The following is a 144179-nucleotide window of genomic DNA, read 5'->3' as shown; positions in this document are numbered from 1 at the left end:
GTGGGTGGACTTCATCCCTGAAAAGTACAAGCATCAGGCAGCAATTAACACTTTTCATAGCTTGTTGAGACCCCCACACACACCTTGTGAAAAACAGCTCAGAATCGTAAGCAAGATTGTCTGCAGTCCTTGGGAGACCCAGGAGAGAGGAGACATAAGGAATAGGGAAATGGGCTGTTGCTCTTTCTAGGTGGTTGGGGATTGGGTGGGGTTTTCTGTTGTTTTGTTGTTGTTGTTTTGTTTGTTTATTTTGCAGGGTTTTTTTTCTTTTTTCTGCTTTTTTTGTGACAAGACAAATCTATATGTTAGGCACAGAAAGACTTTACTTGCAGGTTACTAGGACTTCAAAAAACTAGTAACAAATCTCATTTAACATCTACAAATGGACTAAACTGGTGACAAAAAAAAAAAAAAACAACCCGGAAAAAAAAAAACCAACATAAAATTCAGGCAAAGCCATCCACTACTATATTGAACTGTTCCTTAAAAAGAGCTAGAAATCAAAGGAAAAAGGTACTGCAACTCAGAAAAGTATGTCTCTTCCTTTTAAGCAGAAACAGCTAGACTAAAGGTTAAATTAAAATATTTTATTTTTCTATTAAAGAAAAATGGACTATTCAAATATGTATTTTCATTCTGAAGATATTTAGCAGCACAAACACTTTAATCAGTTCACATCAGACCACTTTCACAAGCAGTAAAGTAAGTCACATCCTAACATTGAAAATTCTCCAAGATGTTTATTTAATGCAGAACTCAACTGTAGCTTTTCCTAAAAGCTTTCTGCTTTTTCATTTCCCAAGACGTTCATAAGCCTATGATGCACACACCAGCACTGCAAACAAGAATGAATCCCTAGATTCACAATAATCATTCAGGACTGAAGGGGCATTACTCTGAAAGCTCAGACAATTCCATATAAAAAGATAAGTCCTACACGGATTACAGAAAGAATTCCAGAATTGCTGTTACGACAAAAAGTTACAAAGTGCATGTTCTTCCTGCCATCTATCTCTTTTATGACAAAATTCCTTTAACCCTTTTTCATTTGCTTTCTATTAGACATGTGCATATACCATGTGAACATGTTCAGGTTAAAATGCATCCATTTTACTTTCATTCCTTCCTCTACTGCAGATATGAGAAAAATTAACTCATTCATATGACCAGAGTTGGAGTCAGGTTCCAAGAAGGAAAGACAAATTATAATTAAATTATTGATGAAATGCAAAGTAAAAAAAAAAAATAATGAAGGTGAAAATGCAGCTTTTATAGTAATAAAACGTGCAATAATATATTGGCATCACTGGCCCCATTGACAACAGCTCCAGCACCATTTCCACAACAGGGACACCCAGGTATCAGGTGTATCAGTGATACCTGCTCAAGTGCTGAATGGAATTCAGACAGCAAGCTTTTGAAATTACATGTAAAGTCAAGAAATTGGCTTGAGTTTTTCTGTATAATAAATATACTACTGGACTTGAGTATTGCTCCAGCAGTTAAGAAACACTTCTGGTAATAATCGTTTCCCAGAAAGGGCTGAAACTGACCTCCAGAAATCATCTAGGTCCACCTCCAGCTAGAACAAAACAAACTAACTAACAAAAAACCAACCTTCTATTCAATCACTGACCAAAACACAAATTTATTCCACTGTATCTAGAAGTTAATGTCATTTGAGTACATGCTCAAACAAAATAGTTAAGTTTAGAAATAAAATCTTAAAAAGCAAGACTGAGACACGGTCTCCTAGTTACACTGCAGAGAATGTATGAATAGCTGTTCCACTAGCTGAGATAGCCTAGAGATTGACATGCTGATGGGTTGATTAAGGATGGGTTTGCATGAATCTCAAAATTTCAGTGAGGGGAAGCACAAAGTCCTGCAACTGGCAACAATTCCAGACTGGAGGGACACACAGCTGGGAAGCAGCTCTTAAGAAAAGGACCTTGGAGTCCCAGCAGATGCCAAATTGAACATAAGCTGGAAACGTGTCATTGCAGCAAGGAAGGTTAAAGATATCCTGGGCTGCAATAGGAAGAGAGTAGGTCAAGGGAGAGATTCTTCCCTTTTATTCAGCACTGGTGAGGCCATGTCTGGAGTTCTGTGTCCAGTCCACTTCTGTGCTATGGCAGGTCCCCAAAGGAGCACTGCCCAAAGAGGCTGTGGAGTTTCCTCCTTGAAGATCCTCAGAAGTTGCCTGGACATGGTACTGGACAGCCTGCTCTGGATGTCCCTGCTGGAGCAGGGGTTGGACCAGATGGACCCAGTAGTCCCTGCCAGCCTCAACCATTCTGCAAGGTCACTTTTGCTTGCCAGAAATTGATAGATGAGCCAAGACCTCAGGGAAGCACAAACATTTTGGTCAGATTTCCTCCTTGTCAAGCAGCAATACATGCCTTAGCTTCCTTATTGAAGAGTGTATTTAACAAGTACTTTTCAGAAAGGGTAGTCAGGCACAGGAATGCACTGCCCAGGGAGGTGGTGGAGTCATTGGTGATGGTTGGACTGGATGGTCTTCTAGGTCTTTTCCAACCTTGATAATTCTGTGATTCTGTGATCATTTCCTTCCAATAAGTTTTCTAATTTTTGGCACAAGCAACCAGCAGACATTTGAGCATACTCATCTTTTTTTCCGGCACAAGACCTTAGAGCTTGTTGGAAGCGTCTTCCTCATCCTTAAGACTCATTCTCCTCCTGTCCACCCTCAATCAAATCCCAGTAGCTTTCACAAAATCTGGCTGCAATAACAGTAACTCTTCTTGATGCACAGTGAATTCATTTCATTTTTCCTTGCTTCTCTGGCACTGCTTACAACCAGATGTTAAGTTACACAGGGAGAGCTCCATAACCAACAATTTAAATCAGGTGCCATGGGAGCAAAGTTGACTTTTGAAGGGTTTGCCAGTTACAAATTTTTACCTAGTATCATCTGGAGCAATGAACAAGTTGCCGTATTACAGGCAATTTTTTGCCTGGACAGCTTTATGTGTGGAAGAAGAAAGCATAGAGATCATCAGTGAACACTACTGTTAATGGAAGATTCCCATTCTTGAGTTCTAGAACACATACATAGACACACACTTCCCTTTCTCCTCTATGGAGTAAATAATAAACCATTATTAATTCATTTATGAAACCTGTCTTCAGTGAAACCTCCCTTCATTAAACAACTAGAATACTCAAAGGCAACATGCAGTGAAGATACTTCAGGGCTTCCAAGTACTCACTAAGTCCAATTTAAAAGTGATTATACTAGAAAATCACATGACAACTTCTGCTGTCTCACCTCTGACAATACAACCTGTTGTTCTTATCTCTACTCATGAGTAGCAATGGTTTTTCCAGTTAAATAATCAGCTAAACTCTGCCTTAGGACAGTCAACTGTTGTTGTCATCTATATGACAAGCTATATTAGGTCTAAAGGACTGAGTACTCACCAAATTATTATTTCATTGTTTCGTTGCAAGAAAGAGATGATACCCTAATATTTTTAGATAGGTGCTGTTGAGATCTAGTTCTACTTTGTCTTATACCTCAGGTCAAGATTTAATTGGGAAAAATAAAGGTCAAAAGCTATAAAAGGCATTATGTTTAGATGGTATGCTAAAATAATGTGTTGAAGGACATGGTTTAGTGAGAATTATTGGTGGTTGGTGGATGATTGGACTGGATGACCGTGTAGGTCTTTTCCAACCTTGGTGATTCTGTGATTCTGATTCTGTGAATTCTCAACATATGTAAGTGCTGATACAAAACCAGACAATAATTAATCTCAGCGCTAGCTGAATAAAGCCTTGTAACTTTTATGACACCTTTTCAACAATAGCCAGAGCTCAAGATTGGAAGTCATTTATCAGAGCTATGATTTTTTTGGCAACCTGCTTTTGAGATGGTGTTTCATATACAGGTTGTTTTTAGATGGTTATTAGCTAATACTAATAACCAACTTCTCTCAAATTTTTCTTCTCCAACCCTTAGGCTACAGTACACCAGTGACAAAAAGCTTAGCTGAAAGTATGTTGAAAGAGAATGCGGAGTTCAAATAAAATTACCAGCAAAAATGCATCACTCTGTTGGCATTGCTATGGACTGGATGATACCAAACTCCCACCAAGATAGGGCGGGGCTGCAGTGTCAGTAAAATCCACAGTCTACAGACTGCCTGCAAGCACATGGTTCAATCAAGACTGATTCACATATTCTGCTATAGCCACATGTAAATGATATGCTATATATACCACCTCTGAATTTCACTGATACTGATGTTTTTTTCCCTTTAACACAAACTGGCTTCTACATATGACAATTAAAACTAACCTAGCCAATGGGAAAACACCTGTATAAACCTCTCATTATCATGACAGCTTACACTATTCATATCGCATTTTAAGAATTCAGCAAGTAGATGCTTTTTGTGATGTTCTGCAGCCAATGGACTTCCACCAAATCAGCTGCCTCTTTCCTTAATCCCAATAACAACCAAGATGTACCTTACCTAAAGCTCTAATCACAACTGACTGGGAAATACCATATATAGCCACTATACCCACTGGCAGGTCTACATCAGAGAGCTCCTTGGAAGCAATTATTGATTATGCTTGATGAATGGTGTGTATAGTATGTTCCTAAACCATAAATTGTACAGAATTTACTAATTCCATAAGTTTGTTATTCAAACTAATGACTCTGATCACATTCAGTAAGAGGACCACAAGACTGGTATTTTCAGAATTTTAATCCTGAAATCAACATTTGCAGGAACTAACAGACACTTACTTGAGATTTGAGGAGGAACTCAGCTTCTCAAATTCTATCAAAGCAAATCCCTTAAAACAAACAAAGCTATGAGGAATGAGAAAGTGTTCCTATACAACCTCTATTCTATTCTGTTAGAGGTCAGTAATATTTTGAGCGGGCAGAAGAATGCATATATACAGAAAAAAAGCACAGATTAAGCCCAAGGTTGAAGCCACGAGATCTAGTTTTTATTCTCAGGGTTGTCAATAATTCATTAGTGACCTTTGAAAGGTACTGAAGTATTCTCCAAATAGAACTACTATAATACTCATTTGTTAACAAACTTGCTGAACTATCATTAAAATTAGTAAACTGCTTCAAAGTTCAGAAATTTTTAAGTTTGCTTCCAGCAAAAACCTTAACGGCTAAACTTAATTAATCCAAAAAATCTGCTCCTTATTAGTAATGGAGATAACCACAGCTGAATAAACACATGACTTAGGAGCAGAATAAATGTACCTATTTTGTTAAAAAGGTCCGGGGGAGGAGGGGAGGAGAAGAAAGACGCAGAAATAAAGGGGAATAAAGGGAAAAAAGAACAAGATGCCTCAAAGAGCGTGTTTCAAATCTTCCACGCTTGATCTGTAAATGAGAGACACTTTAATAATCATACATACTTATATTACATTTTTAAAAGCATCAGAATTCTGAAGTTTGTACTATTTCCTCTATGATATTAAGATACCTAGAGTTTCTTAAAATACATTAAGAAATTAGCACATTTAAAATACTCCTTCTTTGAGAACAAAAGAGCAAAAGGAAAGCAGAATTGCAGTGCATGATGTTGCACTTCTTTGTAGCCAAAAATGATGCATGAGCCATAAGCAAGTATATTATTAATCTCAACACAGCGAGAAGAAAAATAATCATAAATAGCAAATTTATTCATTATTTCTGCTTTGACAGCTTCTTCATTCTGCTGAGATTAAACATCACATAAAACAGCACTAGAAATTCAATCACTGGTATATCTACTCTGGGTCAGGCTACACAACAGAAAAAAGCACAGGTCCCCCAGAATAAATCTCCCAGTATTTATGTTCCTATTAACCTTGAAACATTCAGTCTGCAACTGTGCAGAGGCCAGCCATTTCAGTGTGTACAAGCCTATGAAGACATTAGGATCTTCCTATCAACTTCAGCCTTTAAAATTCTTTACTGAAACATTACAAAATACCACGCCTAATTTTAAATACTTACTTTCCTTTATCAATTTCTATCCTATTTTATTTTTTAAAACTGCAATCCATGTGGAAAAACATATCTCAAATTTCATATTTCTAAACGTAGATTTCTAGTACTGGTAGTAAGGAAGAAAACTTCATAGAAATCGCCTTACAAGTTTGGAAACAAGAAGACAAATAAAAAACTGCAATTTGTCATTTTTTTGTCTTGTTATTGGTTTGCTGATTTTAAATTTCTGAAGTTGCTAGTAACAGCTTTGTGTTTGACTCAGTCCAAAAACAAAGTAAATTCTATCAAGTTTAACATGACAATGGAAACTATAAGCAAATCTTTGCAACTTACTTTAACTTCAACGTGCATGTTTTAATCCCAGTTCAGCTATGTGAAAGTGGAAAAGGCTTCAGCTGTGACATTTGGATTTAGAACCTCTTCCTCCCCTCAAACAGATGGGTTTTTTTAATGCTCAAACCCAGGTTTTCCAGCCTGCTACAGAAACAAGAACTACCTAATAAACAATTCTCAATCTTAACATTTTTTAAGCCATATGGTTTACAAAATCCACTTGTTTATGAATATATTCCCAGGAGGCATTCCATTAGCAAGGGTCATCATACTTCCTCCAAACTGTTGAATCTTCTCCTTTGTACCAACTTGTCCACAAGCTACACATACAAGCAAAGCAAGGAAGCAAGACCTCAGCATACATAATAGTTTTGTTTGGTTTGTTTTTTTTTTTAAAAAAAAAAAGGCATTACCCTTCATCCTCCTTTTCCTGAGCTTTTACTACTGAGTACAGCTTCATATGATATGGAACATTCTTTTGGTCATTTGGGGTCAGCTGTTATATTTTTGCCCCCTCCTAACCTCTTCCCCAGTCCCAGCCTACTCATGTGGCAAGACTGGAAGAGGGAAGCCTTGGTACTGTGAAAGCACTGCTCAACAGCAGTCAATGCACTATTGTCAACAGTCTTAAATCCAAATGTGAAGGAGGGCACTACATTATATTTCTTCTGCAAAGAAAATTAACTTTCTAACTTCATCCCAAGTAAATGAAGTACAAATATGCATAAGGGAAATTTTAAAACCAGTCTAGAGTACTCCCCCCTTTAAGGAGTTAATTTTCTTTGTTTTTATAATGGAACCGCAGGGATCCATCTGTACTCTTCCAGGGTCTGTACTCTTCTAAGGAGAAATGCTCAGAGACATACCTTTATTTTCCAAAACTTATTTAGAGAGGAAGTACAGCAGAGCATTGATAGGATGGTTTCATAAAATAGAAGTAAATGTGGGAAAACCTTTCATTCTTGCAGGTTTGTCTTAGACCAATGTTTCCATTCCTTGGAAATCCTCAAACCAACGTTACTTCTCACTCAACCTAGCTCCTTACCATGACAAGAGCCCAATAAAGTTTAACTTGTCTCCTCTGTACTTCTTTTTCTCTTACATTTTCAGCCTCAGCTGCAAATGCCCTCTATCAGGGGTTCAATGCCAGTTTTAAGCCCAATTGCTTTAAAAGAGCAAAAGGAATGATTTAAGAGTTTCATCATCAGGCTTAACATAATTAGACTCCTTTACTCATTGTCAAGGACAGAAACTACCTTTCATTCTTCTCAGGCAGCTGTAGGACATACTAATGAACTTGCTCTACAGGCAGAATCATTTTGGAAAAAAGCTTCAGAAGAAAAGTATCATCTTCTTTCTTAAAACATGAAACATCTCCTAGCACTTTTCATAGAGCCCGGATTTGTGTTTATAATTTCAGTCAATGTAGTCCTACTACCCATGCCAAAATAACTTTATTTTTATTAACACCACATGTAAGAATTTGAAAATTACCTAGTGATCCACTGAAACAGAGAGCACTATGTAAATGGCTTTGTTATTTACACTATACATAGACCTAGTTTTTAACTCAGACAATTAAATAGGAAGAAAAAGTCAAGGCCCTCACAAGTATGCACTCCAGCATTTGTCAGGATCAATTAAGCACACTAGATCAAAACAGCTGAAGAAACAGAACAAGACTGTTTTTGAAGTGCACCAGATATCCCTACACTGAGTTGACAACTGTGTATGTGCCACTGAGCTTCGCCAAACAAAACCAAAATTGATCCACTGTGGTCACTGATGTGGCTTTAGTCTGCATTTTCTCTAACTTAGATCTTGAGATGAGTTTTCTACCTTTTTCTGAAATTTAAGTGCTGTTTTAAATGCATTGCTTCCACAAATTAGTTGACACTGGAACATCTTATTTATTAAAGAGTCTAGCTTGCTGTACAGCAGTAGTATTTCTACAAACATAAACAAGCAGCTAAAACGATCTTCCAGGAACTAAGTTAATTAGCACAAGTACATTACTGAGTTCTCACAGCAGGGGCCTCGTAGGTAGAACTTACATGGATATAGCCAGCTCAAACAATCTACATAGTTTAAGTAAGCAGTTGCCATAAAGTACTTTTTTCACTACTGCTGAGGTGTAAACCTTAAATCCAAGCTTTTTCAGTACTATTTCCATATGTGTTGTTGCACTGCCCCCAAGTGGTGAACACGCAAAAGAAGAAGGATAAAGATTGTAATGAAGATGTTCAAACAGAGACTAAAAGAAGGAAAAGTAAGAGGCTAAAATAAGCAAGAGTTCTGAATTTCCAATTACAAGTCACATTTCAGGAGCCAATTCCAAAGTAATATGCAGAAATCTGTGTAATTGGAATATCATTTCTACCCATAAACAAACACCAGACTGAGTACCAGTGAGCAATATGTGACAGGCACAAAAGGTTTGTGACCAGATTGCAAATTAAGCCATGCAAATAGATACAGACATATTAATCTGAGTTATTTGAAGGCCTATATTCATAGATTTATTTTTTTCTTTTTCCCAGAGGAAGAATGTGGTTAACTTCAACGAGTAAATTACCAGATTCTGAAAAAGTGCTCCACAGTACACAGTGCTCAAAAGGCACAAATAGCTGCAAATGTGTCCTTCTTGCCTTCTTTTGAGTTAGTTTAGTTCTAGCCATACGCAGTTAGCTGAAAGGCAAGAATTTGGCCATCGAATAAATTAAAATTAGTGACTCATTTATGTCAGTAGTTTTAATTAACCTGAGGATGCAGTGCCCAGTCCAACTTAGAATGTGTAAAAAAGGTTTTTTTTACTCCATCTTCCCAGTGTAAATCCCAAAGATTTTCTAAGAGAACTGCAGGTACCATAAGAGGAATGCTGCTGAATTCTTGGCCAACTGCAGCCCTAGGCAACGTTCTACCTTAAGACAATGCAAATACTGCACAGCTGGCACTAAACAGACAACCAGAAGGGAAATTCCTGGGTAGACAAAGTCCTCAGTATTCACACTGTCAAGCCTTTGGGGATGGTAGGAAAGTTATGACATATTGAGAGATTAATAACATAATATTTATTCCCCCAACAGCCTTTAGTCAATGAATTTCAGGCATGAGCTTTAGATAAATGGCACAGAAATTAGACTGATCTATCCTTTTAAAAAGCACATCACCACCAAATGGTGTTATCCATGTTTTATGAGTCCAAATGTGCATCGTATGTTACTGAGCATGCTTCCTGTCAACTCAGGTTCAAAGGAAGACTGTCATATTTTGGCAGCTGGTTGCAGATTGTGTGAAGCCACACAACAGGAGAAATGCTGTTGTGTGCTGCATTCTCCGCAATGACTGCTAACTAGCTGACTAGCAAACTCCATCTCTTATGGTCTGTTTTAGAAGACCAAAGTTTACCGCTTGTAAACACATTCTAGAAAGACAATAGCATTCCAGAGGTCAATGCTTTCAAAACATCTGTGATGATCTATTGATCTATGTCTAATGATTTACAATGATACAGAGAAAACTTTTCAGAAAACCAAAGATATCCATCCCACAGATTTCGAATGACATCTTTCCTTTGATGGACTAACTAGAAACACAGATGGTAGGGCTCACTCAGCTTAACTAATACAATATTGAACTGGCCAGAGGGATGCATAGTTGATACTTCTCCCAATCATTATCTGTCCCATATATAAGTTTATAATCCACTTGTGAGTTTGGTTCTAGGTACTTCAGAGATTTTATTTCATTATAAGTGGTTTTGCAATAGCCAAAAACTTGCCCAAAGTAGTACCTTTTCACTTAATAGGAGAGGTGGCTGATCAGCAGAAATTAATGCTACAATGAATCTGCACCTAACAGAAAACACCTGGGAAATTTGAGAAGGGGAGATGTCAACAGTCAGTAGGAGGATTAGCGACAATGCTACAACCACCATCAGTCCTTTAAAAGCAGCAGTAGCTGACTATTGTCTGGGACCTTGACAGCCTAGGAAACAAACTGGCCAGTAGATCAGCTCGCTTCTGAATTTGTTTAAATCCAAAGTAACCTTAAACCTTGTAGTTATGAAGTAGACAATGAAAAAAAAAAAAAAAAAAAAAAAAAAAAAAAAAAAAAAAAAAAACAGATCCGTGTTTAATGCATGGGCAAATGCTCCTGGAAACTTCAGCTTTTCTTCTAAGAATTTCCAGCTGAGCAGAATCCACTTACCATTGGATTTCTGCAGTGAAAGCTCCTCCTGTCTGTGCAGCCCAGTCAACAGAAGGATGGATTAACCTTCAGTTTCTCTGGTATTAAGTGCCCTCCACCTCTAAACTACCTGAAGTCTTTGACATCTGTCAATCTGAGCAGGGCATCCCTCCTCCAGCCCTTTAGACAGACCTCACTCCAATCCTTCAGCTAGAGATCAAAGGTAACTCAAGATACAAGTTCCCCGATGCTCACTTTTAATATAAGAATGTACACTAGTAATAAAAAGCACTGACAAACCATCCATAATTTCACTGTGAAATTAATTAAGGTGCTTTCAATCAGACTGAAGTGATTTCCAGTTATTTTATGCTACTCATTTAACTCAAAATATTTCAACAGGAAGATTAGTTATGAAGTACTAAAGGCACAGAGTCAATAAGTAGTTTCTTCCAGTTTTCCACCCACTAGATGGTTATTATTCTTAGTAGCGCATTCACAGACAGAAAGCACTTTTCTTCCTATTACTTGATACAGCATGCGGCCTTTTCGACTTCTATTATAACCTATCCCCAGCCATGAAACTAGCATATTTCTATACATCAAGTTCCTCCTCCATTCACCGAAGCAGCAACAATGCTTTTAAAAGGGAACAAAATTAATTTCCAGGGAGGCTGCTGTAGCTGGATTTTTATTCTTGTGCTGTCTCACAAATCCAGAGTTATTTTAAGAGCATTAAATATTTCTCTACAGAAATTACAGGTCTTCAAATGAAAAGATGACATAAATGGTGGGTACAGTTTTCCGTTCTTACTTCTTGTTGCATATAAACTTTATTTGCAATCATGGCACAGTTGCAAAAGCACACAAGATGATTCAATACAGCTTCCACAATATGGTGGAACAGGATGAGCTACCTCATATTTCCTCATTACTAATTGCTGAACAGCTCAGTTCTTAAGAGATTAAAGGGAGCATCTGATAGCAATGCTCATCATGTCACCACAAGATCCCAACTAGCAACTGTGTCAGATGACCTCAACCAATGATGACATGATACATGATATACCACTGTGACATCCTGCAGAGACACTGCTCAATTATCGTGACTTGGTAGTAGCACACTTGTGCCATAACAGCATACCATCACCAGGCACATGGGAGCACAAATATCCACAACATGTTCAGATACTGAAGGGTACAAAGAGAGATGCCAAAACCAGGTTTCCTGCACAGTGTCCCACTTCAGATGTTAGCCACAGAAACTACAGATATGAGTTATGATACAGGTTTCATATCATCTAATATTAAATACCTAAATTAAAAGGTTAGTCCCTTCACTGTGCAGAGATATGAACACAAGCATTGATGAGACAATTTTCAGCTGTAAATCAAATGGCATTGCACTTGCTCCCCTTTGAAAGAGCCCAGGTTCTAAGAAATCTGGGGAAACTAGTCTAAGATAAACATTCAGACTTAGAGTCCAGTATTTGACATGTCACAATGATTTAAATAAACACCTGCAAGACAGTAATGCATGGGGCACACAAGGACACACTGAAAGCACACAAGTATTTGGCAGGTGTAAGTTAACTCAAATCCACTGACATCAGGGGAGCTTTGCTGGTTTCAACCTGTCAAAGAACTACAGCAAAGCCAATTTGATCCTTCTTCACCTCCTGCAACAGGCAGTCTCCCAGGAAGGGTATATTCAAACAGTAATTAAAGATTAACATTCAAATGTAACAAAACAACTAAAGATAAGTTGGTGCTACAGTTGCTGGTATAGCACTTCCTTCATTTTGACACCCTCTCTTCACAACCAAATGTTAACAGTGTGGAAATCTTTATAAAATGCATTTTTAACTGTGTGTAGATGCATCTCACCAACCTTACTGAAAGACTGACTTAATTATCTTTCTATTTTCCTCCTAAAAAGGAACTTCATCATGTTTACAAGTTTTAAAAGTACATCTACCAAATTAGTTGGTGTTCTTTTATTTTTATTTTTTTTAATCAAAATAAAGTTTTGTGGGCAGTATTTTTAAAATACAGTGTTCCTCTTTCCTTTAAGCTGCAGTTGAGAATTATCAAAAACTCCCATAAGACTACATGAAAATGATGAACAGAAATAAAACCAAGCCAAGTCTTCCAGCTCTGCCAAGAATTAAACACACAGATCCATCAGCAGGAGAGCTTGCTTTAGTAACAAAATCTGTCTCAGTGCGTACCTAAAAGGTTTTCTAAGGCCCCAGATTAAAGTTTAAAGGCCACTGGATAAACCTCAAGACAGGGACAGCTCCCACAGGAAAAAAAAAAAGGAAAAAAAAAAAAAAAAAAAAAAAAGCCATAGGAATTCACAGAAAGAGGGAGGAAATCATTTCTTTTAGTAACAACTATAATAGTAATAGTACCTATTTTTAATGGTTCTCCCTCACTAGGGATCTCGACATGCTCTGCAAATTATATACGCACTAATTTAAGGTTCATTTAATGATGAAATTCAGCCATCTCTGAGACACTGTCTTTTGCAGTTGTGCTATACTAAACTACGTTGTAATATGACAAAAAATATTAATTTAAAATCACAAGGGAAGTTTGGCAAAACAGTTGGAGAGAACATGTGGGCTTAAAAAACTCTCCATTGAGAAATACCATGGAATATTTAACAACATGGAATGATCAGGATTTCCTTCTTGTAAAACAGAAGAAGGCGGCACATACAGCCACCTCCATTTATCATTTATCAGCCACATTAAAACAAACTAGGTAGGCAGTTAATGAGTGGCTAAAAGGAATATGCTTACATACTGTATGTGAATAGCAGCCACCTAGAAGGTATGCAAAAGGTACAGGCACAACTTTCACTGGAAGCAGATTTATCAGGAGGTAGATGGCTCAGCCCTTTAATGTTGTTCAGCAACATCTTTATGCAAAACATTGACCGATTTAAAAAAAACACATATGCTCAGGAAATACCAAGTAAAATTGAAACTAGAAGTAAACAGAATAAAGAATTTTAAAAATCCCGTGTTGCATTTGAAACAGCCTTATGTTCTTCCCAGATCAGAAATTTGAGCCTAACATCTAAGTTAAAAATACTGCTTGTTGTCTTTTTGCAGCTCCCATCACCAGCTCCCATTCCACCACAGCCCCATCCCCCACAAAAAAAAACACCCACACACCTACACCCACCCTTTGGGAAGAATATTTATTTGGATTCAATTTACACTGTGGCCAGAAGCAAATGACACTTATGCCAGAACTGACAAGCTAGTACCCCCCCAAACATGATTTTAAAAATGCTTCATTTATTTTAATAAAAAATAGCTAAAGCAAGCAAGACAGAACTGCATTTTCCTTTTAACCTTCTCTCATAGCTCAGACAGCCTCTGATCACATGAGGTTTGCAAGTCATCTGAACACATTAGCATGCAACTATTTAATAACACTACAGTGATCAAGTGTCTGAAGTTATCTTACAGCCAGTTTAGTGAATGTCTAACACAAAATGAGCTAAATTAACAGTGGAGACACAATGGCTCTATTATGGAAATAATATTACAGCCATTTCTCTTAATAGTAATCTCCTGTCAAAGAGATGCCTATAGATATTATATAATTGCTTAGCACTGAAAATTGGCCACATTGTTGTCATCCCCAGAAGACTTGACTGCAAAATGAATGGACCAAGGAGAACTAACAACCCGTTAAAGCTCATAAATAGTCATCTGGAGAAGGCACTGTCTGGAGAAGCAGGGAAAGGAGATTTTCAATCCCCCTGCTGCAGATAAGATAGAAAGTAACACAAGTTCATAAACTTAAGAAGAAAACAGATATAACTTTTAGCTTGAGAAGTTCAGTGAATATTAGGAATAGTTTCTTCACCAGAAGAGTGTAGAATAAGAGAGGCAATCCATAAAAATGGTGGACTCCGAGCTGCATTTAGGCCAGACCACAGATGACCTTGTCTAACTCTGAAAGTAATCCTAATCCCAGGGGTAGTCTGGATATGATTACCTTAAAACATCAACTTCCAGTCAACTTTCCTAGGATTTTTGACTTGCTATGTGGACACAACTCAAGCCAAGATCTAAGCGCAACTGGAAATCGTTACAGCTATTCTTATAAACAAAGCCTCAGGCATCTCATACAAAGATCCAACAATACCCTGGGCAGATACTTTCATCAACAGCTGCTCTTTTTCCAGAAGATGATTATAATTTTATCCTTCACCGATCAGAACATGTTCTAAGTGAAGAATTGAGATTATACCTATCACACACCTTTACTAATATATGAAGGTATTTTAAACATTCAGATTAGAGGGAAAGCCTAGCACATCTCAGTTTCTTCCAGCTAGCACCAGCTTGTAGTTGGTTACCAATACACAGTGAATCTTAGTAGACAAGGCAAGGTCAGTAAAATAAAACTGTTTTCTTCTTTCTCTATTAGAACTGTCGTAGTTTAACTTTGTGGAGAAAAAAATCTGCTTCAAAAGCCTTTCATGCTTATGAATGCACTTTTTTGTTCCTGTCTTTTAACTATAATTTTCTAACAAGCTTTTGTAGGTGGAAGAAATACCTATTCAAGGATAAATGACACATACAAACTGACAAAGCTTTCTTGAAGAACTATGCAACTGCAACCTTTCCACCCAGCCCATCACTGATAAAGAACATTCTATATCTTTTAAAAATGTTTGTGCATATGCCAGGTATGCTATGTAAACACACATTTATCAAATCTCTTGTAGTCACTGTGTAATTTGCTCTGCTGACTAAGCATAATTTAAATTAGCTAGTGAGAATCCTAAGAAATGGAGTAGGTGGCTCTCTTTCAGATTGCTTGTTTGATTTTTGTTTTTAAACCATGGCCAACCATAGCCAAGGATAAAAACAATCTTTAAAAAAGGAGTTATGTGTATTTATCCAGGGATTGCTCTGGACACCAAAACTTCTATTCAACTTTCTACATATATTACATTATTTTTATTTCGATAGTAGAAAATAAATACTAAGACAGTATGCTTCCCCAGTTCTTCATGGGTTTTCCAGCTTGCAGGGTTCATTCAGCTTAATTTCTTTCAGATATCGTAGAATGGCCTGGGTTGAAAAGGGCCACAATGACTATCTAGTTTCAACTCCCCAGCTATGTGCAAGATCACCAATCACTAGACCAGGCTGCCCAGTCCCTGAATGCCTCCAGGGATGGGGCATCCACAGACACCCTGGACAACACAGCTTTATAACACAGCTTTCTAGGAATTATACTTAGGCATGTTTTTTTATCAAGATAAAGTTAAAATATTAAACAATTTTAAGTGACGACAGCACCATCACATTTGCTAATCAACTATCTGAAGGTATTCTCTCACTCAATTATTACATTGCTTTTATTATTTTTTCATTAATTTCTTAGAGGAGAGACTGAAAAAAGTCCCATACTTGGATTTATTTTTTTCTTCTCAAACTCAGTTACTTGTCAACTCAGTCAAATTCCAGACTTCCATTCACACCACTTTAATAAAGATTGACATTGAGATGGTTATAGACTTTAAATTCTTTGTTACTTTATTCCTTTTCACAAGTTTCTTATAAAGCTTGCTTAGGTATACCCACCATGTTCCACTCCTACACGTACTGTGTCTTGATAAAGTTTTCTACTGTAATATTCAGTTGATTCAAATTATCCTGTAATAATGCAGTAGAATTCTAGCTGCTTTGTTATTAAGTAGACTAATCATATTGCTTGCTATTAAATAATTTTTATTTCAGAATGCTGTTAAAATGCTGAATATAGAAGTAAAAAGATTCCTGAAATCTTTTCAGAAAGACTCTCTGCTTTCTTCCCAAGAATCTTTTCAGAGCTGCCAAGACAACAGATTTTAAACCATCTAGTACATAACCTCTTAGTTCCAAGTTTTCTGTTGTTTTTTTTTCCTCAGTCAAGATGTTAGTGTGATAAGACAAATGCCTTTGAAAAATTCAAGTACACTATAATTATTCTGCTGTCTTTATTAGCCAGAGATGTTATCTTGTCAAGAGATGACAGTTTTGTTTGACAGGCCACATTTCCATAAAACCATCTTGACTGACAATAATATGCTCTTTGTCTCTAACCTTTCCTTGATGACATCCAAACTGTTCTGTTCTGCTGCCAAGACTCATGTGACAGTAGCTGTTCTCTTGTGTTTGGGATAGTCTTACCATACTTCTAAACAGCGGGATTATAATAGCTATCCTGTACTGTTACGGAGCTTTCCCATTCTGCAAATCTCTTTAAAATTGAGTTAGAGGCTCAATGAACTTGCATGTTATTTAATAAATTTCTTCCATCAGTAATACCATAGGAGGGTTAAAAACGAGAGCAGAAACTGCTGCTAAACACACCGATCTATTCTGTATCACTATTTATAATTTCAGTATGAGTTCAGCAATAGATAAAATCATCTCAGGGTGAGGAGGTATTGTTTCTAACCTCAGAATGCCACCTTGCTATTAATCCTACTAGCCTTTCCCATTCACCTTCTTTCTTGCAGGGACAAAGTCTAAATTAAATTAGACACAGAAATTTACTCATGTAAGCTTTATCTTGAAAACACAAAAAAGAGACAGTAAATTGTCTGAACAACTACGTGCATGGAAGAAATTGAGCTTCCTTGAAAATGAATCAAATGAGAAAGCAAACAAATTTAGGGAACAGTTTCTTCAGTGTTTTTCACTTGACTCACCCTTCAAATGTTGCAGTTTCTTTTTATACATATGAGATACGGGCAAATACATAGACCTAGAAGCCGACCGTTTCTTTTAAAATGTAAAAATAGAACTGATGCCTATGAGAAACAGCCAAAGACACATTTAAGAGAAGCAAAAAAAAAAAAAGTTCATCTTAGATAATAACCTCCCTGATGCACTCCCCATTTCCTAGTTTTAAAACACACAAGGCATACAGGGAGTTAAAATACCCTTTCCAACACTAAATAAAATGAAAGGCATACTCTGAGCTGTAGCTCATCCAAAAGGACACTAATGTCAGGCAGAGATGGACAGACATAGAGCTGTCTTCATTCTCACTTGATTAGATTCTTGCCTTAGGGTTGGTGACTTTCTACTGCCTAAAGCTTTCTCCATGTTGTTCCCTTGAGGAGTGGGAGGAGATGGTGGAGAGGCATCCACACCTCTCCCAGTATGCTCAGTGCTGTATGCGCTTAGCTGTGCATATGCCAGGGACATGAAGCATATGGCCTGGGGGTTGGCGGTGTCCCGCTTAACAGATGTCTGCAATACATTCTGTCATAAAAAGCCTTTTCTGGAGGCTAGTTAGTTGTGTTTTACTAGACAATTCTCGGTATCTGGTTGAAAAAGACTGCCTGATAAAGTTATTCACCTTAACTGAAATACCAGAAATACTTGTGCAGCTTTTCACATCCAGGAAGATGAAAATAAGAGGCTTTGCTACTCTTTGGAATTAAGTCTGCACCTCGCAGATAGACTGCAAGGAGGCAGACTACTAGCTGTCACACGACGTGACAACTCTTCCAAAAGCAGCTATGCAGCTTTGTTTTTTCAAACTAAGGAATCAGAAAGGAAACACAGTCAGACTTTAAAGACAAAAACTCCATCCTGTACATCATTACTCCAAGCACCTTAAAGTGAATACATCAGGATGAATGCATCCATGCAAGCATGGTTTGTCAGCATACACATCCCAGTGGTGTATCTTGTGAGCTATCCAAAAATCCACTGCAAAATAATCTTGTATCTTTGTCCAGACGGGGCTTCTTGGATTACTCCAGCAAAAACACTATCTTTTCAACCACAGTAAACCAGGATTTCCCTCCTGTTCCTCTGAAACAATTGGTGCCAGGTTCAGAATCACTTCCTTGTGTCTGCACTATAGAAGAATCTACATTTTAAAAACCTTGATTTTTCAGCAGTTCCACAATACAGTTTTAAGTATCCCAGTGGACAAATCTTCCTATCTCCTCGGGAAGCTATTCAATAGTCTAACACATTCCACCATCTATTTAGGATTCAGCACTCTGCAGATCAAATTTTAATCATATTAAAAACAAGTGTATAATTCTCCAGACACTTCACAGTAACCTTAATAAATTTTTTTATCCCCTTCTGTGAAATGAATCACTTGATTTCTCAGACTTTCTCTACTGTGTTACCATTTAAATATAACTTCTGTGAGTGTAATAAGCACATACAAAAAGATCCATATTAACAAAACTATTTTTTCTTCACTTGCTGCTTAGTCTTTAGCAACAATTTTATTGGGCCTGATTCAGCAAAAGAACACAAGAGCATATTCTTCCTAAAGTTCATACCAATGAACCACTAAAATAATCACGCCACATGTTCTCCTCTAAAGTCAATGCATAGATGACTACAAATAACAGACACACTGACCTGTGTCAACCAAATATCACAAATGTTTGCTAGCCACGCAGATTACCCACACAATGAAGATTTTAGATATTTGTAATCCTCTGTTCAAATTCTGAAGGATAGATGGCAATGCCCAGAGATACATAAATCCTTAATCCCCTCCAGCCCATGAGAACTTTCTGGTCTACAAGAGCAATCTTTGAACAGCCTTTGTCTTCTGATTGTTCAACTGTTCCTCTTCACACAATCATGTAACCATGGCACGACAGCAAAGGTTGATTGTTTCAGGAGAATACAGCAACGTGACACCTATTTTCAGAACTTTAATATGATTTTAAACATTTCTGTCATAGTCTTATGAGCAGACTGTTAAATTTTCCTATCAGAAAAAAATGACAAACCACAAACAAACTGAGCTCCCACAGTAACTGGGATTACTAAAGAAGGGAATAAAGTGGTTGGTTTTTTGTTCTGGATAAAACTTAGAAAGTGGTCTGCAATTGATACATTTTTACTAAAAACAAAAATGCTAAAAAAGAGAAAAAAGGGATGATTGCTGGTGTGTGGGTAGCTTTACCCACACTCAGAAAAGGAAAAAGAATGTAATAATAAAGTAATGCCCATACTTACACTTTCCAAGAAGGGAAAGATGCATGATAGTGTTCACATTGATATCACAGAAATGTAAGTGAGCCAACAGTATAGGATCAGACAATTTTATTTGACAAGGCAGTGAACACTTACGTATGAGATCACTAATTAGAGGAGATAGGTGAACAATTCACAATAAATAATTCAATCCCCAGATGTAGCTCTTTCAATAACCAAATTGCCCACAAAGATCATACCAGTTTTACAGATGTTCATTATTTGCAATTATCCAGGCAAGTATTTCTAGCCCACACCAGTTCAAGTGCTGCCTTAAACACTCAAAATACACTGTGATAACCCTAACTAACTAAACCCCAACAAGTCAGCTGTTGGTGCTGCTACTGCTTAGCTGCAGAAGCTAACCATTCTGCAGGACTACAAATTTCTGCCAGTACTGTCTTAGGACGTATGGGTCTGATGTTATTTCCATCCAAACCTTTGCACAAAAGGAACTGTTCTTTCTGTATACTTTGCAAGTATACTATGAACTTGTCACAAGATTTTAATGTAAGGTTTTAGTCACTTTTTTTTTGCAGGGGGAGGAGAGCATGGAGAGAGGGGAGTTGTATGGGGTTTCTTATCTGTTTGCATGTTCGTTACTTATTTGTTTCCTTTAAAACACAGGAGATAAATATGGAATGGTGGAAGAATTTAGGGGACAGAGATGAAATGTATAGAAACAGTCCTTCTCATCCTACCTGCTTCGCCTCTTTCCTCTACTCTTCAAACTTCAATTATTCTTTTGCTGAAATAGCATCTAAAAAGCTAAACCCAGGCACGATGCAAGTAATTTGATGTATATTCACTATAGCTCACATAAATACCTCATTCTACTCACATAAAGCTGCAGCTTAGAAGGATTTATGTTATACTTCAAAAAAAAAGTGTTACAAAAGTGTTACTGAGGTCATGTTTCAGAATTTTTACAAAAACGTTAATATATATATATATATTGAGAAATATTGAAACTGTTGTGTGTATATTCCCTCCCTTCCTCCCCCCCTTCTTTCTCTATGGTCAGGTTCACGGATCCTTACTGGAAACAATGAGTAATTTAAGAGCTTGGCACTTTTTCCTAGAACCTCAAAAGGTTATGCCAAATCAACACAATTGCCTTTTCCAGAAGCAGATCACAAAATTCATGAAAGCAAATTGTTTGTTGCTAAAGACAACTTGTTTGTTGTTAGTGACACACTTAATAAGTAGGGAAGAAGAATCATGTGAAGCTGCTGAAAACAGAGAAACTGAAAATAAGTTTCCTAAGACACACGTTTCAAATGTGGCGCTTTTTTGCTATGGCAGTTACTTGTTTTCAAAGTTCTGAAAAAAATAACTCCACTTGGCCTCAATAATGATGATGCGGTAAACTACCAGATGCACTTGGAGGTGAGTAAAGACTAGCTTAGTCTGTCAGGAAATAGCAAACATAGCTACTTTATGCTTCATGCTACTGCACTAGCATAATGACACTACCAGAGTCAGCTAGTTGAGAGCTCTGCTAGACATACCTTGGTCTTTACGTATTCAAAACAATACCATCACAGCTAAAATTCAAGGTGCTTCTCTGTCAGACTAACAGGTAAACAAAGAAGCAGTGCATAGGCAATACAAAGCGCTTTGGACATTCTTCTTAAGATGATAAATGTTGAAATTCTGCAGATTAAAAAAGACAATTCACTCTGACATTTCTGAGCTTGTAATTTCCTCAGCTAACAAGAGAAAAAAGATACCTTTTAGCAACTAATTCCATCAAAAAGTGGGAACAATTGCCTATTTTAGCAGGGAGGAGGGGACCGTTGTCTCAGATTTATTCTTTCTACAATTTTCCCACACCTACAGCATATTTGTGCAAGTTAATTTTCTAATCCTGTCACAAAGCACTCATTCTTGTCAACACATTGACAGTTAATGTGCGCTCCCCAACTTTCAGTCCACATTATCTAAAAGGATCTAGTATAAGTAATATGCAATACATATAATATCTATTTGGTATGATCGAATGGAAAATAATTGCCAGTAGAAAATGAACAAAACAAATGCACAAAAGTAACCTGAAAATAATGATGGAAATTCTCTATAAATTAAGTAACACCAGTAAGCAATCTTAAATTCAGACTCAGAACAGGGAGCAGTTGGAATACAGTAATGCTGATGTGAGATTTGTTTCACGTAGGCCTCTTAAACCAAATGATGTTAAATGGTTAAATTGTCCTGAGCTAGATTCATATCAGTGATCTCTAATTAAGAAGAGCTATATCCCATGACTAAAATTCCAAGGCAACTGCTTTCATTCTCACTGCTCTCATTATCACTGTGCTTGGTGCTTTCCATTCTGGAAAATCTCTCTCACTATTTTCACCATAAACTTCTAAAATTTTTAGCAGCTCTAACAGGAATGAACAAGGTTATTCATCATTCACAAACATTCTATTTGTCAAGCATTCTTGTTGATTTTTTTCTTGGCCAAAATGCATCAACAGGAGTGCTTCCATTTGTGCAATTCTCCGCATGCACCTGAATTACACTTATTATATATAAGAAAAATTCTATAAAATTGTTTTATATTATTCACTCCATTTCTGCTTGTTCAAGTAAGAAGCTCACATTTTAGTAGGTAGTAATAGTAAATAATCCTGTAATTTCACATACTAATCAATTTTGTTTTTCATTATTTGTCCACATGCTTAATGTTGCAAGAAACTGGGAAAGATGTTTTTCTTTCTCCGTGAAAGGGGAAAAACAACACCCTCCCCTCCTTCCCCCATATTTCCCTCAGATGCATCTATTACAGCAAAGTCTCAGTAATTCAAAATTCCACCACAAGTGTGGCATGAGTCAAAAGCAGACTGCTGCAAGAAGTGGCATTAACTGCAGAATCGGTTCGTCACAGCATCTGTGCACACACTATAGCTGGAAAAAAATAACCAAAAATGCTTACACAATTAACTTAGCATGGAGCTCCACACTGTTTTTCAAAAAAAAAAGCAAAACATACAAACCTTTTAGTATGCACATTTTCTTTTAAGGAAAAAATACATAAGCTTTTTCCCCAGCAAGTACTGTGTACCTTAGGTGCTGATCCATTTGTGCCCTCACAATATGCTCACTTGAGCTGTCAGTAAGCTACTAAGAACATAAGGAAACTTCACATAAAGAACTCTAATCATTACAAAACTGGTAGCCTTAACCACTAACATCAAGCCTGAGTTGCATCTCCAGCAATCCTGAAAGACCAGTTTTAAAACCCAGTTTTAAAGTAAGCCTTAGCAACAGTTAGTCTGGAATACATTGCATTTTTCAGTAAGTTCCTATTGAAGGTCAGTCTGACTGGATTTTTTAAAAGTCAAGGCAAAGAAAAACCAAAGAACCACAAAAGAACAAACTCTATTGTCTCTCTGCCACAAATACTAACATGTTTCAGAAGTAAAACAAAGGCAGCTAAATCATGCTTAGGAATTGGGCTAAGACTGCATCGTGCTTGCCTTCATTACAAGAAAACAGTTATTACTTCACAACTTTTTGTGGCAGACTATACACAATGCTATGTTTTCTACTGTACTGAAGCAATTAATTTTGCACTGTTATCTACTTCCATTGTGGTGTTTACCTAAGGATCCTTATTATTAAAGTATCTGAATATTGCTCCTCTACTAAATTTTTGTCAGTTGGACAGCTGAAGTTTTGACAGATTAAGACAGATTTCTCAAAAAGCAGACACTGAATCAGAAAAGCTTTGTCTTTTTCTTAAATTAAATACTTTGCATAAGTGGAAGTGCTCCTTGCTGAAATTTAAACAATAGTCTTTAGATCGTCCTGAACACTACTGAAAACAGACTGGCACTAAAAGATTCACAAGATCATAAATACAGACAATGAAAACTCACACTGCTCACTCAACACCTCCAAAACCACCAGATGTTCAGAAAACACGGTGAACTACAGAACACTTTCTCTCCCTCTCCCCAGCAGATTTCTGATTCCACTGACTATTTGAATGCTTGTAAAAACATTACCAAAACAATCTCACCTCAGACATTATCTGCTCTCCAGACTCAGCTAGGCGACTCAAAGCTGATGCCACAGCACCATCTAGTGAGTGACAACTGCTTTTAACTACTTGAAGGGGAAAAAGGACAACTCATCGTTAGCAAGCAGGCATGCCATGTCACAGCTCCAGTGGATGGCAAAGAATATATGCTAAAGATAATGGAAAATGCATTCAAGTTGTATTTGTGGTGGCCCATTTCCATAGCTTTTAGAAGTTCCTTGTTATCTGAAATTGGGTATTTTAGGTTAAGAAAAAGAAAAGAACTTAGAGCTAACACTCTGTAATTCAGTACAAATCTAATTTACAGCTCAGCAAAGTTTATTTAAATCGTCAAGATTCTACTTCACTGTTTAGAATATGCACTGCTGAGAATAGATCAATTACTAATCTTCTGGTGACATATGGCAGAAGAAACAGCAAAGGCAGCTTTCTGCTCCAATGAAAATTCCTCTTAAACCTTGAACCTCCTCCTGTAGAACAAACATATGCAGTTTACAGCTGAGCATATTCATGTTGGTAACTTGAACACTGAGTTTCATCAGAATGGTTTTCTGCATTCTGGATTATTGAGCTTCACAGACAAAAAACAAAATCGTGACCAATGAAAACTGATCTCCAGTGCAACTATCCTGAGAGAATACTAGCTAGCAAAAGAAACAAACAAAAACAAAACAAAACAAAAACCTAATATAAAACTCACAGTCACACAGAGGGGGAAAAAACACAGTGCAAAATTAAATCAAACTTATTTCCCCCCTATCTCTTTACAAGCACAGCAGCAAACCTTTTCCAAGAAAATGAAATATCAGCCACTTTTGACCCAAACCTGTGTAACCACTTTAGTATAAGGACACTACAGGTCATGTTTACACGGTAGAACACAGTGTTACTACAGTACAGTTAGGTACCTTCCAGACCTCTGCTGGCTGTAATTTGTTTTAGGAGAGACTACACATTATTAGATGATAACTGAACTCCTTAGAACGCACGAGACAGAATATACGGGGTGAAAATGATTCTCTGGCATAATTCTGTCCTAGTCTGATGTAACATGACCATTACAGAAAGTATGTCCTATTAAAAAGGACAGGCAACATGTACAAACTAATATTTCTCAGTCATTTTCTTGGTAGGGTAGGGGAACAATTGTGAATATCCAGTAAGCAACAGAATCTGTGTATTGTTTATTTTATTCCAACACAAATAGAAGTCTATTCAACGAACAAAATCTTTCTGTACTTCATCCTAGAGATACTGTATTTCTTTTGCTGCAATATGAAAGCAATTTGTGGGGTGGCAGACAGGATACTTAGCTTTAGTTAACACTTTATAGAATGATCTCTTTGTCTATCAAGACTGCATTGATATCAAGATGTAGGAGGAATAATCTCAGAATAAGATAAAAAAAAAAAGCTCTGCAGAGTGCTGTGGAAAATCATGAGGAAAGATCCTTCAAGGCTTAATCAGGCAATTAACGGTTGCAAGAATGGTTACTGATGAAGAGGAAGATTAATATCCCTTCTTCCAATTATTCTTTCCAGTTAGGACCACAATACACCTTCTTACACACAGGAAGGACATCATTATTAACCTGTAATAACCTGGCACCTTTTATTGAGAAAAAAAATACATGATCCAGAGAATTTGGCTCAAAATTTTCTGTCCCTTTTTCACCAAAAGTTCAGATTCCAGTTCATTCTTAAATATGAGAATCTGAAAACATTAATTGCATATCATAAATCTGCAGCTGCTGGAGGCCTTTGAGGGAAATAGCACGCGCATTTTCTTTTTTTCTGAAGTTCCTAACCACAACAGCTGTAATGCCAGTTTTGAAAACATTATGAATCATCCCAGAGAACCAAAAAACAAGTAATAAGGATACCACAATTATGTTTTTAGAGCATTGTTATTTTAAGCTGTGGTTGTGCATTTATCGCAGCTTCTCTCACCAAAAGCCAATCTGAGCACTTCATACAGGATCTGCAAAAAATCATGTATATCTATATTCCAATGAATGGAAAAACAAAAACATACATACTGTGTTGGGTTTGTTTAAAATAAATAAATAAATAAAAGTTATCTACTGCAATCTGTAGAATCTGAAGTTGAGGCTTTGCACTTGTTTCACTGCCCACAGCTTGGATTATCACTCTGATTTTTTCCAAAAATGAAAAGTGAAGCTGAGTTATTCCCTCAGTTTTTCTGTCCTGGAGGCAGTTACAACACTGATCGCAGCTTTCACCTGCACAAAGACCAAAGCACTGCCAATGCAACCGTCTACCACAAGAAAGTTATCATAAAAGTCATCACTGTGAAGGCAAATACTTACTGAGAAACACAGCTGCTATAGCACACAATACAAACAAAAACAGCTGAAGCCCTTCATCTTCATACTCACAGTAATCAAATTCTTTTGGATAGTTTATACCTAACATGTGAGCGCTTTCAGCCCCTTGCCTCTAACCTCACCTGATGTTTTAAGATATTTTACTGGTTTTATTTGTTGCTTCTAAGAACAGCATAGAATTAGTGGGATAGAAAATAGTAATCTCAAAATGTTGATGCATTTCAGTGTTGAAGTCATTCATGTAGCCAATGGCAAACTTTCTTTTTAGTTAAATCACACTAAACACACAGGCTTCAAGGAAAACAGATGAGAGGAATAAATTCAACACACCTATTTTTCTGTTTCTACTGCTTGTGAGTTGAAGATGTTCTACTCAGCTACAGATAGTTCAACTCATAACTGGCTGAAATAACCATGGAAATCCTCCATTTTCTTGTCTATTTAAAGTGGACATTAAAAGAAAAAAAAAAGATTGCACATCCTTACTACATGCCTTCAGCTGAACTAGCTAACCTGTTTTCAGACTGATTTACCACTAACCCTTAGATCCTGTGAGAAACTAAGGGCAAGTACAGAACTTAAAGGATAGAACTGAGCAGGCTTATCTCCCTGAGAATATAAGAACATGCCAAGAACTGTGCAAGTTCAAGGAGGTGAACATCCTGTCCTCAGCAATGGCTTGAAGAAAAATAGTTTAAGGAATAGAATACTAGAAGGAAAGTTTCTTTTGGCCCTTCTCAGCTTTCTAGAAACAGTTAAATGGGGACAATTGATGGCAGAGACCAGATGAATATTATCAAGTTAAACAGTTCTACAGACATGTTCTTCATAAGCATTTTCATACTTTGTCATAAGAACATACAGAAGAATTTTCTACTAAACTACATTCCACTCTGAGTGAAAAAGATATCCCCTTCTCTCCTTTTAAATCATCATTTCTTCATATGCCTCCTGAGTTGCTATGTTAGAAATGGTGAGTAATCATTCTCTACACAACTTCTTACCACTTGTAATTTTATAAATCATTACAAGATTTTTTTAATAGCCCCTTTCCTGAGATAAAAAGTTCCAGACCTCACACTGAAGTTGTTTCATCTTTCTGAACACCCTCAAAACCTGTGTAGCTTATACAAATGCTATTACACCCTTTCCAAGATATGGTGAATAGAGCTCTGCAAAGAGTCACTTAGCCTTCTCTTTCTCTCCCATTAGATTTTTTTGTTAAAAAAAAGAAGTATGCAAAACTGTCTCTGTAGCCTGAGCAGTATACAGTGAGAATGAAGTCACTTAAGTTTGTATCAGATTATACCAGTTCATGAATGTGAAATCAGTATAAATTTAACCACAGTACACACAAACTGTAGGGTAAAACGCTTTTAACTGTTTGCATAAACCTCTCACTTTATAGGTTACACTTGCAATTACAGATAAACTATAATCAAGGGCAGCTACACCATTAGAGAAAACACTCAACAAAATCAAATACTTAAAATAAAACGGGTTTTATACTCTTCCATTATCATTATGTTAGATATCTGATCACTAAATCATTCCTCCCAGACAGCAGCCCTACTTTTCTTCAAGTCTCAGATGTTTGATCACAGAAATGCCTGTTAAATGGCTTTTAGCAAATGGAACATTGATTTTCACAGCCCCAGGTGGAGATTAAAAAAAGCATAATGTTCTGTCAGTGCTGTTTTTATTCTTGTGCTTTCTACCATGCACTTTTTTCATAAGAATCACATTGGAATACTGTAAGCAGGCCCTCTTGGAAGGCCCGTTGGAATCTGACAGAAAATAGATACAATGAATCTCATAACAGGTTAATCTCAGTGTGAATCAGCATACCACATGTAAGGGAAACTGTTGATCACAGCCTGAACCTCTGATTAACCATCAGAGGCAAGCAAGGATTCAGCTGTGGGAGCACAGGTGAAGGCAATTCAGCGGTGCTCCCAGAAGGGGTAGAGCTTGACTCCACCTCTCCTAGATCCCTTTTAAGGGCTGACCACCACTAAGGCAGCATCTCTTTCTAGAGACTGCTCCTTTATGGAGTTTTTGTGGTGTGCCTCAACATTGGTAAGTACCCATCTCAACTGAAAACCTCAGCATTGGTGAGTCTTCTTCTTAGGTATCTTCTGGCTACTTACTCTGTAACCATGACTATATGCTTGTATTATTCCAGCTATATGTAATATTGTTTGGTGACTGAAGGAGCAGTATGTATTGCTGGAAGCAAAAAACAAACAAAACCACTTAACTTTAATTTTACCTTCTTCAAAGGTCAGTGGCCTATTCCTCCCAAGAAGTGTAAATCTAGTTACAATGCTTCACTTCTGATAGCTACAAAAGTGGGATTTTGCAATGGGGATGTCTCTCTTTGAAACTCTTCTCAACAACCCTCAGCAAAATACATGTTGCCACTCCATTACAAGAAATATAGTCCAACTCATGTACCTCAGTCCTAAGGTCCAACAAGCTTCACTTTTACAGCTTAACTTAGTTCTCTGCTGATACACTTTATATAATCTTGGATGGGCTGGTACTTTTTCTGGATATTGACTTCTTACTCTCTCGAGTCTTAGACTGTTTTAGATACAGGCAAGTTACTTCTATACATGTTTCTAGATATCTACAGTTGATCATTTCTCATCCCCAAACTAGCTCAGAAAAAAAAACAATGTATCCTCCAACTATGTTCCTTACTTGCAGCATTTTTCTGAATAAATTACACCCTGCATAAGTGCTAGGATTGTTTCTTTATAACTGGTAGTCTAAACCTTGTGATTCTTTTATGTTCTTCCAGCTGAATGACTCAGTTTTTCTAAGTAAAAAATTATGAACAATAAATAACCAAGCTTACAAGCTAACAATGAAAATGCCCTAGAAATGAGAGCATTGCTAGAATAATTCTGCAAACACAAACTAGACACTCAAGAATTCACAGAATCCTAAGGGATAGCCAATATAACCAAACAGCATTCTCAAATATCCACTTTTCTTCATCTTGTTTTATGTCCCCTTATATCTGGGGATATTTCCACAAATAATAGCCAACACAATTCCCATAATGAATATCTGGAGCACATCTTTGCTTGCTCACCAGAGTTCTTCCTTTGGTCCTGAGCCTGCAGTCAGCACAGTAAGTTTCAAGAATGGGACTCTCAAGCTGGAAAGGAAAACATAAAGTTCAGGTTCCTCCTGCCCTAGAACCCATCCCCGTGCTGCACTTGTGATCTCCTATTTCATCTTGAAGGATTTCAGTTCCTTTGAGCACTTGTTAAAGTAATTCAGGTTACTCTAGAGACTGCCATTAATACAACAGTTTCTGTTGTATTAATGTGCAGGAAAGTGGAATTATACAATTTTTTAGGTTGCAAGCATTTTTAATAGGATGCTGTATATGTCACTGCAATAAATTCATTAATTTGAAATTGTTCTTTCCCCAGGTATCTGAACCATAACTTATGAGTCACATCACAAAGTGATTTCAAAGGTACTTTAATATATTAAAATCTACACATTTATGCAGAAGTATAGAAACAACTCCTGTTATTTTCAGTTACAGACTCTAAACCATTAGACTACTTTTCTTCTAAATTAAGTTGTTCTACTTACTTTGTTTAGTAGAAATCTATTGCCACAATTCTTCAATAATTAAGACATTTTTAAAAGTACAAACACTATGCTTTCACCAAACCTGGACAAAGACTGGCCTGATGTCACAGCACTTTTAATCTCTCTAGAGTAAGCAGGTGTTCATTATACTGTGTTTATTATGCACTGTCATCAAAAGACAAGACTATGAGCACAAAGCCAATTGGATAACACTGTTTTTAGTGGAAGCACACCATCTGTACTTCCTGGAAGGCTGCCATAGTAGGTGTAGAGCTGAAGCTCCTGGCACAATTCAGAGACATAAGAAATCTATACTAATAATTCATGCCCCTGGGCCAGTAACATTACAGCTCTGGTAAGAATATAATGCTCAGATTTCATTAAAGCCTATAGGAAATTCCACTGAAGATAACCAGAGCTCTTCCCTTAAGAAATATGCGGTGGGGGGGGGAAAGCAACTGATAGCAGTAATTCAATAGCAGAGTCAAAACTAGAACCAACACAAAAAGGAGTATAACTCCAGAATCTTAAACATACAGCAGTATATTTCTCATTGTAAGAGCATAAGGAGTGTAAGAGCATCTGGTTAATAAAAGTACCTGATAAAGTACTATTTAGTGTAATAGAAATGACAAGCAACTAGGAAAACAAGAAAGAAAATAAATGCACAAATATTAGTAAGTAGGTAAGAAACAACACAATAACAAAGATTAGAAGCAAGCAGTCATTGGCTGATAGCTTGTAAAAAGCCTACACCACAAAATTAGAATTGTTGTAATATGGAAACAGGACTGTAATAGTGTATAAAAATATGAAATAACAGTAAGAACTTGAGAAGTTATACAAACATTATAGAATGCTTTGGGGAGGAGACATAGGCAGGGTAAGGATGGGGTGGACGGCTGGGAAATAAACACAGGACACTTGTGCAACTAATCCCTGTATCTGACCAGAAGGAACAAAGTACCTTCCCTCTCTAACGGCTTGGCGCGGCCCGGCCACGTGCGCTCTGAGAGAGGGGAAGGGAAGGGAGATTGTGAATGGGTCTAGGAGGGGAAAAAACGGGGAAAAAAAGAACGATCTGAGAACGAGCGGCAGTTTAATGAACCCAATGACACTAAACAACGACGAGAGAGTTTCAACAAAGAGAAAAAAACTAAGTCCCAATCTCACCGGCGGGCTGTGGGAGGCTGAAAGGGTCCGACCACGCTGCCTCCTCGCAGGGAACAGGGCAAACCTCGCGCCCTTCCCGACCTCCCCTCCGGTGCCGCTTCCCTCCCCCTATGCCCAATTAAGGCAGACCACAGAAAAGAAAAGGAAGAAAGAAAGAAAAAAGTTGTCTCCTTAACTCCCATTATCCCATGTGATGTTCTGATGTGAAATAGTAACACGAACCAAATTACAAAACCACAGCAGACCTGCAGATGCTACTTAATAGCTGAATGTGATGCAGTAGCTTGCCCAGGTCAGCAAGGCCAACAATATCTCAGCTTGCTTCAGAAATAGCATGGCCAGCAGGACCATGTACACGATCTCCCTGTATTCCTGTCCTGGTTGACTGAACCTTGTATCTGGCATTTTATGTCCTCACAATCTTGGTAATGGGACTTGATGGGTCAGGCTGATGGCTGCACTTAGGGAACAATAGGGAAGGGTTTCCCCAACCTAAATGATTCTTAATCTTATGTGCATGCCGCAGAGGCCAATTGCCAGCAACAAGAGACCACAGATTGCTATGTCTTTATACATCCAGGTGACTGCACCATAGCACCCAGAGCACAACACATCTGAGTGCCTGCAAAACAGAAGGAATCACAAGTCACAGGGCTCATAGGACTGGTAGCCAGAACCAAAAGTGACAGAGTGCAGACTGCAAGGAGCTAATTAGAAACATGTGAAGAGTAGTTGAGGCAGGAAATTCTGTATACATGTATGTGCCCACATGCACGACTAGCTAGGAACTAAAAGACCTATATCTGAGAAAGGCTACTGGATCCAAGTGGGTTACTGGGTAAGGTATACAGGGTCTGTATGCAGGCATTGAGTCACCAGCTTGTACCAGTATTTGAGGGGTGCTTTATTTACAACATGATTAAGGCTGCTGAGGGGCAGCCCGTCACTCCCCCAGCACAAACGTCTTGGCAGCCCCCTCCCTTCCTCAGGCCGGGCTCCCCGACAGCCCATTGCGCAGTTCGGGGCGGGGGACTGTGGGTAATGTAGTCCTGGCCCGCAGTGACGCCTCGCTCCCCGTAGTGACGGCAGCGGAGTGACCTCTGCGAGGCATTGTGGGCCTTGTAGGAACGGGCGCCATTATTTCCTACTGCGATCCCATTGGCCAGCGGGAGGGTGTGACAGCCTGTCAGCGCCTGCCCTGACCAATCGGCGCCGGCCATGTAGAGAGGAAAGTCGTTTCCTGGCGGCTTGCGTGCGTTGCGCCCAGCGGTCGGCTTTAGCTCGTTAATACTGAAAGCTGATTGGTGGGGGCCGGAGCGGTGGGCGGGGCGAAAGAGCCGGGCTCGGGGTCCGGCGGCGGCGACGCAGCGGAGGCCGGTGGGATGGGGCGGCGGGCGCGTCTGGCGCTGCTGCTGTGCGTCGCGGTTCTTCGGGCCGCTGGGCTGGCAGTGGCCGGTGAGTGTGGGGCTGCTGTTCCTCTGCGACAGGCTGGGTTGGGTTCGGCTCCGTACGGTCCTCGTTCTCAGGGCCCTGCTGCTGGGAAACGCGTTGGGGTTGCCGGGTGGGCTCCCGGAATGGAGCTGGGAGCCCTTGGGGGTTATTATGGTGGCTGCTTCGGCCTCAGCAGGTGGGGTGGGAACTGGGCTCATGGCAGCTGTTTGGTCACGGGGTGTAGCTGGGCCGGGCTGGGGTAGGCCTTTACCGGCGGTACTGGTCCTCTGGGGTCCCTCAGGGGCTGCAGAGTTAGTGCCGCCCTTGGTCTGGTTCGTTCCAGTAGCGTGTTTGGTGCAACTGGGTGTATTTTGTTTTAACGCAAAATGCTTTTTTCTTCCTAATATGGAGCTGTTAGCCGATATTCTGATAGCGATGATGTTGGTGTTACCAGGTGAACTTTCTCCCACGAATAAAACACAGTGTTCTAGGAGCCTACGCTACCTCACTGTAATACCTTTTGCTGTTCCTGTTGTGTAGCTGCTTGTGTTCGTGTGTTTTGTGTTTGTTGTTGATTTACTTCCCTTCATAAGTTCCTGTCTCCCACTCACTTCTTGGCACCGAAGGAGTGAAGGAGAAGAAATGTGCAATGCCTGTATTTATATAGTCTTTAAAGTCCATGAGAGCACCTTGAATGTACAGCTTTATCTAGTGCTACTGAGGGTGTGCTTTCCAACTGATATCTCAAGAAAGGTAACTTAACCTCTTCTCTAGAGGTAAGTTCATTAGTCTGAGTTTTATTTTCATATGTGTTGTAGGAGTTTAAACTTAAGTTCCACTGTCAAACTCAGACCAAATGTCAATTGTAGTTATAGTTCTTAATGCATAATGTTATAAGCCAGCTCAGCACTTCCCATGGCATGGAAAAGGCATACGCAAGGACTATGAAGCTAGAGAGGAGATGTACCAAGACAATATGAATGCTGTACTCTCACTGGTGTGAAAGATAAAGCTGAGTTAAGATAATTCATATTAAGTGAACTGTCTGTTGTGTATGTGAAAGTTCTGTCAAAATTAAGGGCTATTTAATGGATGCAGAATGCAGGTCTTCTGACTGGACCACTTTTCTGCCATCCTATAGCTTAGTTTGTGAATATGAGGTTCTCATAGCTTAAATCAACCTCAAAAAAGATTGTATATTTAGAGTCAATTGGACTAATATAACTAATAGGCCCAGGATGAAACATGGGACAGTACTTGATAGTTTGCGTGCTATTGCCAAACTTAAATTACTCTTGTGACATAAAATTATTCGATCATATCTTGATTTATTTAGGAAAGGATACTAGGTTACAACAGGGGGGAGGAAAAAAACAACAACCTGTCTTGTTCCTACTTACTCTTTTTTCTGGAGGAAAAAGAAGTCATAATCACTTCATGGGTGTTTTACTTTCCTGCTGTAACAGTGAGGTTACATGCCTACCTACTCTGTTAAATGCTTCTGTAAATACTTGATCATTCCCTGATGTCAGGAAACTGTTTCCTGGAACCAGAGTATATTAAAGGGAGGGATTTTAAGTTTAAATAAAGTGGTTCAGCTGTTAATTCTGAACTCTGGAAGGTACTTTTAATAGTGATTTTTTCTTAGTCAGCCAATTAGCTGTGTATTTATATCCTAACTGAACTCATAGTGTGGTCAAAGCAATTTCCTGAAGATTTCTTGAGAGAAAACTCATCTAGAGAAAGGGGTGCCACATAATTAAATACATAATGTTAGTACAACTTATAAAGAAATTTGAGATTGGGTCTGGGGGAAGAATACTAAAGCATCTATGGGGCATGGGCAAAGGCAGGTGAAAATGGTAGCCACTTCTGTTCAGGTGATAGATGGTAATCAGCTGCTGCTTGTAGCTGCCATGGCCTTTTGCTGCTTCTGTTTTATTAAGAGGGTTAGGGGGAAAATAATCTTACTTGTTTCTAATTGCAGATATTAATTGATTCTAGATATTTTCCCTTGCTCATGGGATTAAAGTTCCTTTGCTCTGCCTGAAGAGAGGAAGTGATTCTTGCAGAGCTTTTTCTGTACTGCTATTGTTTTATTAACTGGTAGGATAGATGAGTACAAGTGTGTTTGTATTTGTTCTCATAAAAGTCAGAGTTTAATGGCTTTTCTTGACCCTCTTGAGGTTGTTTTATTTGTGTGTTTTGTTTTTGTTTTTTTCCTAACTAGAATACATTCCTAAGATTGTTGCCTTATGAGAGTTTCTACAGAGTGGCTGTGAACAGCTAGCAGCAATTATAGGGAGGCTGGAAATAAGATTTGTATTCAGTATGAGAGTTGGCCTTTATTTTTATCTTGCAGTCACCCTATAATGAGGGCAATATGAAGATTGTAACTGGGAACAATTTACTTAGGTAATTTGAAGGGATAATTTGAAACTAGTCTTGCAGAATAGAGATGCTGCTTAAGGATTTTGCTTACTTCATTGCAAGTTGAGGTTTGTGAAATAGGAATAGCAAGTGTTAAACTGGCTCTGGTAACCATTTCTTTTCTGAATTCAACAGTTGAAAGTTTCTTATAGAATTACATTTTATGTTTTTTTTTGTTGTTTTTTTTTTTTTTTTAGTCTGAAGGGATCTTTAGAGGTCATCTAGTCCAGCTCCCCCAGGGATATCTCCTTGGGACACAGTGGCTCAGAGTCCCCCATCCAGTCTGAACTTGAATATCTCCAAGGATTGAGCATCTACCACCTCTCAGGGCATCCTGTTCTTGTGCTTTACTACCCTTTTTGTTTAATTTCCCGTTTTCTCACTTGAAACCATTTCCCCTTGCCGCTATCATAATATCATAACAGACCTTGCTGAAGAGACCTTCTCTTCTCCAGGCTGAACAGCCCCAGCTCGTTCAGCCCATCCTCCTAGAAGTGACATTCCATCCCTTGGATCATTTTTGTGGCCTTTCTCTGGATATGTTCCAGCAGGTCCAAATTTGATAGGGAGCAGTCACGGGTAATTTTATTGTAAGGTTTCCTTTGTTCCTGCAAAGTTGAGATAAACAAGGCTTGCATGCTGTTTCATCATCTGACTAGTTACTGACACAAAAAGAATGCTGGATGAAGTAAAATGCCACAGGTGATCTCCAGAACAACAGTCATTAAACTTCTGTTGATTGTATTTATTAAGAAGGATATCTGTGCTGAGTGTTTAACTTAGATAAATATACCTGTACATCCTTCTGTTAATACATTATGTACACAAAATAGAAAAAAAAAAAAAAAAGATGACAAAGATTAAGTAAATGCTATCTTATTTTTTGCTATATTAAGGGTCTAAGAAATATTTTCTTCCTGCACCACAAAGACGTGCCTTGCACCCCCACTGTGTACAAAGTATAGAGCATACTAAATCTCACCTGCCACTTTGTTGTGATAGTGTTTGAAACTTGAAAATAGTAGCAAAAACTGTAAGGGAACCAACTGTCAGTGATCAGTTAGAATCACAGAACCACAGAATTGTAGGGGTTGGAAGGGACCTCTAGAGATCATTGAGGCCAACCCCCCTGCCAAAACAGGTTCCCTACTATCTTCACCACCTCCCTGGGCTCCGTCACCCTGTTTGTCAGAACTCTGATTGTCTACAGCTTCCAGATCCTGAATTTTGCTTTATTTCCCAAAGATGTACAAGCGTTCTAATGTCAAAACAAATAACATTAGTTGTCTGGTAGCAGCAGCTCTTTAGCTTTATAGTTAATTTGTTTTTTAGTACAGCAAAACATTGGAACTGCTGGGCTTTTTCAACTTAATGTTCTTATCTGAACTGCACCACCTGATTCCAACTATTCCTACCCCTCACTCCCTACTACTGTCCTGGAAATGGTAATTATCACAAAACTCATCTAGCGTTACAGCTGGGATACTCCTGCTGTATTTAAATAAGCTAACTGAACACAGGTTTTTCTACTTGAAGAATAATAAATACATTTATTTAAAGCTGATCTTAACTATATATGAAGTAGTAGATAATTGAAGCAGATGCTTAGCTGTCCTGAATCCTGGCTGGGTATGAGAACATCCAGCTGTGTCCATAGTACTGCAGGGTTTGTAAGAAGCTTGTGAATTTCACCAGCTGCCTCTTTTAGGCACGAATCTTTTTGCCTACTCTTTCAGTACGTAATAGTTTTCTAATTATTTAAAAAAATAGTAGGATTCATTTTCAAGTTTTTGGGTTTGTTTTTTTTCAGAAGCTGTTTATAGAGGTAGGAGCCCTCAATAGCAGACTCTGTGTTAAAAAAAAGTCTGTTACCTTTTCTTTAGGATTTGCATGTGGAAAAACAAATGAAACTATCAGCTTTAATCTCTGAAGCAGGTGCACAAACTTATTGACTGTGACTTTATTCAGGAATTGAACCTTGACTAATAAGCTGTTCTTAGGTCAAGTTGTGATCTGCCACTAATGCTGTCAGAAGTTTTTTCACCTGCTTCTTGGAAGTAGACACCTCTGTCTACATATTAGTCATCAGTCCTCTACAATTAACATTAATGTAAGTTATCTCTAGTCACGTAATCAGTAATCTCTGCAACCTCATCTGCTTTACCAAGAGCCACAAACAGTTAAACTAGACTCGCTGCTTTAAACTGATCTGGGAACCAATTATTCAGGCAGAGGTTTTCAGTAACAAAGCTGGCTCCATTGGAGAGAATGACAGTGATGCAATAGAAATGAAACAGGGTGATTTACTCTCCAGGATGAAGAGCAAATGCTTAATGAGCTCTAGCTTGTGTTGGTTGTGCTCAGATAGCATTGCAAACCCTGGAATCTTGGGTGTGGGGTGGAATTCTTATATATAGTAGGAGTTAGTGGCATGTTTGCTTAGGTTTTAAGCTTTTTATTTGAATTCTATACTGGAGGGAGGGAAACCTATAGAGTTTTCTTTCATTTCCCCTAAATGACTTGGTGTCAGGTGCTGCTAACATTGTCAGATCTGGTAAGAGTTGCATTTAAGCTGCAATAATTTGAGGCTTTTGATTGAGATGAATGGTAGTGCAAGTAAAGTTGTCTGAGGTACAATAAGTAGCCCTTTGAAACAGTTACACAGCTCTGAAAAACAGTAATAAAACTGTCATAACAAACAAGCTTTTGGGATGATCTGCTCCCTTGTTTTCATCTCCATTCCTTTTGCTTTTTGGTGGATCTCTGCCTAATGACCTTTCTGTCTTCTGCTTCTCTTTCCCATCTTTCTAACCAGTTAGCCTATAATAGCCCATTCAAGTGAGAAAGATGACAGTTAAACAAAGGTTACAGCTCTTAAATGATATCTTAAAGCTCTAGTCATTTCTCACAGTTCTGAAGATAAATTTGTGCCTGACGTTTGAATTTGCTGGTCAGGCACAAGGATTTATCATTCTTCTACGCAAATTAATGTTTAAATATTGGTGCTAATATCACTTTCTGGTTAATCTTGAAGCTGTTTATACTAAAGCTGATATGGTGACTAAAACCCTTTGATTACTTGACTTATTTTCACTTTCTGTGTACTTTTTAAAGCAGTTTAGCTGAACTGGAAGAATTTGGACTACATGTTAATGTAGAGGATTACTTTGAGTTACAGTAGTAATCAATCCTGTAGCTTTTCTAATATTGAATACAGTTGTATATGCGTAATTTTAAAGATGTGAGATGTTTTTATTCCTCCTGACAACGCTTGTTGACAAGATCTATCTTGAAGTGTATTGTTTGCATTACTCAACTTTATACATAAGAGTATTTCAGAACAATGGTAAGATATGACTAAATCAAAACAAACCTTTAGCTGTTCTTAAAAAAACAAAACATTATGGAGAACATTTGAACTGACTTGCAACCTCTTTTACAGATGAAGAAGGAAATCAAGATGAAACATTGGAGTCAGAGGTGAGAAAAGTTTTAGTCATTTCTGTTGTTTGTTTTTTTCTTGTGGAGTAAGAACAAAGGTTTGAAATTCAGAACTATGATTCAGTTATTGTTTTCAAGAGTTCTGTAGTTCTCACTGTTTCATTGACTATTCCTGTGTGATGAAAGAATTAATGTTCTGTATCTTGAAGAGTATTCTTTTCATGGAACTAGGAGGGAGTCAGTGAGAGTTAATAGTTAGCTCATTTTGTTTATTTGTTTCTGCTACTTCTCCATAAATGTACTATAGTAATTTGAACCCAGATAAAAACTATGACACCATATCTTCTAATATTGATTATTTATTTTTTTTCCCAGCTTCTTTTCTTTGGTTTCTAATCTGAATTATGTGCCTGCTTTCTTTCAGGCTTTACCTGCAGAGGACCAGGTAAAGGACCATTCTACAGGAACTCGAGTGGTAGCAGGTCAGATTTTCCTTGAATCAGGGAAGTCAGACTCGCAGCCTGAGGATGAAGAGAACCTTCACAGTCAAGAGGAAGAAAAAGAGAATTCTCTGGAAGAGTTGAACTCTCTAGACATGTCTGATCTATTAAATAAGGATTTGGAAGATGCAGAAATACAGAGTCCAGGTAACTGCTTGCAAGGTTATAAACAAGTGATCTACTTCTGGGGATTTTTTTCCTATAAATAAAAATAAAGTAGTGTGATCTCTTGACCTTGCTAGTGTAGCCTCTAGAGAGGAGGAAAAAAACACAGAAACATTCTCTCTAGCCACAAGAGCTAGAAACTTTACCTTTAAAATATAGAGTATAGTTGGCATTATCAATTGCAGGTCTTTGCAGATGTCTTCAAATGAAGCTGAAGCCAGCTGCTGAATTCAGTGTGCTGAAACAGAACTTCATAAAAGGCAGACTGAAATAATTTCTTGTTCAAAAAAAGATGGTTCATAGTCTTCAAAGAGGATTGACATTACTTAAAAATGGTGCAGTAGTGGAATTGCTAACCTTTGATAGGCTAGTGAGTGCATGAAAAATAGCACTCCCAAAAGTAATTTTGAGTACACCTTAAACTGGTGAAGTGAAAATGGTTTTCAGTGTAAGTATTTACTGAAAACTGTGCACTCAGTGTTTTCATAAAAGTCTTTCCTTAAAGTTGTATATTCTAAATGCATTTGCTGTGAAATTAAAAAATAGGATACCTGCTGTTCCTTTCCATAGTAGAAAATAAGATTAATATTTTTGAGTTATTTGGGGAAAGTAACTGTTTTATAGGCTTTGTAAGATTGTATCTTTGATTGAAAGTTTTATTAAATGTAATTTTAACTTCACAGAAGTTAATACATAGGAATGCTCTTCTGTGTTGTGATAGACAGCTGCTTCTCTTTATTCTATAAATTGAAGTTATTTCTGGGTGTGTATTTTCAGTTTTGACAGCTATTGGAGGCACTGCAGATGGTGAACCTTGCCACTTCCCCTTTTTGTTTATGGAGAAGGAGTATGCAGAGTGTACTGCAGATGGGAGGGAAGATGGCAGGCTTTGGTGTGCAACAACCTACGATTACAAGAAAGATCAAAAGTGGGGCTTCTGTGAAAGTAAGCAAGCTGGTGTCTTTATTTTTGTTCAAATAATGATTTCTTAATTCATTGTTTTCAAATCTCCTTATGCTCCTTACTACAAGGTCTAGAGATCCTGATTATGTATTAATGGTCATCTCATGTAAGAAATGAGAAAGGCAAAGCTTTTTTTGATGGGAAATACTGGGAGGGGTGAGGAGGAATTATAGTGTGAATGCAGTTTTTGAAGCATTTGAGAAATCTTGTAGTGGGAGAACCTATGAAACTCACTTTCTGAGGCTGTAGAAGCATAGAGATTTGAAAGTGTTCCCCATTGTACTTGCTGATTGTATGCAGGCAAGCTTTTTCTAGAAAATATCGTTCTAAAGGTAAAATCTTTCTTCGATGCACAGCTTGCTTTGGAGCAATTAAAGGAATTCTTTAACAGTAAACTCATGAGAGGGATTGCATGAGAAGTTATCTTCAAAGATGCTCAACACCTCCTTTACCCAGTAATTACTCGGGGTTGTTTATTGGTCTTCAGAAACATTCTTTCAGCTGTCTTTACCCTTAAAACAAATAGAAATTTTGAGAGAACAATTTTAAGGTGTGTAATTGGAGATCTTAATGTTTTCGGTTATTTGTTTTGCTTTTAAAAGCTGAAGAGCAATCTGCTAAGAGAAGGCAGATGCAAGAAGCTGAGGATATTTATCAGACTGGAATGAAAATCCTTAATGAAAGCACTAAAAAGGCTCAGAAGAAAGAGTAAGTCTGCACTCTTCATCCCCACAAGATGACTGTGTAGCTGATCAGTTTGGCTTAACAATGAAATAACATAAATTAGACATTCTGGTGCTTTCCTGCTTAATGGGACTTTGCAATGCGTTAGGCAGTGGTGGTACTGAAAATAAATCATTTCTGAGGAGTCTGTCTACAAAGTGTTGACTTAATTCAGTATAGTGCTGCAGTTTTCTAGCTGCAGTCTGAATGTGAGTCCTGCCCAAAAGGAGTTCAGAGTGTGATACAAGTAGTTGATATGTCACTCTTATTAGATAATTTTTCAAATGTTTCTTATGGCATGATTTTCATTCAATTTCAAATACTAGATTGGTAAAGAAGAGTATTTCTTGTCCTGCTCTCTTCAGTCTGCAGGGAAATATTAATCTTATTCACAAATTATTAAAGCTTTTTGTGAGATAAAATAATGTTTGTAGAAGAAACAAAAGAAGGAATAGGAAGAAATGTGTTCTGTTCTTTCTGCCCTTCAATATAATTGTTGGTGAAGTAGTTTTCAGTTTACTGTAATAATAGCTAAGATAATTTGGAACTGCCTGATACTTGTTTTGACAACTTCATCAAGAAGTGATGGCTTCAGGGTACCTACATTATGTGAGCATGATTACCACATTAAATTTCTTGATGGAGGTAAGAGAGCATATTACTAACTTAGAAAGATGAACCGCAGCTAGAGGTTGTCCATCACACCTTAGCAAAGATAAGGAGAGAGAGTATCTTAGCATTTGATTAAATAGTATCAGATTTAAAAACACTCTCAGCTCTCTTGAACATCTTATGCTTTACTAGACGATAAAGTGTTAGATGTGCTTCAATCTTGGTATTTTGTCAGAAGCCCATGACAAATTGAGCTGAGTTATATTACGTATTGGGTTATGCTGTTTGAAGTTACTGTTCTTGAAATTGCTGTGAAATTTCTTGGGAGAATTTCATTAAGTTCAGAGCCTGGAATAGAAACAGAAGTTTCCAGAGAACTTTGTCACGGTTAGTGTAACCGCTTTGTTACTTAACTAGTCATGTGTGCAGTTGTCTTGGACTGTATTCGGTGTTTTCATCTGAATAATTTTGTACTCATAAAATCAAAGAATCCAAAGTAAGTTTTCAGGCTTCTTTTACTCTGTTATATTCTCTGAGGTTGTTAGAGAAGTGGTCCTTGTAGATATCCAGTACATTACCTAAAATTGCTCATACAAATATGTGAATTTTATAGGTTTAAGAATGGAATCTGTTTTGCTTTGTGGTGACTAAAATTGTTTTCTTTTAAGAGCATATCAATATTTTCTGAAGGCAGCTGACATGAATCATACTAAGGCAATGGAGAAAGTGTCTTATGCATTGTTGTTTGGGGATTACTTGAAGCAGAACATACAGTCCTCTAAAGAGCTATTTGAAAAACTAACAGAAGAAGGTTCTCCTAAAGGACAAATGGTATGTATTTTATTGAATTCCACAAAAGTTTCTATAGGTTTATTAATCATTTAGATTTATAGATTGTACTTGTTTTAAAATGGGTTTTATAGATTATTCTTTCATCTAGAATAAGATGAAAACGATGAATCTCATCTGTTACCTAGATGAAAGAAAGATAGTAGACACAGTGCTGCTTTTATGTTGGCAGCCTTTTCAACTGAAATGATTGTGGTAATTGTTCATTACCTTGTGAAATGTGGCTATTGTCAATTTGAGTGCATCAGCATTTGCATATACTTATTTCGTTCTCTGTTTCAGAAGTATCAGCTTCTTTGGAGTAGACCAGTTTCTCTTGATTCTTGGATTTTAAAATCCATGTTCCCTATTTAGTGTTAAAGCTCTGATATACCTTAGAAAGTAAGAGTATTTTTTTCTAGAGGTGTCTCAGTAATGATCAGAACTTTCATCAGTTTAGAATTCAATACCATCTGCATTGTTTTTCCGTGCTTTGAGAATTGCCTAGAATAGTTTATGTACTGTATCTTCTATGCTACTAGTTTCTCCACTGAGTCATAGATCTGTAACAGGTGTTAGAGTAGATACAGTAGTACTTTACCTAAACATAAAGGATAAAAGTAACCTGGAAAAATGTAGATAAACAGTTCTTTTTACTCTAACTGATATTGTATCTGTGTGCCATATGTGGATGCAGCAATTTTGACCTTTTGTTATGTTAGGCTGAATTCTGGTGAGATGTGTTTATGGTGGCTTCTTAAACAACTGAACAACTTAGGAACTAGATATTGTAAAATAAGAAAGGAGGGGCCTGGATAGAGGAAATACCAATTGAAGGTAGAGAATAGCATATTCTTTTCAGCTTTGAGTTGTTGTATGATTCCTTTATAATTATGTATTCCAGAAATATGTAATCCTGCAATTTCCAAAGAATTTGCTGACTAACTTCATTTTATTTCTAGGCTCTTGGATTTCTATATGCATCTGGTCTAGGAGTCAATTCTAGTCAAGCTAAGGTAATGTTTATATATATATATATATATATATATATATATATATATATATATATATATATATATATATATATTCTCTGTGTTCTCTCTTTATCTTGGAGGGAGATAAAATATAACCAGTGATATTTCTATCTTTTTTATTAAGGCCCTGGTCTACTACACTTTTGGAGCTTTAGGAGGAAATCTGATAGCCCATATGATCTTGGTAAGTAAAATTTCCCAGTCAAGTTTCTGTATTCAAGCAAGTGGAAAGACGTTTAGATTTTCACCTGTAAGCTTGTCCTTGAGTAATACCTTCTGTTTATTGAATACGTTTGGCCTTTTGAATGGTATGAGTCAGTTGCTTATCATGTTTTTGGAGTGGTCTTATGACCTTTTAGCTTGTTGCATTGTCAACACTTGCTGAAGTATTGGGAAAAATGTTTGTAACCTGGCAGGTAGTAAGTTGTCAAATAAGTGCCATCTTTTTGTTTTCCTTTTAGGGTTACCGTTACTGGGCTGGGATAGGAGTCCTACAAAGCTGTGAATCTGCTCTCACTCACTATCGACTTGTAGCGAATCATGGTAAAAGTGTTTGTTACTAGACTAATATTTCTGAACAATTCAGAAATACCTAAAATGTCTCCTCTTGTCAGCACTAGAAGTGTAAAAATATAATTCCTTGTTCTAAGTTATCAGTTTGGTTCTGAATCATAAGGGTTTTTTTTAACCTCAATTTTATAGAAATGAATTTAATTCTTAAGCAGTGTGTCAGTAATTTATTCTCTCTGTATAAAACTGGATCTCTAATTGTTATTTAAAGTTGTGGTATAGTTTTTGTACTGAGAAAAGCTGCATTTTCAAATCTGTTTTCTAGTTGCTAGTGATATTTCATTGACTGGTGGAACAGTGGTTCAGCGGATTCGCTTAGCAGATGAAGTAGAAAATCCAGGAATGGCAAGTGGAATGCTGGAAGAAGACTTGATTCAGTATTACCAGTTTGTAGCGGAGAAAGGAGATGTGCAAGCACAGGTAAAAACTTCCGATCATTTGATGATTTGCAGGGGTTTTGAGAAATTATATGAAGAGTTTTAGAAAGCTAAAGGTCTAATATCTCTATTTCTCAGCAATCAGGTTGATTGACATTTACTGGCTATCTTTTATGAGAAGGGGGCTTATATTTTAGCATGCTTAAGATAGGACTTAGAGAAAAGCAAATTCCTGTGGGGGAAAAATAAATCCAAAATATTATTGCTTCCATATCTTAGAAAAGATGACATTGGAGTTCACTGGTAACTAATCGGAGTAGTGTAAGAGTAGCGTAGTTTTAGATGTTGTGGGGGAAGAAGTCTTGATTAAAAGAACTGGCCTTGTGAGAGAACCTCAGTTTCTTACTGCTTTTCTTTTGCATGCTGCCAGCTGGACCTCTTCTATGTGTAATACAGATTGAGGAGAGGACACTGCAGGCCAACTGTCACAATTTAACTGTTAGCCCTGAGTTAGGAATTGGATAGAACTGAAATGTACAGAATGTATTTTTTTATATAGGACAATCGCTTAGTTATTATTCTAGGATAATTTTCCATTTCATCTTAGCATAATGTGGAGGAAATAGGACTGTACTGTAGTTATTGAAGCAGTTTAGACATAAGCGTCTTTGTATTCTGTCCTTGTCTGTGTAATCTGTGTTTTGAAGAAAGTAAATTTTGTAAGGAAAAGTGATTTATTTGTTTTGTACACTTTATCTTTAGGTTGGTCTTGGACAATTGCACTTACATGGAGGAAGAGGAGTAGAGCAAAATCATCAGGTAGCCTTTCTGTGCAACTCTAATGTGTATTACAGTTATAGAGGTGGGGTGGAAATGGTTAGCAAAGACCACAATAAAGCAGAACTCTTAAGTACCGTAAGGTATTTAGTTCAGTAAAACTTAATTTTGTGATTAATACAGTTAGCTTTGTACTAGTCTTAAAATGTAAAAATACAAAGATGAGTTTTTCCACTAAGCATTATCTGAAACTGGCTGAGTTTCTGCATATGCAGTAGGATCTTCATGATGGATTATGTACACGTTAGTAGTGATATTCTGACTCACATGAATTTCAGGGGTAGTGCACTTAAATAGCCAAAACAATGGGACTAAAGTACTGCAGTTAATAAATCCATTTAGAAAGTGAAACTTCTGCTGATGTAAACTAGCCTGGCTATTGCTCATAGAAATTAAAACAGCTAAACTCTGAGAATATATACTGAAAAACTAGAGATCTGAATGTGCTGTCCTCAGGATTATTTCAGACTCTGCTACTGGCCAGAAATGATATAACAGCAACCACCTTAAAGGTACCTTTAAAAAAGTACCTTAAAAAGGACTCATCTATTCAGGGTTTAAAGAATATATTCAGTGGTCAGAATGAATATATTCAAGCTTTGTATAAAACTGAAGTAGAAAATTCCAGAACTTCCTGTCTTCCGAACACAATTTGGAGATACAGTAAAGAAGCAAGATTGACCTGTATAGCTCATGTTTAGGAGCTAGTTTTGTTTCTCTACCTTTTGGAATACACTGAGCAGGATTGCTGCTCAGTATTGAGATTTTATATAGAGAACTCCCGTAAGTAAGGTGGGATTGATAAGCCTTGTGCCCAGAAGAGCCTGTAAGCTTGACAATTGCACTTGTGCTATAGTTTGCAAGAAAAGGTACTCAGATCATATGTCAAGGTAACTAAAACACTTGTTTTCCTCTCTACAGCGCGCATTTGAGTACTTCAATCAAGCAGCTAATGCTGGCAACTCACATGCCATGGCCTTTCTAGGAAAGGTAAATATGAACACTCAAAAATATGTCAATTGACTATTTCAGTAGAATAATATTTCCTACCTCCTGATTTCAAGTAGTCTCAAACTGGAACACTGCAAGCTTTAGCTTTGCTAGTGTTTTAAATTGAGAGTAGCAGTCTACTATGTCTAGTCTGTCTTCTGTTTCCCCTTTCACTTTTTGAAGGTTTGTTTTTAGTGAGTATTGCTTGAACTAGACCTTAAAATATAGAAAATGGGCATCTAGATAGTTAACTGTGATGTAACAAGTGTTTGTTCCAGGAAGGAAAAATAAAGTTCTTATAGGAATCTGAGGCATCTGACTGAGTTGCTGGTAGTTCTGCATCTACTCAGTATCAAGGCCTGAATCTGTATGCAGAATTAACCTTTTCTGAGACTTATTTTCTTCTTAAATTTAAATTGGACTGACAAACTGCTATTCATGGTATGAATGCCTTTCTCCTTAGAAAGGTATTTAGGTCACTTGCCTGAGATCTAGATTGCTAGCTACATTTACCCTGTGTGAGGAACTAAATCGTTATTACTTCTCATTAGTATCTTCTAAGGTTAGGCAGCAGTACACAGTGGCTCTGGCTTACCTTCTTGAGGTTCTCACTGCAGTGAAGATTACACAATTATGAAAAAAAACAAAAAAAAACATAGTGTTCTAATCAAGGCACCTAACACAAGAGATTTCAGTCTTCTGCTTTCTGGGCTGTTTGAACACTTATCTAATACATGCTTGAAATAAATTAGGCTAGGAAGAGGGCCTAGCAACAATTATTGCTTTCAGGCAGTATTTTACATACTAGTATAGCTTTATTTCCACTGATCTCAGAGGACTTTTTTTGCTTGTGTTACTCCACACTGGTTCAGAAGTGAAGGATATTAGTACTCAAACCTTTTAACTTCATGGGCAGTTAATTTTTCATTGGAATCTAAACCCTCTGAATCTGAAGTTATAGTATAGATGCCCATATTCTGCTTTGGTAGAAGTTCTTTATTTCATAATAAAATAAATAGAATTGTCTAATGCTACAGTGCTTCATGATCTCCACAGAAAATTAACTTGAGTAGTCATCAGTAATGATTTTTTTCTTTCAGATGTACTCAGAAGGAAGTGATGTTGTACCTCAGAATAATGAAACAGCTCTTCAGTATTTCAAGAAAGCTGCTGATATGGTAAGATTATCTGCTTACTAGAAATGTAGCATCTGTACTGTAAAAGTTGAATAGCTCAGAAATACTACAAATGCCTTTTTGCACACTGAAGTATGTGTACTGCTACTTGTGTCCTACAGTTTAAGTAAATCCTGAATGTTAATGATACTGGAGACTATCCTGGTCCTCTTGACTCGATAATTTTGCTAAATTAACTAAAGGTTTCTGGCGTGCCCTGTTACCTGCCCTAATACTGAAGGAATAGAAGAGTTCTACATGCTTCTGTAGCAATGCTGGTGATTAATGCAGAATGACCAGCAGTCTGCCTCAATTTGAGACAGATTCTTAGAGCTTTCCTATTTGTTTTGGGTGTTTCTCCAGCATTCAAAATGCTTCAAACTTGTAAAAACTAAAGGTGAATAGGTTATTAATGCTCTAGTTTCCTATGGGTGAGTGTTATACATCTTGTGCAACATTTTGAGAGTGCCCTGTAGATTCTAACATTAAAAGTTTTTTTTTTCCTTGTTAAACACCTATGTTGCTATTGAATAAAATTTCCCAGATATGCTATTTTCTTCCTCAATCTATTAAGCAATAGTTATTTGTTTTGCATGTTTTTACCTATTTCAGCACTACTTGTTCTTGTGTTGCTAAAAATGTGCAAAATTTAAGATTTAGCTGTAGGCTTGATTTGCTTGACAAGATATTTATTTGTTTGTTTGCTTCAGGGTAATCCAGTTGGACAGAGCGGATTAGGAATGGCTTACCTCTATGGAAGAGGTGTTCCAGTGGTAAGTTTTTGATGGCCATCTTTCTAGTTGTAGTGGAAGTATCAAGTCCCATCCTGAATCAGTGATTGAGCACTTTGTGGGAAAGCAGTGCCAACCCAGGGGAACTCAGGTGCAAGCAGTGCACCTCAGTGATTGGAAAGGGTGGAGCCAGAACCCACCCCTTTGCAGACCTCATTTAAGGATTGTCAGTGGAGGGGAGGATATCTCTTGCTAGAGATCCCTGCCTACCTGAGGCCTTCCAGAACTCTTGTCTTTCACTTCTCCATCTGTGGCTGCTGCATTTGGGTTTGTTCTCATTTGCTGTAGCCAAAGACTTTGCTACCCTGCTATTATCATCCCAGCATAGCATTATGCTAGTCATAGCTGGTTGTGCTGATTTTATAATTTCTTGTTTTTTACGAGCTCTTTCTCTGCAGAGAAGTACTGTAGAACCCTAACTTGTGAAGGATTATTTTGCTCTGAGAACTTCATGGAGAAACTTGTAATATAAAAATAATAGTAATTCACTGAGGGGACAACAACCATTAAACATGTTCTGAGTTCCTTTTAACAAGTTTGAAAATATTGACAGAACAGTTAGAAAAGTGGGGCAAAGTGAAATTTTAGCTGGAGTTTTAAGCTTAGCTTTATTTTTCTTGTGAAGCGAAGGAAGCCTTAAATGCCCCCAATTTTGTTTCCTGTGAGACTGGAGGAACACTTTGAGACTTATAATTAGTTCATTGGCCTCATTGCATTTACAATGCACAGGTCTCTTTTTCTGTTAAATGTTTTATTTTTAGTTAAATAAATAAATATTCAAAAAAGTTGAATTTTTCCAAGTTGAGGAAACAAGTTGCTTGCTTTTTAAACAGCACAAGGCATCCTCTGTGCTATAACTTTGTGGCAATGTTGTGTGTATGCCAGCTTTCATTTGACCTCTAGAGGTTCCTTCCAACTTAAGTCATTCTATGCGATTCTGTAAGCTATATGTGCTGCAGTAGGGCTTTCTAGAGCAAGTTTCTGGGGACCATCTACAACCAGCCATCTTTCAAATATCTCCAAGGAGGGAGACACCACAGTCTCCCTTGGCAACCTGTTCAATTGTCAGTCAGAACATATCTTTTATGGCTTATTTTTATATCTTAAGCCTTTAATTATTTCATTTGACACACATTCTCTATTTAAATTGTGCTATATTGCAAGACTCTAATGACTGGACCCAATCTTCCTGCAGAACTATGAGCTAGCTCTGAAGTATTTCCAGAAGGCTGCAGAACAGGGGTGGGTTGATGGACAACTTCAGCTGGGTTCCATGTATTACAGTAAGTGGCACCTAAATGGTTTGCTGGGTATAAACAACTGTCTTTTCAATATCTGTTCACTAGGTGGCATTAAAGGTGTGGATATACTGTATGTATACTGCAGTGTTACTGGACTGCATTTGTATTTTGTCCTATTTGTCTTTTTCCTCTCACATTTTCATAAAACCATTCTGTAATGTTTTTAGAGATTATGTACTGTATTTCATACAACTTTTGCCTGTTATGAGGAATGAATAGCATTGACTTAATATTTCTTTTAGATGGTATTGGAGTCAAGAGAGACTATAAACAAGCTTTGAAATATTTTAATTTGGCCTCCCAGGGTGGCCATATTCTGGCTTTTTATAATCTGGCTCAGATGCATGCTACTGGCACTGGAGTGATGCGTTCTTGCCATACTGCTGTTGAGGTAAGGTTGTCCATTTATAATGCAAGTCAAATAACGTTAACTTGCAAATGATTGGATATAACCATGTCAGCTTACATAAGATATATTGTAGTTAAAATCCATTGGTGACTGTGGAGCCAAGGCTTTCATAAGGAAGTGTTCAATTATTGAACTGCTTTGTATCTCATGAGGAAAAACCTTTAACTTTTGTGTTGCTCTGGTGTGACAGTTTTCTTAGCTTTGAAGAAAATCAGATGAACATAATACAAAGCAAACATCAGTATTTAAGTACTGATTTTTTCATTTAGACAGTTTCAAGTGTACAATTTCAGCTCAGAAACTGAACATTTTTTGAAAGCTCTTGTTCCGTATATTTCTGAGTAAGCATCTGAATGCTGGTGTGTATTTACTGAGGAATCTATATAATCTGTATCTTAAAGTAAGGCTGTCTTAAGGAGTGAACTTATCGATTGAGATTTTACTTTGAAATGCAAATGCTTTTAACAAGTATTTGAATGTATGAGATTTACCTCCTGCAAAATACAAATTTCTGAAGTTCCTCAGTCTTCTCTCTCTTCTCTGTTCCTCTGCAGTTGTTTAAGAATGTTTGTGAACGAGGACGCTGGTCTGAAAGACTTATGACCGCATACAACAGCTATAAAGATGGCGATTCAAATTCTGCTGTTGTTCAGTATCTTCTTTTGGCAGAACAAGGCTATGAAGTTGCACAAAGCAATGCTGCTTTCATACTTGATCAAAGTAAGGACTCCAGCTTGTACTCAAAGGTTTTTTGAGTTGACCTGCAATAGTCCTGTTAGTAGAACTTCAGAATGCTTGAAGAGCATTCACTATCTTGTTCAGTTAGCACTTCAGAGGAACTTTTGTTTCTTTCTCTTCACACTGGAAAACTGACAGCCTTTTCACCTCTATAACTTTCTAACATTCAAGTTAGAAAACACTTAAAATTTGAGTTCTGGGATTTAAGAGGATAGTGATTGTTTTTCAATGGGGCTTTAGTTACTTATCTTTACCATTGCTGCATCAGCTTTAGCTTATGTATTAGTTGTGTCTGTGACCTAGCATCTTTCCCTCAGTTAAAATTCCAATTATTGCTATATCCATAAATCTACATCTCAACTAGAGATTCATGTAAACCTGTTATATACACTTCATACTGAAAGTCTTTAACTGTAAGGTAGTATGTCTGAAACCATATTCATGCTATAAATGGAAAAACAAAATTGAAGCTTTTGATGTAAAACCGCATGGTTTGTTCATAACTAATGTGGACAGAGATGTAGAAAAAAGTGTAAAAATGTAAGTATTTCTTACTGATTTCAGATCTGCTGGATTGTGTTTGGGCAATAGCACACTTATATTTTAAATCCTTTAATGCATATAAGCATTTGAGGACAGCTATCTTATTTGTGTGCGTACCAGGTTCCCACTTAACTAAATTAAATTTCTTCTCTAGAAGAAGCTAGCATAGTAGGAGAAAATGAAACATATCCTCGAGCATTGCTTCACTGGAATAGAGCAGCTTCTCAAGGTACGTTTCTACTCTATGATTCTGGTTATATTTATTTTCTTAGATGAGCCACTGATGTCTGATTCCCTTCTGTTTTTTCTTTATGAAGCATGTAAGGGGAGAAGAGCTTATGTTTTGTTCAACGTTAGTTATATTCCACATGTGCTTGTGGCTGTTCTTTATTCCACTGGAAGCCATAAAGTTATTGCAGTATGCCTGCAATCAGGAAGCATTCTCAAGTCCTTTAAAGTAAAAGTAGGATATGGTAGTATTTAACATCATAAGAAATACATATTTACTTCAATACTTTAGTTGATCCACTTTTAAATGTAGGTACAAAATACGCCTGAGGATTTTGGTACTTGTCATCATTTATAAGAAATGTAGTTTCTCATTGAAAGCAGGAAAAACCAAGTGATCAAGAATGAAGCCTTATTGTTCTACCAAGTAGAGTTTAAATTCTAGTACCTGTTATCCTATAGTAAAATACACAGATCTAAATTTAGTAATCATATATATCAGTGTGAGTTCTCTAACCTTCGCACAGGTTCATCTACATAAGTGATGGTCTATCAACTTAATTAGTAAGGTATCATTTAAATGAAGTCTAAGATTTTGTCTGAAAATACTTAGACTATGTACTCTTGTACTAGAAATATTCAGTTACTAAGTGATGATCAGAGACTTAAGTTTTCATTGTCTATGTTTTAAAAACAATTCTGTAGTCCTTAATGACCATAAAACAAATGAAAAGCTTTTTTACTTAAGTGAATATGGAGATTACGTAGCTTTTCAATTTGTACCAGTAATAGAAATGTTGGTAGGATTACTGGGAGAAGTGCATCCTAGAAAACAGAAGTCAGTTTGGCTTGGATTGTCTAAACCCAACTATTCCTTTTTTTAAAGAAAAAAGTCTGTGAGAGGCAAAAAAGAGAAACCATATATGTATGAAGACCATAGTGAAGCTTCATATGAAATTTTAAGGCTTACTTCAACTAAATGTTTTCTCTTTTATGTTCTTTTTTTGTTTTGCATTGTAGGATATACAGTTGCAAGAATTAAACTTGGAGATTACCATTTCTATGGATTTGGTACTGAAGTTGATTATGAAACAGCATTTATTCACTATCGACTGGCATCAGAGCAACAGCACAGTGCCCAGGCTATGTTTAATCTGGGCTACATGCATGAGAAGGGATTGGGGATCAAGCAGGTGAGCGAGATGTAACCTCATAGGCAGATTCATTACAGTACATTTACTAATATTAAAATCCCTAATCATACTAGATTTTGTCCACAATGTAGCCAATTAGCAGGAATTTGCATGCTGCAATACAGTCTCCCTTAGCAATTACAGAAGTAGATCTATTTCATGCTTCTGTATGTAGAGAGATGGAGTTTAGGGTTGACAAAAAAAAGACTGGAACAAGATTGGTTTAGAACAGTCTAAAAAAGACTGAATTTTGAGGGGAGAATTAATTTGCTTTCCTTTCCTAGAGTGGAAACTACTGAATTTTGAATGTCTCTTCAATAACTGTCAACTGAAGTCATGATGTTAGCGTATGTTGTCTGCCATTGAAGTCTGTTCTTTCACTGGAGGCCTGTGGATGGGTCCTATATTGACTTTTACCATTGCAATATCTAACAAATTGGGAATTTCCACTGGTGAATGAAGTGCTGTATACTTCTCTCTACCTATGTTCATACTGCTAAGATTGCAATCAATTCAGAGCTGGGGAAAATGATCTAATAGGGCATCCTGCACAACTTCAGTTTAGGTCATTGTTGATTCAATATAGTCCTGAATAAATATGTTATTTCTTCCAAACAACTTATGCTTTATTCACCATTCACTTACTGATTAAATAGTATTTCTTGCAGATAGGATTCTGTATCATATTTGCTCTGTATGGATAGTTCTCAGATTCATTCTAGATCAAATTAAACCCCTTCAGAAACTTCATATATATATATATATATATATATATATATATATATATATATATATATATGTGTGTGTGTGTGTGTGAAAAAATGAATAGCAATATATTGTCCAATTTGGGTCTGCATGTCAGAATCAAAACTCAATTTGAGAGAAATCAATGCTGTTAAAAATAGATTTATTCATGGTGCTTTCTAGGATTTGGCATGACTTTAGTGCTTTACTTGTATTCAGACACTTGAGTGTTTGCAGTTCTTTCTCATTGATCCAGCTAGAGTGAAGAATGTATAAATACAACAAATTACTTTCTAATTAGAAATAAAAATAATACACAATTAGGATCCTTTGTATGCTTATTTCCTTTGTACTGTAGAAGTACAAGGAAACAAGAAAATTCAGACAGACTTCCCAGGCTTGAAGTGTACTTGAATTGTTCTGGAGTTCATAGGTACACTGAAAATTTTTTTTCCAGGTATATCATAAAGCTAAGCTTTTTTATTAACGAGTAGAAAGCAGCTGAGGGGGAGCTAAGGTATTTAGCTATGTGTCTCTGTTCATGCTACAATCACCTTGTTCCAACTCTCTCAGTAGAGAATGCTATTTTAAGCTTTGATAAAATTGGCTGTTGGTGTTCATGCTTTTGCCACACTGCTCGCTAATGCATGTTGGTTTACAATAAAAAGTAGAATCTAATTTGGGAATGCGTTCAGAAATGGTTAGAAGGCACAGGCATTCTGCAGGAGGTATGCTGTACTATAGCTGGGAGGAATTGTTGCTATGTACACCTACATGGCTTCTGTTTTCTTATTTCAATTCCAGCATCGATTCCAGCTTTATCCTTGGATGTAACTTTTGCTTAATTGTGTATTCAGAGATGACCATCCCTCAGAAAACAAAGGAGAGGGTTTTACTAGAATGGTTTTTGTTCAACTAAATCAAGAAGAAAACATTTTCAAGAGTCAGCATATTTTTTCTTATAGAAAAAGATCTAGATCTTTCTGGTAACTACTTGAGTTCTTTGGAAGTGAGTTTTGTACCTTTTTAATTGTAGGATATTCATCTTGCAAAACGATTCTATGATATGGCTGCTGAAGCGAGCCCAGATGCCCAGGTTCCAGTCTTCCTAGCTCTTTGCAAGCTTGGAGTGATATACGCTGTGCAGTATATTCGAGAAATCAATGTAAGTAGAATCAAGATAAACTAGTAAACATCTTTCTTCTTGTTTTAAAAGAACAGTTATCTTATTTGAGCAGAGATCTCATGTGAGCCTTAAAGTAAATGTTTCTTTTTTTGCTTTGTCTTTTAACATCATAGAAGCTGCAGTTCTCACTTATCTGTTCAACTGTGGGAAACTGGGATGAGCTTAGACAGTGCCTTTCAGTGCTCTTCTTTTCTTGAAGAGAATATCCCAAACCTATTCGGATGCTCCTAGCCAAGCATCTGGTGTTAAAATTGACAAGGTGTTGCAATGACTGCTTAGGAGAAAAGAAATGAAGAAATGTTTCTTTGTAGCCCTAATTCTTATGCTATTAGCCCTGTTCGTATTCAGTTGTAACAATTACACTGTCATAGTGTTTGCTTATATTTGGCAGCTTAGTTATCGTACAGAGTTTCTGCTTGATGGAACTGAAAAAAATACTTGGAATTTAGGTGATTCTTTAGTATTCTGACATCTTACTGCCTTTTGGATTACTTGATAAATTCAAATGGTAGGAAAGCTATTTCCTCTTAAAGCAAATTTGACTTCAGGCAGTTTGGGTAAGACTGATGGAAATTAATACTCTGAAATTTTCAAGAGTGAACGATTGAAACTATTAAAATCAATTGAGCTTTTAAAATCAGTGTTCACAGAAGCTGCTATGCAGAACACTGGTATTCAGAGTTTTAGATTTACTGTCAATGGATTTATTAGAAATTATTGTAGTGCAAGCAGTGTCACTGTAGGAAAACATGGTTGTGTTGGCAACAGCTTATGCAAATTATAGTCAGATACAAAAGTAGTTCACAAAACTAACAGTGCAATATTTTGGCCAACAGCTTCCCTGTAAGTTATCTACATCAATATCAGTATCATATCACATAGTGTTACTTGAACTTGATGTCCCATTGTTCATGGTAGTCTGTGGATGCTTCCCTGTTTGGCTGGACTGATGAGTTCATCTCCTCTTTGTATGTAGTATTTGCCCCCCTTTCTTCAAGACAACTAATGTAAGAACAGGTTACATAACAATTTAAATTATTTCTACTTGTTGTGGGTGTGAAAACCACAAAGCTCTGTATCAGAAACTGTGTCTTTAGAATAGCTCCTTCTGCAGAAAGCTCCTTCTTGCTTTTATTGTCATTTAACTCCTGGAAATTGAGGATGTCATGTTAATTATTATTTTTCATTCTCAGAAATAACAGAGTGAAGAGTAGCAGTCCTTAAATTTCAGTAGTTTGTATGTTAAAAATATTAGAAGTCAAATATAAAATTAAAGTACCTTCCTATTCTTGTTCTCTGACATGATAATATGGACTTCTTTCTTAGTTAAGGGAAGTGTTCTCACATATTGATATGGACCAGCTGCTGGGGCCTGAGTGGGACCTTTACCTTATGACCATCATCACCTTGCTTCTGGGAACAATTATAGCTTATAGACAAAGGCAACATCAGGCAATTCCCAGACCAGCAGGACTACGACCAGCTGTGCCTCAACAAGAACCACCACCTCCAGAGCATCAACCACCACAATAGCAACAAGAGCCTCAGTAAAAGAACTGGATTTTTCCAAAAAGAACAACTTTCATTGTGATTTATGACTTCAGATTAATGGTCCCTTCCATGAAAGAGGCACAAAGAAGTTTATAAGGAATAAAATATGAAAGCTGCTTAGAATGATGCCTTTTTTCAGGGATAAGAAAATTCTTCTGAAACTGATTTGAATGTTATTTCAGTGCCAATGGAATAACACTATGGCTTTTTTTCCTGGAAACACAGAAGTGTGCTACTACAGAAAATGTTGCCTGCTGTATCTAGTTCCTCTTTATTCAGAGTCCTTTTCATCTAAGGGAGAGAAGGCTAGCATTAGAAGATGTTTTTTTTTTTGCCTGCCTGATAGCAGCTGCCCTATAAAAATGAGTTTATGGCCAATTTCAGTCCAAGAAGCTGAACTGTATTTGAAGTTCAAAACAGCTGAATCTCCATGAATTCATATTCTGATCTGCACCCAAAGTATTTATGCAATCCTTATTTGATTTATTTCTTACACTTTAGTCTCTTATGCTGTCTTGAATGGTTTAATCTGGATTATTTATAGACCTGTAAAGCTAAGACAGCAAACATGTCACTGCGTATATGCTTTGTTTTGAGTGTTTTTCCCTCATTACCCATAAAGTAGACAGTTGTCAATAGTATGTAGCCCAGGAAGGAGAGTTGGAATGGATAGGGTTTGTAAAGCTAATTAGTTGAAAACTATGCCGGCAATGTCCAGATCTCACATCCTTCTTAAAAGTTTTTTGGAGAATCTTAACTTGCAGTCCTTAGCGATGTAAGGAGAAGTTGGTAGTGTCTCTAAGTAATGTAACCTTGCTGTCACAGAGTGTCTGAGTCTATTTACGTTGCAGAAAGCACCAGTATTAGTGTGGACACTGAAAAAAGAACAGACAGAAAACTCTTGAGTTAGCCTGCAACTTTTTGGTTTTAAGTAGAGGAAACCTTGTTTAATTTTGAATGATATATCTGCACTGCAAGATGATCTCTCTCTCACAGGTGAAATGAGTATCTTATATGCATCTGTTTAATGTATCTGCAACAACAAAAAAAAAAAAATGTAGGGGCCCCAAAGACACATGTTTTTTACAGAAAGGTGTGGACTGAAGCTGGTGATGCTACAAGTTTAGTTACCTGATTTAAAAAATCCTGTGTTAAATCGTAGCTGTGGCCTACCCTTTTTGTACCTGACATACATGAGAAAGTTAGAATAATGTTTCTGAGTAGATGTGCTACTTGAGGATCCCCTGTAACAAAATCTGAAGACAGCTAATGTTATTGACTCTTGATACTACCAAGTTAGTGTGAAGGCCTTTTTCTGAGTGTAGAGAGTATGTATGACCTGTGGGTATATGTTTTTAGACTGCAAGAAGTTAGTGACAGTTTGTCATTGAACTACAATTTCAGGGTATGAGGTTGGGAAACAGTATCTTAGATGTAACAAATACAGATGTTTGTGCTCTTGGCAAGTGCAAGCTAAAACCTCTGAATATGCTGTTTTAAAGCAGAACGAAATACAAATAACAAGGCTTTAGCTTCTCTCTGACAAAGTCTGCTTCATTCAAAGGGGTGCTTCATTCAAAGTCTGCTTCCTTTCATACACTTCAGTGCATTGGCAGCAACCTATCAATAGACTTTGATATGTTTATATACTTAAATGCAATCCTTGCATACTATATCTGTAGTTTGGGAGAGAGGGAAATATGCTGTTCTGTGGACTGAACCGTCATGGATGACTTAGTATTAAAATATAGGTAGAGCTTCTCAGTACTTCAGGATGCTTCTTCTAGTTATGTGGGGGCAAATCCATCATTGTCATTTGATGGAAGGTTGCAGCATGTGATAGAGGAATGTTTGTTTCAGTTTTTATCATCATTATCAGTTGGAACAGTATTGAACTGAAATGAAGAGTCTGGAATGTACAACACTCACCAGTTGCATTTCTAAGGTACCTGTGACTTCTGAGCCCTTCCTCTGAAGTATTTTTTGCCTCTGTCACCTAATAGTTCTTTTCTAGCTCAGCATGAATAAATTAAAGATTATATGGAAAATGTTTTCCAGTTAACTATCACTGATTCATTGGTCTCTTAGGATATTTAATAATTTTGTTACTGCTTTATTAAAGTGTTTTTGTTGTTTTTATCTGCTAGAACTAAATTCTAAAAGCTCTGCATGAGACTCTCTCATCATTGTTGCTATGTGACAGTCTTACAGCTAGCGTTTCACTGAACTGATGTGTTTTTACAAACTAAGAAATCATCTGAAGAAAATGGCTGAATTATTCCATTTTTAAAGAACTGCTTTTTGAAGAAGCAATAAGGAAGTCTTTTTGCTTTTCTTTTTTTCCCCCCAACTTTCTACCAAATTGCTACCACTAACTTTTTTCAGATGACATTCATTTGAGTGAAGTGGTAGTAGTAAAAAGGTACTTACCATGAGTAATAGCAAGTTAACTCAGGGATTAAAGAAATGAATACATTTTCTGAACCATTTATCATACAACATCACTTCAGCTTCTGTGACAATCCCTTGCTACTCTACTCTGAAACTTGCATTTTGAGAGAGATACATTTAACTCGTACTAGCAATATGTTTCTTGTGTGCTTGGTTTATCAAACTGCTTTTTTCCTAAAGGAATTGGATTGCTCAGTTGTTTGCAGTGAAGTGTTCTTCCCTTTTGGTAATAGATTGTCCTATAGCTTGTATGAAGAACTATTTTCGAAGGGATACTTAATTTTAATTAAGAGAAGTGTTTTTACTTATCTGAAGTGTTCTTTGAATGGAAAAGCTGTATTCTTTGTAGTTACTTAGGCCAGAGCATGCCTATTTGACCTTCCCAGACACCTGCTCTTTTCTCCCTGCAGGGGGAATAACAACTATAAAGAGCAGCAACTACTGTTAGTGGGAGTTGTGTATGCAAGAAAACAGTGGAAAGTTGTGGAAAATACTTTTCTACACCTGCGCTGTTAATTAAACACATCAGCTGTTCTTGCAGTCTGAAAATAGCATGAAACTGTTGAGGAAACTAAAATTCTAGTTTTTCCCCTTTGAGATTTGCCCCAGGGCTTAATCTATCAAAATCATTTTCCTTGCTTTGTATGTCTGTTGTAGGAGAACCTAAGTACAGGTAAGGCCTTTGATATAAATATCCCAGTGAGACTCCTGAAGCAAACTTTACTTTCTAGTCATCTTCCATGAAACATCAGCTGCTCTTATTAAACTTAAAAGTAAAAATATAAATAAATAAATGAAGAACTATCAACTATTCTTCTTGGAGAAGAGCATTAAATTGTGGGTTGTGAAAGGACTTTTAAGACTATGCATTATCTAGTTTCCACCTACTTTATGCTAGTTCTGGCCTATAAGGATTATATTACGGGGGGTCGCAGTCACCTTTGCAAGTTGCTTTATTTTTAGATAGGCAACAATAAACTGAGACTTTATTTTTGTTTCAGAAAATATTAAAATAAAATAAACAAAAACTTAGTTTGGTTTGAGAACTACTGCAAATGCTTACAGCAAATAGGATTCCCCCCTCAAATAGTCCTTTGTTTTTATCGGCTGCAGTTCTTTAAAGAGTCTTGTAGGACTTTTGTAAATTTATTTTGTATTTAAAATCAGTATAAAGGCTGGTCAAATGTAATATAATTGTGTAAACAAATTCTGTTAATAGAAAGATGTACAGATTCATTTTGTACTGTATCTTTAATCTTGTGAAATAAAGATACCACTTGTGTGGTTACCTTCAGTGTTTACAGTGCTTATGGTAACAGGATGTCAACTGTAAATCATTTGTACTGACATTTGCCACTGCTTGAATGCATTCCTTCTTACAAGGGTACTCATGTTTCTTTCACTTTTATTTCTCTTCAAAAACAAAAAGTTTAGGAGGGTGTAGAAAAGAGAATTGAGAATTATGCATTTTATTTTCAGCTTTGCTGGAGACTTCTGTGGGTGTATGAATGTGGGGGGGGAGGGTGAAAAGGAAAAGGAGTTCTAAGTAGCTAAACCTGCTGCCTAGTAACACTTGCTGCAGGTAGCAAACAAAATGAAACTGCTGATACTAAAACCAACTTGAGCCTGATGTATAAAACAAAGCTCACTGAGCTTGAGCTACAAGTTGACAAGTGTGTCGGCAAAAGGTCGCTGTTTTCTGTGGTGGGAGAACTTTTTAAATTGTTTCTAATTAGTTTGCTGCAGAATTTTTTCTACCTGCGATGTTTGCTTGTAGCCACTAGGGGGCATCAGATATTAAGTGGTGCCCTGGATGAGTAAGAAAAACTTCAGAAGTCAAAAGTAAGTAATTCCTGCACCTTCAGACACTGTGAAATCATGGATATATTGAGAGAGATGGGTTAAGTACTGGATGGCAAGTGCTGCAGAACTTACTTAATTCTTGATTATTTGTAAAGTATATCAATCTACTGAGTTGTGATAAGTCAGAATTTTAAAAATCACCCTCTTCTATACCTGCTACATCACTTCCCTCCAGGACTAAGTCAGAACAGTGTGTTGTTATGTTGTGCTTGAAATGGAAAAATAACTACATTTTTATACTTAAGAAAAAAAAAAAAAAAACCCAAATAAACAAAACTGGACTGGAACAGGTTGCCCAGAGAGGTTGTATCATCTCCTTCTATGGAGATATTTGAGACCTGACTCTATGACTACCTGTGAGACCCTACTGTAGGGTACCTGCTTTAGCAGGAGGGCTGGACTCTTTCTTGAGGTCCCTTCCAACCCCTGAAATTCTGTGATTCTTTAAAATTAGTTTATATGCTTGGTGAATTTTCTGGTAGTTAATTGTCTTCACTGTTGTTGCTGTGATATGTTGAGGACTTGGGCTAAATTTTCATGTAAGTAGTTAATTTTCTCTTGTTCTTGTCAACTTGATTGTTGGGCTGAACAGTCCATCAGGAACTGTAGCTATGCAAAATATAAATTCTACAGTCAGTTGATAATTAGTTTATTGCAAGATTTTTATATGCAGTTGGACTGATCTTCACAAATAACTTTTAGTTTCCTTTGATTGTTTTTCTCTGAGAAACATTGCACAGAAGGGAGGTGCCTATAGTAAGAGAATTCAAACCCAGTGAGATAAATGTAGTGATCTCACTATGCACAGCTGTGTTGGCTTTTTCTGCCACTTTGCTAAACAAATAGCCTTCCCGAATGTCTTATTAGCAGTATGGCCTTCAGTAGAAGATAAAGGGTATAACCAGGCAGAAATTTCTCAGAATGAGAAAGAAGAGGCTCTTAGTTAACGCATATCTCTGAGTTAACTATTTTAGTGAATATGACAGTATATTAACTGTTTTCCTGTATGTTGACTTTAAAAGCCCCTGAAACTTTGCTCTTCACTATTTTTGTCATTCTTGGTTCATAAATTCATGAGAGACATTTTTAAATGCTTCTGGTGTATGTTCAGCCTTATAAAACATAGCTCTTATCTATTTATGTTTTGGCTCAAAACTGAAAACCTCTGTGGTAAATACTGAAAGTGAATAGTTGGAGGAAAATAAATCACTTTATGAACTAAAAGTAAAGTCCCTTCTTAAACTTCTCTAATGTAGCATCTCATTAGTTGGTGGAGAGCTCTGTGGTACTGTGAGATTTTTCTGCAGCTACAGGAAGGAAGTTTTCAAGTCATATGAATGAATTTCTTTGCAGTTTTCAACTGTCCTTGCACTTCTCACTTTCACAATGAAACATTTAATGCTTCCTATTTCTTACACTGACCATAGCACTTATAGCTCTACTATTCCACAAACTTCTCATTTGCTTACATCACAGCCATCTCTGTGGCTACTGATTACAGTAGTTTACTCTTAGATAATGAAACAAAGATGTCTGGATACCTGAGCAAAACCTTTTCTTCTGAAAATGCCCAGTCTATGATTAGGAAATGAAGGTGATAGCTTGTCTTAAAGGAAACAGCACCTTTTTGCAGAGTTATTGGATTTAAACTGACCTCTCATGTGCATCCTTTTTTATACAAGGCAAGGAAGTTAAGCAAGCAATATTGTGTATTTTATCTTACTGCTCTGTGTACTCTCAAGCTCTGGGCTGAGGCACATGCTTGAATGTGTGGCTGTATTCTGTGGGATGTGGTGTAAACAGGTGAGTGAAGTACAGATTTATTTATTTAGTGGCAGGTGCACATTGGTGTTTAAAACATAAGTAGTTCTGTCTGTGCTTCCATACAGTTCTGAGACTGGCTTCTGCTGGGGTGCTACAAGGGCTTAAATCACTCACCAGAGGTTACAATGGCATTTCCTTTCTTAATGAAATATATTTCACCTGGCGAACTGACGTAACTCAGTTAAATCTGCAGAGAAACTTGCTTGAGAATCATTGTTTTGGGTGGGAATAAAGGAGCTTAATTAAGATTTTTTATTATTAATTATTTTTTATAATGCAATGCAGTATTATCTTTAAAATGAAATAACCACAGAATCACAGAACAGCCTGGGTTGGAAGGGGACCTCAAGGATCATGGATCTCCAACCCTGCTACCACAGGCAGGGCATATAATACTAGGACATATAATACTAGATCAGGCTGCCCAGACCCCCATCCAACCTGGCCTTGGGCACCTCCAGGGATGAATGGGGCATCCACAGCCTCTCTGGACAGCCTGTTCCAGAACCTCACCACTGTTATAATAAGGAGTATCCCCCTGATACCCAACCTAAATCTTCTCTCCTTCAACTTAAAATCATTTCCCCTTTGAAAATATCCATATTAAAAAAGAAAAAGCACAAAACCTCATTGCTGAGTGAAAAAAAAAAAAAAAGAAAGAAAGAAAAAGTAGGAGTGTGTGTACTTAAATAGGATTCAGACTGATTCTTGCCTTTAGCTGGTCAGTACCTCTGTTTATTGTTATGATCTATGTTATGATCTCTAACCCTGTAGTCTCATCTGCTAAATTTGCCTGCATCACAGATCAGAATACCAGGAGGAGAATACTGTATTTCTATGGCTAATATGCAACATTATGGTATATACCAGAAAACTGAGGGACACAACCTTTGTTCTTCAAATCCAAGCTATCTGAAGTAGGCAGACAAGGCTCTTCGGAGTGTTTGAATTAAAAATAAATTTTAAAAACCCCTACTTTGATGAGAGGAGAAAAAAAGTATATTCTAACTTCTTACTGAAGACCGCTGACCGCTCCTGCTACCATGCTTACAGCCTCAGTGCTACTGAGTAAAGTTAACCTATAATGGCTAATTCTGATCCTGTCTGGAAGACACAAAGAAGTAAAAAAGAAGAAATGAGGCTCAAGGCTTGACCAGAACCGGGAAGGGGCTGACAGTTTCTGCAGTCCCTTGGAGCATGGATCTCTGCCAGCAGTGAACTGTGCGTAGCCTCTTTGGGAACTTACGCAGGATAAGCTTTGGTGGAGGTGAACCAGCTGCGCCCTCTGCCGCGCGCGGTGCTTTACAGGGTGGCCCTGTGCTGCTGCTGCTCCTTTGAGAATTCCTGGTTCGGCAACAGCTCTTGTCAGGTGAGCTGGTTTTAAACTTACAGAACTTATTCATCTATTTATTTATTTTGCCTTCAGTGACTCCGGTACTAATTAAGGCTGTTAGGATTTGCATGATTATAGCGTTTACGGTTATTAACATTTTTCAGCTTGCAAGCTCCAATTTGCAAGGAAGCTCTTCGGTAAGTGGTGCTTCCTCAGTTCGCAGGAACAATTCTTCAAAGCTGCTGAGGGGCGCGGTGCGTGCACGAGCACCTGCGCGTGTGTTTGTACGCGGTGCCCGTGAGCGTGTCCCCAAGTTGCCTTTCGTTAAAAGCCTCGGCACTGAGATGAGGCTAAAAATTACAGCCTGCATACGCTCATTTGCGACCTCCCTGGGGCTCCCCCTCGCTACAGGTCGGCACCAACGCTGAGCCGCTGCCAGGGAAAGGCGGAGCAGCAGCTCCCGCGGCCAATGCGGAGGCGATGCCGCCGCCCCCCGCGCCGCCGGGGAGCGCCCAATGGCGGCGGCCCCGCACTGCCGGTGTCCCGGTGGGGCGGGCCGGGGGCCGCGCAGAGTGCACCGCCTCCTCCTTCTCCTCCCCCTCCCCCGGCTGTGCCGTGCTCACGGCGGGCGGCGGCTTCGAGGAGCAGCAGCTGCACCCCCGCAGGTAGGTGGTCGGCTGCACGTCGCGGCAGGTCGAGGGAAGGTGGGAGCTGGAGCTGGACTCGGTTCAGGTGGCCCCGGGCCGGGAGCTGGGGTGTCTGCCTTCCCCGGGTGTGTTCTCTGCTGGCTGAGCTTCCCTCGAGCACCGCTTTGCTCTCGTAGAGCTGAGACTCGCCCCCTGTTGTGGTGCTTTTTCCCGCTGGGCTCGTAGTATTGCTCCTCGGTGTGGCCGTTTGGGCCGTGTTCGGCCAGCCCTCCTCGTTTCCCGCACCCTTCTGCATCGCTGCTGGTGTGGGGGAGTGTTGGCAGCGCTGCCCGGTGCCCCGCGTAGGAGCGTTCCCTTGTCCGTACCGCCCCGCGCTGTGTGCTGGAAGGTTAATGAGTGCTGGGAGTAGCGCAGGGAAGCAGTCCGCATCCACCTGCCCCTCCGCTGCTCCGGGCAATTACTCACGGGTTGGGTTTTTCCTTTCTTCATTCTACGGAACTCTGACGCGTTGTCAGTTGCTTTCTCATGTTAAGATAGTAAGAAGGAAAGAGAACTTGCCGATCATCTTTCCATAGTCTATTTCAAGTACCATTGGTAAATTATAGGCTATAAAGGCACAAAGTACATATTTCCATGCCAAGTGAGTTTTTATGCCAGCATACGATCAGAAACGGCTCTCTGCAGCTCGCTTGCTTGTTCTGTGAGCTACATCCCTGTCTTTGCTGGAGCTCTACTTCTCTCCACTGATCCTTGTTCTGTTGATTTACATGCTGTAAGTGGGCACAACTTCTCACCTTCAGGCCCATTATATCATCTTTTCTTTAGTCCGTAGTTTTTCAATGAAAAGCAGAGTTAAAATAAAATAAACCAGACTCCTTCACTGTTGCTTTACAGCTCCATTCTGCAGAACCTCCTGGGCCATTTGATGATAACTGTCTAACAGTCAGCATACAGGATTGGTTGGAGGGCAGGACTGAATTCTGAGTAACCTGATCAAGCTATAGGTGTCCCTGCTTATTGCAAGGGAGTTGGACTGGATAGCCTTGAAGGATCCTTTCAAACAGTTCTGTGTGTCTATATGATTTCTAGTTTTGTCAAGGCAAAAATCTGGCAAACAAGAGCATTTCATTGCTTGTGAATCATCCGATTAATTCTTGCCTGCTGTGAATTTGCATCTTGTACACTTACCAGTTTGGGCATGCAAGCTTCAAAATGTTGGCTGCTCATGTTCCCCAGTGTGTTTGTCTTCAGTTTCTTTTTTCCTTTCTCTGCTCATCTTGAATAATACACATGTGGGCTATGGAGTTTGCCTTAATATTTGGCAGTTAAACGAGTTTGTTATTGGATCAAGTTTGTGTTATGAAAAAGCACAATGATGTGATCCTCACCTTTAGTGGGTTCTATGACGTGGTGTTTTGCAACACCTGCTCCTGGGGGTGTGGGGTCACTGTCCCTGGAGGGACGCGGTTAGTGGGTATGGTGGTGATGGATTGATGGTTGGACTGGATGATCTTAGAAATCTTTTCCAACCGTAATATTTCTAGGGTTCTAACTGATTATAATATGAAGTGGTGTTTGTTATGAATTAGATTGGATCTGTGATATCGTGCTTCGGTCAGGTGATAATCTCTGCTTTTTTCCATACAGCATTACAATTATTTTGTGATACTCCTATGAAACCCCTAGGCACTAAGCAAGTCACAGTAGTTCCCTAGGATGTAATGCCTCATTTTGCATGCATTTAGAAATACAGCTGGCTGCTCCAGTGATAAGTGGTCTTTTATAGTCCTGGCTTTTAAATCATCTTTAAAATGTGAAAACTATCAAGAACTGACCATTAAATGTCTGAGAAGAGAAATGGGCTGTTTTATTGTTGTTCTTGTGTGGATTTTTTTCTCACATGTTGCACTGCATCTTGGTTCTGGCTGGCTGTGTAGCCACTTACGATTCACGTTCTCAGTTCTAATTATCGCTTCCCAGAACACCTTGTTAACTGCAGATCTTCTTCCTATGAGTTCCTGGGAACTGCAGTTATGCCAGTGGCATAATTCATGCTCTGTTGTGTGTTTGGTTTGAATAAAAGTCCAAGGGTTGCAATGTAAGGAAGCAGCAACTGCATCTTCCTGGGACTGGTTTTGACTCCTGAGCATCCACTGGTGCTCCTTACAGCTTTTGGGAAGGCAGTTCAGCTACTGATGTTGTTCACTGCTGGGAAATCCAGACTGTGTGTGGGTTAAGCCATATTGTACGTGGGCTAAATACATCATGTTTAGAGCTCTTCATTTTCAGCTATCTCGAGTCTGGCATCAGCAAACGAGAGGTTTGTAACAGATTTCAATGCTGTTTCTCATCCTCAAGATGTTCGACTCTGTGAGGCTTCTGTCACCTGTTGTAGCAGTGGCTTTTCCCTTCAGCACAGTGCTTACCAAGGCAGAACCAACCACTACATGACCGTGGAGCTTTAATCCTCTTGCCTCAATGCTGCTCCTTGCAACACCATGGCCTCAGGCAGTTTTTGGCCCCAATGTTGCACCAAGGCTTTCTGCAAAGCACTTGTGGGTCTGAGCCTCAAGAACTGTTCAGGTTTGTGCCCCTCGCTACAAAAAAAACACACTGAAGCCTTTGCAGCAGTGACAACCTTGTCTTTGAAAATGGAAAAACTTAAATAGTTATGAAAAACAACAACAGAAACACAGTCAGGAGAGTAGTTATACATCTGTAAGGTTTCATGTGGTGACAACAATCTTGTAATGTAATCTTGCTATGTAGAAGTTGGATGTATATGAGCTAATTCCCTAAGAGTGCTCTTCTGTCAGCCTGGAAAGGAGAGCCCTTGGAAGGAAATTCTCCAGCATTTTTTCTGAATTGCTTGTGTTATTTAAAATGAGAAAAATTCATAAAACACCCAATGACAAAATCAGATGGTTTTTGTTCTCTGATTTCTTAGCATGTTTTCTTTGCAGTTTAACCTTGCTGGGTAGTACTGTAAAGGACTGCAAGTTCTGCTAATGGATAAAATCATTTTACAACCACTAACCTCAAGGGAGGAGTGCCTGTCTATGTGTGCATTAGGATGAGTGTATTTGTCTTCAGTGCTGTGCCTGTGAGCAGGTGCATTTGGATCCTGGGCAGCACAACTGGAAGCCTGTAGCTCATACATCTGAGAACTTCCCCGGATCAGTGTGTAAGTCTTTGAAAGTGTGCTGCAATTCCATCTAAGCGTGTCTATACAGATGCAATTGCTGCCCAAATAGGGTTTATGAATTCCTTATGTGCTGCTGATATCTTTTTTTTTTTTCTTTTCCGCTGTTCATCTTTTAAATGTGCAGATAAGATGAACTCTGTGTATGATCCCACCACTTTCAAAATGGCAGGGTATAAAAATCCTGATAGGAATTGGGGAAAATAAGTCTGAGGAAGAGCCATGGGTGCATATGCATTAGTGTGTTAAAACAGGAATGTACTTCTGCAGTGAACGTCCAGTAATCCACTCTTGTTGCACTTTTCATATCAGAATGCATCAACAGGTTTCATTACAGATGAAACCAAGCCAGAGGACAAATCGCTCTGGGGACTCGCATAATGTTCTCCAAGTGCTAATTCCCTCCACAGGATCTGATTGGAGATTACTTTTTAGAGGCTTCTACTTCAAGTTATGCGTTGTCTCTCTTAATGCCAAGTATTTCACCCTACATCTCTACTCTTGCTGAAAGGGTACCATAAACTTATGTATAATATAACATATGTTATATACGTGTATATAATCTTTTTCATTTTATTTTTTTTTAATTTAACATAATCCTTGATGTATATTTAAACAAAATTATGAGGGAAACAAACACCAGAAAATAAAATTTAAAAAGAAAAGGTTAAGGTACAAGATAACATTAATGCATCTGCTCCTTGGATAGCAACAGAGACAAATGGTGCTTTATGAATAGAAAATACTTTCATAGCAAGTAGGTTGCTGAAATATGTGTGTTTCTTAAACATAAGCTCTGTATGTCTGGTGGAAGGGAGCCATGAATTAAAGAGTTTTTGCTGTCGGCCATGCCTGAAATCCTTCAGTGTGTGCTTTGCTTGATGCAAAGCATTTCCTAAAATGCTGGAAAAAAAAAAAAAAAAAAGAAGAAGAAAAAGTGACAATTGTGAATTTTTACAATGTTATTTGTGACTAAGATTCAGGTGCCCTGGCTTAGGTGTGCAAAAGACTCGCAAGCCTAAGTGAGTTGCCATGGGTCATCACATGGGGAGGATTCACCTTGTTCTAAAATAGACCAGACGAAGGGTTCTCTGGAGGTGTCATCTTCCATCCACTGACTATAAACAGAGCATCAGATGACTATCTTAGATGTTGAACTCTGGTGTCCGGAGTTGAGTGAAATGTGATTCATCTCCATTTATTAAGGTAACTGAACTCAGTGTCTCAGCACAATTCCTTTGACTTGAAGTTAAGGACAGAATTGGCCAATAGGCTTCAAGATTTGATGAAGGTGCTGTAGCCATCCACAGCTCTCTCATCCCCAAGGAGCAGCCGGTGTGCTCTGGAGCTGAGGTCCCCATCAGACCTATCTGGTAAGCTGGAGAACTCAGATCTGGTTTTGTAGGGTTATTACTTGTTTTTTTTTATGCTTTTCTGGCCAAGATCTAGCTGGCATTTATAGATGTGAATATTTATAGAAGCTAATTATCTCCTTAGGATCTTGAGGTTGCCAGCTGTGAGATGAAATGAAAGCCTTACCTCTAATTTGCTCTTGAAAATGGGGAGGGTATATGATATAGCAATTTTTCTTCTCCCACTGTCTAGAGCAGAGGCCTCTTGTGAACAGAAAGTACCATTTTGCTGAACTGTGCAGTGGTTTTGTGGTCATGTGGGTGACTGAAATGCATGGAAAAAACAGTGCTAAATGTTTTCAAAGGGAATCAGTATTACTAGCTGTATAACTGAAACCTGAGCTGGTCAAGCTCCATTGCACAAAGCTGGTTTGTTTTCTATTAAAGTGGTTTGAGTGGAGCAGCTATGGGGAGGAATTTGGAGTATGAAGTTTAATGGTTAGTTGCTTTTTAATTACCAGCTGCTCCTTAGGATGGGAACTTGCAACCAGAAATGTTCCTTCTTCTCTGGTCCTAGACATATTGTTTCCAGGTCACTGAAGTTCATGTATTTACCTGACTAAAAATTATATCCCATATGCAAAAATTATATGTGGTGAAAGCATCAGACCTACAGTTTAAATGTCATTCCAACTTATAAAGTACGTGGGCTCAGTGTGAGGGAAAAGGGCTCAGAGAGTATCTGCGTGCATGTTTTATTGTGTATTCACTGACAGAATCTCAAGTGTCATTGAAGGAAAATGGCTGTGGTAGAACAGACGGGGCAGATATGGGCATTTTCCCTCTTCACAAGTAACTCATCTTTGTGACTTCTGTAAATTTAATTTAACTGATTCAATGGGATTGAGCTGAATTGATTTACCACGCTTTATGTATAATCAGACTCTGATACTGGTGTATTAGCATTCACTTCTTTTTCCCTAAGAAAATATTACAAATATTCCTCATGCTTAATCCAAGCTATTGATACAAAGATGCTTGGGGCTAAGACTGACTGAGAATGACCACAGACCTCTGGTAGCTACAGCTCAAAACAGAGGGACAAAGCTTTTCTGTGACACTGAAATGAGTGCTGACTTAAAAGTTTTAATCAACCCCCCCCCCCACACACACCCCTTTTATTTTTCTTTCAGGAAATTTGTCTTAAAAATATGTCTTTTAATTCTGCTGACTTCCAGTTGTTCTCAACAGTTTGGGTTTTTTTGTTTGGTTGGTTTGGTTTGGTTGTTCTGAGAAACAGTGTTTGTTTCTGGGAAAATTTAGATGAAATTGGATTTACAACTCTGCTGAAATGTGTCACTGCCCATTCAGGTAACAGAAACTGAGGGTCTCGGTCCCTTTGGATCTGTGCCTCTGTGAAAGAGGGACATAGATATCTCAGATAATTTACAAACTGCTTGTCTGCATCCCATTTTCAAAACTGGTTCATTGGGTACACATCCTTTGTCAAAAGTTGCTGGAGTTCAGCCCCAAGAGCTGGAAAGAGAGTTTTAATGCTGCATTAATGTTATTGTTAACTGTTTACACTGTGCTACTGAGACACACTGTGGGGTGAGGAGCAGAATAGCTCTGTTGGCTCATAGCTGTGTTAGTTTGTAGGTGGACCATAAAGTTCCACTTATTTTGTACTGTTTATGTCTTTGACTGGTCAAGATCTTTGTTTATCCTTTGTGTGTGCGTGTGTATTTGGTACTGGCTTATAAGGTACTGAGTCCCTTTTACTCAAGCATATTTTCCTTTCCGAGGTGCTTTCCATTCCCCTGAAGGTAGGGGCAGTCATGTTAAGCAATTGGCACCATTGAGTGTAATGGACCTATATTTAGAGCATCTAAAATAAAGCGTGACAACAAACATGGTATCTGTGGGTTGCCCTGGAGGGCTGTGGTGTCCTGGCGTGATACAAAGTTGCATAACTGCAATTGGCTCTCGGGAGGCTGGAAACGAGGAAAGACCAGTTGGATCATCTCAGGAATTTTCTGTCAGGGCAAGTTTGTTCCCCTGATACCTCTTCCAGAGTGCTGTATTTTGTCTGGCTTTAAATAATTAAGTAGCACTTCCTCAGGCTAGAAGACAGCCTCACGTTTTAAGACTGCCTGTATGCTTAGCCCTCAGATAGCATCTTCCTTACAGTGCAGTCCCTTTTTAATTTTAATTCCTTTGAAATGTACTGCAGATTCAGCTTTGAAGTTATCAAAGATGTCATATAAAAGTATAGGTACAGAGAACTTATTTATACATGTAGTTGATAGTGATATGGAAATACAGAGAAAACATGAACTGAACAGGACTTTCTGCCTCAGTGTTCCCAGTCTCCCTTTCCAGCCAATATTCAGCACGGGCAAACTGCTTTCTTTCAAGGCTGCATCGCTTCCTCAATGCTCCTTGTTTTTTCTCTGCTTTCACAGTTGGATTCTGTGTTTTCCAGTCACTCAGAATCTGTTCTCCCATCCTGTTCATACTGCTCAGCCAGATGAATGCCCATCCGCTCTGTAGGCATTCAGCCTCCAGTGAAGCATCTCTGTGTGAATGATCCAGTTCTTGCCTTGCCTTGAATGTGACTAGTGTTTAAGGAAGGCCTGACTTCTCTTATTGTGTTCTCTTAGTCCAAAATGAGTTTAACTAAAGCTCACTGATGGCAACAGGTTATACCCACCATTTTCAGCAAAGGGTTTTCACTGAATTTCTAACATTAACCATAGTGTGAACTTGGCTAAAAATCAGAAGATAAAGTCCTGATGTCATTTTTGCAACAAAAATCAGTCCCAAGGTAGTGGAGGAATTATGCTGGCTCTCCTTTCACTGATGGAGACAATATTGGTTTTAGAGTCATGCTGGATTCCGGGAGTAAAGCAGTAATCAGTGGCAAGGTATACGGGCACTGCTGGAATTTTAGCATTTGCCAGAATAGGATGATATTTAGTGCAAGCCAGGCTGTGTATTTACTGCAACAGTGTGCATCATCCAGCACTGTATTTCATTAAATGTACGATCACTTTCTTTTGTTGTTAGCTTCAGTTTAGAAGAAGGATGCGTACAGTAGAGCTTTGTTATCTGTGCTCACCTGTGGACAGCTGTTCTGGGTGATGGCACTCTGCAGTGACATAGTTCTTCTGGGGTGGTTAACTATATGACACTGAGCTTTTTATTTCACTGAGCTTGACAAATTAGAAAGAAAACCACATCTTGATGACCATCACAACAGCAAATAAGGTACAATGGTTTTTAGAGGATTTAGTGAATGGAGTGTATCTGCATAGCTTAACTGCATGATTTAGACTGGAATAATCTAAAACAGGGTGCTCAGGGGGAGCTCTCTTTTGATAAACATATTCCTTATATGATTCAATTGTGGGCTTTGACAGAATAAACCAGTTTTTAAGCCTAGTCCCCTCCCCATATTATGGATCAGTATGTCAGTTATTGTAGTAGAATAAATCAACCTTTTGTGAGTTAAAGTGAACATGGGTTAGAGAGAGTTTGTGATGTGCATAGTAATAATGTATAGAAGTCTGGGATCAGTGTTTAGCTTTGGAAGTCTAGCTCTTGGGAGATCAAACCCTAAGTCCAGTGCTTTGCGTATTTGTTCTCTATTTGTGCAGTGGTGATGGGAAAGGAAATCTACAGATTTTAACTATGCTAGCTTAATTAGCATCTTGCCTATTTCTTGTGTTTCATTGTGGTGTTTTTTTTTCCCCTAGTCCAGTTTTACAGCACTGCTGCTCTGTATCCTAAGAGAAACACTTGACAAGGCTGGTCTTTGCTTCAGATTCTGGTTTGAGCTGGAAGGCTGCAGTTTGGGAAATTATCCTTCTTGTTCTAATGCAGTTAAATGGCCAGAGACTTCAGTCATGCTTTGAATACATAGTGAACCCACAGTGAGTGGGTTTATTTATATTTAAAGAGTCCTGAAATGTAGAGCTACTGACATGACGGAGAATGTGAATTATCAGTGCCAAACATTTTTGTCTAACACTTTCCCTTAGTTTCTGCCTGTTAGACCTTACTCATAATCATTGAGGAAAAAATAAATAATTTCAATTGTTTCTGTTTCTGTGTTTCTTCCCTTCTACCTTTTTATGTTACTCAAGTCCTTGGGAGTACAAAGAGTAGGATGTTGATGCTTTTCTTCCAGTATCAGATTTTGAAGCCATTAAATAGTATAATATCTAATTGGGTCTGGTTATGAGCATTTCTAAAAAATTTCTTAAAAAAAAAAAAAAAAAAGCAAAAAGAGAAAGACCATTGCCTTCTGAACTGTCTGAATATCATGATGTTTTCTGCAGGAGAGAATCTAAGGTGCTCTTTCTGAAAAATAGAGGAGCTTCTGTGGCAGAGAAGTTGTGGAGTACAGAAAATAACAGCTTTCAGATATTAGACTTGATGCAAATATTCTTGAGGGAGATGGTTATGACTTCCTTACCCACACATCACCGACAGACACTCTTTTCTTACTGTCAGTTTCCAGTAAAACTCAGCTGTGTGTTTGTGTGGCATGTTTTTGTGTATCACTGGATTTTTGTGGTCTAGAGAAAATAAGAGCATTTCAGGTCACCTCAGCCTTAAGACCGGTTCTGTCACTGATTGCATTGTGAATTTAGACAGAGCACTTAGTCTGTTAAAGTAATTGGATATAGTTGTTAATTAGAGTGGTTATACTTGGCCCTGTGCTCAGGGGGACCCACACCAATTCTTGGTCACCCAGTGTGCCAGATGGCTCTGATTATCATCAGTAGCACACTCTTCCTCACTCCGTCTCTGTTTAAAACAGCCATCTGTGTCATCTGCCCATGGGATAGTGGAAATGAACTATCTGGTAATGGCAGACAGTAAACATGACCATACTTTGAACAGAGCTCTGGTTGCTGTTCTTTTAGGTGTGATCTGCAGCAGGAAAGGTAGTTCCTGCTTCCAGAGAGTCTGGAACTCTGCAAGTGAGTCAGTTTGACTCCCTTAGAGACCAAGTTCCTCCTTATCTATTGAGAGTTCTCATACAAGTGTCATGTGCACAGACTGTGGCTGAACTTCTTCAGCTGAATCTGAAATCATGGAACTCATGTAACAACACATGTAAATTGGAGTCGTTGGGGAACAGGGATGAGTTCAAAATCCAACAGAAACTTTCTTAGAGCAATTTATAAGCTAAGGGGCTGAATACATGAAGAAAACCTGATTATCAATATCAGGAAATAAATAATCAATTATGACTTGCTCTTCTCATCATCTATGCTGTTCGTAAGATATTCTTATGTGAAATATTTGGGCAATTATTTTTCTCTAATAATGAAATTTGAATTTTGTTATTTCTTTGATTTATTTCAAACATCTTTTTGTTGTTTTTTTTTTTTTTCTTTGTGTCATTTGTCACTGGGTTTTGTTTTTGCTGCAGCTTCCTAACATACCTAGGACTTTCTTTGGATGCTTGAGAACAGATTTCCAGTTTGGAATTTGCTTATTATTCAGGCCACAATGTGCTGATGGTCACTGCCTATTGCACACCAACTTGAGAGGAAAAAGTCCATGAGCTCTCACTCACTTGGAGATTCGCCCAAGGAAGCAATCACTCTGCAGTTCATGCTATTAGAACTTTTTGTCTGTAGAACTTTGCCAAACAGACATGGTCAAAATAAAATTACGTATTTTTCCTTGAGACATTCCTGGAATCTGTGGAACTTCATTGTTACATAAGCCATTGTCAGTCACGGCTTCTTTGCTGCTCTTTTCACTTAGTTTCTTTTTCTGCTATGCATAACAGAACTTGTTTAGCTTATGCCCTTCAAGAACTGGAAGACTGCAATTAGGTCACTCTGGAGCCTTCCCTTCTCTAAGCTAAACAAGCCCAATTCCCTCAACTCTTCCCTCATAGGAGAGGTGTTCCAGCCATCTGATCGTTTTAGTGTCCCTCCTCTGGACCCGCTCCAAGTCTTTCCTTCCTGTTTCAGGGGTTCCAGGCCTGGATGCAGTACTGCAGTCTCACAAGTGCTGAATAGAGAGGGATAATCACCTCCCTCTCCCTGCTGGCCATCCCTTTTTAGTGCAGCCCAAAACACAGTTGGCTTCCCAGGCTGCAAGCATGCATTGCTGGATCATATCCAGCCTCTCATCCACCAGGACCCCCAGGCCCCTCTCCGCAGTGCTCCTCTCAAGGAGACCTTCCCCCAGTTTATATAAATACCTGGGGTTTTGCCAACCCAAATGCAGCACTCTGCACTTGGCCTTATTGAACCTCATTAGGTTAACACGGGCCCACTTCTCCAGCCTGTCTAGGTCCCTCTGGATGGCTTCCCTTCCTTCCAATGTGCCAACAGCACTGCTCAGCTTGGTATCATCCGCAAACTTGCTGAGGGTGCACTTGATGCCATCGTCTATGTCACTGATGAAGATGTTGAAGAGTACCTGTCCTAAGACTGACCCCTGAGGGACACCACTCATAACTGACCTCCACCGACACAGAAACATTAATCACAACCCTTTGACTGCATCCAGCCAGCCAATTCCTAATGCATCATACTGTCCATCCTTCAAATGCACACCTCTCCAATTTAGAGAGAAGGATGTAGTGAGGGACCATGTGAAAGGCTTTGCAGAAGTTCACATAGATGATATCCATTGTCCTTCCCCTGTCCACCAAAGCCATCGCTCCATCATAGAAGGTCACCAGATTGGTCGGGCAAGATCTACCCTTGGTGAATCCATGCTGTTACTACTGTTGGTGTCTGTATTCACGTAGTGCCTAATGGTTCTGCCTGAAATGAAGGCTCAGCATACACTGTGCTGGGTGTGAGACCCCTAGCAAGAAGTTATTATGTGACTTGCTCAGTTATATACTATTGGCTTAGCAATAGCAAAGGAGGAGGATATTTCCTCTGTTGCTAGAGCAGAGGTGTGAAAAAAGAGAGACGTGTAACTGTGTCATGATGGAAGTGGCTAGAAACTGTGAATTTACATAGATTTGGAATGAGAGAAGGTTAATGAATGTAGTCCATCATTTTAAAGTGAATGTTCATCAATTTTAAAAAGGAATTAAGTAATGTAATCTCATCAGTAAAAGCATCAGGAGGACTAAATAGCCAAGGAATTTTGTTCCAGCTCTGCAGTCCTTTATGAACTAGAAATAAGTGTCATCCATTTGTCACATCGATTCACATTCTCCACTGTGAAGCTGTAATGTGAAAAAGGGAAACTTAAAGCAGAAATTTAAGCCTCTTAGAACTTCGTGACCTTGTGGTCAAAGCACTGTGCTGGAATTTATGATAAGGATCATTAGGATCAATATGTATAACATTTAGCTTTGTACCTTAGTTACAGTGTAGCAGTAGTTACACACATTCACAAACTTTTGAATCACAATTTTTTTTATAAAAATCAAGTGAGTCCCCTTTTTTTCTTCTTTACCAATTATGTACCAAAACTTTAATCCACATAATGCAAATCCAGAAAAAACAAAATCTAAACTGACATGAATTCCATTTCTGTATGGAGGTGTAACGCTGGCCTGGGAACACTTTGATCCATTAAGTCTGTTTTCACCTCCTTTTGCTTGAGATATATAGCATAATCTTTTGCTTTTCTGTAGCTCACTTGGAGTAAAAAAGGATCTATTTGTTCCCTTAACCCTAGCTCCAAAATTGCTCTAGAAATAGGTGTGGATGTTTGTAAGGACTTGAAGGATGCAGAGAAAAACTCCAAAATTCACTTGCAGAGTAATCTCTACATTGTTAAAATGATGAGTGTCTTTTTTTCCCCCCACTCCCCCCCTAAGGAAAGGATTCCAGTTTGTCAAATGGATCCCCAAAAGACAAACACCTCTACAGATCACAGCATCACTTTCTTAATAGAACGTGCAGTCACATTGGTGTCATGCTGGCTAAGGCTCCTTGTTTCATAATGCCTTAGCTTGGGATTATTTTTTTCCTTTGGATGATTTTGGAAAGTAAAAATGATTGGAGGTCAAGTTATATTTTTTCCACATAGTCTATGCAGAAATTAGCTGTACATTACTCATAATTCTGTTACAGGCACTTTGGTCAGGCGATGGGATCAGAGGTTTCTTGTGAAAGCTGAGAGAATACAAAATTCTCTATTTAAATTTTTTTCATCTTAACATTTATCCTCAAAATGACTCTGCTCTGGAAATCTTTGACACTGCAATCTACTCAGACTACTCAGCAGTTCCAGACTACTTATCTAAAAGCTGTGATAGCTTTGGTACACCAGCACAACCGCCTTCAGATACCAGACTGGGAAGCCTGTAGAAAATTCCAGCAGTGGAGAAGCTGTATAGTTGCAGTATGCATGTTATGATGGGCTTTGTAATAGTCTGTAGGGTGTGAAGACCTGAAGCCACCTCCATCAGCTTGACCGGGATCTCAGGCTGAGGGACCTCATTTCTTCTATAATTAGAGGGTTCTGTGATGCTGACATAACAGAGCACCTTGCTAAAATCCAGCAGTAAGACTAGAACAGTTTATAGAACAGACCGAACAGAGCAAATCTACTTCTGCTTGATATTATAGACCGTGAAGTAACTTTGAGTGGATTTAGACAAAACGCTTGTCCCAGGGCTGTAGCATAGAAGAGCAAATTTTTGCTAAAATAATTGTTTGATTCTCTCACATACCTACATAGCTGAAACTGTATGTTTTCTTGTCTTCTTTCGTGTCTATTTTCTTTTGACATTTATAAAAAACATATAGAGAGTTCTACTGGCGTCTCTGTCTATTAAGTACAAAATAAACTGTTTTCCTTTTTCATTTCCTGTCATTTCATGCTTCTGTCCAGTCTTTTCCAGGAGAAAGAAGAAGTCAGTATTCAGTTGTTTAGGAAAAGATGTCTTGTTACGGAGAGTTAAACAAGCTAAAACCAAACCAAACAAAAAACCCAGCCTAAATAGTCGCTTGAGAAAAACAAGTTAGAAAGGTCATCTACTCTTTCCTTCATATGGAATCCCTGGGACTCAAAATATCAGATTATTCTTTTTTCTCTTTGTTTACTTCTCTGTTTAGCTTTGCAATTTCTATTAATAGCATCCAAGGTCTGAAAAGTTTGTAATGAAAGGAGACATACCTTCTGTGAAATTGCCTTTAACCATCAGCATTCCATCTTAGGGAACCCCTCTTTGTGTTTGTAGGAAACAATCTTTTATGTTCAATTTCTGCTCTAGAAGGTCAAGTTTTCAGTTTCAGGCAATGAACAATAGCCCATGAATTCTCTCTGTCAGGCTGTTTTGTGACTTTCAGGCTTTAGAATTCTTCAGCTATTTGATGCAACTCTTATGTGCTGATGAGTCTTCATCAGTTTGATATCTTTGTGGCCCTAGATAGAATAATCATCCTGGAAATATGGAATGGCCTACTTATTGTAGAAAATGCTGTGAGAGTCAATGTGTTTAACTGCTATTCTCTTCTTTGGACCTAGATGCTGCTTAGAGCAAGGAAAAATCTCAGTGTCTGTTCTGGTACAATAGCATGAAGTTTTACTAAAGCAAAATAAGTTAGGTGAGAGACAGCAGGCCAAGAGACGCCTCTTAAAGCTCTTTAAAATAGCCAAGTCTGTGTTTTAGTATTCTGAAGCACTCGTGTACTGTGGCAACAAGACCTTCAATACTTGAGATCATTAAGGGCAGAACTCACAGTCTTTCCTAGATAGAAGTCAATAGCTTTCTGAGAGTTTTGAAGTGGCCTGCATATCTGGAGCAGTCATGGGTGCTTGAAAAAGGAGAATTTCACTCCCTAGCTCTGATTTTCCTACCTATCAGCCAAAAGTCAGAGTGCCTTAGGCTGTGTCCTACCCACTCTGGATTCCCAGACCTGCGTGGTGTGTGTCCCAATGAAGTACATCCTAATTAATGTGGCCACTTCTGTAGAAGTGTTTGCTGGGTTGCAGCAAAATCATGCTGAACTCTAGGCATGATATAAGACATTGTGTTTTAAACTTAATATAATGTTCCAGTCAAGCAGCAGAATTAGAAGTGCAGCTAAAGAAGTGGGTGTCCTTTCATGCCCTGACTGCAAAGACAGTCATGAGCAAACTGTCCCAGTTCCAGAACTGGCTACATAAATGCTATCAATAATGAGACTTGCCAGTTATTGCTAACGCTTGGGAAGGATCAGATTTTGTATGGCAACAGGATGAACAGGAATGTGACAATATGTTGGAACTGGAATTAAGTTTTATCATAATGAAAATCTGCCAGACTGGGGAGGATTCCCTCATAACATCTCTTACTGGGTTTGTAAGAAGCAGTTCCCTGAATTTTCATGACAGGCTGTTTTAACATGAGGGTGTTTGAAGACGCTCAGATGTTTTAATCAGGGTGTTGCTCAATTATAGCCCTGGTCTCAACAGAAGTGATGTTCTTCTCTCAAAGGTTGCAGTATTTTGGCAGTACTGTGCCTGTGGTAAATAAGTCTGTATTATTAAAATAGTAGCAATTGTTTCTTGAGTTTAATTGTCTAAAAGTTATGATTTAATCTTTTCTTAACAGCATTTGAAAAGAAAGCACAAAGTGTTTCCCCCTACTGGTTCATTTCACTGTGCCTCTTCCCCATTCTGCTTCCTTCTTACACCAAGTGAAGATGAGTAGCCTGCTGCTAATATGACGTCTCTGACTAGTGTCATTGCCTCCCACCAGTCTGAGTGGGTGTCCTTCACTGATGAACTGCTCCTCCCTGTTAAACCACAAGGTAAGAGAACTCTGATTTCCACTGAACCTTTTAAGTCTTTTTTGTTTTGAATTATACTGTCATATATGCAGCACTGTGTAGCATACCACTGTACTGTATGGTGCCAATGATCTTGCCTTCTAAGTGGAAGTGGTATGTGCAAAGATTGAATTATGCCTTATTAACCCAGTATAATAGAATTTGGGCCAAAAATGTTAGGTGTTTTCCAGCTTTCAGCACAGACCCATTACAAGGTTTGAATCCATCCTTGGACTTGCAAGACAATATCCAGCTGACCACAGAAGTAGTCTTACCTATTACACTTAACTATAAAACTAAGTAGGTTAAAAATTTTGTTAGGTTAAAATTTTATTAAGTGAAGGAAAAAAATCTGTGTATGTTTAATGGCAAATTTTAGAGATTTCAATAAAAATAGTGAAGTAATTGTAGTTCTTATCAGTCTTTCTCCTTTGTCTCTATTTTAGGTAGCACTGAGGAACCTCTGGAAAAATGTTTTTCTTCCTCAGATACTTCCTCAGAAGAGAACCACAATGTGGATGGAGAATTTCAGGATCTTTTGCACACAGAGCCAGACAATTCAGGTGACAAGCCAAAGGAAGATTCTACAGTTCTTGAGAACCATGTGTATCCCAAAGCTGATCTATTGTCATCTATCAAAGCTTGGGTTCAGTTTGAGGATGCACCATGGGCCAGTGCTCCACCAACTCAGTCACAGGCAGGTGAGGCAAATGCATGAAAAAATCCATTCTAGTAATTTAACAAAATACAGTGAGAGCTGCCAGATATTTTTCTTGCTCTTTGATTTCTCAAAGGCTTAATTTTTATTAGTTTGTACTGTATTTTAACTCAGTTCATGTTATCAGGGTTGCCAAAAGGGCCTACAATATTGTTCTTGATTGACCTGGCAGCATAATCTTAATGTCTCTTCTTCATGGAAATAAAACAAGAAGCTTCTGTGATTCATTCAGTTTTGGAGAATAACAAGATATACTCATGGACAAACAATGTAGTGGGGTTTATAGTTGTCATGTTTCTTAGGTACAAGTATGAACAGCCATCTGAAAGGAAACTGAGCTGTGTTTGCCCCTGTAAACTGGAACTGGAAGAGTGGTGATTGCTTGTTGTCTTTATATGCTCGTAATCTCCACATGGCTTATGCGAGGAGCTTGGAACTACTGATAGCTAGCATGCAGTTCTTTTTGCTGCTTTCTTATGCTTGAGCAGCTTGAAATTTACACAGACAACAGAAACTGATTCTCACATCAGGACTGCATGTGATTTTGCTCCAATGCAAAAGTTCTTTCTGACATACTTCAAACATACATGAAAACCTTTTGACTTACCTACTCAGCTTGTGCTAACTGATACAGCTGTATGAGATACTAGCTTTTCTGTATGAACACACTTCTGTCCATTCTTAGAGGAGAATATTGATTAATTGCCCAAGGAAAACACTAGTTGACTACATGTTTAAGGTGAGATATTCTCTTAATAACTGCACTTGGGTACTTCTAGTTACAAAAGTATTTTGAAAGTTATGGTCTTCTGTTCACTGAGTCCACCAAATGCTCTCTGCAATATAAATAGCACCTCTGTCAGAATACTTGGACTGGTGACTTTGTGTTGGGATTTGAGTTTTTTGTTTTCCATCTGCTCTTTGTATGGGTTTTATAGGCTAGTCCACACTAGCCTGCTAGAGACAGCAGTCCCACCTTTGTGCAGGAGATGTTGGCAAATATTCAGTCAATGATTTTTCTCATAAGGTCAGCATCAGACCTTCTTATCTTTATTTCTCAATTGCTCTTAATTGTAAATATTTACAGATCTAGGTGACAAAGACAGAAACAATAACACCCATAATGGAAAATCCATAAAACTGAGGTGCCTCACCTCTTTGTTAGATAACTTCATGATGAGGCAAAATAGTTTATTGTAAAAAAAAATACAAACTATCTTACTTTCTCTTATTCTTACTCATACAGGTACGTACAGATGCGTACTTTTTTGAATGGATCTGTTGGTTGCTATAAAACCACATTTCCTTCTTCCTGTTGTGGCATCCTTGTTGACTGGAAAACCTTAAGTTCACCTTCTTATTAAACAACAAAAAAAGCCTTTGCTCAGACTAAATAAAGCTTGCCATAACAACAACAACAACAAAAAACTTCCATAAAACTAACTTAATGATGTATTATTTGTTTTCCTGTACTTAAAGGAACATGGCCTGGTTTCAAGGTCTGTGTTTAGCAAGAGCAGCGCCTCATGGTTTGTACTGGTCACGGTACACAGATCATAGGCAAAACCTGCAGAAATCATAAAAGAGGTGGTCAGGGAAGACTGTCAAAAAACACTGCTGTTTTTGAAGAAGGCACACACATGTTCTTGCCCTTCAAGGGCTTTCCCTAAGTGATGGAATATTAATATACTCCAACACTGAGCATCAAACTGAGATTAATGGGGGAGGACGGTTTCCCTGACAGGCATAGCAGGAGCCTTGCATTGTTACTCCCTGTAGTCACTGTGTGGGTGGCAGGGTTTCATTATTAACTGTGTGGGAAGCCTAGGGACACTTCCTCTAAGAAGAAGCGATGTGCATAACCTTATTTTAAAATCCATATTTATCAGTTAATTCCTCTCCTGCTCTGGACTTCATCTTTTAGGGGGCCCAACCAGCACAGCTGACAGCGAGTGAATGGAGGTCACACCGCAGAGGAGATGACAGCTCTTTGTGTCTGGCTGTCTGCTCTGAAGGGTCTTTGACAGCAAGATGTAGGATAAGCTTCAGTTTTGTTTGCAATTAATTTGCAGGTCGCATCTTTTTTTCAGTGAGTGGCAGGAAGGCCAGAGTCTTTCTGTTACAAACACGGGACACTCACATGCTCTTTGGAAAGCCGGCAGTGACAGCAATTGTTCATTTCCAGCAGCAAACAACCCGCACAAGTACAATAGCAAATAGCCAGTCGAGGAGGGGGGATGGGAATAAACGCCAACTATCAGCAGACAGATTGGTGTGAGGAGGATGGAGGTGTTTGAAGCCTGTTTCCTGCGTAGGCAGCTGTGAAGGGCTTTGTCCTGAAGCCTTAGCGTTCCCAGCTCTGTTCCTGTCAGGGCTCCAGCACTGAGGAAACTGTCTGTCTGTCTCTCTGCACTGAAGCATCTGTTCAGCTGATTGGACAGTTACCCAGAGCAACAGCCAGGCTGCATGGAAACACATTTTGAAAATGGCTTATAAAATAAGTGCCCCGAGAGCAGAGGACAGGTCCTGGGGGAGGAATGTGCTACTTCCTGACCTCAATGCTGTGATGTTGCTGCACAGGTTCCTCAGAAGGTGAACATTTATGCCAGGGTGCTCACCATCTAAAAAGGCACTAATTTAAAAGACAGCAGCCACGTGATTGTTATTCTGTAGGTAGTATGCTTAAAAGAAATGTAAGATGTAATGCTGGACCCTTGTTGTTCTGGCAAAAGTGACAGTGTTATCAAGGGAGCAGAAACTAGGAGCACTGATAGCAAGAAACAGTGCTGAGAGCAAGGATGAAGAATATAGAAAGTAGAAGAAAAGTTAAAATGTGAAGTACAGAAATTAAAAGAACATAATTTCCACTGTAAGGCTCACACTGTCTTCATTTATGATGTTTCTGTAAACCTTCCTACCATTTTCAGGCAGAGTAAATGCTTAGCAAAATCCTTCTTTCAGCATATTTCTGCCTTTCAGGTTCATGCATAAACACATGGCAGCTGCAAAATCACGTGGCTTTCTTCCTGGGAAACAGTAGCTCTTGAGTGAGGCCATAGAAATATTTAGTCAAAGAAATGATGCATTGTGCTCTTCTTTCTTACACATCTCCCTTTTGCTGGGAGAAAAAAAAAAAGAAAAAAAGTCTTATTTTCCTCATAATTATCATCTAGCTAGTCAGCCTCATCAGACTCACACAGCGAAAATGAAAACTGGGATTCTAGAATCACCCAAATGTTCCTATCACAACCATTACATAATCAACAAATGATCACAGCCAGCTGGTGACAAACATTTGCATTTGTTCTACAGCGGGCCTTCAGCTGGCAATCTCATATTCTATCGGTGTTAGCTGCAGTCTTGAATTCAATTAGGTATTTGGCAAAGCACCAAAATTAGAGCAAGGCAAGATCTGTCAGTCATCTCCTCCATCCCCCCCCCCCCACACTCCTTCCCAAGAGCTTTGTCTCCATGGTTTTAAATTGCACAAGCTGGGCTTGCAGAATGTCCCTTGAGAGACTGTCCCACAGTAAGGCACATCTCAATCGTTTTGTGCTGTTCTGTCTGAAAATGGAAAGTACATGCAACACAAGATCAGCAACTGAAAACTAGACAAACTGTTGCTGTCCTAAAATCAAGAAAATCTAAGATTCTGTGTAGAATTGATAGGAAGGGAAACGGCATTGATGCTAACAATTTTTATTGGAATACAGTGCGAAGGTCAAGGAGTACATTCTCAATGCATCAAAAAGAAACAAATGCTTAAATCTTCTGATTAGTAGATTAGTACTGAAAGCCAAGACAGTGTATTAGGAACAAATGAATCAAAAAAAGTAAAATGCAAACAGAAGGAAACATTTATCACTTTAGGAAACAATGATGTAATTTTTTGTATGCAGTGGCATTTGTCATTTAGTGGCAGTTCTGGCACTGGTCTTTCAACAATAACAGAGTTATGAAAATTGCTGCAACCTCTTCATCAACTAACATTGGCTGAATTCCAAGTTAATGCGAAAAACACCTACACCATTTAGGAATTGTTTCAGCACTTGAATAGGCTGGAGAGCAGCAGGAACATTGAAGAGAAGCCTAAACATATGGATATTTACTTCAGCTTATCTCACTTTCTGAGATTGATAGTTGTTTGATTCAGTGTGGCGAAAATTTTTCCAGTTCCAAGTTCAGGAACCCAGGACAATGGTAGGTGGAAGTTGGCTGTAGTAAGGTTCTAAAGAATGTCTGTTACAGAAAGGCTCTCTGTGGCTGCTATTTCCCTAAATAAAATTCACTTTCTTGGGGGGGAGGGGGAGGAAAGAAGTCTTCTTCCAAAGTGGTTCAACTCACCTGGAGTGAAATTAATATATCTGCAATGATGTTCAAGTTGGTCTCCTTCATTAGGCAACAAATTAACAAAAAGATTGTTATTATTATGTAAGTAAATGGATTATCAAATTTTATATGCATCTGATATATTAAATTTTAAAAAATAAAAAAGTAAAAATTAAATACGACTGCAAATATACATCTAAGATTCTTTTTATAAAACTTATTCTAAAAAATAAGATGATTCTTGCTACTGGTTTGCATATTCAGATCAGAATTTAATCTTGTCTTCTGGGTCCGCGTGGAGCATTCTGTCTGTCAAAGCCACTTCAGGTGAAGTTTTGGGGCTGACTCTTTACATATCTCAAAGGTTGTTTAACAGAAGGGCTGAGGCACTGTCAGACTGTAGTCATGTTCTTGGCACTTCTTCACATATGTCAGCAGTGCGGGATGGAGAAGTGGAGATTTTTTGGTTATGTTGCTGCAACATAACTGTCAATACGTGTGATAAGGAGATAGATCTCCTAACTCTCAGATCCTCTTCTGCTACTCAGAAGCAGCTCAGCACATAGGATCACAGCCATACAAATACAAATAGGTTACTGATTGCTTACCTGAGGGTAATAGCACAGATACATAAAATACACTTGCACTTCTGAGCTGGTAAGCCTACAAGCACTGTTTGGATAGTCTCTCCATGCAGACAGCAAATGTACATTAACATAAGAAGATGGTGTCCCATCACACCATTTTTACAGATTAGAGAGAGAGAAATCCTCTGTAACATTAATTTGCCATTTTCTTCCAAAGCATTTTTCAGGCTGGTTCTATATTACATGCTGAGATGCAAACGTATGTATCACTTATTTCTGTAAATGCTGTTTTGGAATGCACTTTCATCTTGTTAATTTAAAAGATAAACATAAATTTACTAACTTAGAGAACAGTTACTATGCTGAGATTAAAATAGAATTTCTCTCTGTCAATGCACTTTTCCTAAGTTTCCTTTTTCATTTTTTACTCCTCACTGAAGTCATCCATTGTTTCTAACATCTGAGTGATATGATGGGCAGATAGTTCACAAAACACATTCATAGCATTGGACATATACATTTGTTTAATCAACATGAGATGATGGTTAAGCATAGCTCACTGTTTGAAGTGTAACTTCTGGCAAGTGAGTAGAATGAGATTTTGGCCTAAACTGAACAGATATTTTATGAAGTTAATTCAGAACAGAGCACTTCATTCTGCATATTCAGAAAACAAAAGCCATTTCTAATTCACATCAAAAGGTTTTTCTAGTTTTATATGCTAGTCCCATGTGGGACTTTCCTAAGTAGTCTTTCTTAAGATGACTACTACATTTGAGCATGTGTCACTGATGCAGATGCTTAACTAAATATAATAAAACCACTTGATACTCTTAAGAACTCCACTGGGTTACACAACACAGGTACTCAAATGTTTTCAGCAGAGACAGAAACATGAAATCTAACTGCTCAGTAACACTGCTGCTTCTATTGTGCTTAAACAACAGGAAAGCCAGCAGCTGCCAGCAGTATGGAGTGCAGGGCACAGAATGGAAGGTAACAGTGCCAGGTGCTAGTTAAGTTGCTGTGTGTTGTTAAAAAATAACCATGTTGCTGCAGTTGTTGGAATTTATATTTACAGTGCCTCAGTAGGGTCCTGTAGCGTACGTCTGGAATAGCTGTCATTTACCTCTGGGTGACTGCCCCGCAAATCTCACTGGTGACTGTTTCCTGTGCCCAGTGTCTCCACCAAAGGCACCCAGCTGGACTTCCCCCTCCTCCAGCTCTTTGGAGAGGCGAGCCCATGCATCAGAAAGCAGCTGGACAACCAACTCAGAGGATGCCAGCAGCCCCAGCATTGCTCCCTCCTACACAGATCTGCAATCAATTAATACTGAGGACCTGACAAGTGGTGGAACATCTGCAGCAGATTCAGCTGGTAAGAGGAAAGCCCTCAAGTTTTTCTGTCTCAGTATTTTTGATGTCACTTAAACACTGTTCTCAGAAGTAGGATGCAGGGAATGGATCCAAAGCAGAAGAAGCTCAAGGATTAGGCAGACTAATATCTTTTTTCTAGTCCAGTTCCCAAGTAAGCACACCTGGAATGACACACCCATGCTTTGTGCAGACTCCCAGGGCAATTCCTGGAGCTCTTGCAAGCACCTGCAATACCTTGGAAGGTATCCAGCCCACTCTGAGGAAGGCAGTGGATTCCCAGTCTGATGAAAACTGATTTGCTTCTGCCATAATAGCTCAGACATGTCAGGTATTTAATAAAGTGTATTTCTCTCAGGTGGTGAATTTAACAATGTGTTGAGAGAATGGATTTCCTGAACCTCACTGAGGTTTGTTCTCTTTGTAAGATGCACAAGATCACCTGAATATGATATTATTTGATGGACATTGAGGCAGGTGTATTTTATTTAAGACCAAAACAGGCCCCATAGCCTTTATCTTTATGTGTGTCTTTATGTAAGTTGTTAACTCAGAGATACCTGGGAAAGATGGAAGTGACCTGAGCAATCCCAAACTGGGAGTTTACACTCACTGGAGGGGGTGGTGCAGAAAGCCTCCAATGGATGGAGTGAGGGTAAGATTAATGATTTCCTGTAAAGACAATGGGTTTTACAGTAGCAAATGTAAATACTGTATGAGCAGATCTGGAAGCAAGGATTTGCTATTCAGTCATAGTGCATCTGGAAAATGGTGTGCTTTACAGTGCTTGGGAGTTGTATTTGCTGCTAGTGAAGGGGCCTGTTGCTTCAGAGCTTCCTACCATGCACTTCTATGTTGCTCAGCTTGGATCAAAAAGCATTGAAAGGAGCAGGAACTTGTGGCATTTGTGCTGTGCTCTGTGAGATAAGTAACACAGGACATCTCTGTTACTGATACAATTGAAGTATTTATTCATTCTGAAATGGATGTCTGCCTTCATTTTCAAAAAAGGCCAAATGTCTACATGTAAGCAGAGCAAAGGGGTGTCTGTCTTGTAGATGTGATATGAAATCTGAAAGCCTTGAGACCTCTTCTGAGGTTCTGCATAAATACCTCACCAATAAGTGGTTTGAATTAAAAGTGTCTCCCTTATTCAGCTTGCCTTGGATTTCTGCAGGTCACTGTACTTCTCTAAAATAATTTTGATTAAGTGTTGGTTTAATTAAAAAATAAATCTTATAAATAAAATATATGCGTATATAATGAAATAGATGAGATCAATTCTATATTATTCCGTATTTAATAGAACAATATTCTATATAAGTAAAAGTTTTACGTATAGTTACATAATAATATCAGTACATGATATATATGTATTCAATGTGTATCTACATGTCTATAGTTCTATAAATATACATGCATACAATTATCACAGAAATATATATATAGGACATATGTGTATGATATAGACAGATACATTACATATCTATCTATCTACCTGTAGGCAAATAGATGTAGACATATACATGCATAGCCTTGTTGATTTGTCATATATATTTTAGGTGCTTTGTTGTCAGATCTGTTATAGTTTCTGTTCTGATTTGTATCTAAGGAGAGCTGCAAACGCTGGTTTGCTGTTGACAGTTCAGTTTGCTGGCCAGTTGCACTTTCTGGCATTCTCCTAAAACTCAAGGGCTATTGGGACTATGAGAGAATTACAGTGTTGTTTTCTAAAAACATCTGCATGTTTGGAGATACAAGGTTGCACATGTGACCCATAGCTGCTCAAAATTCAGGAAGTTAATAAATAACACAAGGAATTAACTTTTAGAGTTTTATTATTTCCAAAATAAACTGCATATTTTGAGGGGATTCTGCTGCTTTGTTTTTAAAACTTGGAGAAGATGATTCTGAAAAGCTCAGCTCTGGCTATTTCTTGGAAGTAGTGGAAAGTAAGAACTAACTGCAGCACTGAATTTTCAAACCTTGCCCTTTGTCTTTTATGCATTAGTTCTCATACAAATATTGTTTCTGTGACTTTGGCCAGCGAAGTACAGAGTCCTGATACAATAATTGCAAGGGATGATGTTCTGTAAGTTTCAAACCAGCAAATTTGAACAGATTGTATAGCTGTGCAATTTGTTTGCATTGGATGTCAGAAAAAAGCTACAAGCATTATTATAAGCTCTGAAGATGATGAACGTTAATAACTAGAGCAAAGGGGAAAATAGAGAATGCTGACGGTTACTCACTTCTGCCTAGAAATGTACTTCAGCAATGCTGTATAACTATTAACCAGCATGTTCTGGTGTCCAAATTGCAAACACGGAACAAATTTTGTATGGGAGAGCCTGCCAGGGCCTGCTGCAGGGACTGCATGGAGGAGTATCAAACTCTGCCTTCAGGGAGGAGGGGAACAACAACATGAAGAGGAGATGGAACCCAAAACATTCTTGTCCTTGTACAGTGCCAGAAGCAGGACTTTTTCTTCCAGGCATCATCCACCAGTAGCAATTTAGAAGTTCTGTAATCCAGTCTTAGTCCAGTATTTTTTCTCAAGGCATTTCTAACTTATTTAATGTATATGTGAGGTAGAACTATAAAGCTAGATAATTCAAGGGGAGAGAGAAACTGTGGTCCCAAATCAGACCTGTGTACTGGAAATCAGTTCTTCTTTAACCTTCAGTGCCTTCTTTAAAGAACCCAGATATCTCTGTCTTCTACAGAGGTGTCAAATCCTCATCCCTGTTTTGCATTGGAGGAATGAGGGGCTTGGTTGTGCAAGCTGGCCTGTTGTGAAGTCTTCTTCTTACAGTCACATGGCAGACTTGTTTATGAAACAGGCATGAAGATTGCTAGTGTAAGCAGTAGACCAGCAAGAGAGATAGGATCACTGCCTTAGTCCCTAATTATGGCAAGAAGGAGAGGCACAGGAAGTCCATCAGCAGAAGGTAGAAATTTTAGAATGAAAAAAGAACAGGTACCACAATAAACCAAAGCATATTTGTATCTATTCAGTAGAGAGAATTATAAAACTGGCTTGGTCTGCAGCCATCTGGCATTAATGTTAGAAGAGAGGACTATGATATCATTATGTCCGTCTAATCTGACCTCCTGCATATCTCAGGCCAAGGAACCTCACCCAGTCTTTTCTGCACCCAGATCATAATGACAGCAAGTATCTCTGTAGTATTTTTCTGATTAACATCAACTGCAGTAAAACTTGGAGCTGTTCAACTGTCCTTTGTGATTTTAGCATGCAATTTTTTAAGTTTCAAAAAAAGATTGTCCTAGTGATGAAACGTAAAACAGAATTGAGATGTCAGTGAGCTCAGTTCTGCCAACTCTTGTGACCTCAGCTGATGCTGTCCCCTAACCTAAAAGGTTCGGTATCTGCCTTTTCTCTGCCCTGTAATATAACCCTGATTAGTTATCTTCTCTATTTCCCTGCCTTTTGAAGAAGAATGGCTTCAGCTGCTGTAGGGCTATCAGCTTCTTGCTTTTTCTTCAGGAATGATGAGGACTTTCACAATAGGGGAGGAGAGGATAAAGCAGTGCTCTCATAGGAAGAAAAGAGAAGAAAGCTCAGAAGTTCCTACTTACTCCTACTAGACTGTGTTTTATCCTGCCTGATTCTGTGAATTAGTCTGGCCTCTTTTGCACTCCCAAAAACATCAGGTTTCAGGCAGGAAGGAGGCAAAATACAAAAGGAGAGAGTGATGGTTATAAAGAACTGGGTCTGATTTTCCCTATTGTATAGGAATGTTTCAATTAAAAACATTTTTCTAGAAATAAATAAATATATGTATGAACATAAACATATTTAGAGAGTGTTATTCTTCTGTCTAATTGAGTGGGTTTTTTTTTTTGCCTGTTCATAAGTGTAGTTTCAGTTCTGATCTGTGTTGTTGGCCCTGTGCTGCAAACAGCATCTCCTAGATGAGGTAAACATGTTGGTGTGATAAGTCAGAGGAGTTCAGACAGAGCTTTTACAGATGAGCAGGATGTTTCAGTTTGAAGCATAATTGGAGATGGAATATTTGCATGTTATACAGGACATACTGTAGGATGACTGTTGATGTGTACCTCTGCTTGAACACTTCCACTTCTAAGCTGGTCTAGGCTTGATCAAACCAAATACTTTTGGAGCACAGATGTGACATGAATCTTGCAGAATGACCTTGTTCATTTGCTGTTAGAAGCAATTTGGGATTAATTGTCCTTATTTTTGGCAGATGAGACCAAAATCCTAATCTTTAAATAAAGAAAATAATAATAAAATATAATAAATAAATTTACTTTTTCTAATGCAGATGGGTCTATCTTTGGTCTAGAAAATCAGTTGTCAGAAGACTCTTAGGCTTAGCTGCAACAAACTAACTCTTTTAAAACTAGGTTCCATCACTTTTTCATCTTTTCACTTTTTCACTACCAAGCCTTATACAGTATTGCAGTCTGATTTTCAGTGTGTATGGGAACTGTAGAGTCACGGCCTGAACCACTGATTGATCACCTGAGGTACGGACTGAGTCAACCACAGGAGCACAGGTGAAGGCAATTCACCTGTGTGAGCAGAAGGAGTGGAGCCTGGCTGCACCTCTCCTAGAACCCATTTAAGGGCTGGCTGCCACTAGGGAAGTATCTCTTTCTGGAGATCCCTTCTTTTGGAGTTTTCTATTATGAGCCTAGGACACTGGTGAGCATTTCATTTTTTTAGTGTCTTTTTCCACAATAATCTTTCTAACTATAAACCTGTAAAATACCGTCCTAACCACACCACTCTTCTAACTGTACATTTGTTAATTGTACACAGCGTTATTGTATTCCAGTATCATTTTTACCCCTTACAAATATAGTCACTGTGTATGCTGTTCTCCAGTTTTGTGGTACCATACCCATCTGAACTGATTTTTTAAAAATCCTTGGTAAAAATGCTGTAATTGCATTTGTCAGTTCTGTTGGAGTTTGGGGATGATACATATCATGCCTCCTGATCCAAGTAATTTCTTTAAAATATTTTCTTACCTCGTTAGCATTAATTTTCATTTCCACTCCCTCCTTCTAATTATCTATCCTGCCTCTTGCGCTCTTATCACTACATTCTGCATCATCATTTGCATTAAAGAATAGTGGCCAAGTATTCATTAGCTTTGGTGTAATGTCTTAACTGGCTTTGTAGATGTGCACACAAGGAAGCGTGCTGGTACCTGAAAGAGGAGTAACTTGTTGCACTCACTGTGAGACCTTGTGGGTGCAGCTGCCTGTAGTAATCTTCTAGTTGGTGGAAATCTTTGTGTAGGTAGGATTTGAGAAGGTAAGTGGCTGTAATAGACACCTTTTGGCTCTAGCATGAGGTTTTGTTGATAGTTTTAAAAAATGCAGTAATGGAATGGCAATTACAAAATGCACTATTTCCTGACACCCTAAGGCAGGTTTGGGGGCTGTGGAATAATTTAGAGTATGATCAATGTAAACTTGGATAAGTTAACACATAGGTGTCTTCAGTGCTCTGTACCAAAGTAAGAAGTGTAGGATAGAGGCTGGTGGCTCCTAACAAAGGGTCTCATCATGTAAAATGGACATGCTAAAATAGGTGGCTCTTTTGATTGTTATCTGAGCTGCAGATAAGGTGTAAGCTTAGACTTGCCACTTTCCTGGGTTTCACATTGTGTTAAAGTGGGCCTTTAAAAGTTCTGATTTTCTGGCGCACTCTGCGAAGACAGCAGCTCTACACAGTAATGCTGATATGTGCATAGGGAGCACAGTAACTTTGACTGTGTGTTCAGGCTGATCTGATAGATCTGTGTCTTTTGAAAAACTGGGGTATGCTTTGTGTAGTCATTAATTGCAAAGGCCTGTTAGTGTTTAAAGGTGTGTAAAGGTGAATGTGGTGCTGAGATATTTCCTGTCAAGAACGTGTACACGTGGTAAGACTGTTGGTTTTGAATGAAAGGAAATAAATTCATATTCTTGCATGAGCACCAGCAATATTCTTGATTCTCTTCAGCAAAACCTGCAGCCAGGTCCTTCTCCAGAAAAACCCAGCCAAAACGTGCAAAGAGTACAAATATTTTCCATATGGTTGTGCCCATTCTATTCTACCTCCACTTAAGCATGTTTGTATGCTTTATGGTAGGTATGAATCTCTGGGAGGGACCTGAACAGAACAGAGCGTGGCACATAGGGCCCAGAGAGTGATCTGGGTGCGGGGTTTGGCCAGTGGAACAGACAGTTGGAGGGCATTTGCTGATTTGAGGCAGCAGCTGGCATGCCAGCTTCATTGCCTCTCTGCCCTTCTCGGCTATGGGCCTTTGCCTGCGGCACAGTGAGCTGGTTCCTGAAGTGGGACATGAGCTCCACCCAGGGTGCTGTGCTATGCCTCACTGATGGCAGGCCCTTCTCTAGTCAAGCAGAATTAGGATTTGGGTGGGAAAGTTTACATAAAAGAAATAGAGAGGGGCTTTACTGGAGACTTTGCTTTAATGAACCCATCACTCCTCCTCCCCCCAGACTGATTTGTTTGTTCAGGCTTGGTTGCCTCCAGCAACACATTATTAGTGTGAACTATGGGGTATCCTGGGAGACCTGCAAGATTCTCTGCAACCTTTTGAATTCTTAGTCTCCAAGGAGGGGGAAACAAAAAGGGCATTTCACTCCATTGACGCAGTTGTGTGTACATTGTTTCCCCTTTTTGAATGCTGGAGTGTCTCTCCAGCAAATGCTGTAACTGGACTCTAAAATCTTCATTGTGCTTCTTCAACTTAGTCAGTACAATATCTGTTTCTTGGTAAAGCCACGAACATGCGCTGCATTAAAGACCATATTTATGATGAGGCAATCTGCTATGATTAGGTGGGAAGGCTTAAGCAGGGCTATGCAGTTGTTATCTCTGTTCACAGAGGTCAGTCATTGCTGACGGTAAACTTCAGGCTTTGTGGGTATGTCTGACCTTAAAGCAAATACAGATTGCGTCACTTGTGAGCAGCTTTCTGTTTGATTTAGCATGGCTACTAAAGCAGTGAAGACACAGGGACAGGAGTTTGCAGCACAGTATGTACTCAGAGCACTGTTAAGGTTATACATCTATGCCTAAACCTGTGCTACTGTGAATTCTTCAGATATAAGCAAGTGCTATGAGAACCTCCCCATTATGTCATCAAATCCCATTGGTACACTTTCCATCTTTCCTCAGTTTGAAATTACGGGATCCAATGACTTTTCTCAGAAATCTGCTTGAGCTCCTTAGGCTGCCTTGTGTCCTAGACCTGCCTGTCTGTCATAAGATAGTTCAGGCATCATGAAAACTATTTGATTTCCTAATTAGTCACATATGTGTTGAGAGACAAACAGTGTCAGGTGAACTGAGCTGCTGTAAAGGTCGAGGTGGGTTAGCTAAGGGGGGTCCATTCTCCATCAGTTAAGGCATTGGTACCAGATGGCATCTCATAACAGTGAAGAGAGAGATGAAAGGCATCTAACAGTGATGTGGTGGTGAGGGGCCTCTAGGAAAGGCAAGTGTGTTGTGGAAATGCAGAGAAAGTATCTTCAGTGTCATCTGCTTTCACCATGCAGTTCACTTAGCAAGAAACTTAGGTGCTGAAGAGCTGTACAGTTTCTTCTTTGTTCTCACATGAAAGTTTTGTGCATTTTGCAAGAGCCGCAGTGAGGGACACTGAGCACAGCAGGATTCCAAAGGCTGTCCTGAAGAACTGTGTCCACACAACGAAACAGGTTTGTCTCATTCCTCTGAGCAGCCCAATGGCTGACACACTAAACAGGTGTGAAGAGAGACTGAGTTTCACCTGAACCAGCAGCTCCATGTCTGCTAGATGAAAAGAAAATCAAGTCAGTTGGAGGAAGTCATCCCATCTAATGAGGCACTTTTTAGTGAAGGAAGACTCTTGACACTTAACTCATTGCTTGCTGGGGTTTGCTGCTTAGGAGATCTGAAGTCAAACAGCATGTGATTGGGCTCTTCCCAGAAACTCAGCTCCAGCTGTTCTTTGTTTATTTTTCTAGGGAATAAATGAGAAGCAGGGATATATGAAGACAGAGCTGTATAGGCCATAGTTTTCTGTCTTCATCTGAGTTCTTTTTTACTGTATTAAGAATGAAATGATCTTAATCCACATCTTCATCAGACAGTGGATGGGCTGAAGTTTCAGAATAACTCTCAAGCCTCGTATCTCTTTTCTGAAGAGAAAAGGGAGCCTGCAAAGGCTTCCTGATGAAAGACAGTTCTGTTTCAGGTGCTATCATAGTAAATGATACTGCCTCCTTAAATGATCTTGGAGTTTTAAGGAGAAAAGTCTATTTTCACCTGCTGGTCTTTGTACACCTTTAGAAAGATTGTTTATTGTTTCCCAGAAGTGACTCTGACTTTCATTTCTGAATAGGAGGTTCATTCTTCAATTAGTAAAGTCAGTTTTTGTTGGAAACTACAGTATTTCTGTAGATAAGATCATAGGTGAGGTCATTCTTTTCCTTCAGAATTGCCAGCATTACGTACTTCCTAGATTTTAGTAAATCACTCAAAGACACTTTCTGCGCATCTCAACAGACTGTCTATTGTACAAACTGCACTGAAAAACCCACATACAAAAATCAGACAAAACTTCTACCTGGGTAGCCTTTGACTGAATTCCTAGTGTTGTCCAGGATTTCTTTTTTTTTTTTTTTTGTCTGTTGTGTTAGTTTTATATATCTATGAAGCAGAGATATTCTGGATAGATATAAAAATTCAGCTGCTGAAATGTCTTAAGTGCATCACCTTGCTCTAAGAATTGTTATTTTACCCACGGAGTCCATTTTCCCTTCCTTTTCCTCAAGATGCCCTCTCCTTCTATCTGCTTTTTCACTTCTGGGTGTTGCATCAGTACTTTTCCATTTAGAAGTGCTGTAATGCAGGTTACTTCAGCCTCTTCCTAGCAGGTGAACCTGCTGCATTTTGCCATCTATCAGCGAAAGAAACATGAACAAAGGTATTGACATCCCCATTTCTTAGCTGAGGATCTATCTTCACAAAGAAGAATTTATTCAAAATCAGCTTAAGAATTTAAACGCTTGTTCATTGATTGGATAGTCACAGTAGCACTATTGCAAAGTAATGAATTAATGGTAGCCTCTGAAAAAACAAACACCAACTACAGTAGTAGTTAATGCTGAGTTGAAGTGCACTACTGTGAAATTTAAATTTCTTCAGTGATAATAAATTTTGCACCTAGCAAAAATCTGAAGCTGTGGTGTTTGTCTGTGTCTTTATTTCTGCTTAAGAAAATATGTGTTGACTTTAAAATTCAAAGTTCTGGATGAAAATCTTCAGGATATTTTCATTCTTTCAAAACTCATTCAATCCTTCCACTGTCAAAAACAAACCAAAATACTCGCTCTGTATTCCTTATACTCTAACACTTTGACTCCAATCCCATTTAATTCACATAATTTGGGAAAGTACCACTCAAGTCAGTGAATGTCTTTTTAAGACAAATGATCATCATGATTTACAGGGCAATCACCTACAGCGTACTATGCAACCTGCAAGAAAAGTACTGAATAGATGCAGATTTGCTGAAGTTGCAACAAACTAAATTGTAAAACAAGTTCTCATGCTATTTTAAAAGTAATAGCATTGTAATTATTGGAGACAAATATTCTTCGCTATTTTTTTCCTCAAAAAATTAAAAACCTAGCGTTGCCTTTGTATTCCTTAAGTGTTGTATTTTGTTTTAAAAGCCTCTAACTCAGAAGACCACAGCTGTATTTGGAATGTGCAACATTCTGTATTTGATCTTATTAACAGAATTGGATTTGTGATGTTCTTAAGGAAGTCAATTTCTACTTCACTATGTTACAACCAAATGAGAATATATTTAAGAAGAAGAAAATATGATAGTGAACAGATAGAAATGTTTAAAAAGATTACCAAGCTGTCTGTCAAACCTGCAGTTTATTTTAAAATAAATTTCAAGTTGACACCTGTAGAAAATAGTGGCTGTGCCAATTTGGGTGCAGATTAAAAAATAATAATAATAATAATAAATCATTAAGACAATGAAGTGGGACTAAAACAGCCATAGCACCTTCTTTGTTGTCTCATTGTCCTCTGTGATGAGTGGCAGGACAGAGGATAATTTACTTTATTACTAGCATAATTAGGGATAAAGTCGCTTTTAATTCCTATGAAGAGGAAAGATGGGTGAAGGTACTCCAACATAATGTTCTGCTCTATGGTTTGTCTCATTTGAATGCAAAGGCTGCCTTCATCAGCTGCGTGTTGATTTTCTCAGCTTGTCATACTTTATAATTTGTCTGTGAATATTAAAGAGCATCAAATTGAGCAGATATTAAAAATTAGCACCCTTTGTGTCCTATTGAAAGCAGAACAGCTCTTCTGTCTTAGGCATTGCAGTCCTTTGCTAATAAGGCTGACTGAATAAGTCTTCATTAAATTTCATGTTACTGGGCTGGGGAATTTATTTGGCCTCATCATCTGTTCAGACCGTGACCTGGACAAATCAACCATAATGCCTCAGATTTGAAAAGCCTTTGTTTGGCTTCTCACATTCTTAGCACAATTAGTGGCTCTGCAGCCTGTCTGCTTGGGCAAGGTGGTGTCACGCGGTCTCAGTACAGCTACCATTCTTTGTAACTTGCCAGGATCATCCCTCGCGTGAGTCACTTGTGATTTTAGCCATCCAGCACTTGGTCCCATGGCATACAAGCGTAAGGTCAGTAGCACTCAGCTGCATCAGTGTCTGTGCCTGCTACCTGACCAGAAATGTCATAGCCAAAATTTCCTCTAAATTAGAATAAATAAACTTAGTTATGCAATATGTCTGTTCTTAGGTTGGCTGAGGTTTCTCTCTTCCAGGCACTGTGGGGCAGATATTTACCACCTCTTTTTTTTCATTCAGAAATAAGTTACATCAGATATGACTTTTTTGTAATGTGACAGACACTCTGCAAGTCTTTGATGAAAAAGCATCTTCCACTTGAAGCTAAAGCTATTACAGACAACACCAAATAAAACAGCTTTTTGTAATAGTCATTAAAGCCTTAGGAGTTGTTTCACAGATGTGTAATTCCCTGAGCATGTTGGAGTTTGCTTTTCACCAGAAGAATGAAAGGACAGGGATTTAAATTGTATTTCTTCATCATAAATCCTGGGGATGATGCATTTACTTTGGCACTGGTTTTGCTGCTTCTTCAAATTAGATCTCTGTTCCCTTCAGCGTTACTGCACTGGAGGGAGTGGTATGATCTCCATTTATTATGGTCCGGAGTTAAGATTTCAGGTTTCTTCCTCCAGGCAGTGGCTTATGCAGCACTGAGGTTTTTGCCTTTATGTGCCTTAAAGTCACAATACAGAACTAGCACACAGCAGGAAAAACTGGGTGCTTCCTCTTTGTGCAAGCATATACACACATATATATATGCATATAACTATACAGTATATACATGTATCAGTATGTACAATGGTATCCATTTCTCCATATGTGCATTTATATAAATCATGTAAGTTCATGATACAAGTAAGATCTTTGGTTTCTGGCTTACCTTCCTACAATTTACATACTCAAATCCAGTTCTCTTTGGTGTGAATCACGGGCTGCTTTGCAGCATCAGGTAAGACATTTTAAATCTAGGTGTCATCCAAAGTGTTTTTGAGGAAACATTACATTTTCAGACTCTTGAGCCAAGCTCATCTTTGAGGGGGTTAGAGCTCCTACCTGCAATTCAGACTTGGAGAATGACTTGGTTACATTTGGTGGGGGTGCATTCTGTGTTTCTAAATGTGGAAAGCTTTGTATGGATTTGAATAGAGAGCATGGGTAGGACATCTGTGGGAGTGAAGAAGGTACATCTGAGAGCGTCAAGCATAAGAACTATAACATTTGGGCATTGGTCTGTGGCTGTGAACTTCCCTATACTTTCTTTTTCTCACAGACTTTAAGTGTTTACTGGCAAAACACTGATTCAGCCATGTGGAAACAAGTAACAAGCAGAGACTCATCTGATATTAGTGGGTTCAGCTATTCATTTTTCAGTCATGAGAAGCCATACTTAGCTTTAATGAGTGCCTGCACTGAGCTATCTGTGGTTATCTGGCTTTCAGTTAATCTTTCCTCCCTTTGTATCTTGATGCTTGTCATTACTTATATCTTTGTTTCTCCTGTGTCTTGTTGTTGGTGTTTGTTTGTTTTGTTTTTAATTATTTGAATATATCGTGATCTAAACCACCTTTTCCATCCTTCCAGGACATTACTCCAGAAATGCATTTTGGGCCACTGAGCTTTAATTTTGCCATTTATTCCTCCCAAGAATAGGGTCCTGGGATGGTTCCTCTTGGTTGCAAGAGAAGTTATGAACCCAAGCCAATTACAGCAGATATGGAATTGTTTTCAGCTAAGTTGTGCAGACAGGATTTGATTTTTTTTTCTCTTTCTCACCTGCTGCAGGGTGAACACAGGCCAACAGAGACAAGATACTGTTTAAGGGTAAAGCTTTGTCTGTTATCTACACTTCAAATGTGTCAGGAAAGTGAGCTGAAACAGACTTTGATCCAGGTTTCATCTTTTGTAAGGATGAATATGAATAAAGCCTGATGAGCTGTGATGAGAAATAGACCTGGTGATCATGCATAGCCAGGAGATCTTGTGGAGTTCAGAGATTTGCTCATGGAACTAGGCTGCCAAACAGACCCCATCACTGTTTAGTTATATATTATAACATCTGATAAATTGAAAGACATCAACAGGGAAATCATGTATTGTTGTAGAAGGGTTGAACTGGACTCAACATCCAATATTGATCAGCTGTTTTTAATTTTTTCAGCAAGAACAGTTGGGAAAATTTGTGGTTGTATAGGCTTTGCCAGTCATAGTTCACTGGGAATTTCTGAAAGTCTAAACTTGAGCCGGCATGGTAGAGTCCTTCTCTGGAATGAAGGATGTGAAGCTCAAGTTTCTGTCTTGGGTGAGAAAGAATAGAGTTGGACCTGGGCTTCCTACAGCCAAACAGAATCCCCGAGCCACCAGCCCAACAGATAGTCTAGACTGAATTCTGATTTTTCACAAAGGCTGTCTTCAAAGTGTTCAGCTCAGAGGTAACAACAACTTTTTAAGTCATGAGGTTTTTTTGGAAAGAAGAAATTTATTTCCACAAACCTGATTCTACTCCTACTTTGAGGTTACTGCACATTTTAAAAGTTTTTATCAGACAAAAGGTCAAGGGACTAATAGCATGTGAGGGAAAAAACTGCTTCCTGAGGATCAAGTTTACTTCAGTATGTCTGTAACATACCAGCACCTCATGCAGTGCTCAATCCTGGTCACCAGATTAATTATGGATTTAATTGGGAACAAGAAACAAAGGAAAGTGTCTAGGAGATGACTTCATCTCCCTGCTCATCTTTGCTGTTTCCCACAGAAAGAGACAAAATTATCTGCAGAAAGGTTTCATCTGGCTGAAAGGAGGAAGGATAACATGAGGAAAGGATCACCGTTCACTTAGAAAGTCATGAGAGCAGGTTCATGTTTTCACTCTTTTCAGACGTGGTGTTTGTTTAAGCTCCACACCTTTTTAGTTTTTATTTAAGCAGTTTGTCCTTGGGCTAATTTCTCCATCTCATTCTCTGCCTTGGCTTCAACTTCCTACAGGCCAGGGAGTTTTTAGCCTCTGAAACAAAAGATGCCTTCTTTGCAGTGATAAAGCCCTATCTGCTGTATAAAGCAATTGCAAGGTGTAGGAGAAAAGTGAGCAGTAATGCTGTTGTGTAAGGAGTGGCTTCATGGTTGGCAGAGTTAGGGTTATTAGAAGACAAATGATCCAACTTTGCCATTAATTATCTAATTTCAGGCTCAAATTTGCTAAGAAGTAGAGGCTAGCAAAAGGAGGCACCTTCTGTGGCCATTCTTCATTTGTATTTCTTCCCAGAGAGGGGCATCTAATCATTGACTTCCTCCTTGCAGTCCAGCACCAGTGCATCCTGTCATTAAGGTGGTTGGGTCTTTTCTGCAGGTTGGCAGCAAACAACTTTGCTGCATGCTCCTCTGTGCCTCTCCCAGCTGGAAGACAACATGCTTGTCCCTACAGTACCTGTTCATATAGTCATTCCAGCATCTAGTCCCCCTTTCATCATATAATTAGGCTCACTGTTAGACCAAAACTTCTAAACTGTAGCTTGTTTATTCCACATGCTGTTGTGCTCGACCACTTAAGTGTACTTAAAATGATTTCTATACTGATTTATTTAAGTGTTTGAATGTCAAATCAGCAATTTATTGGTAAGCAGATTTCTGCCATGATTTCCAAATTATCCAGATAACCTTGCTTTCAAATAATCTGTTTGTTTTCCTCAGTGTGTCAGAATCCCATACAAATTATGTTTCTACACAATAAACATTAAGGGGAAATGAGAGAAACCTGAGTAACCCTAAAATGTCACAATGGAGCGGAAGGATGCTGGCTGTTCCCCAAGGGCACTGACAGCTTGTCTCTTGTTTTCTGTTGTGTTCAAACTGCTTGGGGCAGAGAGAAGAGCAATGATGGGGGGATGGAGACTATATTCTGAGGCTTGGCAAGATCTAGCAGGGTATTTGGCAGATGGGGCACTCTGTTTGGATGAATCAGGCTGTTTGGTTTATAGGTTATATTTTCATCTTTATTTTGGCTTTTATGGCAAGAACTGAAACAAACTTCCTGGATCAAGAAGTCTAATCCTGTGCTATCACAAACGGTCACATCCTGATATCTCTGTCCTAGATCTATTCTTGGTCTTAAAAAGAAAAAGAATTTTCATGCCCTTCCCATTCCCTCTCTAAGACTGTGTATATTACTTTTAATGATCAGAATGATCTTCCTAATATCTGTCCTTTAGTTTGAAAGAGGCATAGGAGGCACAAAAGTAGGAATTGAAATAGATTGTCTTAAAAATCTGTGAAGTGCTTCCCATTTAAATGGTGCCTCTGCATTTTACCCAATCAGGAATAAATCCAAAACAGTTCACCTGAGAGCAAAAAAAGAAAATTCTAGCCCCAAAACCACCTGGAATCTGAAGGGTTTAAAGGGTTTGCTGGAGAAAGTGATTCAGCTGCTGACACAGGGAGCAGGCTACCAGGTTTCTTGCAGGTGATGAGCTGAAATGTTTGGAGGTTTGGTTTTGTAAAAATAAATAAATAAAAAAAATTAGCTTTTATATGAAAGGAAGGGGGGGCTGGGGCGACCCAGGGCCTGTTTTGGGGGGGGGGGGGGGGGGGGGGAGGGGAAGCTTAGTTTCTTTGGCAAGACTTCACATGAAGTTTCTCACCAATTCAGCCTGTTGCTTTCTCCCCCTCCTGCTTTTCTGGGTGCGGCAGATCTGGAAGTAACCTGCACATTTTTCATCTCTGCCCTGCCCACACAGGCAGGCCGGGCTGATTGGCAGGCGGGGAGCCGCGGGTCCTGCCGCAGCACGCCGAGCGCATACCTCCCCTCTCGGCTCCCACTGCGGGCAGCCGGCTGGGTGACGCGCCTGGGCTGGCACTGCTGGGCTGGAGTTATCTGATTTCTGGGTGAACGCAGCTAGGGGAGAATCCATTCATCAGAGCAATCTGGATTTTTCTTTCTTTCTTTTTCTTTTTTTCCATCATCAGGAGTGTATCAATTTAAGAAGAAAGGTACGGTAAGAGCAGAGGCAGTTCGTGACTGGATGGTGGGTGGGTTGGTGGAAGGACAGTGACGGAACTACGTATGGGTAAGACTGGGAGAAAGAAATCTCAGTCACTGACTTGGGAAAGTTTTGTTTCCCTTGGGAGTCTGGTGCTGTGAAACTGGTAGGATAAGGCAGGGGGCTGATTTTTGGTCCTCCAGGAACAAGTGGTTAAAAAGGGGCTGTAAGTTATACGCATGCAGCTCAATCAGCATGCAACGTGCTGTGCTCACAGTGCTGACTACACAGGAGGATATGGAGGAGGGCTGTTTGGTTCAGGAACTTTTGTGAGAGGTTATTTCTTTTCTGATCAGGCGGAGGAAAAGCAGGCTGTTTCCTTGTTGATAAAAGCTTTTTCATGCTATTAGAAGATATAGAAATATAGAAAAAGGGCTATATTAATCTTCTCCAAATGTTGTTGAAGGGATAATAGAAAATCTGTATCTACTGAGATGTTAAAAAAAATGGAAGGTTTGAAAGGTTTGGAAGCAGGTTTTGCTGCAAGATTAACAGCTTTGAACTGTGCTGTATAGAATTTCAGTGGGTGAGTGAGCAATTCAGATTAGTCAAGTGCTGCATTGTTAGGAGACTTCAGTGTTCCAGTGTTTGTTGAAAACACAAGAAATGCATTACCCTTGTGTATGCAGGAAAAAGCAGCTGGAATGACAAACAAGCTTACATTTGGAAAGGAGTTCAGAAAGGCAAAAAGGAAAGTTCAGCTAAATGTTCTGTGATCTATATGAAAAGATAATTTGATGCAGCTCTTTTTTTTCTTATTATGTTATTTTTGAAGAGTACTTCTACTGCAGTATCATTATGTATAAGAGCTTGGATGTCTGAGCATTCTGAGATCAGGTTGTATGAGGACATCCTCACAGAGACTGTTATCTTGGGCCTCCTGAATAGTGTCCTGGTTTTCTTTGAAACTTTTACTTTCCATTCCTTACAGTCAATTCCAAAAAAATTCAGTTCTCCATACTTAACCTAGTTACATCTATATTTTTCTATGAGGGAGCAGCACTAATATTCATTCAGCTATTTCTAAATTCCTAAGCACAAGGGGAGTGAGATGGAACTGCCCTTACCTAAACAACTGTTGCCATAATTTTTCCCATGCACAGTCACAGGAACAGCTGTTTAGAAATTAAATAGCCATTTCACAGATTAAAAGGTCAAAAATCATTAAAGTGATCGTGTTGCAGAAGCTGCTGCATATCACAAACTGTATCACGTCTCTGAATGAGTTCCATGAGAATCAGAATGGTTCTTTAGTATAACTCCTAACCTGCCTAAAGCACTCTGGTGATATAGAAACTTCACAGAGTTTTTAGTAAGTCAGTTTAATGGTTAGTTGTTTTGCTGTTAAAAATCTGCATATGATTTTTAAACTCAGTTTCTCTATGTTGCCTTCCAACTATCCATATCATTTATCAAATCAAATCTTTCATAATTTCTTATGTAGGTACTTACAGACTGACTGTTTCCAAATCTCCTACAGAGCAGATTAAATACACTGAGCTTTTATCTTTTCCTGTGTGGTAGGATTTTTATTCCTTTATGGTTCTTGTGCATCTTTTCTGAACCCTCCTCAGTTTTTTCTGCATCCCTGTATTGTGTATGAAAGACTGGCTTATAGTGTTCCTCCAGGAACTACATGGACAAATTGTATTATTTTTCCTCCTGCTTCATGTTTCTATTTCTAAATCCTAATATTTCATCAGTTCTTTTCAACTTAGGGTTGCACCAGAGGTGATAATGATCCAAATCTTCTTCCAGAATCACTGCTTTCAGATGTGCCCTCCATCCCATAAGGTTGCCCTACTTACCTCTGACCATACTTACATGAGTGAAATCCATGTGCAATTATCCCTAAGTGTTAAATACACCACTGAGTGAAACACATTTGCAGACAAGAGTAAATGAGATTTACAAAGAGTCTGGACCACAAGTCTCATGAGAAGTGGCTGAGTGAACTGGGATTGTTTAGTATGGAGAGGAGGAGGCTCAGGGGAGCCATTATTGCTCTCTACAATTATCTGAAAGAAGATTGTGGTGAAGTGGGGATCGACCTCCCAGGTGACAGCAATAGGATGAGAGGTAATGGCCTCAAGTTGAACCAGAGTAGGCTCAGGTTGGGTATTAAGAAAAAATTCTTCTTGAAAAGAGTGGTGAGTTATTGGAATAGGCTGCCCAGGTAGTGGAGTCACTGTTCCTAGATGTGTTCAGGGGGCGTGTAGATGTGGCACTGAGGGACATGGTTCAGGGAGCATAGTGGTGATGGGTTGGCAGTTGGACTATATAATCTTAGTAGTCTTTTTCACCTTTGTAATTCTATGATTTCCACTTATAAGTGGCTCCTACTGGCTCTGCATAGCAAGCAAGGCCCCTTTTTGTCTTCTTATGGAATATGCTGCTCACAGTATACAAGCATTCTGGTTTGCATCTCACCTGCTACAGTGTGTAAGGCCCACAGAACCTGACCAATTGTGGAATCTTTTACCAAATAGTGAGATGTTCTTGGCATGGCCATCCATGGCAGCCCACCTTCCAGTCTGTCCCTTGCAAGGAAATGAATAATGCAGACAGAATCAACCTGGACTTTCTTCTTCCCAAATTTAAACTGAACTCCAAAGTTTTTCAGTAGCTGTAAACTGTTCAGTTGTACTGAGCTTGTTGTCTGCTTTACAGCTGCTTCTGCATGTATAGGTTCCATCTGGGGCCAAAGTAGAATCACTGAAATGCTGTCAGGAATGCTGATCCAGGAGACTCTCTGTCCTGACCGGAAGTTCATAAGCTCTCAGGAGAGCTCCTGTTCTCAGGAGACTTTCCTTCTGCTTTGCAGGCCAAAAAGATGAGTGAACATCCAGCCTTAAGTGTACTTGTATGAACTTAGTTTGCAAACTGTTGAAGGAGGCAGCTGCTGCAGCTGGAGATCTTGTTCCTTCCTCTGCATTAAAAGTCAGGTGCTCCTGGCTGGGAAGGGAATTGTTTTGTCTCTGCTGGAGTGTCTTCTCCCTGTTTCTATATCTGGGGATTATGATATCTAATAAGAGAAATAATAACAATTGATTTTTTTCTTTTTTCTTTTTTTCTTTTTTTCTTTTTTTCTTTTTTTCTTTTTTTCTTTTTTTCTTTTTTTCTTTTTTTCTTTTTTTCTTTTTTTCTTTTTTTTTCATCAAATATAATCTAAAAATGACTTAACTATCACAAAAGCAACCAGAAGTTTTCAGTTTGTACAAAGAGTCTTTAGTGTGGAGCCTGTAAATCTGCATGCTGTAGAGCTGCCTACACATACAGGCAAATACTGAGAGGCAAAAGTTGGTTAAAGCCCACGCAACTGCCCTCCTCTAACCTAAATTTACAGAGGATAATACTGTCAGTGCTATTTATATTTGTTCCTTGCCGCTTGCATTAATGACTTGTTAATTTCTGGCACTGTAGTACTCTGTGCAGGAGGAAGAGGTAAAATGTGCAGGCTTGGTTGTTGCTGTGTGTTAAAGCTGCAAAACCATTTCTAGCATTCCTAATCTGTGAACTTCCTGAAAAATGACTGCAATACAGGACACTGCTGTGCATTTCTGGATGCAGAAGGAGTCATGTTCCATGTGTGCTGTATTCATGAAGTGTTTTGTGCTCATTAGTTTGATCAAACAGTTTCATATTCTGTACTGGGTATCAAGGCTTGTCTGTACAAGCAGCAACTAGTTCTGAATGTTTCACAGATAGTTTTGCGACAGCTAGCTTGTAACAGCTTAATACTTGAAATCTGCTACCTCCCCCATCCAGGAGACCCCACTTACTAAATCCTGCCTCCTCCACTTAGTGAGTGAAGGACACGCAGGGGTTAACATCTCTCCCCCTCATTAACCTCAGAGCATTAATTGTGGGCTGCTGGGGCAGTGGTGGCCCTGCCACAAGCCTGGGTGTGCTGCCTCCACTCTCACCCCGCTGCTATAGCAACAGGTCGAAATTCTTCTGTCTGCCCATCGCTATGCCATTCACCAATGTCTGCTCTGCAGACAGCAGCATTGTCTGCTCGATGTTGTCTTCCCACAGCTCCCAGCCAGGCTACCCCTTCCCCAGGACAAAAGGCCCAGCACAAAGAGAGGACTGAACAGGGCTAAAAGTTGAAAGGGGAAAAAAAAAAATTTAAAAAATCCTATAATTTATGTTTTAACTGTAGGGGAGAGAGGAGAATAATAATTCTGACTTCTCCTAAATGATAGTCCTCCTTCATGGTGGAGGAGAGAGTGCATAATTAGGTTTTGCTGGGATTCGGTGATTGCTTCCTGATCCCTCAGAAAGATTTACAGGGAGCCTGGCTCACCCACAGAGCCGTGTAGCACAGTGTGGCCCCATAAGGTCAGGCTGCTGCCATCTGACAGCTGCAGATTCTATGGTAGAAAAGCTAGCGTTTGCTCTGCTTCAAGAGAATCCATTGAAGTCATTGGTGGCCTTAATGCTAAGGCACAGTTCAGTTTGTATCCAGCTCAGAGGGTTCAACCACAGGTTTAGCCACATGCCAAGCAGATATCTTCTTTTCCAAGCTGCTGCTTATGTTGTGGTGCACAGATGATGGGGAAATTTAGTGGAGAGGATACTGCTGAGTTAGTAGATACAGGATTTAATCTTCCAAGTTGTCAGCATTTTTAAGCACTAAAATTCTGGTTCAAGTAAACACACTCCCTTATAGTACAGTCTCTTTCCCTGTCCCATGCGTAAACATACTTTCATTAAGCCACAACACAAGCAGAGTTCTCCTTCATGATTTCCAGTGGTCAGACTCATGTTCCTTAATAATTCTTAAAGAAATGTTGTCTCGCATGAGAGGTTAAATTCAGAGCCTTTCTCAACTTTGTATCTCCTTGTCTTTGGGATGTGCCTATTTTGCTTTGCTCTTTGATCTCTTGGCATGGCCTGGATGCATGGCTTGAACCTGTGACATACAGTCCCTGAGGAAATACAACACTGAGCAGATTGCATCATTTTCCTGAGCCCAGAACATGTCTTTTTGAAACTTCTTAACCTAGGGGAAGTCAGCTGAGGGTATGTTTCCATCTGATCTCTGTCTTGACACTTTAATCCCACCATATCTAAGTAAGCCAGTGGGATAAAGAAAGTCCCCATCCCTCATTTCCTTGTACTAGAACAATTCTGCCATACTATCTTTGTGAAGAAAAATCTCATTTTCTCAGGCAGTGCTCAGTTTATTTCTTGGGACATTAGAACATAACACTCACTAGTGAACAGTTGTTCATATCCATAGCAGTGTTGCTCTTTTCAGGTAACTCTTCTCCTGAACCTTTCAGTGCCAAAGCTCAATAAAACACTTCTTTGCAGTGCTTTGATTATCTATTAAATGTATGCTGCCCATTGCCAATGTTGCCATTCAAACGTTTATTTGATCTTTTTACAGAAATAAATTACTAATTATTTTTCATTTTACAGTGTACCTTTCTTTTCACACTCAGTAGTCAAAGTCCTCTTATCATTTTGCTATCCCACACTCCTCATTTCTCTGATCACTGCTCACTTCTGGCAGATCTCAGTCCTTCCTGTGCTCTTCTGCAAAATCTCACATGGACTCAGAAAGATGTGCTTTGTTTACAAGGCACAGCAGCTAAGGGGCCCCTTTTGTTTTCTTTTCCATCAGTCACATTCTGCGCTCAGCCCTTGTCTCTCAGCAGCCACCTAAGCTACACAAGCCTGAAAGGACTGCCTGATAAAGGCAATAAAGTTTCTCATCACCTTATCCATTTCATCATACTGTCCTTATCCTGAAGACCTTCTATGTCTCTTCCGTATTTTCTTTCCCTCTGTACCCCATCAAAAGAATGCAGAGCTTCATTTGGGTAAGAGGATGCACAGCTGAGGCTGCATGGTGGTAGGCGGAGCAGAGAATTAACAGCAGGAAAAGAAATCATCACAGCTGGTAAGTTGTATAGGACCAGCATAAGAGAATTTGTGGCTCGTATAGTCTGTGTGATGCCAATTGAAAGAGCAGTAGCTTCAAGGGAAGATGACTGGAGGGAAGACATGTAAGTTAAAATTAATGCAAAGAAAAAGGAAGCATGGGTTTCCTTTTCACTTCTCGCTACAGAGCACTGCAGTAACATTATGAGTTATTCCTTTCTCTTCTGCATGTATGTTTCTCTTTTGGTCAGACGCTTTCATTTATCAGTAGGGTCCAGACCTTTCTCTTCTGGGACAGGCTTGCTGCTTCACTTCTGCTTGGTGGCTTCTATGTAGTGACCCTAAGTAATCCTGTGTTCTGTGGTGGCTCCACACATGCAGGCAAAAGGGAAAAACATGACTTCAGATGACATAAAAAAAGATAACAGTCCAGTATTTGGTTCCATTCATTTCCTGTAATTTTGAATAGCTGCAACAGCTGGACCTTTATGGTGGGAGCCTGGCCTGAAGGAAAAGGCCGTGCTAAAGGAGTCACAGACCTGGAATAGATGAGTGTGAAATGAGGGGAATGACCTCACTAGTCAGAACAGTGCATCGTAAAAACATCCATTCCTTCAGCATAGCCCCAGAGTCATCAGCAGCTGCCTTGGGGCTGGAGTTGAGGGGCTGATGGTATTGCATAACGGTAATAGGACTCAAAAACTGAATCCTGTCTCACTGCAAGAGCAGTTAACTGATGTTCATTTAGATGAGCATACTGAAAAGTTTTCTGTGTCTTCTGTCATCCTGGGGAATCCTTTTGTTATGCCTGTATGAAGCTGGATTTTCTCCATTTCTTTCAGCAGTTGGCTGCTGTTGTCTCAGTGTGGTTGTGGAGTTGGTCTGGCAGGGCTGCTGTGAGCTGTGGTTGCTGATACTGCCATGCAGTTGAAAGCAGTTTCCATGACAGCCCTTTTGACACCACTGTACTTTTCTGGATGGACAAAAACTGAGAGGAGTCACTTTGTAAGAGGTAATTGTAGGTTACCACAAATGGGAATATTTCTTCTTTTATCCTGTCACTGTTAAACATTCTTTCTCAGCATAAATCTAGAACATGTCTATAAAACCTCAAGAGGTGAAAATGAACTATGCAGAACCCTGCCAGCCCTGCAACTGCTTCAACTTAATAAAAATTCTGAAAATGAATGTGGAGTTTGTGTCTGAAATAAACTTGCACTGATCTAGCCATAAAAAGCACATTCTAGTACCTGTTGCGGCAAGATCTCTGTGCTGTATAGAGAGAGAGAGAGTTTCTCTCTATAGTTTCACTCAATGGAAACTTTTCTTCCTTGGGATCAAGCCCTACAGGCCATATGTTTGTCTTCCCGATTTCTCTCTCTGCAAATATTTAGGTCTTTCAGTAGCACAGTTTAGAAGAGTGTGTAACAACAGTCTCTACACCCTTACAGCCATAGCATGAGGAGTAGTCCTATGCTCACCTCTCAGACCTGGAAAAGCTTCCAAATCTCTTCTTCTTATCTGATTTTCTCCCACTACCTTACCACTTCATCTCAGTGTCTCAGGCCTTTCTTTGTCCTGCTCCTTGTTGTCTACTTGAAGCAAAATGAGATGTGAAATAGTTTGGTTGTTTTTTTCTAACAGAATTATAGGAATGTTTTAAGTATTATATTTTTGTATAATAACATGTCTTCCAGATTGCAATTTTTGGTGTTCCAACATTTTTCAAAGCAGATGCATTCAAAAATGACTATTTTTAAACTCACTAATTCATATGATATTTTCTGAACTGTCAGTATCAAAACCTGATAGAAGATATTCTTTCTAACTAGGATTAGTTTTTCCCCAGTTATTACTAGGTCAGACTTGGCAGAGGGAACCATGGTGTATACTCTTTCACTTTCAAAATAATATCATTGCTGTGCTGAGATCTCAGGAAAGAGAGTATTGCTGACTGGTACTAGAGGCTGTTTTGGCTTACCTCCCATATTTTTGGTGGAATGCTTCTTGCTTGGAAATACTGTGGATAGTGCTCTGCTTCTCAGCCTGGAGGAGGAGGAAGCCAAGTAGGAAGCAAATTCCTGGCACTTCTCTTTTCAGTTCACAGACAGTCCTGTACATAGGCATCCAGTCATGTTGTTCAGATTAACACATAGGCCTTTTGCAATCCATTAGTGTATCATATCCTTTGCATCATGTTGCTTCTCAAGCACCTGTAGTTATCATCATTTGTTGAGGGTAGAGGTGTGACTTCGATAGATTCATCTTCAGTGACACTTACGTGGATATTTCCAACTAGTCTCCTTTAGCCCTTTCTGTTAATTGCCCCAAATCCCTCAATGAATTAAATAGATATAAATATTTACCTACATATGACTTTGCTATGGCACCTCTCACCTTAGCATTGAGCACCTCACTTCACTGCAGCCTGGAATTCCTTGATGCTTTCATTCAGGAAGGGCTGGCAAAACTGGCTACCCTCAGTTACATGTCTTTTCCGGATCTTTAAAACAAAACAAAAATGTTTACATAACAAGCTACAAGGGGAAGAAACGCTAGCATCAGCTTCAGGAAGAAGCAGAGCACTGATAACTTCTCTATCAGCTATGTTGTCTGTGGATATTGATGAGATCAGAGTGTGTTGCTTTGCAGCCAGTGGTCATGTTGCTTAATGGGACCACCACTTATGGAACAAGTCTGTCTTCACAGTTAATCAGGTAATTAAACCATTAAAACATGCAGCTGAAGTTTAAGTTTACACAAAGCTTTGGATTAGAAATTAGGAAACGAGTCTTTTGGTTTTGTTGTTCTTTTTTTCTTTTGTAAGGAACAGCAACGGCATATCTTGTAAATCATTTTGATATTGCTCAGGGTAACAGTGGTGTATAAATATGGGTCTACCTCTTGCCCAGATAACTTGAGATATGCAGACAAATCTGGCAGACAGAATCTGAGCTGCTGACTTGATATGATATAAAACTTGATCCTGGGAAATGCCTTTGGGGCAGGAATCAGGAAGTTAGTGCTACTATTTTTAAGCTTTGAGGGGAGCCAGAAGTGTTGGGCAACACATTGTGAAGATGTAAAATACAAATGTCTGGTTTTTTCTCTTCTTTTTCCCTTTAGTTTTTTTCCCCTGCAGTAAAGAGATTTAAATCTTTGTATTTCACTCCAAGTTTTACTTTTAAATCATCTTATAACAGTCATTAGGCAAAATACATACCTTTTCTCCCTGACTGACCTCATCCTGTCTCCTCCAAAATTACATGCAGATAGAAACATAACTGCTCATTTTTGTAACTAGTGAATTGTGCACCCATGAATCTGACATCCCTGTGACTTTTTTTGGTGCAGAATCAGTACAAGGTGGAGCAGATTGTTGGGTTGCTGTTGACTTCAGTGATGAAGAAATTGCCCAGCTGAAAATCAGAGATCAGGCAGCTATTTCACACTGACAACCAGATTGTCCTCAACTGGTGTTATTATGTGTGGCTGCTACCAGTACAGTTTATAGACTGGTGGAACTGTTTCAGATATCCAATGCGCTTAGTAGTCTCTGGACTCCGATTTTCCTATGTGTATGGAAACATTTCTTGTATTTATTTAACAGAGCCAGCCACCTATGCTTTTTACAGTAGTACAGCTGCTTTTTGGATCTGTAACTCTATGAATAAGAGCACAGTGTGTTGCTTTGCAGTCAGAAGTTATGTTGCTTAGTGGGACCCCAAACTCTGGGACGATCTGTTAGCTGCCAAATTAGTTTACCCCACATGGTAACATCTCAAGCACTGAGAATGAAACCAAAGAAGGTTTTAAAACCTCCACTGCTTTTTTCTAGTCCATCATATATTGCTTATAAAATTTTGACAGATTGACATACCTTATTTTCTGCATATGACTTATGTAGATGCTCTTTACAAAAGAGAGAATGCTGCTGTTGACTCCTCCAAAATGGAGTGGGACTGTCATTTTTAGTGCTGACTTGGGATTTGTTCAGCTTACCAAATGCCACAAACTTCCCAAAACATTATCCCAAGAACTAATGTATTTGGGCTACCAGTAGCATTTCCCTTTCTTTAATTTCTCTCGGAGTATCTCTCCGTGAGCTCTACCATCTCATCTCAGCAGCAGTTGTACTACTGACGTATATTCTCATGTGCTGCTGAGGTTAAACTCAGAGAGGGAAGTAGACCTCTGGATAAACAAAAGTCCAAAGTACATTCAGAGGCAAACTGTCGTCACTTATCATAGCTAACATACTTCGACATGAACTGCGTTTAAAAAATGTCCTGAGTATCTTTTCCTCTGTTCTCATTTCTTTTTTTCTCCTTTTGGATGAAAGATGGCATAGAGGGATTTGTTCTTCTCCAGATAACCTGACATTCTCATATTGATCTGTCTGCTGGAACAGGTTTGGCTTTATATTTCCCAGCTCTGTTCTGCACCTTCTCATATATACTAGCCAAATTGGGAGCTTAAGTATTCCATGGGTAGTAATAATGGCTAAGACTGGGGTGTAGTCATAGTCTCAGTATCCTCTGAACAGGGCACACCTTGCTGAGAATGAAGTTAGATGACCTGCTGGTAAAAAAATGTGTCGTATCTATGCTGTGTCTTCAAGGGTGGATATGAAGTTGTTCCGTGTTAGTTTATGAATCATGCATGTACGCTTAGCTGCTAAGATGTTTGCTTTATGAGTGTATTGTGTTTATTTAATAGAAATAACTTTTATGAAAAAGCAAGCTTTTTTTTTTTTTTCCCTGCAAAATGTTTTCTCTACCACTTACCTGAGATCTGATCACAGCTTGGTTCACATGATGCCCAGTTATACACCAATAATATTACACTATATGTATACTGTGAACTCTTCAAACAGGCATCTTGTCTTACCCAAGTCTTGCAAAAATCTTAAAGACTTCCTCAAGTTACATTAGTCTTAATGTACCACCTTCTGGCCAGCTGATGGAAGCACATGAACTGAGCTAAAGGAAATGCATGTGTTTTCTAGATCTGTGTTTCTCAGAATGATTTAAATTTTAAAGCCTCTCTTTCTGTAAAACTTTTTTGGGTCATTCCCTACCACTGTTTCACATGTAAGAGAAGAACTCCACTTTCTGTCTATAAAGTAACCTTCTTAACTTTAAAAACAAACTAACAAACAAAACACAAAGGAAGCTGCTTTCAAGGGATAAATAGATAATGCTTTTTCCTGGAGTACATAATGTGTCCTATTGTCTCTAGAAAAGTTTTGTTCTCCTTTAAAAGTTATACTTTTAGAATACTTAATTTTTGCTATCTAGTTTGAGATAGCCAATAGTCATGTGCAATTTTATATAAAGATTTTAAATCTTTGGGAGAGCACCTTTTTAAATGCAGTTGTCTGTGTGATTTTGTGTAAGGAGACAGAGAACAATGGAAATCAAGGAAAAATGTTCAGGGAAGTTGGATGCTGGCTTGAAATAAATTCAGTTCATGCAGCAAGGCAGAAAAACAGAGAATACTATTTATTTTATTTCTTGAAAGTGTTAGACCCTTCTACCACCGTCTTCTACCTTCATTTCCTCTAATGAATCCCAAAAGTTTAAGCTAATAGATATCTACATCAGTAAATAGTTTTATTGTTAATGTAAATGCTTATACTTAGCACTTTTAGCTAATTTTTTGTTCTGCTGTATGAAGAAACTGATTTGGTATCTTGTTTAAGGAAATACAAATGTATCCTTAAGATCAGAGTTAATATTTGTTTCACAGTTCCTTAGAACCTTTTGCATGAACCTGAGTTTGAGAAACTAACCCCAAAATTTAAAATGTCATCATCTGATTCCTACCTGAAGCTCTATCAATTTCCTCAAAGCTCTGACCAGGTCTTCTGTGACTTGCAGATTAAGTGAGCTCACACTGCATCTGCAGGACAACCAGGGCATCAGGCTTAGCCAGCCTGGGTTCATGAAAGGCAGATCCTCCTTGACCAACCTGATCTCCTGTGACTGAGTCACATGCCTGGTAGATGAGGAAAAGGCTGTTGACATAGTCTTCCTAGACTTCAGCAAAGCCTTTGACACTGATCCTGCGATCTATGTCTAGTTCGGAATTTGCTGTTGAAGTGATAAATGTATTAATTGGAGACTCCACCTGTCTTGATTGCTGTGGCCCTGGGCACACAGGCACTTTTATTTCAAAATGATATGACTTATCTGTGCTGCAGTGTTTAGGTGATTTCCAGATAGACTGTGATTTCATTCTTCGCTGTAATTCTTTCTGAGTGTACAGATTCTAAGTGTTTTCAGACTAAAACCTGAATAATATATTTGAAAAATACATTTTCTGACTATAGGTACATCTGCTGTAGTTTTGTGTGAGGTATGTTATAGATTTGATTCTGATTCAAGGCTAGATGTGCCCATTCTGATTACCTACAGGCTGCAGGATTTGTATGGAACTTGTACTAAGCTACAGGGATAGCTGAGAGCAGGTAACAGCAAAGACATCTGTACTGGAAAAAGGGGAGCTATCTCTGTGTAGGTTTTGAGTTGCTGAAATACTGTTCCAGTTATTTCATACCACATCTGAAATGTTTGAGTTGAGCTACTCAGTAAATATAATAATACCTTGATCATTTTCTTTACTGAAGACATAATGACAGGACTCTGAATTCTGGGCTCAATGAATTTCTGGTACCTGTACATCTCATAGTTAGGTCAGGCTCAGATGCTGGGAAGATGTTCTCTTCCTTCTCCAGTTGCAAGTCAGTGTCAGTGAAGGAGACACAGGGCAAATAATTGAAAGCAAGGAAGCACAGTAGGAACCTGAAATATGGTAGTTTTACCTCCCACAAATCTGTAAGTTCCTATACTTGTAGAATAATAAGAAAATGTCAAAACATCAACAAAGTTTGCAGAAACTATGCTGACCTCTAGAGTCCTTCAGGATGGGGTATGGAAGACAGTTCTTTTCAACAGCTTGCTTGCAGTATTAGGTCTGCTGCAATCTAGCTGTGAAAGGCTGAGACAGAATTTGCTTCTATTTCTTCTTCAGTATAGTGTCTGCATAATGGCTTACATTTAAAATGAAGAATAGCAATTCTCATAAAGATTAGAGATTCATACAGTTAACTGAGCATAGATGAAATTAATTATGTTTTAAATAGTACTGGAATCTCTATGGCATAATGTCTTTGAAACTTCAGATAATTAAACTTATTTGGGGACTTTTGATGAATTTGCAGTAGTTAGCCAAGCAACAGGAATCGTATTCATTAGTATTCATTAGCCCACTGCTGGGAACAAGCTCTTCAGTATTTTGTATTAGAACCACTGCAGATTTGGGACAGAACTATACTAGGTGAAATCACTGATTTGCATAGCCTACGTTTAAGTACCTGAGTTCAAACAGTTGTCTCAATAGGATGTGACAAAACATAGTGAAAATATGGTGATGAATCCATTCAACATAATCTGAGAAGCCTTTTAAGTGGAAGCCGGAGGAATAAGAAAGGGAACCACAGCAAGCAGGTCAGTGGCTTTACCTTGTGCCTACCAGTTACATAGCCGGTGATTATTGTTCTGAAATACCTCTTAGTTGTGCTGTAAATCATGAAGCTAAAAATATAACTTATTTAACTGACAGTTCAGCAAGCTCGAGAACCAAATTATTGGCCCGCATAATAAAATAGGAGGCATCACTTTCAGAGCTGCCATACCTTCCAGCTTGCTGGGTGTTTGTTCTCAAAGGTTTCGGGTCTTTCTGCCCCTCATTGCTCTAACCTGAGAAGGGGCAACTGCCTCTTTTCCTGTTTCCAGAATCTGTTCTGAATCTCATGGAAAGAAAATGTCCTGCAAGTTGGTAGAGAGCATTTCCAAGTACCCCCTAAATGCTACCAATGCTGATTGATAGCAGAGCTACACAGGAAGCATATGGAGGTAATAACTGTTATCTTCTCAGGGACATTCTCTGTGCAAATAAACATTAACTTCCCATTGGCAAGACAGCTGTGGTTCGTTTGAGTTGCAGATTTTAGTAAATAAATTCCATGGTACTTTTCTACTGTACCCTTGATCAGCAAAATTGTTAGAAAAATTTGGAAGAATGTCTGCAGCAGTAACATGTGATTGTCTACCATTAACAGAGCTGTGATAAACAGGAAAGCTTGCAGAAGCTAGCTTTTATAACATGCAGCAAACTCGAAACTCTTCACAAGTGCAGTGAAAGAGCAGAAGTATTTAAGTTTATAGGTTTCTGTCCAGCTTATGTGATATTTGCACACATACTGTATTCTCTGTGAAATAAGCATTATCATTTCAGATAAAGTTCAATGTAAGTGACAGAATCTTTATTTAGAATATTTAGATTTGCTCCAAGCAAGTTACTATCAAGAGGCAAAATAGACATTTAAAAATCTGGGCTTCTGCTCAAATATATTTTTTAACATAGTAGTTTTATCTGGCTTTTCAGTAGATCTGTCACACCTTCAAATCTTCTTACTTGTGGGGCACAGTTTCTATCATAAACAGTTTGCAAGGTATCAACATCCTTTAGCAGCTGGCTGTGTGCCTTTCCCCCAGGCATAAGTAAGGTGATACTGTGTGGTGATTTGGGCCAAAAGAGTTTAAATGGAAAAATGATAAGACAAAACAATAAAGAGGACCAGAGCCTTCTTTCAGTGGCTGCATAGCAAAATGTTCTATGTCTATTATATCACAGTACAGTTTTCCAGTGTATCATATAGAAATGATTAAGCATTTTGCTGCTGAACACTTGTAAAGCCAACAGAACATTAGGAGGCCTTTTGGTGGAAAATAAATAAATAAATAAATAAATAAATAAATAAATAAATAAATGGTACAATTAAACATGGCATTTTATTATTCACCAGGAATTATAAGTTTCCAGATTATTTAATGGCTTGGTCATGATGTTCACGTATGCATGTAATAAGGTACAGACAATGCTGGTTGGAGGCACTACTTAGGTGAGAGAATTTGAGCAGAGCAGCATAGGAGATACATATAGGGACATAGAACTACTGTCCTTGTCTCCTTCCTGCTGTGTTGTGTAGCTAGGCTGGAGCAACCTTTAGGATTAGAATCTGACAAGATCAGACAAATTAAAGATGTTTTAATTCTACTAAATAAACACCTATCAAAGTCTTTTTTTGTAAAGTCAGATTGAATCCTTCTCAGTCAAGAACAACTCTCAGGGTGCAAGACTGTTCATTAAGTCATCTTCTTGATTTTATTTTCTAGAAAGAAATTTTTAAAACACTTACGGAAGCAAAGCAGTAAATGAGCTTAGCTGTTCATCTAAGGAATTGTTTTCATAAGTGACCTCTCCCAGGTGCTTATTAGGGTGCTTCCAGGAGAGACACTTGCATTTTAAACTTTGTCATCTATGTTGAGGAACTCCCCAAAAGTCAAGATGAGAAAAACTTCAAATACTTGTCTAAGCTATCCCCTAGCAACATCAGGATTTTTCACGGTGAGATATTTTTCTTTCCACAGAAGTCAGAATATCTCTTGAGATATACACACTATTTCATATAATTCTCAGAAAGTTTCTTTGAATAGTTAGCTACATTATCATACTGTTATTTTTATCCTCCCTGCTATTAGTCATACTCTCACTGACTAAGCTGAAAAACTGTCTTTCTTGAGCTACGCTTGTTATCTTCAAATATTTGTGAACTCACCATATGGTTCTTTGGCAAGAGAAGAATATACTTTTGAATTTACTTTGAGAAAGAAAGATTATTTCTCTTTCTTAATTTTACACTCTCATGTATCAATTCAAATAACAGTTTATTGATTTTTCTATAAAAAATAAAGATACACAAATGCTTACATTTACAAAATCATCTTTATTTAATACTTCAGTAGTATTTCTAAGTTTCTCAACTAATACAAGCACGAAGTAAGAAAATGGTTTATTTTGTAACGTCTTCAGTTTAGAAAGAAATTTTATAAAGTGAATTCTGTCTGGTTTTTATATGAGCTCTAAAGGATTCTGGCTCATCTGCCCCTTTAAAATTTGCCATAAGTGCTAATACTTTGCTTTTGGAGTAATGCTTGGTTTCTGCAATTCTAAAGCTAAAATACAGGAAAATAAAAAATTATAACTGTAAGCAGACAAGAGTCATGTTCATGAGAAACTGTGATGTTCTTATCATGGGACTATTAGAAGTCCAAGAAGGAATGAATATTTTCCAAGAAATACCATAAAAACAGAGTTTTTTATTACATCCGTCCATTGCTTTTGCTTTCTTCTGGGAATTAGATGCTTACTGACCGAAATATTGGGAAAACATGAGACAGTGTAGAGGGTGTTAGTATGGACTGGAGGATCAGATTTGTCTGGGTGTTTTGTCTTTTTTTTTAATTGTTTCTTAAGGATGTGGGTGTGGATAATAATCTGTTTGTTTGTTTGTTTAATTCACAGATCTATTTGTAGTCTTCTGGCAAAACTATTGTATATAGGACCCATTACTATACCTGGTGGTGCAACCAGTAGCAGGGACTACAGGCAGACATTGTGCAACGATGGAAGTGAAAGGATAGGATAGAGATGAAAATCGGAGAAATTGAGGTAGTGCCACTTCTTTTCCAAGGAGTGGAACACTTTCTAATGAATGAGTAGTCTGAAAAAGATGTCTTTTCTTGTTATTACTTTGTTTTTGCAGTGGCTTGAAAGAGGTTTCATTCCACTTTATATAAAATACTCAATTTCAGTAACCTGTAGAACTTACATAATGCATTTTATCCTTAGATCAAAGAGTTGGGTGAACTTGATACAGTGATGAAAGGTGCAAAAATCGAGTAATCCAAAGCATTATAACAAGCTACTGTCAGGACTTTGGCTAACATGAACATTCCTTATTTCATATTCTGAGTTGAGGTGGAATAAAAATTCAAATTGTCTATTGTAGTTGAATGAGAATTAAGCTTATCTATTTTGGTAACTGGTAGCAATTGGAATATGGACTTAAATATTTTATTTTTGTTGTTACTGTAAAATAAGTTCACATCAGAGATGTACAGCCATACTGAAGTGCTACATTTTACAGTCACTTTTCTGCTTTTGCTGAAGAACTGTGTGTTATATAAAGCATGATTTGTATATTTATTAGAAGTAAAAGGCACAAATGTTAGCCTTTCTGTATGATATGCAGGGCAAACCACAGATTTTAATTTAATACTTTCATTCATCAGCACAGTGGGAAGAAAACCCTGTAATCTCTGCATGCTGAAAAAAATGATGCTCATTTTGGAAAACACCTTATTACTGTTGTAGCTATTTCCTCCAGAAAGAGCTGGGATTGAAATAGCACAGTACAGTGCTGGCTTCTGGGGAAATGTCTTGGCAGAGTCAAGAGAGAGTGGTCAAGGGAGCCCTGTTCTGGCAGAGGTTTGAGGACAGCTCCCATAATACAAGCCAAAAATATATTTTTCTTTATCCAAATGTACATTCCTAGACCAGAGATTCTCCAAGAGATTTTTCAGACATCTCTGGATTGAAAGATAGTTTCCCACCCTGTAAGCTACAAAGCACCTCTTCTAAACACAGCTAGGATAAAAATGCCACCTAAGCACCTTTTATGGTACCTTTTTTTTTTCTTAGCTCATTATGTTGGAATCAGAGCTAAGAGATACAATCATTGCTGTCATTACCTCTGTACTTCTTCCTGCTTCCCTTTTTTGTTGTTCAACTGCCTATTTAAAAGTGTCTGTATCTATTTCTTTGTTAATTCTTCCCATGTTCTTCAGAATGTTGTCCAAGTTTCTTCTATCTTTCTCACACAGCGCGTGAATAGGCCTTTCCTGAGCATGCTATTGTGCAGACAGTGCTTTTCTTTTAGTGCAGAGAACTAGATAATTTCAGAATAATTAGCTGAAATTTCCTCCCCTCCCCTCTTTTTTTTTTTTTTTTTAAGACAGTTCCTCGTCTTTCCAAGAAGATGAAGAGGTAGATATGGAGGCTGTCAACTGGCAGCTGAACAACACCTCCATGAATGGGCATTCTGCTGCCCCAACCACAGTTCGCTTTCCCAGCTGGGTGACTTTTGATGACAATGAAATCAGTTGTTCACCACAGAACCTTTCTCCTTTGAAAACAGACACCTCACCTCCAGAAACACAGGCTCCAGATGTTAACTCTAACCTCACTGCATCATTTAAGAAAAGAGAACGCCCCAAAAGCACATTGGGTGACCTCTCCAAAATTCAAAAACTGGATCTATCCTCTTTAACCAAGTTGCCTTCTCTTGAAACACCACCATGGAGTGCTACTAATCCTTTTTTGGATGAGTCTCTTCGAGATGTCCAACCCTCACCTATTAATCCATTCAGTTCATTCTTTGAGGAGCGAGACAGGCGTTCCAAAAGCTCTTCTGTTTCCACTGCTCCAAGCAAAAGCCAAAGAGATTCCCTCATTATTCTCCATCATGAATCCGATACCATCAGTTTCCCGGCAGCACACAAAAGTGTAACTCATGCAGATGCTGTGGAACAGTTGAAGCAACTCCAGATTGGAGACCCAGATTATGTGAGCAGCCCTACCTTGCCTGATGATGACCCAACAATGCCATATGATCCAGATGCCACTTTATTTAACCTGGCACCATCTCAGCCAAAGGATGGATGGCCAATGATGCTCAGAATCCCAGAGAAGAAGAATATTATGTCATCCAGGCACTGGGGACCAATATACGTGAAGCTGACTGATAGTGGATACATTCAGCTTTTCTACGAGAAAGGACTGGAGAAACCTTTCCGTGAATTCAAACTTGAAATCAATCATGAGATTTCAGAGCGCAAACTCCAGAACTACGATGAGAATGGAAGGATACACAGTGTGCGGTTGGATCGCACAACCTACAAGGAGAAGAAGAAGTATCAGCCGAAACCAGCCATTGCTCACACAGCAGAGAGAGAGCAAATCATCAAACTTGGGACTACAGATTATCAGGACTTCCTAAGCTTCATCAGTGCTGTGCAAGACACACTGATGAACTTGCCAACCTCATCAACAGATCTGAGCACAGTGGGACTAAACTATCAAGAAGAAGAAATCACTGTTGATGTCAGGGATGAGTTTCATGGCATTTTAGCCAAAGGAGACAGTGTGATTCTCCAGCACAGTGTGCTGACCCATATATATGTTCTCAGCTTCCTTTCAGGCCTGGCAGAATGCAGACTGGGCCTTAACGATATCCTAATCAAAGGGAATGAAATAGTTGCAAGGCAAGACATTATGCCCACTACTACCACAAAGTGGATTAAATTATACAGCTGTCGGTTCCATTCATGTGTGGATGAGGACATGTTTAATAACTCTCGTATTATCCTGTTTAACCCCTTGGATGCTTGCCGATTTGAACTGATGAGATTCAGAACTGTTTTTGCTGAGAAAACTTTGCCTTTCACACTGAGGACTGCAGCCAGCATCAATGGTGCTGAAGTGGAGGTGCAGAGCTGGCTGATGATGTCCACTGCTTTCTCTTCTAATCGTGACCCTTTAACTCAGGTCCCTTGTGAAAATGTTATGATCCGCTACCCAGTGCCAAATGAGTGGGTCAAGAACTTCCGCCGGGAAAGTGTCCTGGGGGAGAAATCTTTGAAAGCCAAGGTGAACAAGGGGGCTACTTTTGGATCAACTAGTCTGTCTGGTTCTGAGCCAGTCATGAGAGTTACTTTGGGAACTGCCAAATATGAGCATGCCTTTAATTCCATTGTATGGAGAATAAACCGACTGCCTGACAAAAACTCAGGTGAGTTGTGCATACCATCTCTACAGGAGTAAACTTAAATAAGTTATGTGTTTTGGAAGATAGGAAATACCGCATTTACATGGTGAGATAAATAACTCTTTGCAGTGTACTGAAGGACATCAGATGGTTACACACAGCATTTATCTGCCCTTCATTGCAGTAGTTTTAATTATCTTGCCAACACTGGTAATGATAAAAACCAATTGGGGCTTTCCAGATGCAAAAATATGCCTTCTTTCTCAGTTTTATGAGTGCACTATGGAATTTCTGCATCAAACACCTCCGTGTGTTTAGCACTGTCATTGGAAGCAAGGCTGTCTCAGTTGACTTCCAAAGGCAAGATACTGTGCTACATGACTGAATAACAAGTCATGTGCTGTAGTTCTAACACATGTGATTTGTATTTCATTCATTTCCATTCATCACCATTGCCATGCAAACTTACTGGCCAATTACTGCTTACTACTTCTTGATTTTTCTCACTTAGACTTTTTAAAATATGTGTATATTTTTTAGTATTGATGCTGTAGTAATGCAGCTGTGAGACTGCATGGGTTTCAGTGTTTGGTGTTTCCTGAAAAAAAGTTCAGTGTTGGACCGGATCTAACACTTTCTAAGTATAGTTGTTTATCCCAAGTTTAGGCTGCAGTGTTAGCAAAACTTTGATCTGTGTTTTCTAAGCTTTTGGATCACATTTCAGCCCAGGAACACCATGTTACACCATAGGTTATACATTTGGAGGGATATCACAGACAAAAATGAGGACTCCTTGTATTCTGTAGTATAGGACATAAGAGAGAGAGCTTGGGAACTTATGAAATATTGCAGTGAAAAATTAACTTCGGTCTGTATATGAGCAACAGCCTGCTTGTGAGGGAAATCTCACTATGCCATCTGTATAAGCTCTGGGAATGAGATCCTGTGAAACTGGGCCTTCTGTGGCATCTCCTTTCCAAAGATCTCATCACACCATACCAATGTTTCAGCTGGGAAAACGTAAGCCCCCAGACTTTAACACAATCATGGAAGATGCCTGTAGCAAACCAGGAGAAGAAGCAGAACTCCTGGCTCTGTTGTCTCCTGCAAGGCAATGCTCTCTTACCCACTGCAGCTGCAAGGCAAAATGTTTATCTGTGGCTCTTGCTTCCTTTATCTTGTCCCTCCCAGTGTGAGGCTTCATTACACATGCCCTATGTCAGAGGGAAATGAATCACACTCAGCACTGCTGCTGGCACCCTGCCACAAAGCACCTATCTGTCAGTGTCACAGTGCAGTACACAGTGCTGTAGTATTTGTTTACATCCTGAAAGGAAGAGAGTGTCCTCACTCCTCCGGTCAGGCCAGATGTAATTTCAGAGAAAGGAAGGGCCTTGCAAGCACTGCCTTGGCAAGGACACATGGGGTATATGAGAGGGAGGGAATCCCAAAGTGATGACAGGATAGGTTAAGTGTAGCTTAATTCTGACCTTGGCTCTCAAGGGCTATTTACATTTCTTGACAGTACTCATTCCACAGCTTTCCTTACTCAGAGTACGTGGCAAACAAAGAGGAGTGTACATGGAACCACTCAAGAGTGGTTCCCTGCCCTGAGTGCCAGCTCTGCAGAGCTGAGGATGCAGAGTGGGTCTGTCCTATGCTCACTGCCTGTGCACTGGCTGCAGAATGGCTTGGTAAGGGTTATCTCAGTGGTTTCACTGTCTTAATTAAATGTTTTCTCTTTGTGCATCCTAATGGGATGGGGCCCTTTGCACTCTCACTGTAGGAACTTTTTATCAGCACTGTCTGTATTATTCTGTAGACAAAGCATCTGCTTCTGACTAGAAGTCAAAAAGTGTATGACAAATAAAGGACTGTGTGTACTCTGACTATAATTTGACCTAGAAAACTAATGTGGATTGCATTTTACTGAGCATATTTCTGAAATCATTTATAAAGTAACTTGGTAAATGTTACTGCTAACACAGTCATAGCATTTGACAAAAAAAGGCCTTGCAGAGTTTCACATGCAGCAGTCTGGGCTCCAAGTGTTTCTGTTTTTTATTAACCCACCAGCAGAATGTTAGGAAAACATCCACCAGCCACCAGTCATGGGAAAACATTCCTGGAATGGGTCAGAGCTGTAGCCTCTGAGTGGGGATCTGGATGTTGAACTTGGGTCCAGTTTGGTTGAGGGTCCCCAGCATGCTGCCTGCTGCACCCTCTGCAGTAAATTAAGTCCTGTAATGCAAACATGTTAGGACATCAGAGGGCTTTGGAACAGATTCCCTCCAATCACAGTAAGCCAAGTGTCTACATGAATTACATTAGGAGGTCCACAATGTTCAGAATGGAATGCTAGTAGCACAAGGAAGCAGGAAGCTCAGAAGAGAATCAGTCTGGTGATTTCCTCCTGATTTTATTAGAAATGTGCATTTTTCTGTTGCAGAGGTAGCTCTGAGTGAGCCTGCTGAGCACACACAAGGTGCACAGAAGTTGTCCATTGTGTGCCTCAGGTTACTAATGAACACTGATGTACTCAATATTTCTTTTGGAGGAGGAGTTGCTCTCATAATCTGTTTGCTTGGTTGTCTACCATGCTGATCTGATTTACATTAATAACTTCTGTATTTGTCTCAGCGTTGTGCATGGTCCTTTCTAGTAGTTGGTATTCCTGATGGAAGAAATTAAATAATTGAATAATTACATTGTAAATTGAATGTCATGGTTTTATGATTTTTGGTTACTGGTGTTCCACATCATAACATCACGTAGTGCACTGGGAGTTAAAGTGTTAATGATAATTTTTAAAAATTCAGATATTTCTTACTATTTGAACTAATTCAGCAAAGCTAAATATTTCATGGAATCAGGTTGTTTCTAACACTGAACTACAACTGTAAGCTTTTCTGAAGGCTCTCTGCCTTGATCAGCTTTCCTATAATCAGCCCTCTTATTAAGGACACTGGACATTCTGCACTTCGGAGCCTTGTGTCCAATTCTGCTACAGGTTAACAATGTAGGCTGAAATATTATATGCTAAGTTTGGGGAAAATTTTAAACTGAATTTCTGCTCAAATTGTTCAGTCATTCCAGAAAATGAAGTTAGGAGAAAATGCAGTCTAGGCCATATCTAGCAGTTATCAGAACTAGGGCTGCTGTGCTTTGCACTGGGAGGGGAATATTATTTACTGAGCTTGGGATTTGTTTTCTTTTTTTTGTTTTGTTTTGTTTTTTATAAAACAAATTTATAATGGGATCCCTTCAGTCAGAAATCCCAAAGTGGCTGTGAATGTTCATTCTGCAGATAGAGAAACTGAGGCACAGAACCTAAATGGCTTGCTCAAGAGCTTAGGGGGTTTGTAACAGTCAGAAATGCAGCCAACTTAACTTAGCTAGCAGTTCCTACTTCATTTTTTTAAACATTTCTGCTGTCCAGCAAAGCAAAGGGAAGAATATAATAGCAAAAGTTATCAGTTACTAATGACAGTTATTGATCAGTTACTGATGACTGGTTTCTCACCTTTCCATCTTTAATGACTGGCTATCTAGTGGATGGTTAAGAATGATGAATACATTATTACTTCCAAGATGTGCACAAATATGCTTTTTGAACCCAGGAAAGTTTAATGTTATCCAATATGTTTGCTTTCAAAATAAATGGGGATAATCATTTCAAAAATAACTATGAAATATCTGCCAAATATGCCTTTACTTACTGTCAGCGCATATTTTAGAGGGATATTCCACAGTGTTCTTAACATGTTACATAGACTGAGGTAATAAGAAGAGGGAAAATATCCTTACCTACAGTGGTTGATTTATAACCCACTAAAAGCAAATTAGACTGATTGACAGTCATTTGTTTTGCAGTTCATTTAATTTATTTACTCTGACTAATTAAACTGAACTGAAACTCCAGCATATGGAGCATTGAAACAGATAAGATCCTGACATTTGATGCAAAGTAGTTCACCCAGGCAGATTCTCAGTTTCTTGCTGTTTCACGATGTTGCTTTTACTTAGATGCAATCTTCTTTCAACAAAGCAAGACAGCTTTCATGTCTGTTTGCTCTCTTTTTTAAGCTTCTGGCCATCCACACTGCTTCTTCTGTCACCTAGAGCTTGGCTCTGACCGGGAAGTGCCTTCCAGTTTTGTTCGCCACGTAGATGTGGAATTTGACATGCCCACTACTTCTGCATCCAAAGCCACTGTTCGGTCCATCTCTGTTGAGGACAAGACTGGTGTGAGAAAGTGGGTCAACTATTCAGCACACTACAGTTACAAGGTAAAAATGAGCATTTGTCAGTCACCATGGTTACTTCACATAATTTATTGTCTTGAAAAGTGTAGACAAACAAATGGGAATTTGATACATGTCAAGCTCTGTACAGTGGCTCCCCACATGCAGCCTGCAGATTCATGGCAGACAAGCTGTGTTTTATGGCTCAGTGAAAATATACACTGTGCTTACAGTGACTTTGTGGAAGAGCATGCATACAACCAGTTCCTGGGGAGAAGCTGATAAACTAGGAGTGTGAACAGGGACTTTTTCTATAGTGGGAGTTTTAAAGTGGGAGTACTACTGCAGACAAAAGGATCACATTGCTTCTGTGCTTATAGTTTTTTTTTCTGCCTGCCCTAAGGAGATGAACAGATGGGAAAATACACAATATGTATACCTGCCAAGAATCTCAGTATGACAGACTTGCATGGTAGATGATCACTCAGCAGACAAATAGGCATTCTACCTGCAATGATTGCAAGAGCAATGATGATAGATACTGAAAAGATTCTTGTGGCAAATATTTTTAATGTGAAATGTTATTACATTTTTAGTAGTATCTGAAATTCCCCAGAGATTATATTTGATCTTCCTAACTATCCCTTCTAAGAATTGAACATTTGATTGTCCCTGAATTTTTGGAGGAATTGAAATTTAGAAAAAAGATATCGGCGTGCCTTTTGCAAATGAATCTCTTTGCTTTCATCAGTTGCTTTGCAGAGTTTGAAACTGAGACTAGTCTTCTGCTGTCATGTAAAAAGCCACCTATACTCTGCAGGTTTGGTTCTGGATTTGGATACAAAATACAGATGGGGCTGGGGATGAATGAAAAATGAGACCAATTCTCTTCATGATCTTTTTTCTTCCAGAAACTGTTATGACACCATTGAATCATAAAATTGTTTGGATTTGACTTGAAACACAGTAAATCAAATCTATATTTCCCTCCTCCATCTATTACTCTTTACTATCCTCTCATTTTACTAAGATTTGCATCATCTGAGGAATGAACACTAAGGTGTTTTAAATTTATTGATTTATTCTCATTATCACTGTTCTTTTTCCTCTGCCAGGTAGAAATAGAGCAGAAAAAAAGCTTGAGTGAGGATCTGAAGGGAGAAGATACTGCAAATCTCAGTGAATGTTCCATACAGTGAAGGAATATCAGTGCTCAGGTCCCAAGAGGTGTGGTCAAACTAACAGACTTGGAAGAAAGGACTTAAATATTTTGGTATTTGTCTTTTGAAAGTATGGAGTATTACTTTTAAAATAATGCTTTGAAGAGTTTTATTTTTCCTGTAATTATCTGTGTCTTGAGAAGAAGGTCACCAGTAATTTGTTTGGAGTGGACCCATTGGCTGGAACAATTAAAGTACTTATCACCAATGCATTTGGTGTATTGACAGAATGAGTTGCTTTATAGTCAAGCCTGCCTTTTGTGCTTCTTCACCATCTGGGTTCTGCACTGAACATGCCACCATCACAGCCAAATCTGAAAGCACTCTTCATCTCACAATCTTGCCCTCCTGCAATCGCGTTTTTCCTGTATGTTGCTTGGTTTGGTCATCAGCAGATTCACTTCCTTCTGAACTACCAAATAAAACTGAGGGAGCATCAAGTGAAACCGTGAAATGAAACAAGTTTCATTTCTGAAGTCATCAACAAATTGAAAACCCTGAGAATCATGGAGAATCAACAAACTCTACATGTTAAACATAGTAAACATCAAGCAAACAAACTATTGGCAACATAGCTAAACATGTAACCATTTTTCTGTTTATCCTTTCCTGCCTTGTTCTCTGAACTGTGCTGTCACTGTTCACATTTTCATGGGTTATAGACAGTATGTAAGAAACTTCCTGCAGTTTCTTAGAATTTTCATGTGCTAGTCAGGGCTGTCCTGTTATTTTGACTGAACGGGGTTACAGCTGCTAGTAACAGGGAGTGTGTTATAGTAGAGATTATACTGAAGGGAGTTTTCTAAAATTAGATCATTCCTAAATAGAAAGATAATTAAGGGAAATACATTGGGTTATTTTTTTATTTTATGTTATGATTTCTTGAAAGGATAAGGCAGATGGTTATAAAAAATGTGAGAACAGTATTAAGAGAGTTTTTTGCCTTCCCCAAACTCCTTGGAAGACTATCCTTGTTTGCCGCACAATATTGCTTTCATTTTCTATCTTTAACCTACAGCATAAGTAATTTTTCTGCAGCTATCTTTGTAAAATCCCAGCTAACTGAGACCCAAAATCTTTTCTCAAAAATTAGAAACAGGCTTCCATCATGGAGGCTTCTTGACCTCCAGTTTACTGAAAGTAGAAGCAAGTTTCAAACCTCCTTTCTGGAAAGAAAGAAAGAAATGCAGAAGGCAACAATCACTCCTTCATGTATTTTTTCAGAAAAGAAAACAGTGTTCAGAACAAATTACTTTTTATATCTGTTTCCATGGCTTCCATAATATTTTGTCTCAAGGTAATTTTTAATGTTAAAAAAAAAAAAAAAAAAAAAGTAATTTATTAAATAATTTATCTTTTGAAAGATTACTACTGACTTTAAAATCACAGATTTGGAAAGCCTTGGCAGTGTATTTGAATGAATTAAAATGAAAGCTTCTTTATAATTTTGTAGGTTTATTTTATTTTACATTTCATATAACAGAAAATTAATATTCACTCATGGTTTACTACTTCCAGTATGACTCCAATAAAAATCACTGCTGTTAAGGTTCCGAATAAAGCATGCAATTAATTATACTGACCCCATAACTGGCAGTGGTAGAATATAAAACAAACTGTAGGGAACTTCTAAATGCTTTTTTGTGCCTTTTTTTTTTTTTTTTTTTTTATAATGCGTAGTGATAAATATTTACACAGCCATGTTGCCACACAACCTCTGGCAAATGTACACTGCTGTAAATATATCAAATCTCACTCCTCTTAGGACTTCTTAATAATAAGTGTGTAATCTTACTGAAGCCCAAAGAGCTTCTCTGAGCATACCAGTTAATACTAAATTTTCAATCATCTCTCTATAAAGGGAAGAATGGTATTAAATTTCACAAAGCATTTGGAGATCCATGGATGAAAATTACTGATAAAGTGTCAATAATTATTTATTAAATAACAATGTATATAGGTTGTAAAATATCTGGCAGCATGGAGCTGAATTCATGACTGATTCTCAGCTCTGTTACTGCTTTATGTTTCAAAGTCCTTTGAAGAACTTCCAGGTATTTTTCCTGGTTTTTTACAGTAGCTCCCAGTGTGCAGTTTCTGAAAATGACCAGCGAGAAACCCAGCAAGTTGAAATTGAATGTGTTCTGAGATGTCACTGAGAAAGTGTGAGGTGTTTTGTGGATTAACTGCATTCAGACACTCAGCTTCTGAATTTCTTCATTTTCCCCCCATCCCTTGAAAATACAAACATGCAATAGCAAATAAGAAAAAATACGTTGTATTCTTTAATGAAAGGGGGGGAAACAAAAATCATTTTCACTTACCAATCTGTTCAGTCTGTGTCATACTTTCACCATAAACTATTTCAGTCCCTGAAAACTGAAAAATTGACATATCAGAGTATTCTGGATTTACTTCATTTCTCTACTTCTTCATCACTGATTATTTATTTATTTTTTTAAATTAAAAGTTAATGATTGAAAACAAGAGTATGGGCCTGAAGCTAATCTCTCTTCCATAGTTAGTTGAATGACAGAAGAATCTCTTCCAAGTCTGCAGGTGTTATGCAGCCAAAACTGGTGGAGTGTTGAGGTTTGTAAAAAAGCTATTTAGTCCATTTTGATCTCTGGAGCACATCTTTGTGACGTTCTTGGCACTGGATTTTCTAGAGTATGAATTTTTGAGATGTGAAATCCTCACACAGAGTTTCAAAAGATCCTATTTGTGATCACAGTTCCCATTGAAACACTAGTATAATTAGTTTGATTTTTTGAAAGAGCACTAACAACCAAAATCTTCAGAAAATATAATGTTGGTATCATCAAGTAGCACCACTCAAAGATCTTTCCAATCTGGACCCATTATAAGGCTGCCCAGGGAGGTTGCGGATACCCCATCTTTGGAGGTGTTCAAGACCAGGTTGGATGAGGCCCTGGGCAACCTGATCTAGTAATTGTGGAAGTTTGGTGGCCCTGCCCAGCAGGGGGGTTGGAACTTCATGATCCTTGATGTCCCTTCCAACCCAGGTCATTCTGTGATTCTGTGATAAGCACTGAGCATCTGAACACTGAGCTCCTAAGTGCCATTGTTGAGGCTGTCACCGTTCTTGCTTAATTAAGCTGTGCTAATTCTTCAACATATGAATTTCATGTATGTGAACTGTAGGGGTACAGCAGTAATTTAGACAGACTGCTGTTGGAGGTGAGGGGAAAAGAACTGAGGGTTTCATCCATTTTAGAGTAGCAGAAATTACTAAATATAAGATAGGCCTGTAGAGCAATTTTATTTTTTTTAAACTTAGGGAAGAATTTCTTTAAATATTTTCAGTGTAACAGTCCTTTTGATAAAGATATAATCACTGTCTTTGGTCTATTTGAAAGCTTTGTAGTACTAAAATGTTCCATGCAGGAAATGTGCCTTCAAGGTAAGCATAAATTTACTCCCTGAAACTATTCCCACTTTGAACTGCCTATTTTTCATTATGACTTTGCTTCATTTTGTGCTGTGGTACTTGAGGTATTGCAGGGAATTTTGCCTAGAAAAATTAGCTGAATCAGTCTTTGATCACAGGGGGTAAAAATGAAGATCATCTCCGGGCAGCTGAGCTAATTTTAGTGAAATCCTCTTGAATTTATTAACTATATGCATATTCCGTTAGCAAAGGAAAATGGGTGAATTCAGCTGAGAAATGCTGTAACTAACCAATGATATTTTTGTCCTTTAATTTTATTTAGACTCAAATTTAGTCATCCTCTGAAGGAGACAAATTGTAGTTTCATCATTGCAACAGTATCATAAGAAACATCACAGAAATAATTTACCTTTCCTGGTGGGTTGCTGGCTGACATATTTACTTGGCAAGACACCCAAGTCCTGTTAGTGTACCTGTCCATGATTCCTCTTTTTTCTCTTGGTCATTCACCCTTCAGAACTGAGAGCAGTTTCTTGCAAAAGACCAGCAAGAAAAGGTATACTAAGTTCAACCTGAGGTAATTATTCTGTCTGTTGCTTGTATGAAACTTAGTAATTTCCTTCTGTCCTTGAATAATCAAGGGCCTGATAGGTCACTTCTGCTCAAAAGCTTGAAAAATTCCTTTCTGTAATTCTTGGCAACTTATTTTTACAGCCGTACTCATGTCCAGAACTGGTCAGTGTAGAATGCATATTACTTATTGATGAAGTACTTGCCCTCTTCTGCCATTGAAATTATTTCTACATCATGAGGTGTCTGAGACAGGACATTGTCATTGATCCTAGCCTTTTTGTTTTGTTCAGCCATCTACCCATCCATCCAACTATCCGTCCTTCTTTCTCTCCCTCTCTCCCACTACTTGCAGTCCATTCTTTGCACTATTGACATTGATTGGTTTGATAATTATTTTGTAACATGTTCCCACCTTTTTGTTCTGTAAAATGAGAAAGTCTATACACTGGTTAATGTTATAGAAGTGGTGTTTTTGTTTTTGTTTTTTCCTTTTGATTTTATGGGTTGAAATGGGATGTAATGTTTTGTTTAAACTATGGGAAAACTTAAATAAATGTTAAGATGAAACAGCATATCCACATTTTCACTCTGAATCTGAAATTGTATGTAGCATGTGCTATGTGTCCTGATAACTTGATACCAATCTTCTTAAATTTGGAGGAAGAAAATAAAGTCTTTTGAATAGATTTGATCACCTACACTGAAAGATAGACTGCAAACAAAATGAATCAGGTCTAGAGCTTGAACCTTTCAACAGATCATAGGAGAGAATCCCACATTTTCCATGAAGATGTCCCAAAGCAAAGTAATTGAGAATTGAAACATCTGCTTAGCAAATCTCTTAAACTTTTACACTTAAACAATAAAGCCATAAATGGGATCTTCCTGTGACCAGAATATATTTCTGCAAAACAAGAACAAGGATAACTTCAAAACAATTTAAAGAGTCCTCTGATATGATTCTCTGTTTTCTTTCAAATTTGCATAAGCTGTATATCATTTAATACATTTTTCCACTTCTCTCAGTCACTTTCTCAAAAGCACTCCCTGAGTCAGACTGAAGAGATGGACAGACTCACTGACTGAAGAAAAACATATACCCATTTTAAGGGCTTCTTAGATTTTTGCTGAATCCATGGTATGTCTCAGTACAGCACACAGTTAGTGTGCCAGTTGTTTGATAGTATAAGAAAATGGAAGCACACAGAGAATGATTCCTCGTGTTCTTTATTCAAAAGTAGATTAGGTCAGCCATAAGAAAGGAGGAAAGTTAAATAGGAAAGTTCTGGGATTTCTAGCAATAACACTTTATTTACTGTTTCTCAGATACTTGCTGGCATTAGGAAATGATAATGTTACATTAGGAGTGCAGCATTAGATTAACCACCATAGCTACTCAGTCTGCCAAATGGATTATAAATGGGAGAGTTATATAAAAATAAGAAAGTTTGAAAACATGCGACTTAAAGTTCTTCAGCAATAATGCAGTCCTTCAAGATGAGCCAAAATATTGCCCTACAAGAGATGGGGATGTCAGAGTGCCAGCACAAAGTGTACCCAAACAAAAGACATCATTAGAGTGAGATAGCACAATTTGGAGGGAGAAGACATCACAGTTTTCCCCCAGTGCTCACAGTTGCCATGGCTGCCCTCACCATCTAATTCAGATATGGAGGCAACTTACTAGTCAAAAAACTGCTGAAAGTTAGCTGAAGTAAAGCAAAAGATAGAGAAGGAGCCCATTGTTTCTCTACCAAAATCTTGCTGCAGCAGTTCAGTGCCACAGCAGATGTGTCTGAAACATGAAACAAATGAGGTCACAGTATTAGAAGCCTAATACAAACAACCATTTAAATAAATAAATAAAAAGTAGTTGGCATTGTGTTTCAAACACCATCTATGAAAAGTTTCTGTTTCAATCCTGACTGATGGAACATAACCTGATGGAGAGAAGTGGCTGCAGCAGTTCTGGCACCTACACTGAGAATCCATAACACAACCCCAATGGCAGACACATGCTCTAGTGGAGTGCAGTGCTTGGGGTGGACTGGTCCTTCCATGGTGCAGAAGGCTGCTGCCACCCCATGGGCTATAGATAAACCTGGAACAAGTAATGTAGCCTAAATAGTTTCTGAAGGCATGGGATGAATACATTGTGGATGCAGCTGAAAGTAATTTTCCAAGGGGGAGAGCCTCCTTTGTAAAGGTTTCTCTATGAATTAACAGAAAAAAAAAAAAAAAGAAAAAAAGAAAAAAGAAAAAAAAAAAAAAAAAAGATCTACATCTCTTTGTAGAGGCTAAGAAACATATTAGAGTGCAGCCTGTCAGAGCACTTAGATTGAAAGGGAATAAACTGGGAAAGCTCCAAATTAGCTCACAGATGCAGGCAGAACTGTAGGGGAGTTCTGTCTTCTGGTCAAGAGAAACAAAACCAAAATTGCAGACAGATTAAAAACAAGAGATTATTAGAGACAGCTTTTCTATCCCCACCTTCAGTTGAATCAAAATCTCATTTGAACTGCATCAGTAGGCAGGATTGTTTTATTTTCTCCCCAAGATGTTCTACCTATCCTTTGCACAGGAAAAGTGATTGTCCCTGGCATTCAGGAAGTGACAGCTGGTATGAGAGAAATGACCAGGGGAGTGCGGGTGGCAAAACAGAATGTGCTGAAGTTACCATCTCATCAGAGAAAAATGTGTTAATACCTTATGATGTCCTGGGACAAGCCTGAATCTACCCAAAAATTGTGACTTGAAGAATCCCAGTCTGCAAATGCTGACATAGGAAAAAAGGAAAAAAAAATGGGCCACAAAAATAATAATAATAATAACAACAGCAGCATTAATTTTATGAAATACTAGATGGCTTGTGGATAAGTATAATTTGATTTGGAACTGAACCACCAAAAACTGTGGTCTATGACTGTTCTGCAAAGCACAAATAGTAGGACTCAGACCTACCTAAAGACTGAGTTTAATTTTGTATTCATAAGACACTTTGAATATCTCCAACATCCCACGATCTGTTCAGTCCAGAGTAGAGCAGGTTGGAGGGAGGCTTCTGTGGGAGTGGGGGGGTAGCACTGAGCTCTGGTCTCAGGTAAAAGCAATAGGGCACAAAGGAATGGCATGGAGCTGCATCAGGTGGTGATCAGGCTGGGTGGTAGAGAAAGATTCTTCACCAGAGGACAGTAGGCATTGGAACATGGTCCTCTGGACAGTGGGCAGAGCCCCAAGCTGCCAGAGTTCAAAAAGCATTTGAACGACACTTTCAGACAAAGGGTTTGAATTTGCGTGTCTCGATCTACCTTACACAACTGAATAGACAAATTCAATTTCAAGCCAAGCATTCTTCTGCATCCTCTCTCCTGAGAAGTTTCATCTGCTGTTGTGTCCAGAGTATGCAGTGTGCTTTATAAACTTGCACAATATTTAGGGCACTGTGCAATAGGTAGTTGAAAGGCTTTTGGTTCTCTTTTCCTCCTTGTCTGAGACAAGCTGGCAGGACAGGATTGACAGCCAGAGGTGAAAACAGTTCAAAACAGAGTAAGAGTGAGCAAAGATTTCAAGTGTTCTGGGTACTGGCTGGGTTTGTCAATATGCATTTGAAACAAATCCCTGATATCATGAAGACTGTTCTATTCTGCAGCATTCACCGGAAAATCAGTTTCAGCTTGTTACTTACTAATTTCTTAGCTATTTTTCAGGTTTAATTAAAAGATGTATTATTTTCAGCATAGATTGATCATTTAACATATTAAGCATTATGAACCTACTTTTACAGAACTTACAGCTAACAGTCATTGCTCTCGGTAACAGTGCTACTGCATGACTTTAGCACGAAGAGGCAAATTCTGAAAAGACCCTTCTCTGACTTGTTTTCTGCCAGTTACTATATTGTCATTCAAGTACTCCTGCCTCCCTCTTGTGGCTGCCACTTTTACATTCAACTGGGAACAATTACAGTGTAACCAATAGTGCTCATAATAGCTACCTTCTTGATACATGCTCCCTCCTTAATTTCGCTGGAAAAGCCCCATTACGTTCACAATATCCCATGCAAAATTTTTCTGCCTAAGGCAGAGATTCTTCATCACTTTCACGTGGAAGCAATTGAACATGTGCGATATAATCAGCAGTAATTCATGCTGGTTATGTATTGTAATTGATTCGGAATGTTCAGATTAAAGTTAGCCAAATGTATGAGCTACACTTAGTAGCCACTACGGTATATATACATAAGTGGTGTGATATTTTCACATAGTGCTGGAAAGTCTAGATAGTTAATTTTGAAGTCACTGCTTTGTTGAAGTGAAGCTGCAAAATTTCACGGCCTGTACATTTTTGGATACCACTTTGCCCTTTCCTATCACCTGCCATATAAAAATGTACAGCCTTTTCCAAACATTAAGAAATTCAGCCCAAAAAATCCTAACTGAAATAAAAGACTGTACCTCTCAGAAAGCAACAACAAAATAATATTAATAATGAAAGCTAAGATAGCATTTAATTTTTACCTTGTAATGATAGGACCCCAGCTGAATACAGTTCAGTCCCTCCACTGTTTCCTTAATCCACAAGAACATCTTCTCCCTTCAAGGTCCTTAGCAGATTACACCATACATAGTGCTGTTTACCTTGAATGTCTCTTTTCTGTGCCCTTGTATTCTTCATTCCTTAGCAATTTGCACTGATATCAATATAGCACATTGCCTACAGCAACTTTTCAAGAATTGTTTATTGAAAGCCACTGTTGGAAACTAGGCAAGAGGGATCTAGAAATCTGTTGCAGGGAGTGAAAAGAAAATGAGCTGCACAACTGAAAGATGACAGCCATGCTTCTTGGTTTGTTAGATCTAAAAGAAAATGAGCCTGAAGTTCTGCACCACTGCTACTTAGTCACATCCTCCAGCTTCATCTCCAGTTTCAGCTGACTTTGGCAGGAGGGAAAGGGACTTGCTTTGACCACTCACACACTTATGCCAGTGATATGGATAGAGATATTATCACTCTGGCTTTGAATGTACTTTCATCTCCTCCATGTTAGACGATACCCATCAGCACCTCCTTGGCTGGTGGCCAGTAAAAACATTCATGGGAGTTGAGCCCAGCACCGTGCAGACTGCCAGGAGCTGGCTGCAGCAACAGCTACAGCTTCTTGGGGAAAAGTCATTCCTGGTGTCTACAGACCACATCCAATATGGACAGTGTTAGGCCCTTCCCTCTACATCCACTAATGCTGACTGCATCTGCACATGTCCTTTTTGCCTGGCATAACACATTCAGTCAGACCTGGGCACAATTGCATCTCTGTTGGATCAGCCAGAGCACACTCCATAACGTGTCTGGACATCTTCATAGAAACTTCATAGAAGTTTTTTCATCTGCTCAACTGTTCTTTGAGAACATGGGATAGGATGGGTTGCAGGAAGCCATTTTCAGGGGCAAGCCCCTTGGTCCCTGTATAAATCTGCCCCCAGAGAAACCCCCAGGCAATTCCCCAGGGATCTTCTAGATCACAGCTGCACCCTTCTCACAAACTTACAGTTGTTTTTCCTCAGATACCACATCATCTATGCCTCATCCTTTCAAGAACCATACTGAGCCATACTGAGTAGTAGCATGGATAAGAGCATAGTTACAGTTCTTAGAGAAAAAGTGCAGTTCTCTGAAAGCTCTCTACTGAAATAAATGCTTTCTGCTCATCATGTGCTTTGCCCATATGAAAAGCATCAACCAACTCTGCAGGTGTACTGGATGTGATGGGATGCCTTGCTACATATTTTTGAGAAAAGGGAAATAGAGACACAGACTTGCTGACTGCAACTCAGGTTAGAGTCTGCCTCTGGGGAAAAATGAGATGTCTGATGTCAGTAAGTCATATTGCAAACATAGGAAGATTTGTATTGGAAGGTGATGTTTAAGATGGAAAAACAATCTTTCGTTTAGAGCAGCAATGTGAGAGTAGGAAGAAGCAGTTGAAGAAAAATATGATCCCAGATCCATAAAGGCAGCTTCACTTTATATATATATATATATATATATATATATATATATATATGTATGTATGTACGTATGTATGTATGTTTGCAACCATCAAAATCTTTGTATGCCCAAGACTCCAAGGTTACACACCATTTAGCATGAAGACTAGTGGAAAGGAGCTCTGGAAATAGGTCACAGGTTAGAAGTGGCAATAAATGCCTAAGGTTCTATAACTCCATTACAGGATGAGTTGGGCTGGCTTTTTCCTGCTGTTTTCCTTTCTCTCAAAGCCAGGGTCTCTGATTGCCCAGCAGTCACGTTAGTACAGCTTTGCCAGTAAGATAATTAGCCCAGCATGAGAATTCCACACTAACTGCTCATGAGGATGGCCACAACCAAGTTCATGTGCACCATTACTTGCTAGGAAGGCTGAACGCAGCCAAAACTGAGCTGGATTTGTTTTCTATAAATTTCCATCCAGTCCTGTGAAAAACAATCCTACAAGTCATACAAGGGAAAAAAAAAAAAAAAGAAAAAAGGATTTGTATGTCCGCCATGTCTGCATGATGCTTTGTATGCTGAGTTCTGGAGAGGACATGGGATCACCTCCAAAGAGGCTGTGAAGTGTAGGGTACACCCCTCTTTTTCCATGAAATGTTCAGCCTGCTTGCCCCGAAAGCAGCTCAGAATGATCCTCAGCAATTTAGGGACTTACCAGGCCACTCATCTGAGTACAGAAGAACAGACTTTCTACCTGGGAAGCAGTGAGTAGAGCAAACCTGCCTTGCACAATTAATTTTTAGTTTATTGACACAAAAATGTGTTAGCATTGGAGAAACTAGTAGGTAAACACGTGCAGTTTCTCACCTGCCAGTGATGTGACAAGCCCACACTGTACATAAACACTCCCAGATGAATCACAGGGTTATCATATACACAGACCAGTACCCTACCATAGTTACATGCTGTCTGTTTGTACTCTGGCATACTCCATGGCAATCACTTTATCATAAGACACCACATGGAGTAAGAGGTAAGCAAGGCTTCTGAAGTCACTGTGTAGAACACTGTGTAAATTTTTTGCTATTAATCAGTCATTCTCCAATGCCTGCATAAATCAGGAATAACTTTGCTGAAGTGAATTCAATTTTGCTGTGGACCTTTGCACATTGGAGCCAGAATATGTGGCAGTAATTGGCAAAAATATTTATCAGTACACTGGGTAATGGTTTGCTTTAGAATCAGTAATGTAGGATGTTGTATGCAGGGACAATCTAATTGGTATTTGAAACACAGATTTTCTGCTACCTGAGTTCTTTGTTGCTAGGCTTCCTGGCTCATAGCCAGCACTACTTTGGCTGTTGTCAGAACCTCATCACAGTTGAGTAGCTGTGATTCACAACAGTTGCAGTCCAAGTGATTAATCTTACTCCTTAAAAAGCACTTAGGCAAGGTAGCACTGACAAAATATGTAACTTGAATGAGCTGCTTTAGCTCTCACCTCTGCAGAAGTACTCCAGCCTTCAGAATTTTAGGGGATTTTTAACTATTTAAATAGCTCAGTGCTCTATATTCTCATTACGAATCATTTATTCTGTAGAAAACTAAACAATGGGCTGAACCTGAACACATATGCAAAACAAAGAAGCGATCTGTACTCTAAAACCTGTAACCTTCCTATTACAAGCATTATTGCTTGCTTACAGCAAGTGGAGTGTGCATTTCAGCAAGGACCAATTATTCTTCAACGTAGAAGAGCCCTGGAGGCTTTTCTACATGACAGAGTGGCAAACAATGCTATTTTGAAGCATTTCCTCTACTGGTCACTTATTTCTACTCCTCTCAGCTCCTGCAGTTGTACTAATGTCTTTTGTGGGGTTGCCCTATGAACTAGATCAGGAAACTGATCCAGGTTAAAAATTAGCCTGCAGAGAACAAAAATAAATGGCACAGCAAGGAACTGGCACAGCTGCAAAAGCAGAGATCAGTGGCATGGAGATGAAATTAGCAAAGGATTGTACAGAAAGGAAGTACAGATTCCAAAAATCCACATTACCACTGAAAGCAGTGGGACTGGGGGAAAAACAGGATCAGTGTCCCAATTGTTGTGTCTGTTCAAACTTAGCATAGTTTTGCCAGCCAGAGGTGCGAAGGAAACTAAGTATCTCTGATCTACAAGTATACCAGCAGTAACTTCCCCTGAGGTGTAAGTAAACGTACTAGGTGGCAACAGCCTAGAAAAAGCCTGTTGCCTCCTGCAGCTGTAACTGATTGTGCCACTAGAAACAGCTGCTATAAAGACGGTGGGGTGAGACGCTGAATGTTTTTTTGAGGGTGGTGCTGAGGGAGGCTAGGGAAAGTGTAAGTCTAAAGCTGAAGAGGTAAGAGAATTCCAAGAAAATTAAGAGTTTTGCAAAATTTGATGTGGAATTTGTACTAAAATTGTGATAGGAATTGTGAGGTTGAGAAGGTTTAACTGTTAGGAGTAGCTTTACAAGAAAGACTTTGGGCTGGCCCCTGTATTTTATGATATTGATCCTTACCCTTTAAAAGCCTGAGACTGCTTCTGAAGGTATATGGGGACAGGAGTATGTGTAACAGAGACAACAACAGGTGGTCATCCTCCAACATAGACATCAGCAAAGGTGAAAGCAGTGTATTTTGTGTGACAAAGGAAGATAGCTTTTTAAAGTAGTGAGGTAGCTATGTGGCATTTCCTGTATAATGAACTGCGTGGTTTTATCATCTTGTTAATGCATGCTCTAATGAGAAAGATGTTTACTAGTTGTTTTCAAACAACTGTACATATTCAAATGATAAACAGTCTCAAAGTGTATTCAAGCTAAATTCTCCGTGCTTTCTACTTTGTTTGAGTAAGCACTTTGTAAAAACAAGACATGCCTGAGGCTCTAACAGCTTGATCATGATAGCAAGACTTAATGTGCATCAAGATCTGCATCAGTTCTTGCCTGGTCTAGCATATTGTGCTGTGTACTCCAGCCTTCCAAGAGGTCAGTAGAAACAAGCCATGTAATTCTAGAGCAAGATTTGGCTCTCTGTGGGCTTTGATGAGGACAACTGAACTGTGTGTATGTTGGACTCTGAAGCTTGGGGTTAGTGTGCTTTGGTGGAGTATACTGTTAGGCTTCAAATTCTGCATACGAGAGCAAATCCATCACAGAAGTTAAAATATCTTTGAATAAGACTCACAAAATGTATTAAATCCTATTTCTGTCTTGCTTAAATTTTTTGGGGGTATAAAACTAGAGCTGAAGGCAAAAAGGATATGAGCTTACAGACTTTTGTTTCCAACTACTAGATTCTGAAGAGTAGGCTGTGAGAACGAAAATTTCATTCAATATATTCTTTATTACCTTTTAATTAGAGGACTTTTCACAACATCTCAACACTGATAGAAGAAACTACTATTACATAAGCTTCTTTACATGCTTCTAACTCTTGAGGGCTAGTTATATCTAGAAAAGCTGCTGTATTTTGTACACTGCTGTAGTCTGCCTGTGCCTAAAATGTTGTGATTTGGACCACCTACTATTCTTTCAGCTCTACAGGAATGTGCCAATAAAAACATCTCACCTTTTATTTAAAGTTGCATTGCTTTTGGTACAGTGTGTGGAAGTAATGAGAGGGAGCTCAGTGTAGAGAACTGACAACAGTTTCCTGGGCCAGTCTGGCTCAGTTCCATTACTAATTAGGGCAGAGGGACCTGTGGACCCATGCCCATGGAGATGGGGAAGAGGGTTAGGGAAAGGTAAGGAGGTGGACCTAAAAACAAAATGGCAGCAACAAGCTCAGGGGAAATACTAATTTATTAAATACGATAGTGGAATACTAGATAGCAGAATATAATAAAATACAATTGGAATTGAAGCTAATAAATCAAATAAAATGAGAGAGAGAGAGTGTCCAAAACTGAAGGCCTTACTCTAATGCTGAAGGTGAGATGGCTAGGGAGTACACACTGCAGAGACAAGCAGCAAAAGAAGGAGCAAATCTTGTGACTCTTGAGCAGTTCTATCTTTCCCTCTTAATGGAAAACGGAACAGTGAACTCTTCTGGGAGATGTAGTTTTTTCTCTCTTCTGAGAACCAGGTACCCAGAAATATCAACAATCCATGGAACTAGAGCATTAACTCTTTAATTCCAAGTGTACTGCATGGTGTTATGATGTGGAATACCAGTAACAAAAATCATTAGAACTGTGATGAGGGTGTAAGTTCTAAACTCACAATGTACGAGCATAACCTCAAGCAGCTTTTTCTTCAGCTACTTTTTCTAGACTGCATTTGTTCTGTACTCCTGTTTTATCATTTTCAGACATGCCACTGCAATTTATAACTATATGTTTAATTCTGCAAAACTGTTATTTCAAAGTCTGGTAAAATAAGTTTGCTTCCTTGACTGATCGCACCCTTTGAGAAGTGTTCTTTTGAGAAGTGTTCAATAACCTACATTGCTTTTAGAGCTAGTGTATTACAGTGTTTCCTTAAATTGTAAGTTGCCTCTGTATGTGTAGTGGGAGACTAAAGGAAAACTACAACAATAGATTAGTAGCATGTACAAGACCTAGAGATGGGAAAAAAAACCAAAATGCATACCACTAGTAAGTCTCAATTCATGACATCTATGTCCAAGGTTTATTCTCCTGTACTATGGTTGAAATGAATTTTTGTTTCTTTGCTTAATACTCCCCCTGCCCAGGGCAGAGGGGAATGAGCTGACACAGCTGCACTTAATGAGCTTTTGTGTGGTTTTCAGAGCTAAGAAGTTGTAAATCACTCTTAGAGTACCTAACATGAGGTGTTGCTGTTCTTCACTATGTGGTAAGAAATGTTTTCACAGAAAATAAGTAAATAAAAATGTGGGCGCTCTGTTGACTGAATATTGGTTCATATGAGATTAGATTTATTCATTGTCTGCTTTTGGGAAATAGAACAGTAGCTTCTGTTACTTTTTATTATTATTTTCAGATGAAGAACAAAAACAAAGAAGACAAAAATAAATTAACGTTTGATTGAGCGTCAAAATATTGTGGATTTCATTTGCAGCTGAATTGCTGTTCTGGTGGCTTTCAGTGATAATCAAAGGTACGTAGCAATTTCAGGTCTTTAGACTTAAGTGTGTCCCACCCTAGCTCCTCAGATTAGGAAATACTTGTACATCAGCCCTGCTTCTGCAAAATATGGGAGATATCTAAGAAAAAACATACATTACTGCTGGCAAATAAATTTAGGGTAGATTTGCAATATAAAGCATATAAATGAAAAAAAAACTGTTTTATTTTCTTTCTCTTCCCTCATTTCCAGACTCCTTCTTGCAGCTTAAAGGAGAAAATCTCTTTTAAAAGACTTAGGTCCTTTGGCAAAGAAGATGCATTAAGAACATTGCCACAGTCTGTTGCCTTTGTGCTGTCTTGGCAAGCTAATGTCACAGAGGTAGGTCACTTTGAGTTACGCAGAGTAGTCCTCTATAAAGAAGCATTATGTTCAAAACATAACATAAGGGACCTAATTTCATTGGTTTTTTGGAAACAACAATCATACTCAGAATCTTGCAATACTGGAATTTTCAATACTCAGAGGTGCAAAATAATCTCTTCTCTAGATACAGTATTGCTTAATTATTTTAATTACTCTGTTCATCTAAACTTTGCAGCAAGTGAAACTTTCAGTAAGAAAAACTTGAGATTTATGAATCGTTCCAACAAATATTTTAATACATACTGCTTTCACTGTGGCGAGGATGATCTAGAAGTTAAGACAGAAAATCTTGAGGAAGATAAATCCCCTACAGTCTCAGACAGCTACTTTACACATCCACGCAAAGAACCTACTAAATATTTTGTTACTGGCTGTACAAATTGTTAACTACAATTTGCTTGCTCTTCATAGCCAGGGGCACATGGATAATTTATAATCTGAACAAAAGGAAACTGTGCCAATGCAACTCTTTTTGGTTAATAGAGTGCCTTCAGTAACCATTCCAACAGCTACTGTAGAATCTGTCCTACTGCACAAAGTGAAACATTTAGGATCAATCCTCTAGAAATCAAGATGTCTCTATGAAATCACAATACACACCAACTTGTTCTGAATCAACTTACATAACTTGCTGATTTTTTCCTCTAGCCCAACACCATTTAAAGATCATTGCTCTGATGTGGGTATGGTTCAAGTACAAAATAGAATAAAGCCTATATTCTACTGCTGGGTAGGAATGAGGGATGCTCCTTGTATCAACAGGTATTCCTGCATGTTTGGTATCAGCTATAAAAGACTGTTTGTGGATTTCAGTAGAAAGAGAGATGATTATGCCTAGGATTGAGTCTGAACTTTGTTTATTCCTCAGGAAAGGTTCAGCTTTTGATTTTTGGACACAAGTTTTTCCTTCACTTTACCCACTTTTTGGAACTATTTGCTTGCCAAGGGAGGGAATGTATCCAAATATCAACACCTTTGCTTTGGGCATGAAGTGTAATAATACGCATCATCGTGCAGTTCAACCCCAGTGCAATGGCCAAAATGTATAACTGTCTGTACCTGGTGAAGCTACCAAGTTGGTAGTGGTAAGAAACCTTAGAGAGAAAGAAGACAGGATAACAAGCAGACTTAAGGTGATCCACGACTGGCAAACAAAAAATAGTTAACTGTAGTAGTATTGCTGCATGTAATTTATGCTAATGATGCTATCTAAGTCATCAGTGTTGCTACTGAAGTATATATATGCATGCATGTTAATCCTGACAATGCTGAAGTGAATAGCAATTCATTAATAGCAATACAGTAGGGCAACTGAGGTGCTGGAGTAGCATGGAGTGAACAGATTTCAGAAACTGCCTAATTCACTTGTTTTCCCTCAGCTGAATTGCTGTTGAATTAGGTGGACCATTGGTTTGACTCAACAGGGGGAATTTCTCACGAGGGACTTTATTTGATTCACTGCAATGCTTGTTAAAGGAACTTGGGGGTTACAGTGCCACATAGTAACTTGATTCTGGTATCTGCTGAAACAGTGACAGGCTCTGCCCACCATTCTGACCTTCGGGGGGAACAGAAAGGAATGTGATACCCCACTGAGTTATTACTGCTATAGTGTCCATGTTGGTTTCTGAATTACAGTGAGTCACTCTGGAAAACAGTGGGATTTCTGGTCTATCTGGGGAAAGCAATTGTAACTACCCAGTGTTTCATGTTGAAAAGAGGAAGGGTATCAACTGCAATCTGATTAATCTATGGTGGAGTGGCAGTCACTTCAGTGGCTAAAACTATCTGTGAACTCTGACTGTGAATGCCCTCACTGATGTGTATATATATATGTGTGTGTGAGTATATACATATATTTAAGTTTTACATGATCATTTTTGCAATTATTTAAAGTGTAGAAAATGGAAGGCCAGCCAGGAGTGTTGGACAGTTTACAGATTCACTTCACAAACT

The 144179-nt window shown here is 38.7% G+C and overlaps 2 protein-coding genes across 4 annotated transcripts; both read left to right on the top strand.

Annotated features, from left to right (window-relative positions):
• Positions 1-32006: 32006 nt before the first annotated feature.
• SEL1L (SEL1L adaptor subunit of ERAD E3 ubiquitin ligase) lies at positions 32007-59265 on the top strand. Of its 2 annotated transcripts, none has more exons than XM_015865121.1 (21): positions 32007-32210; positions 38059-38096; positions 38482-38704; positions 39500-39667; positions 40288-40393; positions 41689-41851; positions 42811-42864; positions 43007-43066; positions 43344-43425; positions 43718-43872; positions 44592-44648; positions 45588-45656; positions 46757-46834; positions 47542-47604; positions 48818-48905; positions 49166-49314; positions 49887-50052; positions 50771-50842; positions 51862-52034; positions 53815-53943; positions 55291-59265. In XM_015865121.1, the coding sequence occupies exons 1-21, from the start codon at positions 32138-32140 to the stop codon at positions 55495-55497; spliced, it is 2373 nt and encodes a 790-aa protein (XP_015720607.1). In that variant the 5' UTR covers positions 32007-32137; the 3' UTR covers positions 55498-59265. The 2 variants fall into 2 exon arrangements, with proteins under 2 accessions (XP_015720607.1, XP_015720606.1); XM_015865120.1 differs by having other exon boundaries at positions 50768-50842.
• Positions 59266-63539: 4274 nt separating this feature from the next.
• Positions 63540-131431, top strand: STON2 (stonin 2). Of its 2 annotated transcripts, none has more exons than XM_015865117.2 (7): positions 63540-63651; positions 78731-78929; positions 79394-79648; positions 85762-85959; positions 119480-121315; positions 125378-125580; positions 126651-131426. In XM_015865117.2, exons 2-7 carry the CDS (start codon positions 78842-78844, stop codon positions 126732-126734), a joined length of 2664 nt encoding a protein of 887 aa, XP_015720603.1. In that variant the 5' UTR covers positions 63540-63651; positions 78731-78841; the 3' UTR covers positions 126735-131426. The 2 variants fall into 2 exon arrangements, with proteins under 2 accessions (XP_015720603.1, XP_015720604.1); XM_015865118.2 differs by lacking the exon at positions 63540-63651 and adding an exon at positions 68053-68208 and having other exon boundaries at positions 126651-131431.
• Positions 131432-144179: the final 12748 nt, after the last annotated feature.

This window comes from Coturnix japonica, chromosome 5, assembly GCF_001577835.2.
Source record: "Coturnix japonica isolate 7356 chromosome 5, Coturnix japonica 2.1, whole genome shotgun sequence".
Lineage (NCBI taxonomy): Eukaryota > Metazoa > Chordata > Aves > Galliformes > Phasianidae > Coturnix > Coturnix japonica.
The sequence above is the reverse complement of the archived record's forward strand: the minus strand, read 5'-3'. Positions and strand labels throughout refer to the sequence as shown.

What these genes read in the sequence shown, in the direction of transcription:
- STON2 (XM_015865118.2), top strand. Translation starts at nt 78,842, where the DNA reads ATGACGTCTCTGACTAGTGTCATTGCCTCCCACCAGTCTGAGTGGGTG. An exon ending in CCTCCCTGTTAAACCACAAG is followed by an intron (nt 78,930 to 79,393) that starts GTAAGAGAACTC and finishes TCTCTATTTTAG; the next exon opens with GTAGCACTGAGGAACCTCTG. An exon ending in ACTGCCTGACAAAAACTCAG is followed by an intron (nt 121,316 to 125,377) that starts GTGAGTTGTGCA and finishes CTCTTTTTTAAG; the next exon opens with CTTCTGGCCATCCACACTGC.
- SEL1L (XM_015865120.1), top strand. Translation starts at nt 32,138, where the DNA reads ATGGGGCGGCGGGCGCGTCTGGCGCTGCTGCTGTGCGTCGCGGTTCTT. An exon ending in TGCAGAAATACAGAGTCCAG is followed by an intron (nt 38,705 to 39,499) that starts GTAACTGCTTGC and finishes GTGTATTTTCAG; the next exon opens with TTTTGACAGCTATTGGAGGC. An exon ending in TCAAGAAAGCTGCTGATATG is followed by an intron (nt 46,835 to 47,541) that starts GTAAGATTATCT and finishes TGTTTGCTTCAG; the next exon opens with GGTAATCCAGTTGGACAGAG.